Source organism: Coregonus lavaretus (genome assembly GCF_964263955.1).
Source record: "Coregonus lavaretus genome assembly, chromosome: 25".
Taxonomy (NCBI): Eukaryota; Metazoa; Chordata; class Actinopteri; order Salmoniformes; family Salmonidae; genus Coregonus; species Coregonus lavaretus.
In genome coordinates this window covers 20681391-20801031 of record NC_140012.1, presented here as the reverse complement: position 1 = coordinate 20801031, position 119641 = coordinate 20681391, and the positions used below count along the sequence as shown (strand labels likewise).

At 43.5% G+C, this 119641-nt stretch overlaps 6 protein-coding genes and 1 long non-coding RNA gene across 11 annotated transcripts; 2 read left to right on the top strand and 5 right to left on the bottom strand.

The window, feature by feature from the left end:
• Positions 1-1332: 1332 nt before the first annotated feature.
• LOC311100615 (uncharacterized protein) lies at positions 1333-4472 on the bottom strand. Its single transcript, XM_084141542.1, has 4 exons — positions 4318-4472; positions 3804-4175; positions 3147-3277; positions 1333-2504 (listed from the first exon to the last, which is right to left on the bottom strand). The coding sequence occupies exons 1-4, from the start codon at positions 4382-4384 to the stop codon at positions 2379-2381; spliced, it is 696 nt and encodes a 231-aa protein (XP_083997668.1). The 5' UTR covers positions 4385-4472; the 3' UTR covers positions 1333-2378.
• Positions 4473-4768: 296 nt separating this feature from the next.
• Positions 4769-16891, bottom strand: LOC311100594. Its single transcript, XR_014609835.1, has 4 exons — positions 16765-16891; positions 6397-6479; positions 5778-6158; positions 4769-5500 (listed from the first exon to the last, which is right to left on the bottom strand). It is a non-coding gene; the product is annotated as an uncharacterized lncRNA (long non-coding RNA).
• Positions 16892-18127: 1236 nt separating this feature from the next.
• On the bottom strand, positions 18128-33991 carry LOC311100575 (nuclear prelamin A recognition factor-like). The gene is made up of 11 exons (XM_084141482.1): positions 33668-33991; positions 31078-31164; positions 30671-30880; positions 30013-30145; positions 29625-29759; positions 28949-29067; positions 28652-28781; positions 23667-23739; positions 20321-20458; positions 19963-20120; positions 18128-19621 (listed from the first exon to the last, which is right to left on the bottom strand). Exons 2-11 carry the CDS (start codon positions 31132-31134, stop codon positions 19362-19364), a joined length of 1413 nt encoding a protein of 470 aa, XP_083997608.1. The 5' UTR covers positions 31135-31164; positions 33668-33991; the 3' UTR covers positions 18128-19361.
• Positions 33992-38925: 4934 nt separating this feature from the next.
• On the bottom strand, positions 38926-58682 carry hexd (hexosaminidase d). 4 transcript variants are annotated; one of them, XM_084142263.1, is made up of 14 exons: positions 58542-58682; positions 44003-44104; positions 43787-43902; positions 43517-43604; positions 43159-43323; positions 42791-42974; positions 42583-42654; positions 42281-42479; positions 42016-42098; positions 41838-41916; positions 41627-41737; positions 41351-41440; positions 41036-41226; positions 38926-39887 (listed from the first exon to the last, which is right to left on the bottom strand). In XM_084142263.1, exons 2-14 carry the CDS (start codon positions 44090-44092, stop codon positions 39841-39843), a joined length of 1515 nt encoding a protein of 504 aa, XP_083998389.1. In that variant the 5' UTR covers positions 44093-44104; positions 58542-58682; the 3' UTR covers positions 38926-39840. The 4 variants fall into 4 exon arrangements, with proteins under 4 accessions (XP_083998389.1, XP_083998388.1, XP_083998390.1 ...); XM_084142262.1 differs by lacking the exon at positions 58542-58682 and adding an exon at positions 44411-44593; XM_084142264.1 differs by lacking the exon at positions 58542-58682 and adding an exon at positions 44411-44567 and having other exon boundaries at positions 39571-39887; positions 41064-41226.
• LOC311101176 (cytochrome b-245 chaperone 1 homolog) lies at positions 38932-39520 on the top strand (the record flags this gene model as incomplete). Its single annotated transcript, XM_084142266.1, has 2 exons — positions 38932-39133; positions 39333-39520. 2 exons carry the CDS (start codon positions 38932-38934, stop codon positions 39518-39520), a joined length of 390 nt encoding a protein of 129 aa, XP_083998392.1.
• Positions 58683-58813: 131 nt separating the features above from the next.
• Positions 58814-105253, top strand: ogfod3 (2-oxoglutarate and iron dependent oxygenase domain containing 3). Of its 2 annotated transcripts, XR_014609845.1 has the most exons (10): positions 58814-59012; positions 59512-59738; positions 60500-60575; positions 60701-60743; positions 64872-64936; positions 66509-66565; positions 74506-74659; positions 88410-88533; positions 102812-103565; positions 103648-104093. XR_014609845.1 is itself a non-coding variant. In XM_084141625.1 (9 exons), the coding sequence occupies exons 1-9, from the start codon at positions 58945-58947 to the stop codon at positions 102958-102960; spliced, it is 963 nt and encodes a 320-aa protein (XP_083997751.1). In that variant the 5' UTR covers positions 58814-58944; the 3' UTR covers positions 102961-105253. The 2 variants fall into 2 exon arrangements, 1 of the variants encoding a protein (XP_083997751.1); XM_084141625.1 differs by having other exon boundaries at positions 102812-105253.
• A 3116-nt stretch (positions 105254-108369) lies between these two features.
• Positions 108370-109669, bottom strand: LOC311100995 (urotensin-2 receptor; the record flags this gene model as incomplete). Its single annotated transcript, XM_084142002.1, is given in 4 exon segments — positions 108370-109470; positions 109472-109537; positions 109541-109564; positions 109568-109669. Coding segments are annotated over 4 exon segments (1293 nt in total).
• Between the last annotated feature and the right edge of the window lie 9972 nt (positions 109670-119641).

Below are 119641 nucleotides of genomic sequence, written 5' to 3'. Positions count from 1 at the left end.
CTGTTCTTACAGTATTCTCCCTGTGCACCAAGTCAGAACCGTAGGATAAATAAAGGGGGCATATAAGCAGACAATGAAAGCTCTTACAATATTCGATGATGACATTTCTCTAAACAGGCTATAGGCTATATGTGCACCACCAAGTCAGAAGAATAGGCTAAGTTATGAGGGGGAAAGGGACCAAATTATTAGGGTGAGGCACATGCGCTACTAACGGCTTACTACACAACATACACTTAGTATTACTTTCTTAGCTACAGTATACATATCTCCCTGGCATATAACATTATTAATGCAGCGGCAAACAATACTTTTTTTGACTCACCTTGTTGTGCTGTGCTCACTTGAACAGGAAGGTGGCGCGGTGGTCCTTCTTGTGGGCAAATTTTGTCATCAAACGTTGTCATCAAAGTCTGGCATTCTCTGGATTTATGGTGCTTTTAAGACAACTGGGAACCCCCCCCCCCCAAAAAAAAAAAAAAAAAAAGTTGATTCATGACGTCAGTGATCTTCAGGTCGGAGCTCTAGAAAGAGGCCCGAGTTCCCGACTTGGAATTCTGAGTTGGATGACCGTTTTCCCAGTCGGAGCTCTTTTTTTTCAGAGTTCCCAGTTGTCTTGAACTCACTGAAATCTGAGATTTCCCAGTTCCGAGTTTCCAGTTGTTTTGAACAACTGATGTCATGCTGGATTGACAGCATGGCCAATGTATTAAACCTTTTCTGGCCCATGGTGTGTTGTGAGTGAATGTTTATCCTTTTAAGCTTGGAAAAGAGACCCTTAAACCCAGACTTGGGACCACACACCCTCTCCACTGAATAGCAGGCTAGTGATTGCTTTGCAAAGCTTGCAGTTAGCCATTGATTCCTTCCAAACCACTCATTGTTGAATTTGCGATTTCCAACTTGTTATGTAATGTTTATGTCCAATGGCCGATGAGCACCAATAAGTTATATCTTTAATTTATTTCTCTTCATATGACAAGGATTGAAAATGATTTGCCAGTAGATTGATGACAATCAAAGCTATAACGTGATTTGACGTCATTCTATCTGTGGCCAATGACCTTGAGCATTCTTGGATGGGCACTTCTAATGTAAATCTATGGCAGCACGCAAGGGGCTTGAATTTTCGAGCTCTCCCCATAGATTTTGCGGTGAGGTAGTGTCCCCATGAGTGACAGAACACTGAGCCAATCATGGCGCAACTAGAGAACATTACCAATCCTTACGCGCCGTATTTTCTGCTGGCTGCCTCACCACCACAGAAAGCACTGAGCTAGGCTGAAACACCTGCATTTTGGAGCTGCCTTACTCAAGAAAGCAAAAAGGAGACCCTGTTTATATGCAGCTTTATTAACTCATATATTATTTTTTTTACATTGTTTGCAAACTGATATGTGACACGTATTAATGCCAAAATAACATGCAAAACAGGCAACCAAAAAAATTATAATATACTAAACAGGTGGGGCTCAAATATACCCCGGCAATACAAAATACACATAGCTCAACCGCGCTACTCTCTCCTCACATTAAACAATCACCCACAAGGACAAGGGGGCAGAGGGAACACTTATACACGTACTAATGAGGGGATATGAACCAGGTGTGTGTAATAAACAAGACAAAACAAATGGAATGATGAGATGTGATGCGGCAGTGGCTAGAAGGCCGGTGACGACGAACGCCGAAGCCTGCCCGAACAAGGAGAGGAGGCAGCTTCGGAGGAAGTCGTGACATTGGTCACATTAGGACATGTCAGATGAAGAGTAGGATAATCAAACAGATTAGCCTACATTGTCAAAACACTTCATCTTTTAAATCTGCTGGATGTGCAAAAAATAAACAATTGACCTGTTCACACATTAGGCAGCCCACATATGATCTGAAAAGCACATCAGACATCAAACTGCAGGATGTGGTAAGGTATGTGTCACTGAGTCACATAGAATGAGTCTTTCTGCTAACATAGACAATTCCATAACAATCGGAAGTGGAGACACAAAAGAAGAGAAACACAGACATTTCGTGAGAAAGATCTGATGAGAACAGTAGCTTACAATTGGCACAGAATTGCACGCTATTAATTGCACTGACATTTCTGTAAGATGCATTGAAGAGAAATGCACAACTACCAACTTTAGAAATGGCAGAACAATGCAAATGGCAAAAAATAAAATAATTATAATAAAAAATATGGATTGCACAATTTTACAATTGCTCAGACAGACGTCTGAAAATATATCTGAAATCTAGCCGAAAATGGTATTTAAAGAACATTCCATTAGTGAGAACAGACAGTAGGCCTAACTGCATAGACACTCTAAAGGTAAATTATTACATAAATTGCAGAATTACTTCTTCCAATTCCTTCAATGTTACAGTATTCCTCTAAAGTCGACCTTGTCTGGAGAGCTGCTTGAGAAGAAGTAGGCCTGGGCTGTGGACACATGCTGGTGTTGGTTATGGTGGTGTCTTCTATTGACCCTGGCTGGTGTGTAGTGCTTTTTGGTATGTAGGAAAACATAGAGATGTTTAAATTTATATTCACACTTATCTTAGACTTCATCCAGAATGTTATGTATCTAAAGAGAGACTAAGTTATGAGGGGGGGGGACATTTTACAGTTTTAAAGCTAGTTTCCTGCAATTCTACACATTAATTTTGTCATGGGGCTGAGAGAAAATGTGCAGTTTCAAAGCTAATTTCCTGCAATTCTATACATTTTGCCATGGGACTGAGAGAATTTTCAGTTTTAAAGATAATTTCCTGCAATTATACAAATTTAGCCATGGCCTATGCCGTGTTCTTATGCTATCTGAAATGACTCAAACAAAATCAATGGGGGACCCATGCCATGACCTTTTTGGAATTTCAGATTCTCCCTGAGAATGGTGATTGTTAGTTCTCAAAGATGATCTTATTAAAAAATATATTGCTCCATTATGTTTTTTTACATAATTCATATTTCGTTTTAGTCATTTAACGTTACACTGAAAACGTTTTACCATTCCAAAAATTATTATAATTATTATTTGAATGTTTTTGCAGTGGCGGCCACAATTTATCAGTGGCAGTGCGCCATACTGCTAAACACATATAGGGGAAACACTGAGCATAATCATATTTTATTTATACTGGCTTACCCTTGTGCATCGCCACATCCAAGCTCCGATGAAGAGGATGAGGATGACGATGAAGGTCGTCCCACTCAGCACAATCAAGATGAGTTCCATGATGGTCTGACCGCCACCAAAGCACTCCTCTGGATCTCTCTCTGTATGGAGGGGAGAGGGAATTAGAAGAAGTGGTTCAGCTTCATGTCTTCCTGACAATCTCTGGGCCCCCAATATATTCCTTTGACTCTTGCCCAGAGTTTTTCCTGGCCTGGTCAACTGCTCAGGGAAAACTAATTCAAAAGAAATTCAAAGGAATATGGTGAGTCCACATTGCACATATCGGAACACAATATCTAACATCTTGTGCACTAATCATGATCATAGCTAGTACTAGCCACATTAAAACCACTTCCATCAGTTGAGGTTCAGACAATGTTTCATCAAAGGCTTAGGTTGACTCAAACCCTACAATACAAAGTTGTGGTATGTCATTGAAATCGCAGAGATTTATATTTTCACACCGCATCATAAAAAAGTGTGGAACAGACAGTTCTAGAACAATGATTGGATACCAATTCTTTGTTAATCCAGGAAGAGAAAGACAGTCTGAATGAAAAATGGAATTCACCCTAACCCTATTGAATAACATTTCTTCTTCTTTAATAAAAAAAAGTATGTTTGTACCTCTGACCATGATGATGGTGCCATTACTCTGCAGCTGTACCAGCACTTTCCTTTGGCTATCGTAGTACCTCCAGCTGCAGTAGTAACTGTCTGTGTCATCCACCCCAAGCTGGGACAGCCTCAGTGTGAACTCACAGCACCGCTTGACCTCCTGGTCCTGGTCTGACACCACTGTGACCCGACCTTTGAACCCATAGTGGGTGGTGATCCTACTGACTGCTCTGTCAGCCATCGACAAGTACAGTACATCTCTGTCACCGTGGAATCGACCCCTGAGGTAGAGGCCTGTGGGGTCGGGTAGCGATGTGGAGCAGTGGATCTCAGCTGAGAAGTTGACCTTCATCAGAGATACGGCACTGGGGCTCTGGGAAACTGGCAGGGAGAGAGATAGATAGACAGGGGCCCAGGTTTTAGACATTTTGTTATTATGAAGACAAGAATGCCACCTTGGTCCTCCTTGTTTTTAGTCTGAAGCTTTATTGTCCATTTAGGGTCAACTAAAAACTCACAATACCTGTCCAGGTGAGCACTGCAGGTGTGCAGAGGAGTCCCAGCACACATCTCCACAACAGGGCATCCATCCTGCCACCTGGGTACCAGCTGCATCGATTAGAGAGCTCCACACACTCTTCCACAAACGCAACACACTCACAACTGACTGGTGAACTGTCTTTCGGCAGGGTAAAATGAAGAAGAGCTGAATAAGAGGCTATGGGAGAGCTTCCTCTATTGTTTCGTGCACAGGAAGGGTTGTGGTTTTCATGTTTTTATTCTCTGATGACGGTTAGTGTGTGTGTGTGTGTGTGTGTGTGTGTGTGTGTGTGTGTGTGTGTGTGTGTGTGTGTGTGTGTGTGTGTGTGTGTGTGCTGTGATAACTGAAATGTACATTATTGTTGGAGATAATAATTCAGTACAAGACAACAAGCTCTATATGAGAGAAATAACATTATAAAGACTGGTTATTTCCAAAAGTTTATTTGTACACAAATCAATAACATTTTATATTCATAAAAAAATCCATGAATCCCAGAATATTACATCAGAGTTTAGGCTAAAACCAAAAACAAGCTTATCTTAGTGGTTATGAAAACAATGCTTGTGAGTTGAGCAGAATATTACAGAATATTACACACATCAATGTATAGATAGACCAAAACCAACTCCCTTTATAAACAAGCTTAGGAAGGGTTATGAAAAGGGTTCTACCTGGAACCAGAGTTATTCAAAGGGTTCTCCTATGGGGATGCCAAATAACCCTGTTAGGTTCCAGATAGCACCATTTTTTCTGTGAAAGACGATTATTAGTGATTTCACAAACTGATTCCATAAATGTTTGTGCAAAACTAATTTAGGTGCAAAAGTGAGTAGTGTTTTATTGGTATAGAATACATCTGACATACAGCAACATAGCAGGGGCAACGTTGAGTTAATTTAGAAAGAACCAACAAGCCAACTGGCTCACGCTGAATGTTATGCAGACACCAGGGTAAGGGCCTCTCTTGTACCTTCAGGGCTCTCATCAGTGTTGTTCCTGTTGCTCTGGGTCATATAACTCTTGAGTCGATCCATCAATCTTCTGCCAGAATGAGAAGTGATGAGAAACAATAGAACGGCCAGAACAGTGATGATGCTGATGATAACAACCAGGGCTAACCATACGGGAGCTTGTTGGGTGGGTTGGTTTCCCTCTTTTCTCGCTGAGAAAATAAAGAGAAGTTTGCTATGAACACACTGAATACTCACAAACGTCACAGTACAAAGCCCTATATGGAATTTAAATAGGAATATTGTACTATCACATTTAATTGTAATTATTACTAAAGCTTTTCCTGGTCATATCACATGACCGGGAAAAACTCAGGGCCCATTTAACCCTAGTCAATATAGACTGGTCACTGTCCGGTAAAGCACAGCATGTTTGAATTGGCACAGGAGTTGTTGATGAAGTGCTTTGTACTTTAGCATTGTACTCACCAGTAACTGCATCACTGAACCAGCTTGTTGTCCCTGAATTATCCCCACAGTTTGTGCCAATGGAAAAAGTGTAAATACCCTCATCAGCTTTGGTAGCACTTTTTTTCTCATAACAGTAGTGTTGGATGGTGTTGCTGTCAGTGTCTTCCCTAGTGTGTGGAGATGCTTCACATGTTTTCTTGTTACAGTTGTCTTGTTCACAACTCCGTAGTACAATATTTGAATTCTTCCATGTAAACCGTTCAGTAACACATGTTGGGTCATTTGCGGTCCCCTCCGTCCCTTGGTTGGGAGTTTGTATGGCAGTGTAATCCACTGTACATCTCAGTACCAGTTGCTGGTCCTCTGAAACCGATGGACTGTCACATGTTACTTTAACCCCTGGAAAACACAAAGGATATCAATGAATGAACGTGCAAGGATATCAATGAATAAAAGGATATCAATGGATAATATCAGTATGATAAACGTGCTCATATATATACAATTATAAAAGTGGACATTCACATGTTCATTATCATATATAACAATGCTGTATTATATCGTAATATTACAGTAATACCATTACAACAACATGATTTCACCTTATCAATTTATGAAGTTTGCAGTTTGAATTTACCTTGTCCTTGTGAATGGACACTAGGAGTTCCCAAATCCAGACACAGAAACAGCAGAAGCATGTTGCCAGTGAGTGTATCTGTCCTAAAGCACAAAGAAAAAAGACCACAAGACATGAATAGTTTAAACAGTACATGTACAGTGCCTTGTAAAAGTATTTATACCCCTTGGATTTCTTCACATGTTATTGTGTTACAAAGTGGGATTAAAATAGATTTAACTGTAAAACAAAATCCCAAAGTGGAAGAAAAATTATATATATATTTTTTAGATTAATAAAAATTAGATAACTAGAATATAGTCGTTGTACACAGTGGGGAAAAAAAGTATTTAGTCAGCCACCAATTGTGCAAGTTCTCCCACTTAAAAAGATGAGAGAGGCCTGTAATTTTCATCATAGGTACACGTCAATTATGACAGACAAAATGAGATTTTCTTTCTCCAGAAAATCACATTGTAGGATTTTTAATGAATTTATTTGCAAATTATGGTGGAAAATAAGTATTTGGTCAATAACAAAAGTTTCTCAATACTTTGTTATATACCCTTTGTTGGCAATGACACAGGTCAAACGTTTTCTGTAAGTCTTCACAAGGTTTTCACAAACTGTTGCTGGTATTTTGGCCCATTCCTCCATGCAGATCTCCTCTAGAGCAGTGATGTTTTGGGGCTGTCGCTGGGCAACACAGACTTTCAACTCCCTCCAAAGATTTTCTATGGGGTTGAGATCTGGAGACTGGCTAGGCCACTCCAGGACCTTGAAATGCTTCTTACGAAGCCACTCCTTCGTTGCCCGGGCGGTGTGTTTGGGATCATTGTCATGCTGAAAGACCCAGCCACGTTTCATCTTCAATGCCCTTACTGATGGAAGGAGGTTTTCACTCAAAATCTCACGATATATGGCCCCATTCATTCTTTCCTTTACACGGATCAGTCGTCCTGGTCCCTTTGCAGAAAAACAGCCCCAAAGCATGATGTTTCCACCCCCATGCTTCACAGTAGGTATGGTGTTCTTTGGATGCAACTCAGCATTCTTTGTCCTCCAAACACGACGAGTTGAGTTTTTACCAAAAAGTTCTATTTTGGTTTCATCTGACCATAGGATATTCTCCCAATCCTCTTCTGGATCATCCAAATGCACTCTAGCAAACTTCAGACGGGCCTGGACATGTACTGGCTTAGGCAGGGGGACATGTCTGGCACTGCAGGATTTGAGTCCCTGGCGGCGTAGTGTGTTACTGATGGTAGGCTTTGTTACTTTGGTCCCAGCTCTCTGCAGGTCATTCACTAGGTCCCCCCGTGTGGTTCTGGGATTTTTGCTCACCGTTCTTGTGATCATTTTGACCCCACGGGGTGAGATCTTGCGTGGAGCCCCAGATCGAGGGAGATTATCAGTGGTCTTGTATGTCTTCCATTTCCTAATAATTGCTCCCACAGTTGATTTCTTCAAACCAAGCTGCTTCCCTATTGCAGATTCAGTCTTCCCAGCCTGGTGCAGGTCTACAATTTTGTTTCTGGTGTCCTTTGACAGCTCTTTGGTCTTGGCCATAGTGGAGTTTGGAGTGTGACTGTTTGAGGTTGTGGACAGGTGTCTTTTATACTGATAACAAGTTCAAACAGGTGCCATTAATACAGGTAACGAGTGGAGGACAGAGGAGCCTCTTAAAGAAGAAGTTACAGGTCTGTGAGAGACAGAAATCTTGCTTGTTTGTAGGTGACCAAATACTTATTTTCCACCATAATTTGGAAATAAATTCATAAAAAATCCTACAATGTGATTTTCTGGATTTTCTTTTCTCAATTTGTCTGTCATAGTTGACGTGTACCTATGATGAAAATGACAGGCCTCTCTCATCTTTTTAAGTGGGAGAACATGCACAATTGGTGGCTGACTAAATACTTTTTTTCCCCACTGTAAGTATTCAACACCTTTTTTTAGGCAAGCCTAAATTAGTTCAGGACTACAATTTTGTTTAACAAATCAAACAATAAGTTACATGGTCTCACTCTGTGTGAAATAATAGGGGTTAACATGATTTTTTAAATGTAATGACTAACCTTTCCTCTGTCCCCCATACATACAGTACAACATCTGTAAGGTCCCTCAGTCAAGTATTGCATTTCCAGCACAGATTCAACTACAAAGACCAGGGAGCTTTTAGAAAGCCTCATAAAGAAAGGCAGTGATTGGGAGCGTAGATGGGTAACAATAACAAATCAGAAATTGAATATCTCTTTAAGCATGGTCAAGTTAATAATTATGCTGTGGAATATGTATTAAACCACCCAGACAGATCAAATATACAGTTTTCCTTCTGAACTGAGCTGCAGGACAAGAATGAAACTGCTCAGGGATGTTTCCATGAGGCCATCTGTGATATTAATACAGTTACAGAGTTCAATGGCTGTGGAATTCACTTTTTGGCCTATACGCAAAGTCTTATGTTTGGGGAAAATCTAACACAACACATCACTGAGTAACTACCTCCTTATTTTCAAGCATGGTGGTGGCTGCATCATGGAATTGGCAAATACTGGGGAGTTTTTCAGGATAAGAAAATGGGGTGGAGCTAAGCACAGGCAAAATCATAGAGGAAACCCTGCTTCAGTTTGCTTTACAGCAGACACTGGGAGAGGAATTCACCTTTCAGCAGGACATTAACCTACAACACAAGGCCAAGTCTACACTGGAGTTGCTTACCAAGAAGACAGTGAATGTTGTTGAGTTACAGTTTTGACTTAAATCTACTTGAAAATCTATGGTAGGACTTGAAAATTGCTGTTTAGTCATGATCCCCAACTAGCATGGGTACCAGTCTCTTTAGCTAATACACTCCCTGTACTCCATATCATGGGCCAAAAACACCGGCCTTTCTGCCGTCTTCAAATATGAACATTCTAGGAGAACCGAGGATTTTATCCTAATTTGATCAACCTCACAGCTATCCGGTTGCTAAACAACCGTTTTTTGTTTGTCCAGATTTTTTACAGTCTATGGTCCAGATGAACCCAGTCTGTCAAAAATTGCTATCTCACGTCTAAATTCTCAAAAGAAATACATACTGCAATTCCAACCACAAAATGTCTTAGACGATACAGGACTAAGATCGAATCCTACTACGCCTGCTCTGACGCTCGACAGATGTGGCAGGGCTTGCAAACTATCATTACAAAGGGAAACCCAGCCGCAAGCTGCCCAGCGACGCGAGCCTACCAGATTAGCTAAATGTCTTCTATGCTTGCTTCGTGGTTAGCAACACTGAACCATGCATGAGAGCACCAGTTGTTCCAGACGACTGTGTGATCTCTCTCTCTCCATAGCCAATGTGAGTAAGACCTGTAGTCCTTTCCTGCAGGCAATGACCAAAAGCACACTCTTTGGCCTCATGGGTGGAATGTTATTAACCCTTTCACATGTACCAACAAACGGGTGTGATCATTCTACTGTGGTCCCCGGTGTGATTAGAATGCTTATTTAGAACGTCCAGTTTTGATTGACGCAACAGTCAGCATTTGAACTGGCCACACTGTTTTTTCACAGAAACATTTTGCACAAACACAGTCCTTACAAAGTTATGTCCTGAATGTGAACAGTTTATTTTTGGATGCAGTGTTCAGACATTCACAGAAGTAGCGACAGCCTAACACAATCATCCAAACTGGAAAATGGAGGCTACATTAGTCCTAGCGCTTACTGAGGAAAGATTGACATAACACAAGCAGTCATACAGTGGCTTGCGATAGTATTCACCCTCCTTGGCATTTTTTCTATTTTGTTGCCTTACAACCTGGAATTAAAATGGATTTTTTGGGGGCTTGTATCATTTGATTTACACAACATGCCTACCACTTTGAAGATGCAAAATATGTTTTGCTCAAGTGTTGCTTTAGCAGTATGCTTAGGGTCATTGTCCAGCTGGAAGGTGAACCTCCGTCCCAGTCTCAAATCTCTGGAAGACTGAAACAGGTTTCCCTCAAGAATTTCCCTGTATTTAGTGCCATCCATCATTCCTTCAATTCTGACCAGTTTCCCAGTCCCTGCCGATTAAAAACATCCCCACAGCATGATGCTGCCACCACCATGCTTCACTGTGAGGATGGTGATCTCGGGGTGATGAGAGGTGTTGGGTTTGCGCCAGACATAGCGTACATTTTAGTCTCATCTGACCAGAGTACCTTCTTCCATATGTTTGGGGTGTCTCCCACATGCCTTTTGGTGATTACCAAACGTGTTTGCTTATTTTCTTCTTTCAGCAATGGCTTTTTTCTGGCTACTCTTCCGTAAAGCCCAGCTCTGTGGAGTGTACGGCTTAAAGTGATCCTATGGACAGACACTCCAATCTCCGCTGTGGAGCTTTGTAGCTCCTTCTGGGTTATCTTTGGTCTCTTTGTTGCCTCTGATTAATGCCCTCCTTGGCAGGTTTGTTGTGGTGCCATATTCTTTCAATTATTTTAATAATGGATTTAATGGTGCTCAGTGGGATTTTCAAAGTTTCTGATATTTTTTTATAACCCAACCCTGATCTGTACTTCTCCACAACTTTATCCCTGACCTGTTTGGAGAGCTCCCTGGTCTTCATGGTGCCGCTTGCTTGGTGGTGTCCCTTGCTTAGTGGTGTTGCAGACTCTGGGGCCTTTCAGAACAGGTGTATATATACTGAGATCATGTGACAGATCATGTGACACTTAGATTGCACACATGTGGACTTTATTTAACTAATTATGTGACTTCTGAGGGTAATTGGTTGCACCAGATATTATTTAGGGGCTTCATAGCAAAGGGGGTGAATACATATGCACGCACCACTTTTCCATTATTTATTTTTTAGAATTTTTTGAAACAAGTTATTTTTTTCATTTCACTTCACCAATTTGGACTATTTTGTTCATGACCATTACATGAAATCCAAATAAAAATCAATTTAAATTACAGGTTGTAATGCAACAAAATAGGAAAAACTTGAATACTTTTGCAAGGCACTGTATTTAGCTAACTCTCGGCTGACAGAAACCACAATATGAATTAGCTAATAGCAATTAGCTACTATTTACAATTCATCACATCATGGGTGAGCTCAGCATTGATATAAATAATTGAGTAAAACACTTTCTAAAAATCTAAATCTGACGATGGATAGTTTGTGCGCGCCACCATCGTCTGTAGCGTCCGGACGGTTTGGCCTACAAACTATGACCCCTCTATGGAAAGATGAGACTCTCGCGAACACGAATGTGTTCTCTTTTTTGCTCTACGACCCCCACAAGCGTCGGTACAGCCGATCTGCCAGCTTCTGTCTGTAGCGTACGAACAGTTTCGGCTACACACTAATAATGACCCCTCTGTGGACAGGTGAAACGCTCACCAACACGTATATGTCAGCTGTTTTGCTCTAGGATGCCCACAGGTCTCACAAGGCTCGTCTGAAGGTCCCCCGGTACCAGTTGAAAAAATTAATGGAAGTATATATGGAGACTGTTTAGTGCCAAAAATAAGGGGTGAAATACATGTAAAAAAAAAAAAATTATAATAATGTTTCCTGATCTTTCTTATATCTCTCAGAAAATACTGCAGGACAGACACTTCAGAACAAACTTCCTTAGATTTTTTTGGGGTGACTATCTGTTGTTCCATGTAGTGAATCTGTTAATAAATTAATCTTTATGGGCTAATAGCAAATACAATTTTCCATCAAATATTTTTTTTATACTTCAAGGGGTCTTAAAATTCAAAATAAATAGCAAAATAATCCTTAGTATGACCATCTTAAAACCATTCCACATAGCTTAGTAGCTTCAGTATAAATGGAGTGTCACGGATTTACTTACAGGATAATAGGAAATGCTCTGAGACCAGGTTGCAGCACCTACACACCTACACAGGCCTTCTGCTTCATATGGTCTATGGCTTGAATGGACTGAAATTGACCCCAGTCCTGATCTGCAGGTGTGGCAACTGTGGCGTTATTGTTAGGATTGGTCCAATTGCGTACATCAATTCAATTAAATGATTTTTATGAACAGGTCAGGACAAAGTCTGGGTTCATCTGAAAAGTCCCACTCAAGCAATTTTTTTCCTGTAAAATTCATGGAATTTGGGCTGACGGTAATTGGCCAGCCAAATGACCTTGGTCACGATAATAACCATTTGAATAGCAGAAAATAGCAAATTTTCTCCAATACTCCGCTCCTGACTGCATGTGCTGCCATAGAAATAGAATGGCATAATAGTTGGACTCGCGGCCATTGCAAGTGTACGCATAGGATACCCAATAAAGCAGGAAGTAAAATATGTGTTAAAATATGTGCTGTGATTTGTTGATTCAACTCAATAGACATTACAAAAAATACATTCCATTGCATGAGCCACATCAGTTAACATCATTTGAATGAACATTCTACATTACCATGGAAATTATTGCATCACAATACCAGGCAGCCATTGTGCGTTTACCCATAGATGTAAAGAGATCAATCAAACTCGACCAAGACAATGGAATTGCCATGGAAACGCATGGGGGAAAGGGCCATGGGGAAGATCCCGAGTCTCCTCATTGCCCCCCAGCAAAATATGGCTATATTTAGGCGTTTGTTTATATGTGTATTTTACACTACGTTGAGGTAAAAATCGGAGGATAATGCTTGGCACCAACAGATAGGGCAGCTCTGCTTCTAGCTTCTAAGCAACTTTGCAGTATTTTGTTTTTTTTGTGTGTTATTTCTTACATTATTAGTCCAGAAATTTTTTTGTGTTATTGCATACAGCCGGAAATAACTTTTGGATATCAGAGCGGTGGTAACTCACCAGCATTATGACCAGGAATACGACTTTTCTGAATTGGATCCATTGTTCGTACCCCCCAGGGCAATTTAACTGATTCCAGAAGCTGAGCCAAAACACCGCTGGTAGAGAAGAGGTATTCGGAGTGGACTTCTAGTCCAACTCAGGAGGCGCGCACACCATCCACCACTTCCGAGTATATTTCTCGCTAATGTTCAATCTCTGGATAATAAAGTAGATGAGCTCAGGGCGAGGATCTCCTTCCAGAGAGACATCAGGGATTTGTTGGGATCTATTTTCTTATAATTAGATGTGATGCCTAGTTTAAAAATAATACATTAATGATCAAACATAATAGGTTTGTGCTGTACTGATATAGATTGTTTAACATAACAAGCTGTGACTAATGTGAGGAACCGTTAGGGGGGAGGCTGAGATAGACTTGTGACACACACACACACACTGCCTCTTTGTTAAACCGCTCAAGGACATGTGAACTGCAACAATGAAGAAGAGGAAACTATGTCTGAGGGTTGCTGACTCTCGAGACAAGTTGCAAAAAACAACGAATGCCCGGCAACAGTGAAGCGCCAAGGGGCTGGGACCAGCCTGTGCGCCAACGATAGGCTGAGTAAGTTTAAACCACGCTCAGCCTCTACTCTGACAGGCCCGCTTTGAACGGGAACTATCTCTGTCTGAGTATTAAAATAATAACTTTGGGTTGGGACAGTTAGTTCTCTGTTTTGCCCTGCGAGGTGTTACAGTGAACCCGTATATAAGAAAATTGCATTTACCATTTATTCACTTTACTAATTATATTAATAAAAAAGCTGAGAATATATTCAGTGACTTAGTGTTAAATTCTGTTCTGATACCAGATTCGAATTACGCAACTTAACAGATTGTAACATATTCTGTTTCACGGAAAAGTGGCTCTGTCGGGATATACTGTCTCCGTCCATTCAGCCAGCTGGGTTCTCAGTACATCGTGCAGACAGGAATAAAGAACTCTCCGGGAAGAAGAAAGGTGGGGGTGTATGTTTCATGATTAACTACTCATGGTGTGATTAACCTCAATCAAATGCCGACCGTATTACCTCCCAAGAGAATTATCTTCGGTTATAGTCACAGCCGTGTGTATTCCTCCTCAAGCCGATACCACAACGGCCCTCAAATAACTACACTGGACTTTATGCAAACATATCCTGAGGCCGCATTTATTGTAGATGGGGATTTTAACAAAGCAAATTTGAGGAAAATGCTACCGAAATTCTACCAACACATTGACTGTAGCACTCGCTCTGAGAAAACATTGGACCACTGCTACTCAGCTTTTCGAAATGCCTACAAGGCCCTCCCCTGCCCTGCCTTTGGCAAATCTGATCATGACTCCATTTTGCTCCTCCCTTCCAATAGGCAGAAGCTCAAACAGGAAGTACCCGTGCTAAGGACTATTCAACGTTGGTCTGACCAATCGGAATCCATGCTTCAAGATTATTTTGATAACGCGGACTGGGATATGTTCCAGGTAGCCACTGAGAATAACACTGACGAATACACGGATACGGTGACTGAGTTCATCAGGAAGTGTATAGGAGATGTTGTACCCACTGTGACTATTAAAACCTACCCAAACCAGAAACCGTGGATAGATGGCAGCATTCGCGCAAAACTGAAAGCGCGAACCACCGCATTTAACCATGGCAAGGTGACTGGGAATATGGCCGAATACAAACAGTGTAGTTATTCTCTCCGTAAGGCAATCAAACAGGCAAAACGTCAGTACAGAGACAAAGTGGAGTTGCAATTCAACGGCTCAGACACGAGACGTCTGTGGCAGGGTCTACAGGCAATCATGGACTAAAAGGGAAAACCAGCCACGTCGCGGACAGCGACGTCTTGCTTCCGGACAAGCTAAACACCTTCATCGCCCGCTTTGAGGATTACACAGTGCCACCGATGCGGCACGCTACCAAGGACTGTGGGCTCTCCTTCTCCGTGGCCGACATGAGTAAGACATTTAAGGGTGTTAACCCCTCACAAGGCTGCCAGCCCAGACGGTATTCCTAGCCGCGTCCTCAGAGCATGCGCAGACCAGCTGGCTGGAGTGTTTTCAGATATATTCAATCTCTCCCTATCCCAGTCTGCTGTCCCAACTTGCTTCAAGATATCCACCATTGTTCCTGTACCCAAGAAAGCAAAGGTAACTGAACTAAATGACTATCGCCCCGTAGCACTAACTTCTGTCATCATGAAGTGCTTTGAGGGCTAGTCAAGGATCATATCACCTCAACCTTACCTGACACCCTAGACCCACTTCAATTTGCTTACCGCCCCAATAGATCCACAGACGATGCAATCGCCATCGCACTGCACACTGCCCTATCCCATCTGGACAAGAGGAATACCTATGTAAGAATGCTGTTCATTGACTATAGCTCAGCATTCAATACCATACTACCCTCCAAGCTCATCATTAAGCTCGGGCCGTGGGTCTGAACCCCGCCCTGTGCAACTGGGTCCTGGACTTCCTGACGGGCCGCCCCCAGATGGTGAAGGTAGGAAACAACACCTCAACATCCTCAACACAGGGGCCCCACAAGGGTGCGTGCTTAGCCCCCTCCTGTACTCCCTGTTCACCCATGACTGCGTGGCCACGCACGCCTCCAACTCAATCATCAAGTTTGTAGATGACACAACAGTAGTAGGCCTGATTACCAACAATGACGAGGCAGCCTACAGGGAGGATGTGAGAGCCCTGGGAGTGTGGTGCCAGGAAAATAACCTCTCACTCAATGTCAACAAAACAAAGGAGCTGATTGCGGACTTCAGGAAACAGCAGAGGGAGCACGCCCCTATCCAAATCAATGGGACAGCAGTGGAGAAGGTGGAAAGCTTCATGTTCCTTGGCGTACACATCACTCATGATCTGAAATGGTCCACCCACACAGACAGTGTGGTGAATAAGGCGCAACAGCGCCTCTTCAACCTCAGGAGGCTGAAGAAATTTGGCTTGGCACCTAAAACCCTCACAAACTTTTACAGATGCACAATTGAGAGCATCCTGTCGGGCTGTATCACCACCTGGTTCAGAAACTGCACCGCCCGCAACCGCAGGGCTCTCCAGAGGGTGGTGCGGTCTGCCCAACGCATCACCGGGGGCAAACTACCTGCCCTCCAGGACATCTATAGCACCCGATGTCACAGGAAGGCCAAAAATATCATCAAGGACAACAACCACCTGAGTCACTGCCTGTTCACCCCGCTGTCATCCAGAAGGCGAGGTCAGTACAGGTGCATCAAAGCTGGGACCGAGAGACTGAAAAACAGCTTCTATCTCAAGGCCATCAGACTGTTAAGGCAGTTATACAACACCCACAGTTCAGCTGAATTCACCATCAAACACAGACTCTAAAAGGTGATTCTGAGATAGAGACCCTGAGCGTAACCATGAGATGTCACCTCAAGGTCAGGTGACTAATATATCCTGACACACACACACACACACGTGTGTCTTAAGGAAAGGCACGCACACACACACACAATCACACAAGCTCACAATGATCTAAGTAGTAAGTATAATGCACTTACAAGCTCACAGCCTCTGGAGGTTCCGTAATCCAATAAATCCCGATTGTGAATTGTCCCTAGTTATAACTGTGGTAGAAGAGAGTGGGTGGAGAGAGTGGATATTCCCCTTTTAACTTTCCCTCTATCTGAAAGGAAAACAAGCTAAACCAGACCTTCCTGATTCCCAATATAGACTCCATACTGTATAATATCCACAGCAGCAAACTACTTAGAGGTTTACTGCCATCCTCTGGTTGAGTAGTGCATTTTTATTTCAATATTTGCACTGTCTCTATGCACACACAGACATTGTCACTCCAACACACACACACACACACACACACAAACACTTACTCCATTATTTTCTCACTCACACATAATATGCACATACAGTTTATACTGACTCTACACACCCACTCACATGCAAGCTGCTGCTACTCTGTTTATCTTATATCCTGTTGCCTTGTCCCCTTACCCCTATACATATCTACTTCCATCACCCCAGTATCCCTGCACATGTAAATATGGTAATGGATATGATTTTTAAATATTTCCTGTATATAATATGCTTACTTACTTACTTAATTGTGTATTTCATATTTCCTATTCTTATTTCTCGTGTTTATTTTCTAGTAATACATTGTTATTGATTATTGCATTTTGGGGTTTTGAGTTTGCAAGAAACTGTACTTGTGCATGTGACATTAAAACTTGAAACTATAGTTTACAGAGGTGAAAGAGCCCCAGCCTGCACTACTAAAATGCAACCTTTGCATCCCTTTATCTTTGTCAGAACAGAGGTGGATGATTTGATGTGTTTTCCACACATTTTCAAAATTCTAGGATCTAGAGTCTAAAGCATTCTAGAGAGAGTGCGCGAGAGAGAGAGAGAGAGAGAGAGAGAGAGAGAGAGAGAGAGAGAGAGAGAGAGAGAGAGAGAGAGAGAGAGAGAGAGAGAGAGAGAGAGAGAGAGAGAGAGAGAGAGAGAGAGAGAGAGAGAGAGAGAGAGAGAGAGAGAGAGAGAGAGAGAGAGAGCGAGAGCGAGAGCGAGAGCGAGAGCGAGAGCGAGAGCGAGAGCAAGAGCAAGAGCAAGAGCGAGAGGGATATATTCCCAGTCCCATTTCAGAATGAATTCAAATCAGACTGATTTCCAGGTTAGAATTGTTTTAATGCTCAACATGTGTGACACTGGTAAAATAAAACAATAACCTTAAAAGGGACAATCTGTGATTGGTACACTCATATTTGGACTTGAAAAATATACTACTTATAAATGCCTCATGAGCTTAGATCAACTGTCGTACCCCATCAGAACCCTAAATATATTAATTTGTTTCTAAAACAATGTAAATATAAACAAAACATTATTGTTATTCACTGTGTATTCATTCCTCGTGTTTTATTTTATATCTTTAACTAAGCATTGTTGGAAAAGGACACGTAAGTTAGCATTTCACTGTTAGTCTACACCTGTTGTTTACAAAGCATTTGGCAAATACAATTTGATTTGTTATGGTTAAAATTATAATTTTGAAATCATAAATGGTAAGTCTCAAAAGCTCTGTCTATGAATTTGAGAGTGGTTACATTTCTCCATCCCTATCCCTCAGCTGTTTACCAAATTATTGTTATTGTTCGAATTACAGATTGTGTGTTTGAACACGAACAAAACATTAAACTTAAAAGGTCAAGACAAATTAAAAGTTGTTTTGTACCACTTTGAAGAGCTAGCTACACTTAAGGTGCATCTAAATAGTCTGAATCAGGAGTTTTTCCTGGTCAGGTAAAACCCATGGCCCTGATTATATATCATATGGCCATAATAAGGCCAAGATGGTTGCAGTGATTATGACATGGATGAACACATGCAATGCAAATGGCAGTCACAACAGCACTATCAGCATTTTTAGTGAGAAGATCTAGCAATTGATTGATCATTTAGCATTTTGGAATCACAGGAGACAAAATAACATATACATTTCACAGTTGAAACAAGTACACCTGGTTTTATGTTGAACATTTTGGATATTTTTACCCCTCTGAAATGCATTACTACTAAGGCATCTAGACCTACTTACAGGCTTAACATTCAGTACACGTTAACTGGTTATTGCTCCTTTGGCTGGCAGATTAAATGCAAATGTGTGCCTCTGGATTAAATGTTGTGGTCCGTCACATAATTGATTCCCTCTGGAATCGAGCCCACATATTTGGCACTAGTGTCATTTTCCCATAGCTTCGTTTCCCCTCCATGGTGTGAGAGCACAGTGGACCAGCCTCCACAGCGGTCTAGAGCAGTGAAATAGATGGAACAACAGCTCCACCTTGTGGCAGATTTAAGTAAATTCAGAATCAAGTCTTTCTGGGATATATTGGTCCAGTATTTTCCATAGATTATTCTTTAGGCAGGGTGCAAAGGACCACAAAAGCAACATCCAGGTCCTCTGGCCCTCCCCGCCTATACAATGGTACATATGGGAACCATTGCAGTGGTCCTTAGAAGAGAAAGGGTCAGTGATGCCCCAAGGTCCTGATACCCCTCATATTGGGCTTTTGGATGTTGAGGTGTGTTTGAGTTTTCTGTGTGTGTGGGTGTGTACGAGAGGTGTGTGTGTGTCTCACCACTGTATGTGCGGGGGCTGTGTGTGTGTCCATGTCTGGCTGGGGCTCTGCTGTGTGTACTGTGTGTGTAGGAGTGTGTTTGTGTGCGTTGAGTCCTGTCCCTCCAGCCAGTCCTGGTAGAGTATGTGTAGGACAGGGTTGGTGTCAGGCAGCCTGACTGGTAGACTGCTGTAGGCCTCCTCCATCTGCTGAACCAAGGCCTTGTCCACCCGACCTCCTGTCTCTCCCTGCGCCTGCCCACGACCACTCATACAACCTGGGGAGAGAGAGGGGAGATGGGGGAGAGAATAGAAGAGTGGCGAGAGAGAGAAGATGGGAGAATGAAGGGTCAACATTCATTGGGACAATAAAGATCACACTACATTTCTACTGTAGTTTCTACATGAATTCAGCTTCCTCAGTTACATTTTTTAGACTCGCACCTGTGGATTTAAGTTCACTGGCAGCCTAATCTGGGGTTACTCAATTGTAAAAAAAATGGTTTGCGCAAGAATTTCTAACACAAACAGGTTTTCACAATTGCCTCGTCACATTTACCCAAAACCAAACCAGAACTAGGAAGTAGATGTGACTGAGGTGGCTGGGCCAATGGGTTACCTCCTGGGCAGGAGAGCACTTCCACCAATTGGTAGGGGACGTGTCCTTTCCTCATGCGGTGGACCAGGGTCTGGATGTTCCTGAAGCCATAGACGGATGCAAACTGCAGCAGCACCTCCCCTTCCCGCTCCAGACACACCTCCTGGAAGTCACGGTTCCTAGAGGAAGGAAGGGAGGGGGAGACAGAATGAGAGGGAGATGGGATATTTAAATTCACTCCCTCTTTTACAGCCTGCTTCCTCTACCCCCTTTTCTACCCCTCTCTGCTCTCATCCCTCCCTTGCCATCTTTCTCAGTTCAAGGTCTTCAATCTTTCTCTCTCTCCCGGTCATCCCTCTCTCCCCTCCTCCCACCTTACCTGAGAGTCTTGTATGTGATCTCCTCTACATCCAGACCAAACAGTTCAGATGCAGCGTATTTGAAGATGTGTTCCAGGAAGCCCTCCGATCCTCTGCCCTGGTGTCTCACCAAGGCTGGGTCCCCCGCCTCACCCAGGCTAACATGGAGATGGAGGAGAACGTTACACACTCTGAGTCACTGAACCTAACACACAGAAATACACTCACAGACACACGTACACACGCATAATAATAATAATAATAATAATAATAATAACTATTTGTATAGCACTTTTCAATACAAGTAAAAAAGTACTTCACATCATAAAATAATAAAATAGAAGTACTAACAAAGAAACAAAATCTACACTGCTCAAAAAAATAAAGGGAACACTAAAATAACACATCCTAGATCTGAATGAATGAAATAATCTTATTAAATACTTTTTTCTTTACATAGTTGAATGTGCTGACAACAAAATCACACAAAAATTATCAATGGAAATCAAATTTATCAACCCATGGAGGTCTGGATTTGGAGTCACCCTCAAAATTAAAGTGGAAAACCACACTACAGGCTGATCCAACTTTGATGTAATGTCCTTAAAACAAGTCAAAATGAGGCACAGTAGTGTGTGTGGCCTCCACGTGCCTGTATGACCTCCCTACAACGCCTGGGCATGCTCCTGATGAGGTGGCGGATGGTCTCCTGAGGGATCTCCTCCCAGACCTGGACTAAAGCATCCGCCAACTCCTGGACAGTCTGTGGTGCAACGTGGCATTGGTGGATGGAGCGAGACATGATGTCCCAGATGTGCTCAAATGGATTCAGGTCTGGGGAACGGGCGGGCCAGTCCATAGCATCAATGCCTTCCTCTTGCAGGAACTGCTGACACAATCCAGCCACATGAGGTCTAGCATTGTCTTGCATTAGGAGGAACCCAGGGCCAACCGCACCAGCATATGGTCTCACAAGGGGTCTGAGGATCTCATCTCGGTACCTAATGGCAGTCAGGCTACCTCTGGCGAGCACATGGAGGGATGTGCGGCCCCCCAAAGAAATGCCACCCCACACCATGACTGACCCACCGCCAAACCGGTCATGCTGGAGGATGTTGCAGGCAGCAGAACGTTCTCCACGGCGTCTCTAGACTCTGTCACGTCTGTCACATGTGCTCAGTGTGAACCTGCTTTCATCTGTGAAGAGCACAGGGCGCCAGTGGCGAATTTGCCAATCTTGGTGTTCTCTGGCAAATGCCAAACGTCCTGCACGGTGTTGGGCTGTAAGCACAACCCCCACCTGTGGACGTCGGGCCCTCATACCACCCTCATGGAGTCTGTTTCTGACCGTTTGAGCAGACACGTGCACATTTGTGGCCTGCTGGAGGTCATTTTGCAGGGCTCTGGCAGTGTTCCTCCTGCTCCTCCTTGCACAAAGGCGGAGGTAGCAGTCCTGCTGCTGGGTTTTTGCCCTCCTCCACGTCTCCTGATGTACTGGCCTGTCTCCTGGTAGTGCCTCCATGCTCTGGACACTACGCTGACAGACACAGCAAACCTTCTTGCCACAGCTCGCATTGATGTGCCATCCTGGATGAGCTGCACTACCTGAGCCACTTGTGTGGGTTGTAGACTCCGTCTCATGCTACCACTAGAGTGAAAGCACCGCCAGCATTCAAAAGTGACCAAAACATCAGCCAGGAAGCATAGGAACTGAGAAGTGGTCTGTGGTCACCACCTGCAAAACCAGTCCTTTATTGGGGGTGTCTTGCTAATTGCCTATAATTTCCACCTGTTGTCTATTCCATTTGCACAACAGCATGTGACATTTATTGTCAATCAGTGTTGCTTCCTAAGTGGACAGTTTGATTTCACAGAAGTGTGATTGACTTGGAGTTACATTGTGTTGTTTAAGTGATCCCTTTATTTTTTTGTGCAGTGTAGATTATTCAGTTCTTAGCAATTTTCGGCCAATCTCCAACCTTTCATTCTTAAGCAAAATTCTGGAGAAACTGGGTGTCCAGACAGATTTTTTAAGTACCAACTGTATTTTTCAAATTTCTCTTAGATTTAAGTGCTGCATTCGACACTGTTAACCATTATGTCCTTCTGGACAGACTGGAGAGGTGGGTTGGCCTCTCTGGTCCAGTTCTAAATTGGTTTAGGACCTATTTAACCGGTCAAGAGTTTTTTGTCACCCAACATAACTCAGAGAAAATACTTATCACGTGGCGTTCCACAAGGTTAGATTTTGGTTCCGGTACTGTTCAGTTTATATATGTTATTCATGGGCAATAAAGATAAAACACCAGGTAAAAAACCTAGGTGTTATTTTAGATTCTGAACTACATTTTGAATCAAACATTAGGAATGTGACCAAAATAGCTTTTTACCACCTGAGGAACATTGCCATGGTGCGGCCGTTTCTCTCTCAGGCTGATACAGAGAGACTCATCCATGCTTTTATTACAAGCAGGCTTGACTACTGCAATGCTCTCCTGTCTGGTCTACCCAAGAAAGCCATTGGTCAACTGCAAAACACACAGAATGCTGCAGCATGGGTACTGACCAAGACCAGACGGTGAGCACACATTACACCGGTTTTAAGGTCTCTGCACTGGCTGCCTGTGAGTTTTAGAATTCATTTTAAGATTATTCTATTGTTTTTTAAATCAATCCACGATTGTGCACCCCAATACATGTCAGACATTTATGTTATGTACCCAGTAGGTCCCTCAGGTCCTCTGGCACTGGCCTTTTAATTATCCCCAAAGCCTAGGACCAAGAGGCATGGAGAGTCAGCCTCTGGAATACCATGCCAGAGAACCTGAGGGGGGCTGAAACTGTGGACATTTTTAAAAGAGATCTTAAAACACATCTTTTTAGCTTTGCTTTTCCTCAGGGTGCTTTTTAGTTGTTCAGTTTGTCATTATTTTGTTTTTTATCTTATGTTTGTTGTGTAGTAAATATTTCAGCTTTTCTTTTCAGTGTTTTTATTTGTTGATTCCTGTAAACCACATTGTGTTGCATTTCATGTCTGAAATGTGCTGTATAAATAAAGCTTCATTTGATTTGATTAGGAGGAAGGATAATGAAAAAAGATAACTAATTAAAATCCTACATTGAAATCCTACATTAAAAGCATCTTTATAAAAGTGTGTCTTCAGCAGGGATTTGAACAGAGGCACTGAATCTGCAAGCCTGATCTCCTCTGGCAGACCATTCCAAAGCCTAGGGGCGTACACACATGTACACACACCTACACATACACACGCACACACAGATCACCGCTTCACTGAGCAATGAGCCCCACATTGAGCACTGACACAAACTTCCTGATGAGAGGCCAGTGAAAAGTGAAACACTCACACGTGGTCTAGAGGGACGGGGTCCAGATCTGCTAATGACACCTTCATCTGCTCCATCATGTGGAACACCTCCCCTGGAACACACACAGATTCACAGTCTTACATTAAACAACGGACAACTTATAAAGCCTAAACCTACAGGTTTACAGTATAAACATGAATGATATGCCTCACTGTCTGATGTTCCTCCATTTCTGGGTTTAGAGAGGGGGGAAATGAAGTGGGTCTAGGTCTTGGAGACAGGGAACTGAAAGTATAGCTGGCATGATGCATCGAGTTACATCCTGTGAGAGGTAGAGGCTGTAAATGATGACAGGAAGAAAGTGGTTGATGAAAAGAGAGAGAGAGAGAAAGAAAGAGGTAGAGAGGATAGATATACAGTGACTTCAGAAAGTATTCACAACCCTTGACTTTTTCCACATTCTGTTGTGTTACAGCCTGAATTTAAAATTGATGAAATTTAGATTTTGTGTCACTGGCCTACACACAATACCCCATAATGTCAAATTGGAATTACGTTTTTGAATTCTTTGGAAATTAATTACACATGAAAAGCTGAAATGTCTTGAGTCAATAACTATTCAAGCCCTTGTCACGATCGTCATTTGAAGAAACGGGCCAAGGCGCAGCGTGGAATGCGTACATCTTTTATTAGAGTACTTACACAACGAACAAAAACGACAAAACGAAACGTGAAGTCCTCGGTTTAACAAACAAACCAACACGGAACAAGATACCACACCACACAAATGCCAAACGACTACCTAAGTATGGTTCCCAATCAGAGACAACAAGCAACAGCTGATTCACGTTGCCTCTGATTGAGAACCACCCCGGCCAACATAGAAACACAAAACATAGAAACGAACACCCTGGCTCAACATTAAAGAGTCCCCAGAGCCAGGGCGTGACAGTACCCCCCCCCCAAAGGCGCGGACTGCGACCGCGCCAACCAAACACCACAGGGGAGGGACCGGGTGGGCATTCCACCTCAGCGGCGGATCCGGCTCCGGGCGTGACCCCCACCCTCTAACAACCCCCCCGTAGTGCCCCTGGTCTGGTCCCGCTGGCTGGAGCTGGACTGGACATCGGTGGAACGGATTGCTTAGGCTCCGGTGTGGAGCAGCTGACCGGTACCTGACCAGGCACCTGTGAAACGGGCACGGGCTGTGCCGGACTGACGACGCGCACCACAGGCTTGGTGCGGGAAGCAGGGACGGGCCGGACCGGGCTGACGACGCGCACCATTGGCTTGGTGCGGGGAGCAGGGACGGGCCGAACCGGGCTGACGAAGCGAACAGGCCGGACCGGGCTGACGACGCGCACCACAGGCTTGGTGCGGGGAGCAGGAACAGGCCGGGCCGGGCTTGCGACGCGCACCATTGACTTGGTGCGGGGAGCAGGAACAGGCCGGACCGGACTGGCGACGCGCACCATTGGCTTGGTGCGAGGGGCAGGAACAGGCCGGGCCGGGCTGGCGACGCGCACCATAGGCTTGGTGCGAGGGGCAGGAACAGGCCGGGCCGGGCCGGGCCGGGCTGGCGACGCGCACCATTGGCTTGGTGCGAGGGGCAGGAACAGGCCGGGCCGAGCTGGCGACGCGCACCATAGGCTTGGTGCGAGGGGCAGGAACAGGCCGGGCCGGCGACGCGCACCATTGGCTTGGTGCGAGGGGCAGGAACAGGCCGGGCCGGGCTGGCGACGTGCATCACAGGCTTGGTGCGAGGGACAGGAACAGGCCGGACCGCACTGGGAACACACACCACTGGCCTTATACGGGGATCAGGAACGGGCCGGACCGGACTGGCAACACACTTCAGTACCTCTCGCCGTGCCTCTACACTTTCCTTCCCTCTAATCACCAATGGCTCCCGTAACCCGGTGGCCTTCTCTCCTTGTCCACAAACTCGCCCCTTATCTGCCTCCAGCAGCCCCGTCGTCCACGGTGTGAGCCCCCCCCTAAAAATGTATTGGGCTTGTCTCTCCCCCGTGGATATGGCCTCCATGGCTCTCGCCAGACTCTCCCTCCTCTGCTCCCAAGTCCAACCTCTCTCCTCTTCACGCTGCTTGACCCAGTCGAGGTGGTATCTTCTGTCACGCTCATCATTTGAAGAAACGGGCCAAGGCGCAGCGTGGAATGCGTACATCTTTTATTAGAGTACTTACACAACGAACAAAAACGACAAAACGAAACGTGAAGTCCTCGGTTTAACAAACAAACCAACACGGAACAAGATACCACACCACACAAATGCCAAACGACTACCTAAGTATGGTTCCCAATCAGAGACAACAAGCAACAGCTGATTCACGTTGCCTCTGATTGAGAAGCACCCCGGCCAACATAGAAACACAAAACATAGAAACTAACACCCTGGCTCAACATTAAAGAGTCCCCAGAGCCAGGGCGTGACAGCCCTTTGTTATGGTAAGCCTAAATAAGTGCAGGGGTAAAAATGTGCTTAACAAGTCACATAATAAGTTGCATGGACTGTGTGCAATAATAGTGTTGAACATAATTTTTGAATGACTACCTCACTCAGTCGAGAATTGAATTTCAAACATATTCAACCACAAAGAACAGGGATGTTTTCCAATGCCTCACAAAGAAGGGCACCTATTGGTAGATGGGTAAAAAAAGCAGACATTGAATATTCCTTTGAGCATGTTGAAGTTATTAATTACACTTTGGATGGTGTATTAATACACACAGTCACTACAAAGATACAGGCGTCCTTCCTAACTCGGTTGCCGGAGAGCAAGGAAACTGCTCAGGGACAGTCATAGAGTTTAATGGCCGTGATGGGAGAAAACTGAGGATGAAAAGAAGAAAGCCTGTACAGAATAAAAATATTCCAAAACATGCATCCTGTTTGCAATAAGGGACTGAAGTAAAACTGCAAAGAATGTGGCAAAGAAATTAAACTTTATGTCCAGAATACAAAGCGTCATGTTTGCGGCAAATCCAACACAACACATCACCAAGTAGCACTCTTCATATTTTCCAGCATGGTGGTGGCTGCTTGTCATCGGCAAGGACTAGGGAGTTTTTTAGGATAAAATAAACGGAATGGAGCTAAGCACAGGCAAAAACCTGGTTCAGTCTGCTTTCCAACAGACACTGGGAGACAAATTTACCTTCACAATAACCTAAAACACAAGGCCAAAATATTCATTTACATTTTAGTCATTTAGCAGACGCTCTTATCCAGAGCGACTTACAGTTAGTGAGTGCATACATTATTTTTTTAATACACTGGAGTTGCTTACAGTTTTGACGTAAATTAGCCTACAAATCTATGGCAAGACTTGAAAATGGCTGTCTAGCAATGATCAACAACCAACTTGACAGATCTTGAAGAATTTTTTTAAGAATAATGTGCCAATATTGTACAATCCAGGTGTGCAAAACTCTTAAGAGACTTACCCAGAAAGACTCACAGCTGTAATCGCTGCCAAAGGTGACTAACATGTATTGAATACTTATGTAATCAAGGTAGTGTGCATTCAGAAAGTATTCAGACCCCTTGACTTTTTCCACATTTTGTTACGTTACAGTCTTATTCTAAAATTGATTAAATAAACACACAATACACCATAATGACAAAGCAAAAACAGGTTTTTAGATTGTTTTGCTAAAAATACCAAAGAAACAACTGAAATATCACATTTACATAGGTTTTCAGACCCTTTACTCAGTACTTTGTTGAAGCACCTTTGGCAGCGATTACAGCCTTGAGTCTTCTTGGGTATGACGCTACAAGCTTGGCACACCTGTATTTGGGGAGTTTCTCCCATTCTTCTCTGCCGATCCTCTCAAGCTCTGTCAGGTTGGATGGGGAGCGTCGCTGCACAGCTATTTTCAGGTATCTCCAGAGATGTTCGATCGGGTTAAAGTCCGGGCTCTGGCTGGGCCACTCAAGGACATTCAGAGACTTGTCCGGAAGCCACTCCTGGGTTGTCTTGGCTGTGTGCTTAGGGTTGTTGTCCTGTTGGAAGATGAATGTTCGCCCCAGTCTGAGGTCCGCTCTGGAGCAGGTTTTCATCAAGGATCTCTCTGTACTTTGCTTTGTTCATCTTTCCTTCGATCCGGACTAGTCTCCCAGTCCCTGCCGCTGAACAACATCCCCACAGCATGATGCTGCCACCACCATGCTTCACTGTAGGGATGGTGCCAGGTTTCCTCCAGACGTGACGCTTGGTATTCAGGCCAAAGAGTTCAATCTTGGTTCTCATGGTCTGCGAGTCCTTTAGGTGCCTTTTGGCAAACTCTAAGCGGGCTATCGTGCCTTTTACTGAGGAGTGGCTTCCGAACTGGCCACTCTACCATAAAGGCCTGATTGGTGGAGTGCTGCAGAGATGGTTGTCCTTCTGGAAGGTTCTCCCAACTCCACAGAGGAACTCTGGAGCTCTGTCAGAGTGACCATTGGGTTTTTGGTCACCTCCCTGACCAAGGCCCTTCTCCCCCGATTGCTCAGTTTGGCTGGGCGTGCCAGTTCTAGGTAGAGTCTTGGTGGTTCCAAACTTCTTCCATTTAAGAATGATGGAGGCCACTGTGTTCTTGGGGTCCTCTTAGGACAATTCCTTCGACGTCATGGCTTGGTTTTTGCTCTGACATGCACTGTCAACTGTGGGACCTTATATCGACAGGTGTGTGCCTTTCCAAATCATGTCAATCAATTGAATTTACCACAGGTGGACTCCAATCAAGTTGTAGGAACATCTCAAGGATGATCAATGGAAAGAGGATGTACCTCAGCTCAATTTCAAGTCTCATAGCAAAGGGTCTGAATACTTACGTAAATATATATATTTTTAATACATTTGCAAACATTTTAAAAAACCTGTTTTTGCTTTGTCATTATGGGGCATTGTGTGTTTATTTATTCAGTTTTAGAATAAGTCTGTAACGTAACAAAATGTGGAAAAAGTCAAGGGGTGTGAATACTTTCCGAATGCACTGTAGAGGTAATGAGAGCATAGTACCTGATGTGAGGACACAGTCCACGTCTCTGCTCTCCAGGAGACTGTTGTAGAACTCCCCTCGCACCGCCTCCAGTTTCTTATCGAAGCATGGAGCCACCACGATATGGTAAAGCTTGTCTGGGCTCAGCTTCTACAAACACAAAGCAGACACATATAAAACACTATTCACCTGTTGTGTGAGATGAGTAACACGGTTATAACACATGAATAGTGTGGCATCAATCACTATTCACATGTTCTCATGAGTTTCATTTAATTGTATGGGATAGGTTGTTATAACACACGAATAGTGCTGACCTGTTGTTTGGTGAAATAGTCTTTGACCAGACAGCCCATGATCTGTTGAGGAGACCTGGCCGTACAGATGTGAGGAGTGACCAGACTGCCCAGAACACGCTCAGCGTACCGGATCCACCCTGAACAGAAATAGAATAATGAAATTCACTTGAGTCCTAAGCTTATGGTTTTATTATCTAAAGGGTTGGGGTCAGAGAAAGATGTAGAGCGAGCAAGACTGAAACAGAAAAAAAAGAGAACATAAGGAGAACGAGTGCAAGAGAGAGCGAATGAGAGAGCAAGAGAGGGAGAGCGACTCCTCTCCTGAAGGGCCTATCTCCAGGGAAGGGAGTGGTGTGAGGCTGTGTCTGTATCTCTCCCTCCCAGCCCGGCTCTGCTATCTCTACTTTCAACTGGGAGCTAGGTCCAACCCTTAATAACCTTAGCTTAATACCACTACACTTCCCTCAAACAGCACACACAAATGTTAAACTGAAACACAACAAAGCTGCTTAACATTTTATACTCAGGTGTGTGTGTGTGTGTGTGTGTGTGTGTGTGTGTGTGTGTGTGTGTGTGTGTGTGTGTGTGTGTGTGTGTGTGTGTGTGCGTGTGTGTAGAGGGTCGGGGGGGGGGGGGGGGGGGAGGCGGAGGAGGAGGAACAAGAGGAGGAAGGAGGAGAGTGAGTAAATATTACCTGGACAGGAGGAGGTGAACATGGGTAGGGCGTGGCTATCATGGTGCCTCCTGCTGTACCTCTGGACAAAGTCTCTCTGGCTCTCCAGAATACTGAACCCTGCAGCTAGAGTAGTATCAAACACATACTGCACTCCTACAGACAGAAAGGGATGGTGCGGTAGGGGGGTGAGAGCGAAAGGAAGAGAATGATTATTTTGGTATGGTAGATGCCAATGAATGTACCGCACTTATATTTCACATACACACGCTGTGTTCTACTAATCACTCATACATCACACTCTCTCTCTCACCACACACACAAAGACATTTGAAGAAACTACAGGGCTTGTCTGGAATTCCCAGTTCAAATCAACACAGAGACATAGGTACTGTACACGCTCACTTACCCAGGCTCTTGAGGAAGCCACAAAGTTTGCGTGTGGCCTCAGGAATGTCCAGACCAAACTTGACAGCGAAGAAAGGCAGAGACTGGGGACACACCGACACCACCAGGACCTTGTGTTTGGACACATCACACTTCTGCAATTATAAAAAGAGGGAGAGAGGGACATGTCAAACTTTGGCCGAGAAGAAAGAGACCATTTACCTGGCGTCAACACTGAATGCCCCACACATTTCAGTGAAGAGAAACAAACTGAAACCAAACAATCAGTCTGCATGCCAGGAAAAGAGAAAAGAGCAATAACAACACACATTAAAACAAATCTGACATGAGGTGATCTGGAAACTAAGTACAGCAAAGATAACCCAATTGTTCCTCTTTCCTCTCAGACAATATACAACCTTGTCTCTTTAGCTATTATTGAAGCATTGACATCACAAAGCCTCGCAGATGTCCACAAGTGCTTAGGGAGGATAATCATGTGAGGTGTCCAGGTTTGCATTCATTAGGGACCACCTCAGCAAAACCCTTTGCAACGAAAAAGGAAAAAAAGCGGTTCTTATTGGGTAAATTCAGGTAGTCCCTCCCTGTTTCAGTTGTTTTCTTCCATTTGGTGCCTATTGAATACGACCCAGGTAGCCTGGTCAGTGGTCCAGTAGTACCTTGTTGAGGCCCAGGACGCGGGCCATCTCCTCCAGGTTCTGTTGGGAGATCTTTAGGCTCTCCTCCTCGGACACACAGCCCTCACAGGACAGACAGGCACTCAGCAACACCTGCTGCTTGAGTAGATGGGAGGAGGCAGGGACTTCTCTGTTGGCTACATCTTTCTCTGGAAGGGAGCTAATGCCTTCATCACTCTGCTTCTTGTTGCACTGGAAATGACCAATCAACCAACAAATCAATAAATTATTCAAGGTTAGAATTGGACACAATATATTTTTTTTTACTATAATATGCTAAAAGTAATGCACTCAAACAACTGGGACAAATTCAACTGGATAGACAATTTCAGTTGCAGAAAGACACTTCCACACTGCACAGTGAAACCACAAACATTCCATGGGCTTACCTGTTTAGTGCAGTTCTCACACTTCTCCTTGCGTCTTCCGATGTTCACTTCTGACATTTTTCTGTGAAATGGCTGTGGGTTGGATTTCTTACAAACACAGGAGCAGGATCAGTAAGCCATCCAACTCAACAGTAGACCTAACTCTGCAGTAGCCATCCAACTCTGGAGTAGACCTGGAATCTTCACAACACTTCTACACATTCTCCTTGGACAACTGTCATGCCAACTACTGTACGATCCAAACTAAAATGCTAGTATTTGGGTGTATGTGTGACTCAACTCCACCCAACTTCTACATCATTAACCCTGTCCTAACCAATCAGGATCATTATTCTTATCTCAAAAGCAGCCTATTACAGCAGCATATAATAAAGATGGTAAACTGCCGACAAAACAGCTTCCATATCACAACAAAGCACACATAATTGCACCAAGTGTGTCAATAGGCAGGCAATAAAGCTTTATTTGTATAGGCTATTACATAGGTACACTATGATAACTATTATGTTGATGAAGATCCAAAGAATGGACCCAAACCCCAAGTCATCTGTGTGTGTGTCCTCTGAGTAGGCTACTGTATTCAAAATTGGCGTACATAGTATACAGTAAATAAAGACAAAAATAACAATAGATCATTATTATACATCATTCATCATCATAATTTATATAATAACTGCTAAATAAAGGCTGAAGCCTCTGTGAGAACATATAGGCCTATTACCAGGACCCAATATAAACAGCAATTTATTTAGCTGTTTATATCCTGGTAAGGGTTAATTATCTATGATTATGCTTTCTGGTAGTTTTAAATCTCTAACTAAACAGTAATTGGAGGCGGGAGAAAAACATTCCTTGCTTGGCAACAAATGTGCAATGTCTGGCATGGCTCAGATAACCTATGACGTCCATACCAGGGTCCATCATCAGCCATTAAATGTTTTAGTTAGGAAGGGTTCTTTTAACAAAGGCTGAGGGTGTATCTCAGTTTGTTTATCCAGCTCTCTCTCTTTTTGTACATGAATCCACATGTAAGAAGATTAACAATTAATTTACCAACTGTGTGGAAAAACATATATCATCACCTTAAAAAAAGTAAGTTCTCTCTGCAACCAAGGCAGGAGGAGGTTTTGAGTTATTGGATTTTGTGGATATGAATAATACCTTTAAGATTAAGTGGTTGAAAGACTGCATAGAATCTCCTGAATCTTTAATAACAACATTAAATTATCAAAATGTTATCAGCAAGCACTATGGCATGGAAATTATGTTTTGAGCATGACTTTTCGCCTCAAAGCTATTCTGTGGAATAATGGTAATATCACTATTTAAAAACAAAAGTATTTTTATGCAACATTGGATAGAGAAAATATCATATTTTTTGGTGACATGTTTGATAGTGGTGGCCAAACGTTAAGTTATGAGGTCTTTTTAAGAGTCAAAGCCTTTTCTGTCACATACAAAGAATATCGCTCTGTGGTTAATGCTATTCCCTCAGGTATTTCCCATCTAATGAAAAGTAATATGCGTTTTCAAGATACACTTAGAATATAACCTAGTCTATTTATTAATGGTATTTATATCAAAAGTCCCAAGTGTACACATAAACACATAAAGAGAATAGTTTTATAGCAAAAGAAAGATCACACAGAGGGAAATCCTTTTTTAATTCACAACTATCAGACATTCAGGGGTGAAAGTCTTGGCTTTGTCCCTTAAAATTTTGTATTTCTAATAAGATAAGAGAGGTGCACCTAAATATTTTTGCACAATATGTACCCCTCCAACACAATGGTGTAAAGGTTTACAGACATTGATGACAACGATGAACCTGCAACGCTGACACATTTGTTTTACAGTTGTTCTAACACTATTAGATTTTGGAGAGATATGGAGGAGTACATACTGAGTAAAATGTAAAAAAAAAAAAAAAAAAATGTACCTTTATTTAACTAGGCAAGTCAGTTAAGAACAAATTCATATTTACAATGACGGCCTACACCGGCCAAACCCGGACGACACTGGGCCAATTGTGCGCCGCCCTATGGGACTCCCAATCATCGCCGGCTATGATACAGCCTGGAATCGAACCAGGGGGTCTGTAATGACGCCTCAAGCACTGAGATGCAGTGCCTTAGACCGCTGCGCCACTCGGGATATATGCAAAAATATTTTTACCTTTTTTGACAGTACTCTGAACTCTTTGAAATGTAGAACTAATGTCATGATTTTGGTTGATAAATGTTATATCCACAAAACCATTTTTTATTTTTTTTAATCAACCCCCTGCTTTAAAGTGTTTTTGAGAGAATTTGTTTCAATTGAGTCTCTGAAACTACTAAATAATAAGAAAAGCTTGCCTAAAGTCCAATATTATAACGAATTATCTTATAAGTCATTTTTTGTGTGTATCTTTTATGTTCTTGGCAATTATTGGACTCAATGACGTCGATTGTCTGTAATATTTGATTCAAACTAAAACAAAAAAAGGATACAGTAAAAAAAAAAAAGAGTTAATGTATTAGTAAAATATAATATATCAATAAATACATGTATTTATTACATCACTGCACTCACTCACTCACTCACTCACCGGGTGGACGTTTTCTACTATTCTGCCTTTATACAAATGACTTTAGACACCTTTCAAGCTGTTGCGTAAAGGAGAGAGGGGGAGTTTGAGCCAGGGTAATATGTAGCAATGTTTACTCAACAATATCTGGAGCAATTACGATACCACTGAAAGGCTACAATGGACAATATGCGACTCCGCGACGGTTTCTGTCACAAGACCCGCTGATGTAGAAATTAGTCGGGGGTTCGAGACCGGTTTTCCAGACCGCTTCACTTCAGAATTCGTGACCATTGTGCTATAAGAAAACATGAGTGACTCCATTGAGCCCCGGTCAATCAAGGGCGCATGCGTAAAACTCTTTGCGTGCATCACGCGCCATGTGAAAACGTTTTTTTTCCTCCCACTTTCGGTATAAATCAATGACTATATTCTAGTACTGTAACACACTCTTAAAATCACAAATGATTGAGATGCGTTTTTTTTCTTCTTCTATGAGTTTGTGTTATTAAAATATCCGAGACAAGTTGTTATAAATATTGCTACATTGTTGCCTCTACATTTTTATCATGAGGGGGTGGATAAACTGTAGCTCATGTTATCATCCAATCAGCATAGACGTAACCCGGAAGAAAGACCTGCTGCTGAGGCAGGCTATTACTGTGAGTGAGTGGTGGGGAGGGCCGGAGGGGTATGTATGTATGTGTGTGTGAGAGAGTTGAGAGAGCACAACAGCTATTGGCTGAGTCACGTGAGCGAGGGAGCAGCAGGCGCGAACGACGTGACATAAATTGCAGAATAACTTATTCCATTCCCTTCAATGTTACAGTGTTCCTCTAATGTAGACGTTGTCTTGAGAGCTGGTTGAGTAGATGAACTGTGGGTCAGCAGTAGGCCTGTGCTTTAGACACGTGCTGGTGAAGGTGGTTTCTTCTATTGACCCTGGCTGGTGTGTAGTGCAAAGGCCCGGTATTAGAGGCCCTCCGCTTGGCCACAGAAACAAACACATTTTGTTTTAAAGCACATTTCCTGCATTTCTACACATTTTGCCTTGGGGCAGAGAGAACATTTTACAGTTTTAAAGCTAGTTTCCTGCAATTCTACAAATTCATTTTGTCATGGGGCTGAGAGAAAAATTGCAGTTTCAAAGCTAATTTCCTGCAATTCTACACATTTTGCCATGGGACAGAGAATTGTCAGTTTTTTCAGAAAATATAATTTCCTGCAATTATACAAATTTTGCCATAGCCTATGCCTTGTTCTTTTGCTATCTGTGTGACTCAAACATTATAACAAAATCAATGGGGTCCCATGCCATGCCATTTTTGGAATTTCAGATTCTCCCTGACTGTCTAGTTTTTATTTAGGTGATTGTTAGTTTTCAAAGATTATCTTAAAAATACACTGCTCAAAAAAATAAAGGGAACACTTAAACAACACAATGTAACTCCAAGTCAATCACACTTCTGTGAAATCAAACTGTCCACTTAGGAAGCAACACTGATTGACAATAAATGTCACATGCTGTTGTGCAAATGGAATAGACAACAGGTGGAAATTATAGGCAATTAGCAAGACACCCCCAATAAAGGACTGGTTTTGCATGTGGTGACCACAGACCACTTCTCAGTTCCTATGCTTCCTGGCTGATGTTTTGGTCACTTTTGAATGATGGCGGTGCTTTCACTCTAGTGGTAGCATGAGACGGAGTCTACAACCCACACAAGTGGCTCAGGTAGTGCAGCTCATCTAGGATGGCACATCAATGCGAGCCGTGGCAAGAAGGTTTGCTGTGTCTGTCAGCGTAGTGTCCAGAGCACGGAGGCGCTACCAGGAGACAGGCCAGTACATCAGGAGACGTGGAGGAGGCCGTAGGAGGTTAACAACCCAGCAGCAGGACTGCTACCTCCGCCTTTGTGCAAGGAGGAGCAGGAGGAGCACTGCCAGAGCCCTGCAAAATGACCTCCAGCAGGCCACAAATGTGCATGTGTCTGCTCAAACGGTCAGAAACAGACTCCATAAGGGTGGTATGAGGACCCGACGTCCACAGGTGGGGGTTGTGCTTACAGCCCAACACCGTGCAGGACGTTTGGCATTTGCCAGAGAACACCAAGATTGGCAAATTCGCCACTGGCGCCCTGTGCTCTTCACAGATGAAAGCAGGTGCACACTGAGCATGTGACAGACATGACAGAGTCTGGAGACGCCTTGGAGAACGTTCTGCTGCCTGCAACATCCTCCAGCATGACCGGTTTGGCGGTGGGTCAGTCATGGTGTGGGGTGGCATTTCTTTGGGGGGCCGCACAGCCCTCCATGTGCTCGCCAGAGGTAGCCTGACTGCCATTAGGTACCGAGATGAGATCCTCAGACCCCTTGTGAGACCATATGCTGGTGCGGTTGGCCCTGGGTTCCTCCTAATGCAAGACAATGCTAGACCTCATGTGGCTGGAGTGTGTCAGCAGTTCCTGCAAGAGGAAGGCATTGATGCTATGGACTGGCCCGCCCGTTCCCCAGACCTGAATCCAATTGAGCACATCTGGGACATCATGTCTCGCTCCATCCACCAATGCCACGTTGCACCACAGACTGTCCAGGAGTAGGCGGATGCTTTAGTCCAGGTCTGGGAGGAGATCCCTCAGGAGACCATCCGCCACCTCATCAGGAGCATGCCCAGGCGTTGTAGGCAGGTCATACAGGCACGTGGAGGCCACACACACTACTGAGCCTCATTTTGACTTGTTTTAAGGACATTACATCAAAGTTGGATCAGCCTGTAGTGTGGTTTTCCACTTTAATTTTGAGGGTGACTCCAAATCCAGACCTCCATGGGTTGATAAATTTGATTTCCATTGATCATTTTTATGTGATTTTGTTGTCAGCACATTCAACTATGTAAAGAAAAAAGTATTTAATAAGATTATTTCATTCATTCAGATCTAGGGTGTGTTATTTTAGTGTTCCCTTTATTTTTTGGAGCAGTGTATATTGAAATGACGATATCACTGGAGTCATTGCAAATCAATGTACCACTTGTGTAGCCTACCTGGAGCTGGCAAACCAATTTAATAAATAGCCTATAACTTCAGTTTATTGTTGTTGTAGCCTTGTGTTATTATGTAATTACTAATGGACATGTTTATTTAATTAAATTGGAAGTTATCAAAGCTCTATCGCAATTGCCGATCAGTTGTTAGAAAGCATTAGATTGACGGTAACAGCGGTCAGATTAGGCTACTGGTAAAAAAACAAAAAAACACTTGCTGTTTATTTATGCGAAGAGTGTGCAAAGCTGTCAAGGCAAAGGGTGGCTACTTTGAAGAATCTCAAATATAAAATATCTTTGTTTGATTTGTTTAACACTTTATTGGGTTACTCCATGATTCCATATGTGTTATTTCATAGTTTTGATGTCTTCACTATTATTCTACAATGTAGAAAATAGTACAAATAAAGAAAACCCCTGGAATGAGTAGGTGTGTCCAAACGTTTGACTGGTACTGTACATATGATTAATATTTAATTCAGTGATTGAAATTATGACCCCATCCTCAGTAGCCTATTGGGAAACAAGCAGTTCTCACCTCGAAATCGCCTCGCTATTCATGTTGAATAAATTAGTCTGTTAATTTGAACTAAGCAAACTGCTAAATCGTTCAGTTTACATCTTGCCTAAATCTTGTCTAGGCTGAAATGAAATGAGATGTAGACCTATCAGGGGCTATAAGCTACCTGCCTTTATCCAAGCAAACCATAGCAAAATGTAATTTCAATCAGAATCCCAGATTTTAGTCTGTAACCTATGCCTATTGAAATGACAAGTCCATTTCGCAAATGGGCCATTCATAATGGTTTGTAGTCTTAACATCTGGCACAATTTCCAGAAAATACCCCAACATTCGTTTTTTAAAGTTCGTCCAAGTGTTTCTTGCTCAGAGATTTCGAGATCCTCTGTCCAACTTTCATCACTCAAACTCTCCTGTCGGATTTATCTATAGTTATGCACATGTGCAAAAGGGATTTATCTACAATTATAAACCTGGTTCGAGCCCTGAATGCTGATTGGCTGAATGCCGTGGTACGTCAGACCATCTATGATTTTAATTTTAATTTTTTTACTGTTCTAATTACGTTGGTAACCAGTTTATAATAGCAATAAGGCACCCCGGGGATTTGTGGTATATGGCCAATATACCATGGCTAACGGCTGTATCCAGGCACTCCGCGTTGCAGCAAGCTTAAGAACAGCCATATACCATAACCCCTTGTGCCTTATTGCTTAATCATAGCAGTCAAACAAGTTAAATCGACATCCATTGATGGAAAATGATCTGGCGAGTTTAATAAGGGCAAATTATATTTTCTCTTGCGACAAATTCAAATTCTTTATTTGATCATGTCACAGCTTGCAATAATTATTATTTTGAGGATAACTGAATTTAGCTTCTAACGTCGTTACAAGTTACTACGATATTCCTTCTTAATTGGCTCGATAACATTATGGGAAAAGGGTTTATTGTATAAATATGGCAACTCCTCTTGCTGTGAATTTTTTTTCGCCTCGTTTTCATGCCTTTTGGCCACGTTTTGAGTGGTCATTGGTCTGGACATTTTAGCTTGACCTGGCAACCCTGCTCTTTGGGACTTTTGTTCTAAGAGTTTACTTCAAGGAAAGAGGGAGAAGGGGGGATATGTCAGAAGTAAAACATGGCCTTTTGTATTTCAGATCTGCTTCCCCATTCCCTCAGCTCCAACAATTTCCCTGTTTAAACATCCGGGTTTCCATTAATCTGTGATCATTATTCATAACTTCAATATCGAACCCACATGGCCATGTTCTACTTCCCTCTTTCCTTGAAGTAACCACAGAATTAGAAGAGTAGGCAATGGTTCTTCTATATTATATAGCGTTTACCTATCCATATTGTATTAAAAAATGTAATGTCTGCCTGTCGGTCTATAAGATGGGGTATATGCAGGTAGAGGACTACACCACCAACATGTTACACCTGAAGAGATCGCCTGGCATCCGCTCCTGGTCGCTGCTCGTAGGTAGGATCATGATGTGTGTGTATTTTCTGAGTTTATTTCTTTGGACGCAATGTCATAAAAACAAATTGACCCAGCATTTGGTCCTTTTTCTGATTTCAGGTATTGCATCCATTGGCCTGGCAGGTGCAAACTACAGCTCAGGTACAACCTGATTTACAGGCATCACCAGTGCCAGCCTGTCCCCTGTCTTGAATCCCAGTCATCATTGACATAATTAAGACAGAATGAAAAAATAAATGTCTGCCTGTCTCTCATCCCTCTGTTTTCTTGTCTTTACAGACAGTCTCCTGTGGAAGCTTTTCTACGTGACAGGCTGTCTGTTCGTGGCCATGCAGAACATGGAGGCAGTGTTTGATAAAACCAAGAATGTGATAGAGCTGAAGACCTTCAGTATGTATGCCCTGATTCTCACCATGTGTAGGAGAGGCCAGGAGAAAGGTGAGGAACATGATCACCTAATGTGTCCTGTACTTTCACATTGAAAGTTAGCGCAGGGGTCTTCAACCGTGGTCTTGGAGAGCTACAGGAATTTTCCTCCGCAAACTCACCCTCTCCCTGTCTCTGTCCTTCTTCTACTGCTCCTCCTATCTCCCTTACACACCCTTCCTCTCCTCCTGTCTCTGTCTCTGTCTCTCAGTGGTGATGGACATGAGGCACCTGCGTGACGTGTGTGTTCAGGAGAAGGTGCGCTACCTGGGGAAGGGCTACCTGCTGGTGCTGCGACTGGTCACAGGTTTCTCCTACCCCCTACACAGAGCGCCACCATGGGGGGAGTGGGACGCAGGTGCGACTGGGGGTCTGGAGGGGGAAGAGATAGTCTTATAATAGATCTAACATGGAAGATGTTGTGTTTTAAAGGATCAGAACACAGGTTTCCCAGGAACTTAAAATATTGTAGAATGGTATGGAACAGAAGTAAAATCAGACAAATGTATTGAGTGTTTTGATTGTCAAAATATTAATGCTGTCTATGCTTGATCACTACTAGTTGTTTGATCCTGTTCTTTCCCCCTCTCCGTCAGTGATGTGGAGGCAGTGGCTTCATTGCTCAAGCGTTTCCTGGGTCTGGAGGAGCTCCAGTATCGCTGGGAGCAGGAGGAAGAGGAGGCGGTAGTCATGGAGGAAGAGGCAGTCAGGGAGGAAGATTAACTGGACCCCAGCACTGACTCAGAAGAAGAGGGGGACTTTGAACCTTCAGTGCAATAGAAGGAGAAGAGATGAGAGGAAGCCACAGCAGCCTTGAAATGCACCCAAATATATTTTACAGCATTTCGTAGTATTATCCCAGATACTGTAAATTGCCTTAAATACTCTCTAGAATGGTAGTTTTCCACAGAAGATTTAAACAAAATCATAGTTTGGTGTGTTGCCTGTTCTTAAAACAATCATCATTACTGTATAATAACTGTATTAGACTCAACCACATAATTACAGTGCCTTTCTATTTAAACGTAATCAGTATTTATGTGAAATACTCATTCAAACATTCCCACAGTTTAGGGAACACAATGTGTTTGAGACCTCCCAAGTGAAAATCTTGGTCTAGTAGGAGTGTCTCTATTCACTGCAACCATCCATCCATCTGAATGCATGTGACTGTAAACTATAATCAAGCATTCCAGGGATCAGTTAAGAATGTTTGCCTGTTTTTATGTTAAAGTAAATACTTGCATGTCTTTCAGCATTGATGGGTCCTATTACTAGGGTCAGACAGAATCTGGGGAGGCAAAACCTCTAGAATGGACTTAATCTAACAGCTGCTACATCTGAATTGCTTGCTGTTTGGGGTTTTAGGCTGGGTTTCTGTATAGCACTTTGTGACATCTGCTGATGTAAAAAGGGCTTTATAAATCAATTTGATTTATTATTCATAGGGAAACCTACAGATTCTGTCTGGCCCTATATACAAAATGAAAGACCAGTCTTAGGTAACATTCCTGTCCATAGACCAATGTGTTAATAACAATATGTATGTTTGACAGGTAAACTGTAATGCATTGTATCTGGACTGTATTAACTACTGCATCTGTTGGCAAGAGGAAGGTGAGTGCAGATGCCTTCTGTTGCTTGAAATAAATAATGCATGAGATATTTTGTGTCCGGTTAGTGTGTGCTGCTAGATGACTGCAGGTACTGGTTTGCCTTGTCTTTTTTTTTACTTTTATACATTTTTCTTTGCTTTTTTTTGTTAAAAAGGGAATTAAATAAAAGTTGCTTTTTGATAATCTTGGAACCATTTTCTCACAACCTCTTGGACCTCACTGTATGAAGTCTGCACGGATAGATCTCTTTCTCTGTCAAACACACACAACGGGACCCAGGCAAAGCCCTACTGCCCACCCATAGAAGCTGAGACGTTTTGGGGTACCATCTCCAGTAGGCTGGCTCTGGTGTCCACCAGGACCCTCTGGAGGGGAGCCACCACGGGGCTGACATGCTGCTCTACCCACTCCTGGGCTGTGGAGGCTGGGTACAGACGCACCATCTCCTTCCTCACCATCGCCACTCTCTGCTCCACAAGAGCCAACAATCTGAAGGTGGTTGAAAGAAACAAGGGTAAGGGTTGTTAGGGTTCATTTTTTTAACTATATGAGGGAGCGAAAAACCTTTGTTAGCATATAAATTGTGGTGGAATATAAACATTCAGATGCTTACGTCATGGCTTGACTCTGTAACTGTTGAGCAATAAGAGGGCTGACTGTCTTTCTCTGTCTGTGGTAAGGAGTGAACCAGCCTCTCACAAACCTGAGAACCACAGAGCGATATGTATCAAGGTCAGAGAGCTTTTTAATTCAACGATTTAATAGTAAAAATCAAGAAATCATTATGTGTGCCTTTGGTGGCCTTACAGTGGTCAACAACCCTCTTCCTAGAGTGCTACATGGTGTGTAGGCTTTAGTTCCAGCCCATGTGGCTACTGGCTTCACTCACATGTTGTCTTCAAAATGGCGGAGTTCTTCTGACTGCAGTATTGCTGTTAGTTCCACGACCAGCTCTGCCAACCTCCTCCCTGGAAACAGCTCAGAGTCACCTGTAGAGGAGCTGGGGCAGGGCACATAGAGAGACAGAGACACTTTTAGGATTAAAAACAATCCAATTATAACAGAGGAGCATATTCTGTTATGAAGGGTCTCTCTCTCACCTTTCCATGGTTTCCACCTCTACAGAAGAGATACCCAAACTCTCTGTCACCCTGCTCTGAGCCTCCGGGCTGAACTGGCCTGTAGCACACACAGAACAACCATCAACATGGGTCAGGTACCATTACAATACCTCAAGGATCACATCAAATCAAAGTGTATTTGGAGGAAAGTACTGACCATGTGTGAGTATTTGTAGACAGGAGGCCAGGGAGGGCAGAGCTAAGGGCAGCAACTCACATAGCACAGACAGGTGGTCATACCTATTGTTGAAACAAGATTATTAAATAGACTATGGCTAAATCATAACGTCATACATTTCGGCACAAATGTCCCATGATTTATGCAAAAGTCTGACTATGGATCTCAAATTAGGATTAGGCCCTATGACAATATAATCTAGATGAAAATAAGTTTATAATCCAGTGAATTCTCTCCATCTCACCTCTGCCAGCCAGTGAGGGCAATGCCCAGCATGTGTATGCCTTCAGGCTGGGCTGCTGCCACCTGTAGCCACTGTAGATGGTTGTCCACATGTCTCTGTGTGCTGGTCACACAGGTGTGGACGGTAGTAGAGCCTTTGAAGGCACTGGCTGCCCATAGCTCTGACAGCCCTGCACCACTGTACCTCTCCAATAGATTTACTGGAGAGGGGAAAGGGGGAGATGGGAAACATTGACATTAAGCACAAATAGTGTTTGTCTATGTGCATAGCGAAACTGTTCTAGTAAAACCACTAGTTCTTACCAGTGTTTTCCACATCTAGGGTGGGGTTGTAGTCCCACAGCATCAGCTGGACCAATCCTACTAGACCACTGCCTGGCAAACAGGTCAAAAAAGCAAATGTTAGGGGTGGATTACAGACTTTTCTGGCCCATAGACTACTTTCAGGCTAAAACATTGAAATGATTGTGTAACTTTGCAGAACTATCACTTTAAGAGCCTGTACCCTGACCTTTCAGTGTGTTGTGGTCCATCCCTCTCAGCATGTCGTCCCACATGATCATGTTGAGGTTAGGCCACGCCTCCCTGACACCCTTTGCTACCCTAGTCACGTGACTGAGGAACAGCTGCTGTACCGTACGGCCAGGTGTGCTCAGCCAGCGTCTAGACTCCTCCCCCTCACCTAGCAGGTAGACCTGAGGACGCATGACAGGTATGGTGGAGGGAAAAGGCATTCAATTAAAGGGGTGTCATGCATTGTCCATCATTAGAAAGCTATTTAAATCTGGTATGCATCTCAATATGGCTTCCTTTCCTCATCTCCTCTCCTTCGTCTGCACTTTTTTTGAATTCCAAAAGGATCAAAATACCATGCCTCACCTCATCAGCTCCAATGTGCAGGCTGGTGCTGCTTGGGTGGAGCTCCACCACCTGGCGAAGCATCTCCTCTACCAGCCTCACACCCTCCTCTCTGTGGGGGTTCAGAGTGCCCAGGCAGTGGCCCACCTCCCTCAGCCCCCACAACGACTTGTGCTTCAACACAAACTGACAGAGAGGGGGGAAAGAGGGAGTGAGAAGTTCAGTGAGAGAGTGGGTGAGAAAGGAGGCAAAGAAAGAAAATAATATCAAAGATACCAAGACAATACAACCACATAAATTGGCCTCAATCTCTCCCATTATTAATTGGGGTATGATATGAACAGGTGGGAGGCAGATATGTGTTCCCTCTCTCTCTCACCTCCATGTGTCCAAACGTCTGCACCAGAGGAATGACCTCTAACCCTTGGGACTTGGCCACTTCCTGAATAGACAGGACCTCCTCACGACTGCAGCAGAGAAGAGAATCATTACCTGCCAGTAAGAACCATTTTTTCTTTTTTTCCACTTTCTAGAAAGGCCAAGATAGTGATGTTCGAGGATAAGAGTTGTTATCAGTGATTGGCTCTAGGCCAACCTGTATGGTGGATGTGTATAGGCCAACCTGTATGGTGGATGTGTATAGCCCAACCTGTATGGTGAATGCTGAGTGGATTGCAGCACCTTCAGCTCTCCTTCATAGGGGAACATGTCTTCATACTCCACCAATAGACCGTCAGCACCCAGACCAGCAAAAATACCAATCAGCTGGAGAGAGAGGAAAGAGAAAAAGGACAGGTCAGACAGACCTCTTGCATTCAACAATCAACACACAAATAAGGCAGAGATAGGAGAGCGGTGCCATTACCTTGTGCAGGTAATCAATTCTAGGAGGGGCTCCTTTCAGATCCAGGTGAACCAGCTTCTTCCCCTTGGGCCATGGTGGTAAAGCCTCCATTGTAGCTGAAATCTGGAGAGCAGCAAGTAAGCTACTGTGTGTAATTCCTCAATCGTCTCACTTATGCAGTACAACAAAGATCACGCATAAATGACCATTACAATACAATGCTCGACTTTTGATAATGAAATGAGTAGCCTACTATACAAACTTTGCCTTTACATTCATAGAATTTGCATTTAGACTGAACCAGTATCTATCTGGGCAGAGGAGAAGATGAATATGACGAGTCCCCTTTCTAGCCCAGAAAGCTACCATACATGTTTCCATTAGACAGCTCGGCAAACGTTAGAATGTAAAAATACGTTCGTTACTCACCAAATATGGCGTTTCGCTGAGCAACTATCTTAATTTACTGTAGTCCCGCCCTGTATGTAAACACACATTTACACGCAACCGAAAGAATGCCTTGTATGAAAAGACTAGGTATTGTTTTTGACCAAGTACGCATACGCCAAATCCACAGGCTGTGCGTCTTCTTCTTTGGTGAAGTTTAACGGCGGTTAGCATCCAATATTTATTATGCATTACCGCCACCAACTGTACGGGGTAAAAAGGAAATTCCTTAAGGTGATTCTTCTGTGAGTGGCAGTAATGAGTGATTTTATTGATGGAGGTGCCGAAGAGGTGGACATGGTCAAAAACGATATATATATTTTTTATTTTTTTTCGGTTGCTTGTAAAGTTGTATTTACCAGTATAGCTTTTTTGCAAGTACAAACCAGGCACCTGTTGTTCACAACGTATCTGCCATAGACTGTAAAAAATATGGACGAAGCCATGAATGGCGTCACCCCATGAGATGGCGTTTCCTATGAGAACACTCAGTGGCGCACTTGAAGATCAGGAAGTGTCATTTCAGCATGTTACCATCTTCCAAGTATGGGTAGCTGCAGCCCAATATCACAGACAGAAGGGGAAACCCAGACAGGGTCTATAAAGCTGAAGCATCTGTTTAGAACATTTTCTCAGCACCAAATATGGTAGTGAGGGGAAATCCAGTAGCGGGTAGTGGGAAAGGATGGAACTAGGTGAAACTTGCCCTACGTGCTAATTTTCTCATCGATGAAACATCTGATCTCAATACATTTCTGTTCCCAAAACGAAAATCTCTTACGAACACAGTGCACTAAGTTTTATAGACTTGCCAAAGTTTTAAAAATAGCCTTATTTGAAGGAGTGTAAGATCGAATTGAGTTGTGCACACTCGCACTTCACAGAGGAGACGTTCCCTAACGGAAATATGCAAATAATGCTACAACGCGCCAATAGGATCTCGCTAGCTCTTGCTTGGCTTTGCCCACCTCCTTGCTTGTTCTGCCCACTATGCTTCATTTGCTCACACTGTAAACGACACAGATTAACTATCTTGGGTTAGTTATTAATATATATGTTTAAATTGTGCTGTGATGTTTTACATAAATCTTGAACCTTTCTAATCGTATAGTATCCACAGATTGTGAGCTAAAGATGAAAACTTTTCCTACGAGTATTATTATATTATTTATTGACTGACTATGGCTTTCCAAATCGCCCAACACTGCTATTTGTAAGTTTAATTTTAAGTGAATGTTGTGATTTTTTAACCAATCCTGAACCTGTGACCAGAAACAAGCTACATAGGGGCAATACCAGAATAAATGATTCGCAGCAAAATCTACAGAGCTGAGATTGTTGTATGCCCCATATATATACAGTATATAGCATTCTGTTGGTGGCAAGAATTTTGTATAATAATTTAAATTGAAAAACTCGAAGTGTTGAATCAAGTGTTGTACTTTGTACCAGTTCATAAACCATGTGCCATAGAATCGGTACATCGAAAATCTCTTCCCATTTACATTGCAACACAGCGGTCAACATTTTTGTCGTCAAATCAAACTGGTATATTTCTCTATTTATGCCAATTCCTTTAAGTCAATTTGTATCTTTAATATATGGCAGGCAAACAAGTTCCCTAACTTCTCCCTTTTCCACTTGCCTCCTCCATTTTTGTGGTAATGCTCCAATCAGTTGGTTGTAAGTTTGGATTGAGCAGATCCCAATATTTGTTCTATCTTTTCTGGAGGATAAAACTGAAATTGTAACCAGCTTTGTATGGTTTGTTTAAGAAAGGGCGATACTTTAAACAAAATTTCATTTTCAATTAGTCGGAAATGAGAAGTTGTAATCTGTATAAAGGCAAAAAGGCCATTTTTGAACAACGGATGAGCCTTTCTTAATAATCTACTGGAGAACCATTTTGAGTTTAAGTATAACCTATGAGTGAAGCTTTTAGTGAGAGGTTTAAAGCTTTAATATTTAATCATTTTAGCCCCCCAAACTCATATTCATTATATAAATAGGCACATTTAATTTTGTCTGGCTTAGCATTCCAAATAAAATGAAATATTTTTTGCTCATATGATTTCAAAAACGAGTCGTCTTGCGTAGGCAGTGCCATTAGTAAGTAAGTAAACTGTGATAGGACCAAAGAGTTAATCAATGTAATTTTTCAATAAATAGACAAATATTCCCCTCTCTATGGTTGCAGAATCTTATCTATATTTGCAAACTTTCTATTGAAATTGATTGTGGTAAATTCATTTATATTTGTTGAGATGTGAATACCAAGTATGTCTACTTCACCATCCACCCATTTTATTGGTAAACTACAAGGTAGTGTAAACACTGTGTCTTTTAACGATCCAATACATAATATGGTACACTTGTCATAATTAGGTTTTAGTCCAGAGAGGCTAGAAAAGTGATCAAGATCTTCAATGAGACTGTGCAGGGATCCAGATTGCGGACTTAAGAAAAAACTTGAGTCATCGGCATACATTGACACTTTTGTTTTATCCCCTGGAATTCTAACCCCTTGGTGTTCTTGTTGGATCTAATTTTAATAGCTAGCATTTCAATGGCCATAATAAATAGATATGGAGATAATGGACAGCCTTGTTTTACTCCTCTTAAAAGCTCAATACTTTCTGAGAAGTAACCATTATTAACTATTTTCATCTGTGGTTGCTGTACATAACTTTAACCCATTGTATAAGAGACTCACCAAAATTAAAGTAATCTAGGCATTTATATATAAATCCTAGTCGTACTTTATCAAATGCCTTTTCAAAATCTGCTATAAAGACCAGGCCTGGTATCTTTGATGTTTCATAATGTTCAATTGTATATTATCTCCAATATATTGTCCATGTTAAAAATCTGTCTGATCAGGATGAACAATATCTGGTAAAACCTTTTTCATTTTATGTGCTATGCATTTCGCCAGGATTTTCGCATCACAACATTGAAGTGTAAGAGGCCTCCAGTTTTTTTTAATGGACTGGATCTTTATACTTACCACCTGGGTCTTGTTTTAGTAGTAATGAAATCAGACCTTCTTGTTGAGTACCTGAAAGTCTACTATTTTTATAGGAGTAGTTAAAACATGCTAATAATGGATCTTTGAGTACATAAAAATAGGTCTGATATACCTCTACTGTTATACCATCAAGCTCTGGTGTTTTTCCAGACTGAAAAGATTGAATTGCCTCAAAAAGTTCCTCTTCTGTAAGTTGGCCTTCACACAGGTCTTTCTGTAAATTTGGTAATTTTACATTATTATTAGGAAATAAATCCTTACAGTTAACATCATTCAGTGGAAATGGAGGAGACTGAAAAGAAAACATATGCAAAAAATATTTAGCTTCCTCTTTCAAAATATAATTTGGTGAATCATGGATGTATCATTTGTAACGAGTTTCTGGTAAAACATTTTTTGTAGCATTTCTATGTTGAAGATTGAATAATTATTTTGCATTTTTCACAATTTTCCATCCAATTCGCTTTCTTTTGTACTACATTACGCTTGATCGTTCTTGAATAAGTACCTCCAATTCTAACCTATTTTGTGCCTCTATAGTACAGTTTCCATTACCATCTACCTGCACAGTTATTTCCTCTATTTCCTTTATTAGTCTAATCTCTTTTGACCTAAGCTGCTTTTGTTTTAATGATGAGTATTGTATTGAATGGCCTCTAAAAGTACATTTAAAAGTGTCACATACAATAAGGGGATCTGTTGTACCTATGTTGTGCAGAAAAAAGTCAATTATGAATTATTTTGTCTTAGTTAAGAACAAATTGTCATCCAATAGACTTTCATTACATTTTCAATATCCCCGTCCACATGGAAATTCTATAACAGTTATATGGAGGCCAATTAGATGGTGGTCCGATCGCATTCGGTCTCCTATTAATACTTTTAAAACTTTTGATGCCAGCAAGAATGAGACCAGAAAGTAATCAAGACGGCTAGCTTGATTAAGCCTCCTACATGTATACCTCACTAGGTCAGGGGTTTTCAGCCTTCATATATCCACTAGTTCTAATGTATCCATGATATTTGTGATCTCCTTAAGTGTGCTTGAGGGTGATAGTTTGTAGTGTGATTTCCTATACGATCCATTGAGGTACTTAAAACCGTATTATAATCTCCCACCTTAATAATAGATTCATTCGTTGCTTGTGAGCTCAATAGATTATTATATATATTTTTGTAGAAGTGTGGATCATCATTATTTGGCCCATATAGATTAATTAGCCAGATCTGTTTTTGGTCCAATAGCATATTTAAAAGAATCCATCTTCCTTGAGGATCTGTTTGCACAATCGGATCAAAATGTGTATTAATTAGTATAATCACCCCTTTTGAGTTTCTTTGCCCATGACAAACATATATTTCTCCCTCCCAGTCCTTTTCCCACCCAACCTCATCTATATTTGTAGTGAGTTTCCTGTAAACAATAGATATTATATTATTTATCTTTTAGCCAGGTAGAAATGTATCTTTTTTTATGATCTGCTAAGCCATTACAATTGTAACTGGCTATACTTATTTTCCCACTTACCATAATGATACCCAAGTTTCAATTATACTTAACACAACCAATGTTTGTAAACTTACCATTAAAAAGCACCATGATGATAAGTGTCCATATAGCTGTACCATAATATTTGCACTGTAAAGCATACTGTAGCTGCAACTTTGTAAACCTCCAATTGTCCTAATATTCCACCCACTAAAGCCTCCCCCATATCTAGGTCTATTGTCACTAAGACCATCAGACCATCTCCCTGACTCATGACGCACCTTTGCGTCCTAAGGCAAACCCTTGGCGTAGGCCAGAGGGAAATATGGGCAGTCCCATGATAACACAATTCAATACTGCCACCCTTCACTAACACATTCAAAGCCCCGTAGGTCTATTGAATATCTATGAGGGTACTTTTTAAGAGAACTAACCAAATAACATGGAAAACAGTCAGAAAATAATAATAATAACAAGAATAGATCATATTAATAGAAATAATAACAGCACAATGTTATACATGCGTGCTCATATTTAGAAAGTCCTAGCAAGGCTATAAGCATGTCAGCCCAGCATAGATCCAATTGTTCGAACATTTTTGAAAAAATTAAGTGAAAACAACCTATATATATCGCAAGACCAGTTCTTTATGTCCATTACATGGAAGACATATTTCATGTAATCCTCATTATGTCCTGTTTTATTCCGACAGAAAAGGAAGAAGGAAAAAGGAACATAGATTCTAACGGCCACAGTAAAAATGAGTCTTAGGTATTCCTTTATGGGTAGTGTGATGCCTAAGTTTAACTTACAATCGACTTTGACACAGCCATGGCACGATAGCCAAGAATACATGCAGTATTGACAATCCAGAGCGAGTAAACTTGTAAAACCAACCCTCTCTCCACCCACACACATTTTATTTTTATTCCAGGGTCGTTACTCTATCACCTCGGCTGTCTTTGTCTATATGGTGACCAGAGTATGAGCAAGTGGTTGTGTCGAAAGTAGTGGCTGTATGGAAAGCAAATCAGCTAATTGGGCAGATTTGTTGCCACTCAAGACCATTTTGTGTGGCTGATTGGGCTGCATGACGAGTTGAGAAGCCGGTGACCATTGCACCGGTGTTGTATGGACATGCATGCCGACCTGAGACCTGACATCACGATCGTGTCAAAATGGCAATTTTATTTCAAGTAGGATAGCAGCCTACACAATAAATAACTAATATTGATAACCATCTAGATGTCACCTTGATACATGCACATACAGTCTACTCAATGGGGAGGGCATGAATGGCAACAACACCATAACACAATGCCATTCGCTCCTGCTTGACAAGCACTACTGTCCGGCAACGGAGTGGGAAGTAGCTACCTAGTATCAGGGTGACAGTCACAGTAAGCACACGCATACAACGCTTGAAGCAACAGTACAGCCATCAACAGTACTTTTTATAAAAACATTAACAAATCGGCCGTTTTATAACTGAAGATTATTTGTGTAAAACTAACAGTCAAATACGACTCAGACTCATCCTCTGGCTTCAGAACAGAAGTCCAAACTCTGTTATGGTAGCTCAATGTATGGTAGTTGCGTGGTAAGAAACGGAAGAAAACAAATATTCTAACCTATAGAGTATCACAGTATGAGTCATAATACCCATAAAACCTAGCAGTCAAACTGGGAAATGGTTCCAATAATTTTTCCACCATTCATTTTCCCCATATGATAAAAGTCACCTTGTCCGAGAGAGATTGACATGGTTATCAAAACTTCACGCCAGGGTAAGCCTACACGAAACACAGTCCTTCCTTTAAGTGTTTCGAAAATCCCCTATGGGAAAAATAAATGGGGGAAAAATGATTGGAACCATTTCCCTGTTTGACTGCTAGGTTTTATGGGTATTATGACACCTCCACTGTGGTGCTCTATTGCAGAGCGCTTTCGACACACCCACTCCTTTACCACAGCCAAAGTCAAAATTGCCTATATCCTGACTATATATGGCACATTTCTCAGTAACTGCCCCCATTAAAGCTATTCTCACCCAGTTATTCATACTATCCACATCCCCTCTCATATCCACCTGAGCCATCACCTGCTCACTCAGCTCCTGAAACTGATCCCACTTTGCCCTTCCAAACACCCACTTGCCTACTCCATCCACTGACACCACCTCCTCCCTACTGTGCATACTATGCGGTAATGATCACTCCCTACTGTTGACTCCTCCCATATATCCCACTCACAGATTCCTGCCATCGCACTAGATACCAGAGGGAGGTCCAAGGTAGACTCTGTCCCTGTGGCTACATCAATCCTGGCCCCTCAGCCATCATTCAGGCACACCAGATCTTTCATTTCTATCATATTTTCCATCACTTGGCGATTTCCATCCATCCGTTTCCCCCCCATAGCGTGTTGTGGGCATTAAAATCCCGACACCATATTACCCTACTTCTATCCTGGCCCTCCACCTTCTCCAGCACTTCCAGGTCCAATATCTGACACTGATTATAGTAGTTCACTACCACCCCTCCTCTCAACCACACCTCCACCACCACATATTCCTGTTCAATACCTTTGCTTAGCATCCTGTAAGGAAGTCCTTGCTTTATGAAGGTGGCACATCCCCCCCCCCCCCCCCCGCTAACCATTACATATTCCTGTATGATAAACTCCAAAGTCGGTTTGAGCCATGTTTGCTGCACACAAATCACATCAGGCTTAGCTGGAATATCCATAATGAACTGCTTGAACTCCTGGCCATTAGCCAACAGGCTTCGAGCATTCCATTGTAGTACTACCATCATAACTAAGATCCAGTAATACATGACTCCACCATCGGCTGATTGAGTTAATCTCAAACCTCTTCCCATGTCAACCCTGTCACAATCAGATGTCTCCCAGCCTCTTTTACTATTAGCTGAATCCTCTCTGTTTTAGACTCTACTTTAGCAGTGGTATTGATAGCTCCTGCTATGAACCTCACCAGCTTTCTCTTATCTATATATACACACCATATCACCGCCCACCTGCCCCGTAATCGCCGGTCTATACGCTCCTACCCATCTCTCCCTTGAACCTGTACCTCCCTGGACCACCCTCACTGCCTCAGCATGACACCCTTCTCTCCACTCTCACTTGTTGCACCTCCACTGTCTGCTTAATTTCCTCACACCCACCACATGCCACACTATGAGCACCCCCACAGCTGCAGCACTTGGGTTGTACACCATCCCCACACTTCCTATCCTCATGCTCCCCTCCACACCTTTTTCTCTTTACAGGCTGTTGCCACATGCCCAAACCTCTGGCAGTTATAACATCTTAAAGGCTTTGGTACGTAAACCCTCACATAATAACTCATATATCCTATGGTTACTTTATTTGGCAGTACCCTGTCCTTGAAGTGTAACAGTATAGACGGGCTATCTACCCTAACTCCACCCCTTGTTGCTTGCAACCTTTGGACATTCAATAGAGTGCCTCCTCTCAAGATGTCGCGTACCTCTTTAGTGCCAACACTCACAGGCACTCCTGTTAATCACCCCTTTAATCCACCGCTTCCCTGCTTGATCAGTCCAGCTGCTCGACACCACTTAGCATACCCTATTTGCTTCACCCCATGGCTTTTTCCTTCTGGAGAGCTTTTTCCTTCTGTGCCATGTCCTTACAGAACACCAACAGGCTCCCATATCTTAACACTTTAGCATTGACAACTTCCCCAATCAACTATTTTATCACAGCCATCAACCTTATCGGCCCAACTCCCCCTTCCTCCCTAAACTTCAGAATAACTTTATGATCTTCCTCACCTCCATGCTCCCCTCGCAACTTATCTTGCCCTTCCTCGGTACTCTCTACCTCCGAACTGCCGCTAGTGTTGGAAACTATTGCTCTCCTCAAACTTCCTCCGCCTCAATAGACCTCTCACTCCCCTTCAAACCCCTACTCCTTTCTCTCCTGCTTTCTTTTTCTCTTTCCTACTCCCCCCTTTATTTGTACCGCTATGCTCAATACTTGCTTAACTTTCTTCTCCATCACTATCTCCTACCATCTCTGACCCAGTCACAGCACAGCCGTGCCAAACCGCCGCCTTCGTAATGCCCCTTCTCATTGAGTATCTCAAATTGAAGGCAGAACGAGGTATTGCAGGCTGCCATTAGCAACTAAATTATGCTTTTATCTTCGTCTGTGTGTGATTTTAAAGTAATCAGTTCAAGGACATACAGTTGAAGTCGGAAATTTACATACACTTTAGCCAAATACATTTAAACTCAGTTTTTCACAATTCCTGACATTTAATCCTAGTAAAAATTCCCTGTCTTAGGTCAGTTAGGATCACCACCTTATTTTAAGAATGTGAAATGTCAGAATAATAGTAGAGAGAATGATTTATTTTACATTTTAGTCATTTAGCAGACGCTCTTATCCAGAGCGACTTACAGTTAGTGAATGCATACATGTTTTTGTTTTTTTCTCATACTGGCCCCCCGTGGGAAACAAACCCACATCGCTGCCGGCCAAACCCTCCCACCTTGGACGAAGTTGGACCAATTGTGCGCCGCCCATGGGTCTCCCGGTCGCGGGAGTGGGTGAGAAGCTTACATACACTCCATTAGTATTTGGTAGCATTGCCTTTAAATTGTTTAACTTGGGTCAAACGTGTCGGGTAACCTTCCACAAGCTTCCCACAATAAGTTGGGTGAATTTTGGCCCATTCCTCCTGACAGAGCTGGTGTAACTGAGTCAGGTTTGTATGCCTCCTTGCTCGCACACGCTTTTTCAGTTCCCCCCACACATTTTCTATAGGATTGAGGTCAGGGCTTTGTGATGGCCTCTCCAATACCTTGACTTTGTTGACCTTAAGCCATTTTGCCACAACTTTGGAAGTATGCTTGAGGTCATTGTCCATTTGGAAGACCCATTTGCGACCAAGCTTTAACTTCCTGACTGATGTCTTGAGAAGTTGCTTCAATATATCCACATAATTTTCCTTCCTCATGATGCCATCTATTTTGTGAAGTGCACCAGTCCCTCCTGCAGCAAAGCACCCCCACAGTATGATGCTGCCACCCCGGTGCTTCACGGTTGGGATGTTTTTCTTCGGCTTGCAAGCTACCCCCTTTTTCCTCCAAACATAACAATGGTTATTATGGCCAAACAGTTCTATTTTTGTTTCATCAGACCAGAGGACAATTCTCCAAAAAGTATGATCTTTGTCCCCATGTGCAGTTGCAAACTGTAGACTGGCTTTTTTATGGTGGTTTTGGAGCAGTGGCTTCTTCCTTGCTGAGCGGCCTTTCAGGTTATGTCGATATAGGACTCGTTTTACTGTGGATATAGATATGTTTGTGATGTTTGTGAAACGCACACCTATTTAGGCGAGGTGCTGGCTGATGGCGTAAAACACTTGAAAAAGAAAAGGAAAGCCGCACACTCTCGGAGCTCAGATGCAATAATTTAATATCCTAATAACCAACGTTTCGACAGACAAGCTGTCTTCATCAGGGTATGATAGATATGTTTGTACCTGTTTCCTCCAGCATATTCACAAGGTCCTTTGCTGTTGTTCTGGGATTGATTTGCACTTTTCGCACCAAAGTACGTTCATCTCTATTAGACAGAACACGTCTCCTTCCTGAGCGGTATGACGGCTGCGTGGTCCCATGGTGTTTATACTTGCCTACTATTGTTTGTACAGATGAACGTGGTACCTTCAGATGTTTGGAAATTGCTCCCAAGGATGAACCAGACTTGTGGAGGTCTACACATTCTTGTTCTGAGGTCTTGGCTGATTTCTTTTGATTTTCCCATGATGTCAAGCAAAGAGGCACTGAGTTTGAAGGTAGGCCTTGAAATACATCCACAGGTACACCTCCAATTGACACAAATGATGTCAATTAGCCTATCAGAAGCTTCTAAAGCCATGACATAATTTTCTGGAATTTTCCAAGCTGTTTAAAGGCACAGTAAACTTAGTGTATGTCAACTTCTGACCCACTGGAATTGTGATACAGTGAGTTATAAGTGAAATAATCTGTCTGTAAACAATTGTTGGGAAAATTACTTGTGTCATGAACAAAGTAGATGTCCTAACCGACTTGCCAAAACTACAGTGGGGAAAAAAAGTATTTAGTCAGCCACCAAATGTGCATGTTCTCCCACTTAAAAAGATGAGAGAGGCCTGTAATTTTCATCATAGGTACACGTCAACTATGACAGACAAATTGAGAAAAACAAATCCAGAAAATCACATTGTAGGATTTTTAATGAATTTATTTGCAAATTATGGTGGAAAATAAGTATTTGGTCACCTACAAACAAGCAAGATTTCTGGCTCTCACAGACCTGTAACTTCTTCTTTAAGAGGCTCCTCTGTCCTCCACTCGTTACCTGTATTAATGGCACCTGTTTGAACTTGTTATCAGTATAAAAGACACCTGTCCACAACCTCAAACAGTCACACTCCAAACTCCACTATGGCCAAGACCAAAGAGCTGTCAAAGGACACCAGAAACAAAATTGTAGACCTGCACCAGGCTGGGAAGACTGAATCTGCAATAGGTAAGCAGCTTGGTTTGAAGAAATCAACGGTGGGAGCAATTATTAGGAAATGGAAGACATACAATACCACTGATAATCTCCCTCGATCTGGGGCTCCACGCAAGATCTCACCCCGTGGGGTCAAAATGATCACAAGAACGGTGAGCAAAAATCCCAGAACCACACGGGGGGACCTAGTGAATGACCTGCAGAGAGCTGGGACCAAAGTAACAAAGCCTACCATCAGTAACACACTACGCCGCCAGGGACTCAAATCCTGCAGTGCCAGACATGTCCCCCTGCTTAAGCCAGTACATGTCCAGGCCCATCTGAAGTTTGCTAGAGTGCATTTGGATGATCCAGAAGAGGACTGGGAGAATGTCATATGGTCAGATGAAACCAAAATAGAACTTTTTGGTAAAAACTCAACTCGTCGTGTTTGGAGGACAAAGAATGCTGAGTTGCATCCTAAGAACACCATACCTCCTGTGAAGCATGGGGGTGGAAACATCATGCTTTGGGGCTGTTTTTCTGCAAAGGGACCAGGACGACTGATCCGTGTAAAGGAAAGAATGAATGGGCCCATGTATCGTGAGATTTTGAGTGAAAACCTCCTTCCATCAGCAAGGGCATTGAAGATGAAACGTGGCTGGGTCTTTCAGCATGACAATGATCCCAAACACACCGCCCGGGCAACGAAGGAGTGGCTTCGTAAGAAGCATTTCAAGGTCCTGGAGTGGCCTAGCCAGTCTCCAGATCTCAACCCCATAGAAAATCTTTGGAGGGAGTTGAAAGTCCGTGTTGCCCAGCGACAGCCCCAAAACATCACTGCTCTAGAGGAGCTCTGCATGGAGGAATGGGCCAAAATACCAGCAACAGTGTGTGAAAACCTTGTGAAGACTTACAGAAAACGTTTGACCTGTGTCATTGCCAACAAAGGGTATATAACAAAGTATTGAGAAACTTTTGTTATTGACCAAATACTTATTTTCCACCATAATTTGCAAATAAATTCATTAAAAATCCTACAATGTGATTTCTGGATTTTTTTTCTCATTTTGTCTGTCATAGTTGACGTGTACTTATGATGAAAATTACAGGCCTCTCTCATCTTTTTAAGTGGGAGAACTTGCACAATTGGTGGCTGACTAAATACTTTTTTTCCCCACTGTATAGTTTGTTAACAAGAAATGTGTGGAGTGGTTGAAAAACAAGTTTTAATGACTCCAACCTAAGTGTATGTAAACTTCCGACTTCAACTGTACATCTGTAGTAAAGTACCGTGGTTGGCCTTCAAATTATAATCCTCAATGCGAGAGGGCAGTCGTGCTTCCCTGGTATCTACCCTCTCATGGTCTAGAATGGTCCCACTTGAGCTGTCTCCTCTTCTTCTTCTTCTTCTTCAGTGGGGTTTATCGGCGGTTGGCATCCAACGTTATGGTGCATTACCGCCACCTACTGTACTGGAGTGTGGGCCAGAGACTGCACCTGGCAGCCCCCGTTGCTCTTAAAAAATACATAAAAATATTTGAGATTATATCTAATGACGTTCTACTCAATATACTCTTTAAACTAATTTCCTGTATCCCCTTCTCCCTCATACTAGATCTCATCCTCTCTCTTTCCCTCTGATACTGCCCACAATGTAGCAATACATGCTCCACGGTCTGTTTTTCCTGACAATAATCACATTTTCCTGTTGGATGCTTTCCTGTCACATTTAATGTCTTATTCAACTGGATGTGTCCCACCCTTAATCTTGTAAAAATAGCCTCCTCTCTTCTGTCCCCTCCTGCCGTCCTTCCCTCCCCGACTTTCCTCTGTACTTGAAATAAATGCCTTCCCTTATTATCTCTATTCCACTGCTCCTGCCATCTCTGCACCATCACTGAATATATCAGTCTTTTTGCCTCTGCCTTGCTCATTGAAACTTCAACATCAACATCCCCACTACTAAGTGCTTGTTTAGCCTGTTCATCTACTGCCTCGTTCCCCTCCACCCCCACATTGGCTGGGACACAAGTACATCTTATCTGAATACCCATCTTTTTATTCCTGCCATGGGTTTCTAGCACCTCATAAAGCAGGTCTTGTATGCTACGTGAGCTAAAGGACTGGAGACTCATTAACACTGCACATGAATCAGAGCAAATAACTACTCTGTCTTTATTGATTTCCTCCACCCACTGCAAGGCCAATAGTATGGCCATAAGCTCCGCTGTATATACAGCCAGATGATCTGTTATACGTTTCCTGACTTCCACCCGACATTCCGGCCCTACAAATTCTGACCCAGTACGTCCTGTCCTTGGATCTTTTGAACCATCTGTGTAAATGGCCACAAAATCCTGATACACAGTTTCCAGACGTCTCTTAAAGAAATCAGGTGGATCAACACCCTCCCTATCTTTCTGTAGTCTCTCCAACACTTCTAGATCAACTACTGGTGGCGGGAGTAACCATGGTGGATTTACAGGAATAACTACTGTTGGACTAAACTCCCTTCCATACAGTCCCATCTCCTTCGCCTGGGTATTACCCACCCACCCAAAGCTTGTGTTCTGTCTTCGCTCATGTTCCCAGCATGCCTGTAAAATCCCTTTCGCAGGATGAGACACTCCATGTCCGTGTATGTTGACCCAATAATTCATTGCCAGCTGCTGTCTCCTACTCTGCAATGGCATATCTCCTATCTCCACCTGTAATGCAGCCACTGGGGACGTCCGAAACGCCCCACTACATATTCTGTGTCCTTGCCCCTATATGACATCTAGCCTTTCCAGTGAGGCCGGGCTGCCGAACCTTATGCTATACTACCATAGTCTATTACAGATCGGATCAATGCAACATACATGGTCTTCAATGAGGAACGCCCAGCCCCCCACTCCTTCCCCGTCAGACAGCGCATCACAGTTATCTCGTCTCCTCCCGCCTGCCTTCCATCTTTGAGGACATGTATTTGCATTGTTAGAGCGGTCACTCGACTATCTTGTCAATATAATAGATAATAGTTGGCCACACCCACGAAACGGGAGCAAACGTACCTCAAAAGTTGTTGAAGAACGGTGGGCAGTGTGCACCGTTTTGGGGAAACGTGTTGTTCAGTACAAACCGTCACTCAACATAGCAAACGATTAACGGAATTGAACGCACTCCAGGCCACAACGCAAGAGTACACGCCCATCAATGTAAACAGATTGAGGTGCAGATAGTCAGTTGATTGACTTTGACTTGGCTTGCAGAGCAATCGATTTGCGTGATGTGGTCCAATTAAAACGCAGGTTTCATTCTTCAGGAGCCAACCAGAGGGACTGTTACGCATTGACCAGGAAGCAATGTCGAGTAGTGGTAAAGGTAATCTGAAATCCTCTACTATTTCTGCATGAAAAGAAGTAGCTAGCTATAAATCTTTATGAATGTCCACTGAAAAAGGCTTTGCATTATACAATGACGATACAACGGCGAGGAAATTCGAAAATCCCAGACGCCAACGGGATTGAGAAAAAGATCAAAAGGTAACGTTAACGACATGCATGGCCAGGGTAGTCTGATTAAACCGGCTGTAGTAATACACAATTAATTGGTATATATACATCCTGAAACATTGGAGTGCAAAATCGTGTAAATGTTCCTTACAAGCCAGAATATTGAATAAAATTACATTTGAACTTACTCTACCGGTTGTCTGTGCGGTTTGTTCTTTAGCTGTTCAAAATTTGAGACAAAATATCCCCAGGAAAGTATTGTTTACTCAACTTTCTAGAGAGCAAGTAGGTTTATGGTTCGGTTCGGCACCGAGGTAAAGTTAATTTTATTGGCTATTCGGTCGGCAGAATTGTGTGTGTATATATATATATATATATATATATATATATATATATATATATATATATATATATATTGTGTGTGTGAATAAGAAAGGGTGGGAGAGGGAAAGAGGGGAGTCTTTTTTTTCTCTTCTCGTTTCACTCCAGGATAATCAAACCAAACTTCCTCTCTCCTGTCCTCTCCCAGGGGTAATGCTCTGAGGCAGGCGTCAGCATGGCGGGGGTCCCGTGGCTCTCTGCTAGTAGTGGTGGTGGCGGCCCTTGCTGTGGTGGGAACCCTCACCTGGCTCTACCTGGCCTCAGGGGACCCTTACACCACAGAGACCCTGGTCAGACAGGCCGAGGTGATTGCTCAGCCAAGGGTCTACACTGTGGATTGTTCTGAGGACTATGAGAACTACAAACGCTACCCAGGTGGGTTTAAAACAACACAGATTTGTCTTAAAGCAACAATCTGTGAGTTATGCATGCCATATAAAGAGTTTACTTGAATTAGATGCATTAGTGCACGGTTAGAATAAAAGCCTGCACACTTCCTTGCCCTAGTTGGGGAATACGCTATGAAAGTCCCGCCTACTTCCGGGATCATGTCTCATACTGTTTTTGAATGAGTTTTAAGATTATATGATCAAATTCATGAAAACGTGGTCATTTAAGATATATGTCAAATTATATTTGTATTCGTGGATTAATTTACTTTTACCTGATGCCTTTCATGAACGTTTTACATTGCTTTTTCATAATCGAAAACCTTTATAAAAGGCATTGGATAGAAGTCAATTATAATCTTGAATCCCATTCAAAACAGTATAGGACATGATCCAGGAAGTAGGTGGGTCTTTCATAGTGTATAGGGCTGGGCTGCATTCAATACGTTTTTACGTTCTGGAGCATTCAATTGAACGGAAACTATGCTGTACTGAACGAATGTGTCATTCAGTACAAACCGCTCTGCAACATAGCAAATGTTCAAGCGAACTGAATTCACCGCTGGTGTCCACTGTCCTATATTATTATTATTATTATTATTATTATTATTATTATTATTATTACCTAACTGCTCTGCCATTCCTGTGCATTGGCTGCCCTCTAGTGGTGATTTGGACAAAGGTGAGCAGGCAGGCTGAAGTTTCTACTGTCATGTTGCAGCTGATCTGAGATACTGTTTTTCCCAGGATGCACTCCCCAAACATGTGGCCGAGCCATCACAGACAACTCGGTGACCAGGGAGGAGGCCATGGCCCTCAGGAGGTGAGGGATTCTATACTATCTCTCTTTCTTCTCTGTCTCTAGCTCCAACCCCCTGCCCCCCCCCCCCCCCCACACACACATCTCTTTCCTTTTCCCTAACTTAACTTATTTCTCTACTCCTGCAGGTTGGCAGAGAGGGGTCTGGCTCTAGCTGGTTCAGATGGAGGGGTGAGTATCTACTTTTAGTAACAAATATTTGAACTTAAACAGGACCAAAAGCTAGGATGAAGACTGTTGCTCAGACTTCAGCTGTATCTTCCCTCTGTCTCCAGTAGAGGTCAGGGTGGTACTACCATAGAGATCCTATTAAATTCTAATTCCTATGGGTACAACATCCAAAGTTCAGTTCAGATGGGCTGATACAGTTAGTGTGTAATGCTATTGTACATGGCTGCTTGGTTGACCCCTCTCCGTCCTTTCTTCCCTCCATCTCCTGTAGGCCTTGTCCACAGCCATAATAAGTGATTGTTTATGTAGCTCAGTTGGTAGAGCATGGCGCTTGCAACGCCAGGGTTGTGGGTTCGTTTCCCACGGGGGGCCAGTATGAAAATGTATGCACTCACTAACTGTAAGTCGCTCTGGATAAGAGCGTCTGCAAAATGTATATATATGTAATGTAAGAGACTGTAGTGAGGGGAGTGGAAGCAACGGGGGACATCTGAAAAAAGAAACATGATTTATTTACAGGCTAAGAGAGAGCATAGTATCCCTGGGTAGCAGACAGCTGTTTAATTTGTATCCCGCGACGTGGTTAGCCTCAGTTGATGGAACCGCTACTATCTGTCCCGGGATACTGCCATACCCTAAAAGTGTAGCCTAAAAACCCTTTCGATATTGGCTATCATTTCAATTACTATTTCACTAGTAAAATGGAAAAACTCAGAAGTGAAATGACAGCAGTGAAACATTGTATTTTTGTGTGTAAGATCTAATATGAAAGAGAAGGATTGCTGTTTTGAATTTGGTAAAGTTCGTGTGGGAGAGGTGGAAAAACTATTATTATCCATCAATAATGATAGGCCACCAGGATAGACAACTTTGATGGGAAAGTATTGAGAATGGTAGCAGACTATTGCCACCCCTATTTGCTATATCTTTAACCAAATCCTAAAGGAGTGTGTGTGTCCACAGGCGTGGAAGGAAGCTAAGGTAATTCCACTGCCTAAAAAGAGTAAAGCACCCTTTGCTGGCTCTAACAGCCACCCAATCAGTTTGCTGGGGGTAGAGAATTGTGTTTGACCAAATACAATGCTATTTTAAACATTGAAACTACTGACTTTCAGCATGCATATAGAGAAGGGCACTCAACTTGTACTGCACTGACTCCGATGACAGACAATTTGTTAAAATAAATGGATAATAAGACGATAGTTGGCGCTTTATTGTTAGATTTCAGTGCATCCTTTGATGTTATTGATAATAAATTGTTATTGAAGAAACTCACTTGCTATGGCTTTACATCATCTGCCATCACATGGTTGGAGAGTTCTTTATCCAATAGAACCCAGAGTGTTCTTCAATGGAAGCTACTCTAACATCAGATATGTACAGTGCGGTGTCCCTCAGGGCAATTGCCTTGGGCCCTTACTCTTCTCTATTTTTACAAATTATTTGCCACTGGTCTTACACAGAATTAGAATGTCAGCACCCAAAGCCAGTGAGCTCACTGAAATTCTAAATACAGTCAGGATCAGAATGGGTGATTAATAATGAAGTGGTCTTAAATACATCTAAAACTAAAAGCATTGTATTTGGTTCAAAACATTCTCTAAGACCTAAACAGTTGGAGTTGTGTATAAAGGGTGTGACCATTGACCAAGTTGAGGAAGCTAAACTCCTAGGTATAACATTGGATGGTCAATTATCATGGTCAAGTCTTATTGACAAAGTTGTTGTGAAGATGGGATGGGGTATGTCTGTTATAAAAATATGTTCTGCGTTTTTGACACATCTACTGTACTAGTTGTTCAGGCTCTGGTCTTGTCCCATCTTGATTACTGTCTGGTAATATGGTCAAGTGCAGCAAAGAAATACCTAGCAAAGCTGCAGCTGGCTCAAAACTGCATATACAGAACTAACATCAACAACATGCATGCCAGTCTTTCCTGGTTGAGGGTTGACGAGAGATTAACTGCTTCTCTTCTAGTTTTACTGTAAAGAAAATTCCAGATTGTCTGCCTATTTTAAATGATATTTAGCTCAGACACCCATACATACCCCACAAGACATGCCACCAGGGGTCTCTTCACACTCCCCAAGTCCAAAACGAATTTACGGCAACGCACAGTATTATACAGAGCCATGATCGCATGGAAGCAAACAGCAAAATTACCTTTAAAAAAAAGATCAAACAACAACATTTCATGGACTGGCGGGACTGTGAGGGGACAAACATGCACACACACTCCAACACACTATCTTTTGTTGTTGTATTGTTTGTACTATTATTATTATTAATTTTTTTGTACAGTGGGGAAAAAAGTATTTAGTCAGCCACCAATTGTGCAAGTTCTCCCACTTAAAAAGATGAGATGCCTGTAATCATCATAGGTACACGTCAACTATGACAGACAAATTGAGATTTTTTTTTCCTGAAAATCACATTGTAGGATTTTTAATGAGTTTATTTGCAAATTATGGTGGAAAATAAGTATTTGGTCACCTACAAACAAGCAAGATTTCTGGCTCTCACAGACCTGTAACTTCTTCTTTAAGAGGCTCCTCTGTCCTCCACTCGTTACCTGTATTAATGGCACCTGTTTGAACATGTTATCAGTATAAAAGACACCTGTCCACAACCTCAAAAAGTCACACTCCAAACTCCACTATGGCCAAGACCAAAGAGCTGTCAAAGGACACCAGAAACAAAATTGTAGACCTGCACCAGGCTGGGAAGACTGAATCTGCAATAGGTAAGCAGCTTGGTTTGAAGAAATCAACTGTGGGAGCAATTATTAGGAAATGGAAGACATACAATACCACTGATAATCTCCCTCGATCTGGGGCTCCACGCAAGATCTCACCCCGTGGGGTCAAAATGATCACAAGAACGGTGAGCAAAAATCCCAGAACCACACGGGGGGACCTAGTGAATGACCTGCAGAGAGCTGGGACCAAAGTAACAAAGCCTACCATCAGTAACACACTACGCCGCCAGGGACTCAAATCCTGCAGTGCCAGACGTGTCCCCCTGCTTAAGCCAGTACATGTCCAGGCCCGTCTGAAGTTTGCTAGAGTGCATTTGGATGATCCAGAAGAGGATTGGGAGAATGTCATATGGTCAGATGAAACCAAAAATAGAACTTTTTGGTAAAAACTAAACTCGTCGTGTTTGGAGGACAAAGAATGCTGAGTTGCATCCGAAGAACACCATACCTACTGTGAAGCATGGGGGTGGAAACATCATGCTTTGGAGCTGTTTTTCTGCAAAGGGACCAGGACGACTGATCCGTGTAAAGGAAAGAATAAATGGGGCCATGTATCGTGAGATTTTGAGTGAAAACCTCCTTCCATCAGCAAGGGCATTGAAGATGAAACGTGGCTGGGTCTTTCAGCATGACAATGATCCCAAACACACCGCCCGGGCAACGAAGGAGTGGCTTCGTAAGAAGCATTTCAAGGTCCTGGAGTGGCCTAGCCAGTCTCCAGATCTCAACCCCATAGAACATCTTTGGAGGGAGTTCAAAGTCTGTGTTGCCCAGCGACAGCCCCAAAACATCACTCTCTAGAGGAGATCTGCATGGAGGAATGGGCCAAAATACCAGCAACAGTGTGTGAAAACCTTGTGAAGACTTACAGAAAACGTTTGACCTGTGTCATTGCCAACAAAGGGTATATAACAAAGTATTGAGAAACTTTTGTTATTGACCAAATACTTATTTTCCACCATAATTTGCAAATAAATTCATAAAAAATCCTACAATGTGATTTTCAGGATTTTTTTTCTCATTTTGTCTGTCATAGTTGACGTGTACCTATGATGACAATTACAGGCCTCTCTCATCTTTTTAAGTGGGAGAACTTGCACAATTGGTGGCTGACTAAATACTTTTTTCCCCCACTGTATATCATTGTATTTTCATTTTGTGTGACTGTCCTTGTCTATCAGTGTATCAGTGTTTTGTTACTTGTCATGTTTTTTGTGGACCCCAGGAAGAATAGCTGCTGCTTCGGCAAAAGCTAATTGGGATCAGAATAAACCAATAAACAACAATAACAAGTAAAGGGCAGAGAAGTAGACTGAAATTAGTTCTAATAATTTGCGTGTTTTCTTATTCTAATTTTTCTGGCCTCCAGGCTTCCATCCTCGACCTGCACTCTGGGGCTCTGTCGATGGGGAAGCAGTTTGTCAACATCTACAGGTGAGGAGGAGTGAACAGTTCTCTCTCTCTCCTCTCTCTCTCTATCTCGCTCGCTCTCTGATCCAGTGTCTTTTCCCTTTTAAACTCATAATAGTAATAATCATAATTTATATAGCACTTTTTTCATTACAAACAAGAATTTCAAAGTCACTTTGAAAACAAAAACAAATGTATAGATCTGGCAGTTCATGGTTGATCATCTTCCACAACTTCAGATGTCTTGAAGCAGTTCGGAAAGGCAGTCAGTAGCTTGAGCAGAGGGAGCATCGACGATACAGACAGGCAGGGAGAAACGTCAGTCAGATAGTAGAAAGGCCCAGAGCTCTTCATTAGGCATGCCGTCTCCTCCACAGAACTCCCGGGTATACCGGTATGGATCCACATACCGGTATAGATGCGGTAAAGAGGTCAATGGAACGCAGACATTGGGGAATAGAAGAAGGACGCCGGATTGGCGTACATTAAATACATCTGCTCTAACAAAGTGTATATTTGTAAAATCCGTAACGATTGATGTATTCTAACAGGCCCACAATGTGGTCACTAAAGTCCGATTTGGATATACAGTATTTGGCTCTTTTCGCTCCATAACATTTAGAAGTTGTTACTTTTCAGGTTTAGAAGACGTGACTGATAAATGCTAACTCCCGTTCGTATAAGCTGGTAGCATAGCTAGCGTACAGAAATCGGTGGTGGTAGACAAAGTCGTTTTTTAACTGCAATGGAGTTAATTGGTGACGATGACATGAACATGTATTGGGGTTGACACCCATACAAGCATTATACTCCGTTTTTTTACCTCAACATAGTGTAAAATACACACAAACAGTAGCCTAATTGTATAGGCACATTTCTGCTGGGGGGCAATGAGGAGATTCGGCATCTTTCCCCCACGGCATCTTTCTCCCATGTGTTTCCATGGCTCTTTACCGGATCTATGGATTTTTACAATACCGTTTATAAAGGTATTTTGATACAATGCTAAATAAACGCAAAGTTCTACAAATTTGACTACTTCACTGTCAGTTTTGTCCTAGTTTGGTTGAGTGTAAAACCATTAGAACAGAGAAGCCCATTCATTTGTTGCCATTCTAGGGTCATTCACTACTCATAAAACATATTAAGAACTTTGAATTTTCTGAAACTTAAAATACCATCAAATACCACCATACCATCAAAAATTTGAAAAATATTGTGAAATGATATTTTGGCCATATTGCCTAGCCCTACTCTGACTGTAAATCTCTGTCTCATTTGCCCTCCCCCAGCTATACAATCCTGGTGCAGCTGGCTGCTACACTCATAGAAATATAATCTAGATTATATTTCTATGGCTACACTACTAACTAACTGAACCATTAATATAACCCTCACTCACTCGCTCTATCAGGCTTCCATAACAGTGGCATCTCCTGCAATCCACCTGCTTCTTTATCTTGCCCTGTTTGGAAAGCTGCCGTGTCGTGGCCTCTTGGGTAATTGTGCAGTGCACTGTGCTGTCTGTGGGTTGCTGGATGGTAATGTATGCTAATAGCCTGGTTCTGTTCTCTCTGCCTGCGTGGCTGATGACAGGTACTTTGGGGAGCAGATAACAGATGTATTCTCTGAAGAGGACTTCCGCCTCTACAGGTAGGTGTGTGCTTGTGTGTGTGTTTTTAGGGCTGCATGATTAATCAAATTCAGATCGAAATTGCGATATTGACATGTGCAATATCCATATTCTCCTTTCTTTAACACTCCATTAATACAACAAAAACTAAACTACGGTACCTCTTCGAATGAGATGCGCTAGACTCCGTTCAGTCTTTCTCTACATGCACAGAGGATGCTGACCAATCACAAGCGGGCTCTCTCGCATGGCATACATATACTGGCCAATCACAACCGTCCCCGCTTAGAGCGCAGAGTTATATATCGTAGAGCTCCGCCCCTATTGGTTTACTCAGCTGCAGAGGCAGCATCGCCTGAGAAAATTAATTATGCACGCATCTTCAGACTATGAGAGTACAGGTGCCCCTATACACTGAGTATAGCAAACATTAGGAACACCTTCCTTTGGATTCCGTTTCATTCCTAATGGATTCTGCAAGGTGTCGAAAGCGTTCCACAGGGATGCTGGCCCATGTTGACTCCAATGCTTCCCACAGTTGTGTCAAGTTGGCTGGATGTCCTTTGGGTGGCGAACCATTCTTGATACACACGGGAAATTGTTGAGCGTGAACAACCCAGCAGCGTTGCAGTTCTTGATACAAACCAGTGCGCCTGGCACCTACAACCATACCCCGTTCAAAGGCACTTAAATCTTTTGTCTTGCCCATTCACCCTCTGAATGGCACACATACACAATCCATGTCTCAATTGTCTCAAGGCTTAAAATCCTTCTTTAACCTGTCTCCTCCCATTCATCTACACTGATTGAAGTGGATTTAACAATTGACATCAATAAGGGATCATAGCTTTCACCTCGATTCACCTGGTCAGTCTATGTCATGGAAAGAGTATACTCAGTGTATGTTGAGGCTACTTCCCTCAATCAGCCTCCCAGTTATTTTCAGCACGACTTGAAGAAGCTAAAGAACCTACGAAGAAAATAAGTTGACGAAACCGTCGTACAGTGAGGGAAAAAAGTATTTCATCCCCTGCTGATTTTGTATGTTTGCCCACTGACAAAGAAATGAACAGTCTATAATTTTAATGGTAGGTTTATTTGAACAGTGAGAGACAGAATAACAACAACAAAAAATCCAGAAATCCAATGAGGGAAATAAGTATTTGACCCCCTCTCAATCAGAAAGATTTCTGGCTCCCAGGTGTCTTTTATACAGGTAACGAGCTGAGATTAGGAGCACACTCTTAAAAGGGAGTGCTCCTAATCTCAGTTTGTTACCTGTATAAAAGACACCTGTCCACAGAAGCAATCAATCAATCAGATTCCAAACTCTCCACAATGGCCAAGACCAAAGAGCTCTCCAAGGATGTCAGGGACAAGATTGTAGACCTACACAAGGCTGGAATGGGCTACAAGACTATCGCCTAGCAGCTTGGTGAGAAGGTGACAACAGTTGGTGCGATTATTCGCAAATGGAAGAAACACAAAATAACTATCAATCTCCCTCGGCCTGGGGCTCCATACAAGATCTCACCTCGTGGAGTTGCAATGATCATGAGAACGGTGAGGAATCAGCCCAGAACTACACGGGAGGATCTTGTCAATGATCTCAAGGCAGCTGGGACCATAGTCACCAAGAAAACAATTGGTAACACACTACGCCGTGAAGGACTGAAATCCTGCAGCGCCCGCAAGGTCCCCCTGAGGGGACAGGACAACTTCACCGCATCAAGGGGACGATGGACGGGGCCATGTACCGTCAAATCTTGGGTGAGAACCTCCTTCCCTCAGCCAGGGCATTGAAAATGGGTCGTGGATGGGTATTCCAGCATGACAATGACCCAAAACACACGGCCAAGGCGACAAAGGAGTGGCTCAGGAAGAAGCACATTAAGGTCCTGGAGTGGCCTAGCCAGTCTCCAGACCTTAATCCCATAGAAAATCTGTGGAGGGAGCTGAAGGTTCGAGTTGCCAAACGTCAGTCTCGAAACCTTAATGACTTGGAGAAGATCTACAAAGAGGAGTGGAACAAAATCCCTCCTGAGATGTGTGCAAACCTGGTGGCCAACTACAAGAAACGTCTGACCTCTGTGATTGCCAACAAGGGTTTTGCCACCAAGTACTAAGTCATGTTTTGCAGAGGAGTCAAATACTTATTTCCCTCATTAAAATGCAAATCTATTTATAACATTTTTGACATGCGTTTACCTGGATTTTTTTTGTGTTAATCTGTCTCACTGTTCAAATAAACCTACCATTAAAATTATAGACTGATCTTGTCTTTGTCAGTGGGCAAACTTACAAAATCAGCAGGGGATCAAATACTTTTTTCCCCTCACTGTAGGATATCAAGTCATCCTACGTCGTCATGAGTACGCTGGGGGTTCGGGCCCTCAGTGTCCAAGCTGGTGAACTCGGGAGAGACAGCTGTTTTTTTATGACCTTTCTACAGGATATATGGGATCATGATATTTTGTTGTTTCACACAGAGGCTTGGTGATTATCGAGGCCGGGAGTGTTGGAAAGATTTTTCAAATACTGAGGAACTATCATTTTCAATGTATGTTAAAAAAACAGGCTTTGTTTACAATGTGTGAGGTGAAGAAATAATGACTGAGAATCTCAGCTTATTAGTTGTGGACTTGTTGAGTTAAGACAATCAGACATTGCCAAATGGGCCCTTTCCTACATTTACATGCAGCAGGCCAGGTAAGCCTACTTCTATGCATGCTCAGGCACGCGTGCTCCCTCAACGTTTTCAGGACAGAGAAACCAGACACATGCTCATTGCTCACGGAGCACTCCAAACAAAAGACAATGAAAAGATTGACAAAACTCGTAATGGTTATGAAATAAACTAAAACTTGTTTCTCACAATTGTAGCAGGTTGTGAACTCTGCAAACAACGTTTCCACTCCGAGAATGGTAAATGACTTTAAATAATAAATGCATTAATAGAAAGTTATGTATACAAATGATGAGGGATTAACAGTACATTTACGAGGCCTACTGGTGATATATGTAATGTGGAATTGATAAAAATATAAACCATCAAAGGGAAAACAATTCACACAATGAAACAATGAATGGGCAAGAATTGGCGGGAGACAGCTGAGCGCATTCTGAAGAGCTGTGTATACGCATTCTGGAGAGAGACACGCCATATCTTTGCCACACACCCTTTGTCTTGTTGCAACAGTTTAATTTAAACTCAAGACACATTATCTTCACACATATCTTAGATGCTTTTCACTGATAGCCGCAACTCAATCAGCTAGACATATTGCCACGCAGGCTGCCCAAATTGCTGGATTCCCAAATAGGCCTACACACTTGTGATTTGTTTTTTTAAATTCGCAAGAGGCTGAAACCAGAGATCTGTATATAATGACGAGATGCTAATGTCTCCACCCTAACAATTGGAGTCGTTGTCCCAAAGGCGGGAAGGCAGGCGACAAGCTTATGTCTGCATATTATGCCCATACATACGCATTGGGCTTATTCTGGACCGATTTAGGCGAGAGTGAGCCCACTCGCTTCGGAGAAACTCTGTCACCGGAGAAAGAATCCAAGTGAGCGAAACAGCGCCCCTCTGTCTTACTATATATAGCCCATGTATCTGATGCAGTCTGGCCAAAAATAGTTTGACATGTCATACCCTTTTGGTCCAGACAGCATCCGATACATTGTCTACACATACTGAGACACATGGTCGCTGTTTTGCTTGCTCGGATGCTTTATCTGAGATTGATTCGTCTTTCTGTCGGTGTGCGTCTCGGTCAAATAAATGATAAATATTTCAATATTTTATTTGGACAGGCAAGGAGGTACGGTAGGGCGTGCCGGACCCCGTAAGACCCGCCCATAACGCTGGCCCTGCTCCTTGCGATTACGACGACTACTTGGAGGAGTCGCCTGGCTCTCCCTCTCTAACATGCTGACCAAACCGGCTCCGTGCGTCTGCGTGCACCATCGTGCGCATGAAGTGGCTTGGATTTCCTGAGCACCTGTGGCTCACCAGCACCTGTGGCTCTCTCTCACTGCCATGAAGGAGCCAGAGAGGTTGCTCAACACACCTATCTCCAAGAAGGCTCTTCGGAGCTGCTGTGGTGGAGGCGATGGAGCACTTTGGGAAATCGGAGGAGTGGAGGAAGCAGCTGACCAAACATCTGCTCTTGGCGACGTCAGCCTTACAGCATCGACGGCCATCTTGTCATCCTCCTCATCTCAGAGACCGGGGTCTACAGCCCGGTACCGAGCCAGGCGGCAGCTCCAACCAACACTCCTGCTGTCCCAGATACCGCTGCGCCGCCAGTTGACCCAGACGCGACGCCGCGTTTGACACAAAGCGGGGGAGCAGATGGGGGAACAGACTCTGACCAGTTTTACCTCCATCATCCCCCACGCTCCTGTTGGAGGAGCCCCTTTTCCACAAAGGATCACCTTTTCCATGACAAACATATGATCTCTCAGGTTGCTCCTCTCTCTCACTCTCTGTCCAGAGGTGTATTGGCCCTTTTCAGGCGTGTAATGTCAGACATTCATATCTCTGGCTCACGTGTCCAGTGCTCATCAGAGAAGACGGCGCATGTGACAATGAGGGCTCCGACCCACTACCAGCCCCCTTTGGAGCAGGCAGCAGGGATTAGCTTTGGCCCACGTACAGGGCCACAGCCTGAGCCTGCCTCTGCTATCAGTTGAAGCCCTTACTGCCATTACGCACGTAACCATCGTAACGGCGCCACCAGATTCCACAGAGCCTGACTGTGTTTCCTCTCCCTTTCACAAAGGGCCCGCCTTGGGCTGTGCCACCGTGTTACAACCGGTGGCCAGTGGCGGACAGGGCCATAGAGGAATTCAGACAATTTTCTAATAAACGCTCCCCAGCTGCGTGCAATTACTGGCAAAGGAGGCGGTCACAGGGGTTCGCCCAGAATAGAGAAACAGGGTTTTAATCGCCCAATTTCCTGGTTTCAAAAAAAGACAGGAGGGGTGAGGCCCATCTTGGACCTGCGCACCCTGAACAAGAGTGTGGCCAAACAGCCCTTTCGCAAGCTCACGACAAAACATCTGATGGAATGTATCCACCCAAACGACTTTTGCACGAGTATAGACCTGAAGGATGCATACTTTCATGTGCCGGTGACACCGCGTCACAGGAAGTTTCTCAGTTTCGCCTTCCAGGCGATACACGAGAGTGCCATTCGGTTACTCTCTGGCCCCTCTGACCTTTTCCAAATGTGTGGAAGCAGCTATAGAGCCATTGCGTCATCAAGGAGTCAGGGTCCTGGCTTATTTAGATGACCTGTTGGTTCTTCCCAGTCAGTAAACCTGGCAATCACACACACGATGAGACTGGTGATGCATCTCACGCGTCTAGGTTTTGCAGTGAATTGTGAAAAGAGCCCGCCATGGCCAGCTCAGCAGATTGTCTACTTGGGGCTCCAGCTAGGGAAAGGGGATACCTAGTCAGTTGCACAACTGAATGCATTCAACCGAAATGTGTCTTCCGCATTTAACCCAACCCCTCTGAATAAGAGTAAACGTCAACATCACAGTAATGTTGGCACGAATCTCAGGCCCTCCTCTCAGCTCTCATACCGGTTCCATCCAAGGCGCACGGTAACGACACTTTCAGTGTCATACTGTTGGGAATCATGTCGTCAGCCCACACTAGTCCCGTTGGGGTTGCTACACATACACACGCTACAACGATGGTTTGCCCGGCTGCGCTTAGACCCTGCGCGTCACCTCACTGGCTGTTAGTCATTCCCAACAGCCTCAGAGCGGACCTGAACCATTGGAGAGACCTGTGTATACTCACACACAGAGTCCTGATGGGGAGAGTCTCCTCTCACTTTCCAGTCTATACAGACTGGATGGGGGGGATGTGCCAGACTCGAGCAGTGGAGACCACCACATCAATCTCCTAGAGCTAAAGACGGTGCTGTTAGTTCTACAACATTTCGCTCATATGCTTCAGGGCCGCGATGTGTTGGTCTGGTCAGACAACCGAACAACAGTGTCATACATCAATCGCCAAGGAGGGGTCAGGTCTCTTACGCTCCACCAGCTGGCAGAGAGACTATGGTTGTGGGCGCATGGGTGCCTTCTCATTGACAGCCCGTCATATCCCGGGGGGTCTCAACATTTTACATTTTAGTCATTTAGCAGACGCTCTTATCCAGAGCGACTTACAGTTAGTGAGTGCATACATTTTTCATACTGGCCCCCCGTGGGAATCGAACCCACAACCCTGCCGTTGCAAGCGCCATGCTCTACCAACTGAGCTACAGGAGGCCTCAACGAAGGAGGAGACCTCATGTCTCGAGGGAGACAATGAGTGGCATTTACACCCCGACATCATTCTGCTTATATGGGAATGATTCGGGAGAGCCGACGTAAACCTGTTCGAGTCGCAAGCCAATGCGCAATTGCCAATGCGTTTTAAAGTGTAACACCCTACGAATCACTGAGGCTATCACCTATCTATCACATAGCCAAAGACATAATTCCTATTTACACTGTCAGCAAAAATGGCTTCAAGAAGATGATAAACAAACTGAAGATGATTAACAAGCTGGACCCTCCCAAAACTGTATAACAAAATTAAGGGAGAAGTTGAAACAGAGCTCACACGTGTTGATTATTACGCAACTACAACAGACCTTTGGTCTAGTAGAACAACCAAGCCCTACATTTGATGAGTAGTTTCAACTGAAAGGTCAGCGCTTGCAAACATCATAGGCTATTTCCTCGGAGATCAGACGGGAGAAAAAATCACTCTGGGGTTGAGAGAAGCTTTAGCCTGGGGGCCTGAATGAGGGGTTGTCACTAGTTACCACAGCCACAAAGTCATAAACCCCACCTATTTCTTAAATGTATCTTTTTAAAATGTGATTTTAAACCTAATCCTAAGCTTAACTCCTAACTTTATGCCTAACCCTGACTTTAAATTAAGACCAAAAAGCAAATGTTTGTTTTCATGAATTTCTACGATAAGGCAATTTTGACTTTGTGACTGTGGTAACTAGTGCAAACCCTGAATGAGGAGCAGCAAGTGTGCATAACGATAACGGCACAAATGTGGTAAAGGCCATCGCATTGAATGACTGGACCAAATGTGGTAAAGGCCATCGCATTGAATGACTGGACCAAATGTTGTAAAGGCCATCGCATTGAATGACTTGACCAAACGTGGTAAACGCCATCGCATTGAATGACTTGACCAAATGTGGTAAAGGCCATCGCATTGAATGACTGGACCAAACGTGGTAAAGGCCATCGCATTGAATGACTGGACCAAACTCCAATGTTTTGGAAACGGTAGGCTACATGTCATGTTTTTAAGGCACTTTCACTGCAGCCCATGGCTGCCTGAATACATAATTAACTTAGGTTATTTAACAACTCATACTGGTAAAATAGGAAATGGGATCTCAAAATATTATTAATGAATTAGTGTTGCGCTTATAGTGCGCTATATTTTGATGATCATGTTAAAAATGAATGTTTGTTAATATGTAGGTGTAATAATCCTATCAATTATCATATGTATAACAATGTTGAAAAATATTTGTTTCATTTGGTTTTGTATCCAGTTAGCACATGTATTAATTCATACGATCTCATTTTAGAAGTGATGTTCTCTACCCTGACAGTTGGTTTAACCATGTCTGATGGAATTACCAAGTTTTACCCGAAGTGTTTGAAAATCGCAATTCATAATCGCAATTGCAATATCTGGCGCAAAAAATTGCAATGACATATTTTGTACCAATCGTGCACCCCTAGTGTGTGTGTGTGTGTCTGTCTGTCTGTCTGTCTGTGTGAATTATGTTTACAGGCCCAAGTTACTGTTAAGCACAATTGTAAGAAGCTCTGTATGAATAATGTTCATTAATTGATAGATGGACTGATTGATTGTTTTATTGGTTGATTGATTACTTCCACCCTACAGGGAGGTGCGTGGTCGTATTCAGGCAGTGATAGCGGAGACATTTGACCTGGACCCGTCTCTTCTATACCTCACCAAGCCCACCTTCTTCTCACGCATCAACAGCACACTGGCCAAGACACAGCACGACGAGTACTGGCACCCTCACATAGATAAGGTAAGATTATATTATATAAGATAAGGTGCCGTTATATAATTAAGCAATAATGGCCGAGGGGGTGTGGTAGGTGGCCAATATACCACGGCGAAGGGCTGTTTTTACGCACGACGCAACGTGGAGTGCCTGGATACAAAGCTTAGATGTGGTATGTTGGCAATATACCACAAACCCCCAAGGTGCCTTATTGCTATTATAAACTGGTTACCAACGTAATTAGATAAAGGTGTCATATGTTTTATACCATGGCATTGTTGAATACTCCTTTCTGATTGACTTGAAGGGCATTCTAGAGTGTGCATTATTTCCCTATAACGCACGGTATGTTTGCACATTAGAATTCAATGGCTATAGTTCATTTTTACATGTGTTTGAGCTGCTTTTGAAAGCAAAAGTCGAATTGAAAACATTACTGGTATTGTTGAAATCGATTTTCATAATAGCAAGCTAGGACTGATGGTTTGGTTAGCTAAACTAGCAAGTCTGTTTGTTTGGTTACCACTGCAACTACTGTACTGCCCTACCAATCAAAAAGGCAATAACTGCTAATTTGGTCAAATTAGTTAGTCATTTTTGCTACATTAAATACATGCTTAATCATGTGGACAGGTATCCTGCCTCTATTGCATTGTGTTTTGGAGGAAATGGGGGTCAAATCAAATCAAATTTTATTGGCCACATGCGCCGAATACAACAGGTGCAGACATTACAGTGAAATGCTTACTTACAGCCTGTCAATGGTACTGATGTCGATGTGGTGGTGGAGTCAGGCGCAGGACACAGAAGCTTAATCCAAACAGACTTTACTAGTCATGAAAAAGGACAAATACAAAATAAAGAGCCTCAGACGACGGAGGCGAGTGATACGCAGACCGTGCGTAAAACACTATATACAAGAGATGCGCAAACAGTGCGTAACTACTCTTAATACGAGAATGCAAAAATACAACAAACCCCAACAGACAGGCGAACAATTACACACAACTAACTACAAACAAAACGAGAAACTTAAAGGGGACATAATGAACACTAAATGGAAACAGGTGTACAAGGAAGACAAAACCAAACAAACATCGATAATATTCAACGGTGGCAGCTAGTACTCCGGGGACGACGAACGCCGAAGCCTGCCCGAGCAAGGAGGAGGAGCAGCCTCGGCCGAATCCGTGACAGTACCCCCCCCTTGACGCGCGGCTCCAGCCGTGCGCCGACCCCGGCCTCGGGGACGACCAGGAGGACGCGGAGCAGGGCGCGTGGGATGACCACGGTGGAACTCAGTCAGGAGAGATGGATCTAAGATGTCCCTCCTCGGCACCCAGCACCGTTCCTCCGGGCCGTACCCCTCCCACTCCACGAGATATTGGAGACCCCCCCATCCGACGTCTCGAATCCAAGATGGACCGAACTGTGTACGCCGGAGCCCCCTCGATGTCCAGTGGGGGCGGAGGAGTCCCTCTTATCTCACAGTCCTGGAGTGGACCAGCTACCACCGGCCTGAGAAGAGACACATGGAACGAGGGGTTAATGTGATAATCAATAGGCAGTTGTAACCTGTAACACACCTCGTTCAATCTCCTCAGGACTTTAAATGGCCCCACAAACCGCCGACCCAGCTTCCGGCAGGGCAGGCGGAGGGGCAGGTTTCGAGTCGAGAGCCAGACTCGATCTCCAGGTGCGTACACCGGACCCTCACTGCGGTGGAGATCGGCGCTCGCCTTTTGTCGACGGATGGCCCGCTGCAGATGGACGTGTGCAGCGTTCCACGTCTCCTTCGAGCACTGCACCCACTCATCCACCGCAGGAGCCTCGATCTGGCTCTGATGCCATGGTGCCAGAACCGGCTGATACCCCAACACACACTGGAAAGGGGTTAGGTTGGTGGAGGAGTGGCGGAGAGAGTTCTGTGCCATCTCTGCCCAGGGGATATACCTCGCCCACTCCTCCGGCCGGCCCTGGCAATAAGATCTCAGAAACCTACCCACATTCTGGTTCACTCTTTCTACCTGCCCATTGCTCTCTGGGTGGTACCCCGAGGTAAGGCTCACCGAGACCCCCAAGCGCTCCATGAACGCCCTCCAGACTCTGGAGGTGAACTGGGGACCTCGATCAGACACTATATCCTCGGGCACCCCGTAGTGCCGAAAGACGTGGGTGAACAGTGCCTCAGCGGTCTGTAGGGCAGTAGGGAGACCCGGCATTGGGAGGAGACGACAGGCCTTAGAGAACCGATCCACAACGACCAGTATAGTGGTATTCCCCTGAGAGGGGGGAAGGTCTGTAACGAAATCCACCGAGAGGTGAGACCATGGCCGTTGTGGAACGGGCATGGGTTGTAACTTCCCCCTGGGCAGGTGTCTAGGCGCCTTACACTTGGCGCACACCGAGCAGGAGGAGACATAAACCCTCACATCCCTAGCTAACGTTGGCCACCAGTACTTAGCGCTAAGGTAGTGCACTGTCCGGCCAATACCTGGATGTCCAGAGGAGGGGGACGTATGAGCCCAATAAATCAGACGATCCCGAACCTCGAGCGGAACGTACGTCCGACCCACAGGACACTCTGGGGACTAGGGTCGGTACGCAACGCCCGCTCGATTTCCGCATCGACCTCCCACACCACCGGTGCCACCAGACAAGACTCCGGCAGTATGGGAGTGGGCCCAATGGACCTCTCCTCTGTGTCATACCGCCGGGACAGGGCGTCTGCCTTACCGTTCTGGGACCCAGGGATGTAAGTTATTTTAAATACGAACCGGGTTAGAAACATGTTCCACCGAGCCTGACGAGGGTTCAATCTCCTAGCTGCCCGGATGTACTCCAGGTTACGGTGGTCAGTCAAAATGAGAAAAGGGTGTTGAGCCCCCTCAAGCCAATGCCTCCACACCTTTAGGGCCTGTACCACGGCTAACAGCTCCCTGTCCCCTACGTCATAATTTCGCTCCGCTGGGCTGAGCTTCTTGGAATAAAAAGCACAGGGGCGGAGTTTAGGTGGCGTGCCGGACCGTTGCGACAGTACGGCCCCAATACCGGCCTCTGACGCGTCCACCTCTACCTGGAATGGTAAAGTGGGGTCCGGATGCGCCAGCACCGGAGCCGAAGTGAACAGGTCCTTCAGTCTCCCAAATGCCCTGTCCGCCTCAGCTGACCACTGCAAACGCTCCGGGCCCCCCTTCAGCAGGGAAGTTATGGGAGCTACCACCTGTCCAAAACCCCGGATAAACCTCCGGTAGTAATTGTCAAAACCCCAAAACTGCTTCACCTCTTTAACCGTGGTTGGGGTTTGCCAATTACGCACGGCTGACACACGGTCAACCTCCATCTTCACCCCTGACGCGGACAACCGATAACCCAAAAAGGAGACAGACTCCTGGAAAAACAGAAATTTCTCTGCCTTGTCATACAAGTCGTGCTCCAACAGCCTCCCCAACACTCGGCGCACCAGGGCTACATGCTCGGCTTGGGTAGAAGAGTACACTAGAATGTCGTCAATGTACACTACCACACCTTGCCCATGCATGTCCCGGAAGATCTCGTCCACAAAGGATTGGAAGACTGAAGGAGCATTCATTAAACCGTATGGCATGACGAGATACTCATAATGACCCGAGGTGGTACTAAATGCTGTCTTCCATTCATCTCCCTCCCTAATGCGCACCAAGTTGTAGGCGCTCCTGAGATCCAGTTTTGTGAAGAAACGCGCTCCGTGTAATGATTCTGTCATACTCGCAATCAGAGGGAGTGGATAACTGTATTTCACAGTGATCTGATTGAGACTACGGTAATCAATACACGGGCGCAACCCTCCATCCTTCTTCTTCACAAAAAAGAAACTCGAGGACGCAGGGGAAGTGGAGGGCCGTATGTATCCCTGTCTCAGAGACTCGGCTATGTATGTCTCCATAGCCACCTTCTCCTCTTGAGACAGAGGATACACATGGCTCCGCGGAAGCGCTGCTCCTGTCTGGAGGTCTATCGCACAATCCCCCTGTCTATGAGGAGGCAACCGCGTCGCCCTCGTTTTGCTAAACACGAGTGCTAAATCCTCATACTCAGGGGGAATGTGCATTGCGGGCACTTGGTTCGGACTCTCCACCGAGGTCGCCCCCACGGAAACACCTAGACATCGCCCTACACACTGGGCAGACCACTCCGTGACAGCCCTCTGTTGCCACGAAATGGAGGGATTATGGGTAATTAACCAGGGAAGCCCCAGCACCACAGGATACGCAGGAGAGTCGATCAGATATAACTGAATAGTTTCCTCATGACCCCCCTGCGTACTCATCTTAAGTGGTGCTGTGACCTCTCTAATCAACCCCGATCCCAACGGGCGGTTATCTAGTGCATGGACAGGGAAGGGCGCATCAACAGGAAGGAGGGGAATCCCTTACACACAAATTCCGATCAACAAAATTCCCAGCTGCGCCTGAATCGACTAGCGCCTTATGCTGGGAATGAGGTGCAACCTGAGGAAATCTTACAGGTATACATAAGTGAACAACAGAGAGCTCTGGGTAAGTGGGGCGCCTACTCACCTGAAATGCCTCCCCAGTGCGTGGCCTGTTGTCCCGTTCCCCTGGAGACCCTCCCCAGCACCTAGCCGCAGTGTGCCCTCCACGGCCACAGTTGGTGCAGGGGACGGCCCCCCTCGGGCTCCCTCTCCTCCTCTCTCTAGCGCCAGCACCCCCGAGCTCCATAGGGCTCGGCTCGGAGGTGCTGGAGGGTGGAATGGACGGCCCCCACTCGGGACGTCCGCGGGTGGCCAGCAGGGTGTCGAGACGGATGGACATGTCCACCAACTGGTCGAACGATAGGTTGGTGTCCCTGCAGGCCAGCTCTCGACGAACGTCCTCCAGTAGACTGCATCGATAGTGGTCGATGAGGGCCCGCTCATTCCACCCCGCATCCGCCGCTAGAGTCCAGAATTCCAGGGCGAACTCCTGTGCGCTCCTCTTCCCCTGTCGGAGGTGGAATAGACGCTCCCCCGCCGCTTTCCCCTCAGGTGGATGGTCGAACACTGCCCTGAAGCGGCGGGAGAACTCCGCGTAGGTGATGGTGGCGGCGTCTATTCCCCTCCATTCGGCATTGGACCACTCCAACGCCTTGCCGGAGAGACAGGAGATGAGGGCGGAAACGCTCTCGTATCCCGAGGGCGCCGGGTGTATGGTGGCCAGGTAGAGTTCCACCTGCAGGAGGAACCCCTGACACCCGGCTGTGGTGCCATCATACGCCCTCGGGAGGGAGAGCCGAATCCCACTGGATTCCGGAGCTGGGATGGGACGACTGACCGATGGTGGTGGTAAGGTTGGAGGAGGTGTGGGCACTCCTCCGTTCTCCCATCGGCGCAGAGTGTTGATCACCTCATGCAGGGCGGATCCGAGTTGCTGGATCCTGGCGTCTTGACCGCTGACTCGATCCTCCAGCGACTCGGGTGCTGCTGCTGCTCCTGCTGACTCCATAGTGGTGTGTAATTCTGTCAATGGTACTGATGTCGATGTGGTGGTGGAGTCAGGCGCAGGACACAGAAGCTTAATCCAAACGGACTTTACTAGTCATGAAAAAGGACAAATACAAAATAAAGGGCCTCAGACGACGGAGGCGAGTGATATGCAGACCGTGCGTAAAACACTATATACAAGAGATGTGCAAACAGTGCGTAACTACTCTTAATACGAGAATGCAAAAATACAACAAACCCCAACAGACAGGCAAACAATTACACACAACTAACTACAAACAAAACGAGAAACTTAAAGGGGACATAATGAACACTAAATGGAAACAGGTGTACAAGGAAGACAAAACCAAACAAACATCGATAACATTCAACGGTGGCAGCTAGTACTCCGGGGACGACGAACGCCGAAGCCTGCCCAAGCAAGGAGGAGGAGCAGCCTCGGGCCGAATCCGTGACACAGCCCTTAACCAACAGTGCATTTATTTTAAATAAAAAAGTAAAATAAAACAACAACAAAAAAGTGATGAGAAAAAAAGAGCAGAAGTAAAATAAAATAACAGTAGGGAGGCTATATATACAGTGGGGTACCGGTGCAGAGTCAATGTGCAGGGGCACCGGCTAGTTGAGGTAGTTGAAGTAATATGTACATTAAAGTGACTATGCATAAATAATTAACAGAGTAGCAGCAGCGTAAAAAGATGGGGTGGGGGGGTGGGGGGGCAGTGCAAATAGTCCGGGTAGCCATGATTAGCTGTTCAGGAGTCTTATGGCTTGGGGGTAGAAGCTGTTGAAGTCTTTTGGACCTAGACTTGGCACTCCGGTACCGCTTGCCGTGCGGTAGCAGAGAGAACAGTCTATGACTAGGGTGGCTGGAGTCTTTGACAATTTTGAGGGCCTTCCTCTGACACCGCCTGGTATAGAGGTCCTGGATGGCAGGAAGCTTGGCCCCAGTGATGTACTGGGCCGTACGCACTACCCTCTGTAGTGCCTTGCGGTCGGAGGCCAAGCAGTTGCCATACCAGGCGGTGATGCAACCAGTCAGGATGCTCTCGATGGTGCAGCTGTAGAATTTTTTGAGGATCTGAGGACCCATGCCAAATCTTTTCAGTCTCCTGAGGGGGAATAGGCTTTGTCGTGCCCTCTTCACGACTGTCTTGGTGTGTTTGGACCATGATAGTTCGTTGGTGATGTGGACACCAAGGAACTTGAAGCTCTCAACCTGTTCCACTACAGCCCCGTCGATGAGAATGGGGGCGTGCTCAGTCCTCTTTTTTTTCCTGTAGTCCACAATCATCTCCTTTGTCTTGGTCACGTTGAGGGAGAGGTTGTTTTCCTGGCACCACACGGCCAGGTCTCTGACCTCCTCCCTATAGGCTGTCTCATCGTTGTCGGTGATCAGGCCTACCACTGTTGTGTCATCGGCAAACTTAATGATGGTGTTGGAGTCGTGCCTGGCCATGCAGTCATGGGTGAACAGGGAGTACAGGAGGGGACTGAGGACGCACCCCTGAGGGGCCCCCGTGTTGAGGATCAGTGTGGCAGATGTGTTGTTACCTACCCTTACCACCTGGGGGCGGCCTGTCAGGAAGTCCAGGATCCAGTTGCAGAGGGAGGTGTTTAGTCCCAGGATCCTTAGCTTAGTGATGAGCTTTGAGGGCACTATGGTGTTGAATGCTGAGCTGTAGTCAATGAATAGCATTCTCACGTAGGTGTTCCTCTTTTCCAGGTGGGAAAGGGCAGTGTGGAGTGCAATAGAGATTGCATCATCTGTGGATCTGTTGGGGCGGTATGCAAATTGGAGTGGGTCTAGGGTTTCTGGGATAATGGTGTTGATGTGAGCCATGACCAGCCTTTCAAAGCACTTCATGGCTACAGACGTCAGTGCTACGGGTCGGTAGTCATTTAGGCAGGTTATCTTAGTGTCCTTGGGCACGGGGACTATGGTGGTCTGCAAAAAGGTACTGTGAAACCAAGGTAAATGGCAGTAACAGAACTTACTGCCTTTTAGCTTGGTTTCAACCTGCCCTTGGCTGCAGTTAATGCCTTTTACCTTGGTATCATTTTATTTTGATAGTGATACAATCGAACCTGTATGACACTGACACACACATACATTGCTAATCTAGGGACACAACATCATGGCACAGCATTCCCTGGGGAAAATGATGGTTGAACTTGCTCTGAAACGCCGAAACTCAGACACTGTTAAGAACTAGCTAGCTAAGTAGATCTGAGAACATAATTAATTAGCTAGCTAGCTAGCAAGCATAGACTAACAATGCTACCTGCTCCGATAAGAGGAGATCAGCAATTGATACTAATTTCAATCTATTAGCCCTATAATGTTTTATATTCTGAAATTTCATCTGATGGTTTCTTTGAATCGGTACACCACACAAACGATTTCTAGCCAGTGACAGCCACCTAAACTAGAACTGACGCGCCCCTACCACAATGTCAAACCCTACTTAACTAGCATTAGCATGAAGCAATAGATTTGTGCTACCTGCTCCCATAAGAGGCGATTAGCAATTTATACTAGCTTCAATCTATTATCCCTATAATGAATAGAATCCCTATAATTGTATTCTGACATTCCATGGGTTATTTGAATCAGTAACGTTACACCACACACACAATCTCTAGCCAGCTGACAGTCTATTGGACGTGCACCCCATATTGAATTGTCAAAAGCCACGCACCCTCATTTTCCGGTTAAGCACACACAGCATTGCTACCTCATTAAAAATATATCTACTCACATGTCCATGGTTTCTGGTTTTCTTTTATATTCCAGTATTGAGTGACTGTCCCGGTCAGGAAAGTTAAAATCCAACATTTTATCCGAGGCATAAGTAATTAGTACAACAAGCTTTGGCATGCCAAAAGTGTGCTCAACGTGTCTGCTTTAGTGTCATCATTACATGAATGCGGGAAAAAAACAGTTTTGCCAAAATTACTTCCACCAAGTAGATGATTATAGTATCTGTGCGGATCAAAGTTGCCATGTGAGGGTGCATTAGGACTGTACAACCACGTCAAGACTAGGATTTATTCCTGTCAATGTCCATCCATGCAATCTAAATAAGCATTAGGGCTATTGAGACTGCTATTATTATTATTTATTATTTATTTAACCTTTTATTTAACTTGGCAAGTCATCTTAATGATCTTAATATTAGATTTGTAAATAAAGATGCACATTTTAGACTTTTTTGGAGCAGGTATGAAATGAATAGATGAACTGACTTATGACAGTGAAAATTATCATAAATGTTTGCACAAGATAAAATCAACATTGATTATATCCTATTTTATAAAATAGAAGAACTGAAAAGGATTATGATCATATGTTTGCACACCAAAAAATGTCAGTATTAATTATCATCCATGACAGAATAGAATCATTTAGGATAAATATCCCTGATTATTTGCACTATTTATTTCAGTTGAGTGTTACTGTGAGGAGTGATATGGAAGAGCACTGAAGAAGTTTTACTTAAAAATGAAATAAGAAATGTTACTTAAAAATGAAATATAACTATTCAGCATTTTATCAATTGTAGCTAAAAGTCATTTCTGTCCTCTTATGACTATGAAAATGCAAATATGTTTAAAATTCATTCTTAAAGCTGTTATTTATTCAAAATTGTCTATGTAAGTGTCATTGAAAAAATATATACAGTACCAGTAAAAAGTTTGGACACCTACTCATCATCCAGGGTTTTTCTTAACTTTTTACTATTTTCTACATTGTAGAATAATAGTGAAGACATCAAAACTATGAAATAACACAAATGGAATCATGTAGTAACCAAAAAAGTGTTATACAAATCAAAATATATTTTATATTTGAGAATCTTCAAAGTAGCCACCCTTTGCCTTGATGACAGCATTGCAAAAACAGGTTTTTAGACATTTCTGTCAGGTTGGATAGGGAGCGTTGCTGCACAGCTATTTTCAGGTCTCTCCAGAGATGTTCGATCATGTTCAAGTCCGGGCTCTGGCTGGGCCACTCAAGGACATTCAGAGACTTGTCCCGAAGCCACTCCTGCGTTGTCTTGGCTGTGTGCTTAGGGTCGTTGTCCTGTTGGAAGGTGAACCTTCACCCCAGTCTGAGGTCCTGCACGCTCTGGAGCAGGTTTTCATCAAGGATCTCTCTGTACTTTGCTCCGTTCATCTTTGCCTTGATCCCGACTCATCTCCCAGTCCCTGCCGTGAAAAACATCCCCACAGCATGATGCTGCCACCACCATGCTTCACTGTAGGGATGCTGCCAGGTTTCCTCCAGACGTGACGCTTGGCATTCAGGCCAAGGAGTTCAATATTGGTTTCATCAAACCAGAGAATCTTGTTTCTCATGGTCTGAGAGTCTTTAGGTGCCTTTTGGCAAACTCCAAGCGGGCTGTCCCTCTGGCCACTCTACTTCCGTCTGGCCACTCTACTATAAAGGCCTGATTGGTGGAGTGCTGCAGAGATGGTTGTCCTTCTGGAAAGTTCACCCATCTCCACAGAGGAACTCTAGAGCTCTGTCAGAGTGACCATCGTGTTCTTGGTCACCTCCCTGACCAAGGCCCTTCTCCCCCAACTGCTCAGTTTGGCCGGGCGGCCAGCTCTAGGAAGAGTATTGGTGGTTCTAAACTTCTTCCACTTAAAAATGATGGAGGCCACTGTGTTTTGGGGGACCTTCAATGCTGCAGACATTTTTTGGTACCCTTCCCCAGATCTGTGCCCCAGATCTGTGCTCTATGGACAATTCCTTCAACCTCATGGCTTGGTTTTTGCTCTGACATGCACTGTCAACTGTGGGACCTTATATAGACAGGTGTGTGCCTTTCCAAATCATATCCAATCAATTGAATTTACCACAGGTGGACTCCAATCAAGTTGTAGAAACACCTCAAGGATGATCAATGGAAACAGGATGCACCTGAGCTCAATTTCAAGTCTCATAGCAAAGGGTCTGAATACTTATGTAAATAAGGTATTTATGTTTTTATGTTTAATATATTTGCAAAAATTTATAAAAACTTGTTTTTGCTTTATCATTATGGGGTATTGTGTGTAGATTGCTGAGGATATTTTATTTATTTAATCAATTTTAGAATAAGGCTGTAACGTAACAAAATGTGGAAAAGGTCAAGAGGTCTGAATACTTTCCGAAGGCACTGTATAAAAATAATTGAATTTGCAATCTCATGTTAACTTTTTTATAATTAGTATTACCCTACGTCATACTTCTATCATGTTCCAATACATCATTATATATTACAAGATGGGTAATCATTTAATGTAATTCAAACATTAAATGTGGTCCTCTGTAGCTCAGCTGGTAGAGCACGGCGCTTGTAATGCCAAGGTAGTGGGTTTGATCCCCGGGACCACCCATACACAAAAATGTATGCACGCATGACTGTAAGTCACTTTGGATAAAGGCGTCTGCTAAATGGCATATTATTATTATTATTATTATTATTATTATTATTAAACAATTGCAGTGCTGCTTTTCACATTTATTCTTATAACAAGACATTGGCTTCTTGTAAAACACAGTATGAAATGTGACTGATGCAGAACCTACATCTCCATGTAAATGCAACTGGTATCTTGGTGGAAGACACAAAGGTTGCAGTTTCAACTCTGTGACACTGCCAGTAATTAAACGGTTATTATATTAATAGCTTAAATGAGAAGTATAGTAAACTAACAAATGAAAATGGCAGATACTGCTCTTTGCTTTGGTATTACCCTGCAATTTGTAACATATCATGCCAAGGAAGAAGGCTGTAACAGCTATTTATGGGTGTAAGGTCATGTCAGAAGTCAGGGTCAACATTAATAAAAAATTAGCTCATAGCAAGACAACAGATCACTACATCTCCAATGATCTCCCTAGAATTCATTTGGCTGGACAATAAAAAAAAAAACGTTGAAGCCATTTTTCTCAGTTCCACGCTATGAGCAGTTACTGCCTTTTTGCTTGGTAGGGCAGTGTAGCTATCTAGTAAACTTGCTAGCTACTTCAGTGGATGTTGAACACATTTCTACCAGCAAATGAACACATTCCTAGTGGCAAATGTGTTAAATTATACACACACACACACAAACGTTTAAACTTTGCCTCTTTCTGCAACATTTTTACAGGGGCACCTAGATTACCTTTAGTTTTTGAAGTCAAGAAGTGTTGAAGCCTCATAGCTTACCAAAATGCAATGAATATCCCCTTCTCCTATTTCACACACTAGCAGACCCGCTGACTATAGTCAGACTCGTGTAAAGCATACACTTCCTCCCATCTGTGTTTTAAATATCCTCTTTAACATTTATGAAACTGATTTCATATTCAAGTAAGAAAGCTGAAACTGTTTTGTACAGTAGTTCTATATCAATTATATCATAAAACGTACAGTATGGAACAGGAAAACGTATTGAATGTGTTTTGGGGTGAAGAGTACAACTTTTTCCTTGTTATTTTGTCTCTCCAAAAAGTGATTGAAATATAGTCTTGAGGGTAAGTTCATGGTTCATTGAAAGTTGCGTATTTTCTGTGAGATTGAATGCAGCTTTGATCGCACGTGAATGTACCTCATTATTGTTTAGCCAGCAGGGCAATAGAATGAAGTGATAATTTCATACCAGACTTTGATTCCTCCCATTTGATCTTCCTGTAATGTCTCGACTGTGGACCTCGGCAAAGCAAACTTTTTGAAATTCATTGGGTTATTCAATTAATAGGACTGTTAGCGCTGTTTGTACACGTTGAACACTACAGATAAAGGTCCTAAAGGATATGTCGGAATGTTTATCTTATCTGTTCGCTAAGGTGTGTGTGTTCTCGTATCTTTGAGCATTGTTCATTTGCTGGTGCTCTATCGTCTGGCTGTCCGTCCGTCTGTCCATCCCTCCCTCCCTCCCTCCCTCTGCGTGTGTACGTGCGCGTATTACATATTCTGGGTATCTCTGATCATTATTCATTTTCCGGTGCCCCAATAATTTCTTGGCTTATCTCCTCTGAGTCTTCCGCAATATTAATTAATGTCACCTTATCCTCTCTCTCGGCTCCTCGACAGCTGGGAAACTGCAATCCAAAAACGTGTGCGTGTATTAGATATTCTGGGTATCTCTGATCATTATAATTAATGTCACCTTATCCTCTCTCTCTCGGCTCCTCGACAGCTGGAAAAATTTAATCCAAAAACACCAGCCCTCTCCCCCATCTGTCTCATCCACCCTGCCCCTTCCCCCGCCACCAGGCTTAATTGGCCCAACCAGACCCTCATTTAAATGTAAATGGTTTAAGTGTCTTTAGGGCTGGTTTCACTCTTGGCCTCTCTGCTGCAATGTGTCTGTTCTCTGTACAGCCCAGGACAAATCTACATAATGTCTGGCATGAAGACGTGGGAAACTAATGCAGTATTTTTGGTAACTTTATTTGGGTAGTCCATCTGTAGATGCTCTACAGACTATCAGTAACATTTCAACTAACTATCTGCTAGCCCTAGCCCTATCCCTTATCCTAACCCTAAACTTAACCCTTACCCTAACACATATTCTAAACCTAACCGTAACCTTATCAAGCAGTTGCTTACCAACAGATAGTTTGTTGATAGTCCATCTGTAGATTCTCTACAGATGGTCACGCTATCTGGACTATCCAAATAAAGTTATATTTTTGTATTACTTTTGTTACTTTTCTTTTGCCAGTGCGCCACTGTTAAATGCATATAGGAGAAACACTGCTTATGTAAAACTGTGTGATTTTATTCATAACCTTGCCATGCCCATGCTCATCCAGTGAAGACTGAAACACTATTTTGGGAGTATGTTCCCAAATTGAAGAAGAACATTTTAATTATGTTAATTTGACTTCAAATAATGTTATGTCCCAGATGTAATTGGGTTTGATTCGATGGTTTTTAGATGTTTTATTTATTATTATTTGTATTAATCAAAACCCCTGTCTAAACAAGCACTATTGTGACTTGACATGACAACAGTTGTTCACAAAAGTTAATCTCTTATTTAGTCTAATCAAACATCTGCCCAATAAGATGTTCAGATTTTTAGAAGCTCCTGAAATCTCTCTTGCTGGCATTATTACTTTTCGGGACATGTTGTTTGATGAAAATACTTTAATAAGGCAAAACATCTGAAATTGCCTGCTGGTGCTAGGAAAATGAATCAAGGCATAAAGGTATGAACAAAAAAAGAATCTGACTCGGTATTACTGCCAAGTGAGTGTATTGTTTGTGTGCAGAGATTTAAAAACCTGTTGTGTTACTTGCATAACAGGTAACCTACGGATCCTTTGACTACACCTCTCTGCTCTACCTGTCTGACTACGGAACCGACTTCACCGGAGGGAGGTTCATCTTCATGGACTCCAATGGCAACCGCACTGTGGAACCGCGAGCAGGTAAATCTCCATACAATGTAAAACAGCTCAAAATCTAGTGAAAAACTATTTGTAAATGCTATTAATTTTTACTATCCCTATTATTATTATAACATTATTACTAGGGGCTTTTGGCTGTACATTGTAATCAGCGTTTAACAGTGTTACCAGTGCTTCGTAAGTGTCCACTCTGTTTATGGTTAAAGTAGTGTTTATGTGTAGCCTAAATGAGCCCTAATCCCCTGTAAGTGGGTCACTGTGTGGAAGTAAGGCCGTAAATGCTGCAGGATTAGCCGTGATTGTCCTTGGGGGGCCTCGGGCTAATGCTGTTGTCAGTCACTGTATTAGCTAACACTGTTGATCATGTTAACTCTCGCTCTTATCCTCTCTGTAATTAATAGTCTGCATTTATTTATAGATGATTGTAAAGCATGGTGATTCTGTGTAAACTGTTTAGTTTCAAGAGAAACTGATGTGATTAGATATTGCTAATTTCATACATTTATCTGCAGTATTATTTCAAAACATATCTCTCTGTGCCTTGTGTATGACACAACTGGTTGAGTGGAAGTATATGATGTCCATATTCAGTCCTCTCCACATGAGACTGTTAGCTTGCTTTCTCTCGCCCTTTATCACTTATTCTCTTGCTCTCTCCCTTTAATCTCTCTCTGGCTCTGGATTTATCCGCCTCTCGTAGTTTCTGAAACTATCTATTTCTTTCTCTTTCCTCTACTATGCATCTTTCTTTTCTTTCTCGTCTCATGACATTGAGTTCTGTGTTTTATCTAACATACCTTCAAAATACACATAACCTAAGTCCTTTATTATTAAAGAGAGAACATGCATATTACATGTATGACTGTATATGACTGCTGAGAGAAAGAATGGGGAAGAAAAAAAGCAGGAAAGAGAGGGTGACCGTGAACGGTTTTGAAGAGGGACTGCTGTGTGTCTTCTCGGCACACGACCTAAGTCCTTTATTATTAAAAGAGAGAATCTCCATATGACAGGGAGGCAGAGGATGAAGAAAGAAAGGAGAGGGTGAGTCTGAATGGTTTAAAACAGGGACTACCATGTGTCCTCTGACATTTTCAGAGCCCTCGGAGTCCTCCGCTGAGCCACATTATTAAAGAGAGAATCTCCATATGACAGATAAGACTGAGCAGAGCGTAAAACTGAACCGCTGGGGATTGGAGTGTCAGTTTGCCACTGCTTATGAAGAGAGAGCAAAATAAACTTGTGCAGAATTCATAATGTTATTCAGGAGCAGTTATTTCCAGGTTGGAGCCAAGTGGGAGACGTGGGAGAAGTGAACCCCACACTGAAATAATTAGGGCTGTTTGAGATAGCAGTGGGAGAGGGAGGGAGAGAGAGAAATATTTTGAAGGGCAAGGAAGAAGGAGAAAGAAGGAAGGGAGAGAGAGAGCAAGTGATGGGAGAGAAAGAGATTTGAGAGAGAGATTGAAAGGGGAGAAACCGATCAGGAAGGAAAGTAGAGATTAAGCTGTGAGATGGAGAGATTGAGGCAGAGGCTGAGGAGGAGAGATGCAGGGATGGGATGAGGTGGCGAAAAGGGCATGTCTGTCAAGTCACAGGAGTTAATGGGTGTTAGCCTATAGGACCAGAGGCATTCTATACAGGTGGCTCGTCTGATTGGTGCTTTAAGACCACAAATTCCAGTCGTCCCTCTGTGGCTGCCTGTCTGGGGGTCTTCAACCATCTCTTGCCCAGGGACCCCTTCCCAGGCAAACCGGCGACCCAGGGACCCCCATCATACATTAGCCAACATCGGGTGAATGATGATGGCAAGGAGAAGTAATCATTTATTTTTATTTGTTATTGATTTAGTAGATCGTTTTCATTATTTTGACCATCCTACATTATAATTTGAAGAGGAAGTGTAATTTTTAACATAGCCTATTAGCTAGAAAGGTAACTCCAAACACATTTTCGCTAAGAGCAGCTGTTTAGCTAGTTAAACAAAGGTTAGCCATGTGTTGGCAAAAATTAATGTCCAAGTCAAGAAAGCTTACCAGCAGCACTTGCCACACTGCTTTTACAACGCCTATGTCAGATACTCCAGTGAGTGTAATTGGCTCCAATTAGTGTAATTTGCTCAGTATTAGGAGCTGAGAAATAAAGTTGACATCATTAGACAGATATTCTCATATTTTCTACAGTAGGTAGTTCATGTAATAAAAAAAATATTTTATTATGTTGTTGCTAGCGATATTCCTAAAAACATAAAACTATTTATTTTGTAAATCGTTTTTTGTTAAATATTTTTGCGGACCCCCTGCAGGACCCCTAGCGGGTTGCGGACCCCCGGGTGAATACCCTTGCTGTAGACGATCCCCCTAGTACTCCTATTAGCAGATCATACAAGGATATATCAATATGTACAAACAGGGAATATTTACAGACACAAAGGTTTCTTTACATCCACATAGCAGGAGTTTGTTACTTTAACACTAGGGGTTTGCACAGAAGTCAACCCAAGCGCTTAAATATATTTATGAGACTCTGAGATATACAGTTTAAAATCAGACTACTAACTCATGCATAACACACCCGGCAGTTTGGGGAGAAAGAAAGCAAAAAGGTGGATCATTAATTATGGTGATGTGGGAGGAATAGATTAATTGTCTGGAGGATATGGATGCTTTTCTGCTGATGAGAGCGTGGGTGGTGTAAGGTTTATAGGCTAAGCAGCTTCTACAGGGTTGGATGAGTCATACACCTGCATCTATTAATAGTCTAAAGTAGCCTCCTTTCCTCCTTCCCTTCTTGCCTTGTCTCTTTCTACATCAATGGTCTCCAACTCACATCCTGGAGAGCTACTGTGTGTGCAGGCCTTTGCTCTAGCCCTGCACACCTGTTTCAAAGAATTGATTAAGCTTCGTCCATTACGTTTCTGCCACACTGCTTCCTCCTATCCTGTTTTTTCATATGAGTGTAGATAAAGGAGAGGAAACTAAGGAGTGGAAGCCACTACAGACACTATTGAGCTGCAACCATGTACTTTTACTTGGAGACAGAAAACACTTATCTCCTTCATATTCAATAGCTGCATTTTCACAGGCAGCCCAATTCTGATATTTTGCCCAGTTATTGGTCTTTTGACAAATCAGGTCAGATCTTTGCCAATAATTTGGCAAAAGATCACAATTGACCTGCCTGTGTAGCCAGGGCAGACTAGAAAAAGCTATCCCTATCTCTCTCCCTCCCTTACCCTCTACTAACTGAAACTCAGCCAAGGTTTAAATAGCCTCATAAAATACAATAGCCTGTGGGGCCGTGGGCACAGCAATATCAGTGGGTTGGTTTGGAGTCTGGCTGATAGGAGTGTGATTTGATTTGCTCACTAGCAGCCTCTTAGCTTTGTATCTGGTCTCATGGAGAAACGTGCATGGCCACGCTTGCACTTCACTAACGTGATTATGCATGCAAAGATAAGCTACTGTATATCCTCCTGAATATTGGCACTGCTCCATAAGTCCGTAAGCCACAAAGCTAAGCTAGAGGAGGAGCAGAGGCATGTGAATTCCATTCATTCAACTGTGGCAATAATACAAATGCTGAGCTATATTGTATGCTAATATATTTTTGCAAAGTATATTATTTTATACTAATACAATTGCTCAGAGAAATATTTTAATAAAAATGTGTACTTATAAAATTATTAATTTATCTCAAAAGATAGGGGACAAAATTATTGGCACCCCTGTTTTCAATACCTTTCAATACTTCACCTTGTGAGGAAAACGGCACTGAGCCTTTTTCTAAAATGTTTTATGAGATTGGAGAACACATTGGGAGGGATCTTAGACCATTCCTTCAAACAGAATATTTTCAGATCCTTGATATCCTTGATATCTAAGCCAAACCCACCACTGGTTTGTGTGGCCAAATAACTATTTTCATGTCAACCAACAAATGTAAATGCCTGAGTTCAGTTATCAATTATTCAATATCTATAATCTCAATCAGTTTGATCTCAGGATGATCAATTTAGCAAATAACAATTACATTTCATACTTCCAGATTTGTCTTAATGTACATATCATTTCGTTAAATGTAACCATATCAATGGCATAATTGTCCCGTGATGATCTGTAGGGCCGTGATCATTGTCCATTGATATAACACAATAGGTTTGAAGTGTGCTCTCCCAAGCAGCGCTCCGTGGTAATAACTAGAAACAATAACTGATGGCCCGATCTCCCAAGCGCAACAGATAGTTCAGATGAAAGATAACAGATTCGGTGGATTTACATTGATTTGTGGACGCACACAATGTCTGGATTAGAAGGAGTTGGGGGAGAGAAAGCAGCGTGGTTGGGCGGTGGCGATTTCCTCCTTTTAATGAGTTGAGATCTGTCTGACATTTCTACCCTACCTAATTAAAGCGCTCTGGCCCAGCTGCGCAAGCGGCCATGATTTAAAGGGCAATTCCACCAACTCCATGGGCCTGTTCCACAGCCACCCTGGGATTTTGATAAATTCCACATTCCTCAAAAGGCTCATCCCTCCACGTCCTCTGTCATCTCAGGGAGAGGAATTATTCGGGCAACTGGATGGATATATGTCCGGTTCTTTACCTGGATCTTCCCTGATCTAACACGATCGTCGGTCCCAGGCATGGTCTTGGTGATATGGCCCACCGGCCAGGAGGCTCAAGGCAGTTGAGGGTCCACTATCATAACTACTTGGCCAGTGTCCAGGCTGACCGTTTCTCTCTGCCATTTCCCTCTGTGCTGTAGGCTTGGTAAGTAATCCCGATTGAATTGGGCCCAGAAATGGTCAGCCAAGACACCGGTGTCTGCCAGTGAGGTTGGTATCAGCATACATGATTTGAGGAAGTGGGGCGTCTCGGCACCCCATCGAGCAGATTCGGTGTAACCGGATCTGGGTCAGCGATGTCTGCAGAGAGATATCCCAAGGGTTTGGAGTTCAGTATCCCTTCCACCTCTATCAGGACAGTCTGCAAGACGGTTTCAGTGACAGTTTGGTGACCCAGGATGACTCGTAAGGCCGTCTTCACCAATTTGATCTCTCACTCCCATGTTCCTCCAAAATAAGGAGCACCTGGAGGGTTGAAAAACACCCCCAAAGCATAATGTTTCCACCTCCATGTTTGACGGTGGGGATGGTGTTCTTGGGGTCATATGCAGCATTCATCCTACTCCAAACACGGCGAGTTGAGTTGATGCCAAAGAGCTCGATTTTCTCATCTGACCACAACACTTTCACCCAGTTCTTCTCTGAATCATTCAGATGTTCATTGGCAAACTTCAGACGGGCCTGTATATGTGCTTTCTTGAGCAGAGGGACCTTGCGGTCACTGCAGGATTTCAGTCCTTCACGGCGTAGTGTGTTACCAATTGTTTTCTTGGTGACTATGGTCCCAGCTGCCTTGAGATCATTGACAAGATCCTCCCGTGTAGTTCTTGGCTGATTCCTCACCGTTCTCATGATCATTGCAACTCCACGAGGTGAGATCTTGCATGGAGCCCCAGGCAGAGGGAGATTGACAGTTATTTTGTGTTTCTTCCATTTGCGAATAATCGCACCAACTGTTGTCACCTTCTCACCAAGCTGCTTGGCTATGGTCTTGTAGCCCATTCCAGCCTTGTATCGGTCTACAATCTTGTCCCTGACATCCTTGGAGAGCTCTTTGGCCTTGGCCATGGTGGAGAGTTTGGAATCTGATTGATTGATTGCTTCTGTGGACAGGTGTCTTTTATACAGGTAACAAGCTGAGATTAGGAGCACTCCCTTTTAAGAGTGTGCTCCTAATCTCAGCTCGTTACCTGTATAAAAGACACCTGGGAGCCAGAAATCTTTCTGATTGAGAGGGGGTCAAATACTTATTTCCCTCATTAAAATGTAAATCAATTTATAACATTTTTGACATGCGTTTTTCTGGATTTTTTTGTTGTTATTCTGTCTCTCACTGTTCAAATAAACCTACCATTAAAATGATAGACTGATCATTTCTTTGTCAGTTGGCAAACATACAAAATCAGCAGGGGATCAAATACTTTTTTCCCTCACTGTATCATCCCCAAAGCCAATACCTCCTTTGGTCGCCATTCCTTCCAGTTCTCTGCTGCAAATGACTGGAACGAACTGCAAACATCTCTGAAGCTGGAGACACTTATCTCCCTCACTATCTTTAAGCATCAGTTGTCAGAGCAGCTTACCGATCACTGCACCTGTACACAGCCCATCTGTAATTAGCCCAACCAACTACCTCATCCCCATATTGTTATTTACATTGTTATTTATTTTGCTCATTTGCACCCAAGTATCTCTATTTGCACATCATCTTCTGCACATCTATCACTCCAGTGTTAATACGTGGTCCTCTGTAGCTCAATTGGTAGAGCATGGCGCTTGTAACGCCAGGGTAGTGGGTTCGATCCCCGGCACCACCCATACGTAAAAATGTATGCACGCATGACTGTAAGTCGCTTTGGATAAAAGCGTCTGCTAAATGGCATATTATTATATTACTAAATTATAATTGTAATTATTTTGCACTATGGCCTATTTATTGCCTTACCTCCATAACTTACTACATTTGCACACACTGTATATAGATTTTCTATTGTGTTATTGACTGTACGTTTTGTTTATTCCATATGTAATTCTGTGTTGTTGTTGTTTTTTCCGCACTGCTTTGCTTTATCTTGGCCAGGTCGCAGTTGTAAATGAGAACTTGTTCTCAACTGGCTTACCTGGTTAAATAAAGGTGAAAAAAATAAAAGAAATGTCAGATGGCGGGCCGGAGCAACTGTGCCCAAAATGGCGGATTTGCCCCCTGCTCGCTTGCACCTCCTCAAACCCCCCTTCTGGTCAACAGGAGTAGATTTGGCCAGTTTAGTTGTGATACAGTGGCTTGCGAAAGTATTCACCCCCCTTGGCATTTTTCCTATTTTGTTGCCTTACAACCTGGAATTAAAGTGGATTTTTGTGGGGTCTGTATCATTTGATTTACACAACATGCCTACCACTTTGAAGATGCAGAATATTTTTTCTTGTGAAACAAACAAGAAATAAGACAAAAAAACAGAAACCTTGAGCGTGCATAACTATTCACCCCCCCAAGTCAATACTTTGTAGAGCCACCTTTTGTAGCAATTACAGCTGCAAGTATCTTTGGGTATGTCTCTAAAAGCTTGGCACACTGGGTCATTTGGGTCATTGTCCTGTTGAAAAACAAATGATAGTCCCACTAAGCCCAAACCAGATGGGATGGCGTATCGCTGCAGAATGCTGTGGTAGCCATGCTGGTTAAGTGTGCCTTGAATTCTAAATAAATCACAGACAGTGTCACCAGCACACCATAACACCACCACCTCCTCCTCCATGCTTTACGGTGGGAGCTACACATGCAGAGATGATTCGTTCACCCACACCACGTCTCACAAAGACACGGCGGTTGGAACCAAAAATCTCAAATTTGGACTACAGACCAAAGGACACATTTCCACCGGTCTAATGTCCATTGCTCGTGTTTCATGGCCCAAGCAGGTCTCTTCTCATTATTGGTGTCATTGAGTAGTGGTTTCTTTGCAGCAGTTCGACCATGAAGGCCTGATTCACACAGTCCCCTCTGAACAATTGATGTTGAGATATGTCTGTGGCTTGAACTCTGTGAAGCATTTATTTGGGCTGCAATTTCTGAGGCTGGTAACTCTAATGAACTTGTCCTCTGCAGCAGAGGTAACTGGGTCTTCCATTCCTGTGGCGGCAAATCATAGCGCTTGATGGTTTTTGCGACTGCACTTGAAGAAACTTTAAAAGTTCTTGAAATGTTCCGTATTGACCTTCATGTCTTAAAGTAACGATGGACTGTCGTTTCTGTTTTCTTATTTGAGCTGTTCTTGCCGTAATATGGACTTGGTCTTTTACCAAATAGGGCTATCTTCTGTATACCCCCCATACCTTGTCAAAACACTCATTGGCTCAAACACATTAAGAAGGAAAGAAATTCCACAAATTAGCTTTTAAGAAGGCACATCTGTTAATCGAAATGCATTCCAGGTGACTACCTCATGAAGCTGGTAGAGAGAATGCCAAGAGTGTGCAAAGCTGTCATCAAGGCAAAGGGTGGCTATTTGAAGAATCTCAAATATAAAATATATTTAGATTTGTTTAAGACTTTTTTGGTTACTACATGATTCCATATGTGTTATTTCATAGTTTTGATGTCTTCATTATTATTCTACAATGTAGAAAATAGTAAAAATAAAGAAAAACCCTTGAATGAGTAGGTAGCTGATGGGATCCTCCTCTTTTTAATAGAGGCCATCAAAACTTTGTTTTCTCACGCAATTGCATAGCGTATAGAAATGTTGCGCAACACAAGCTCATGGGCTCTCATTAAGTGTTTGATTTGATTTTCGATTACATTTGCATTAATGTCAGAGTGATTAGAGTGGTCCTCTGTAGCTCAATTGGTAGAGCATGGCGCATGTAACGCCAGGGTAGTGGGTTCGATCCCCGGGACCACCCATACGTAAAAATGTATGCACGCATGACTGTAAGTCGCTTTGGATAAAAGCGTCTGCTAAATGGCATATTATATTATTATTATAGAGGGACAATAGAGTGCTGAGTACCAGGCAGTTAGCAAGTTTGGCAGGCTACTAATGACCATCAGCAGCATCAGAGCTTAGAGAAGCCTAGTTTCCGTGACTAAACGGCAGTGGTGGAAAAGGTACCCAATTTTCATACTTGAGTAAAAGTAAAGAGTCCTTAATAGAAAATGACTCAAGTAAACGTGAAAGTATTTGGTTTTAAATATACTTAAATATCAAAAGTAAAAGTATAAATAATTTCTAATTGCTTATATTAAGCAAACCAAACTGAATAATTTTCTTGTTTGTTTTTTATTTACGGATAGCCAGGAGCACACTCCAACATTCAGACATCGTTGTACATTTTACAAATGAAGCATTTGTGTTTAGTGAGTCCGCCAGATCAGAGGCAGTAGGGATGTAGTAGTTCTCTTGATAAGTGCGTGAATTTGACTATTTTCCGGTCCTGCTAAGCATTCAAAATGTAACGAGTACTTTTGTGTGTCAGGATAAATGTATGGAGTAAAAATAACATTATTTTCTTTAGGAATGTAGTGAAGTAAAAGTAGTCAAGAATATAAATAGTAAAGTATAGTACAGATACCCCCCAAAAAATACTTAAGTAGTACTTTAAAGTATTTATACTTAAGTACTTTACACCACTGCTAAACGGTCACGTGGAATTTGACTGCGGTCATGACTCGTGACCGCCGGTGTGGCGGTAATATGGTCACCGTAACGGCCCTAATTGGCACTTGGATTCAAACCGATGGTCAGATGACATTAAAATAAAGCTCTTTGGCCATGCACACCAGTGGTGGGTTTGGCATCAAAAGAAAGATGCATATGAAGAAAAGAACCCGATATCTACTGTAAAATATGGTGGTGGATCTTTGATGTTATGTGGCTATTTTGCTTCCACTGGTCCTGGGGCCCTTATTAAAGTCAACGGCATCATGTTCTTTACCCAGTACCAGGACAATTTAGCCAAAAACCTTGTTGCCTCTGCCAGGAGGCTGAAACGTGGCCGCAAGTCCATCTTCCAGGAAGGTAATAACCCAGAGCACACATCAAAATCCACAAAGAAATGGTTAATTGAACACAAAATCAACATTTTGCAATGGCCATCTCAGTCTCTGTATTTGAACCCCATTGAAAACATGTAGTTTGAATTGAAGAGGGAAGTCCATAAACTTAGACAAAGGATATCAAGGATCTGGAAAGATTCTGTTTAGAGGAATGGTCTAAGATCCCCTCCCAAAGTGTTCTTCAATCTCACAAAACATTTTAGAAAAAGGCTCAGTGTCGTTATCCTTGCAAGGTGAGGTATTGAGCAAATGTATTAGTATAAAATAATATAATTTCATTTTTTTGTTGTTGCATACAATATAGTCAATTTATCAATAATTTTGGACCTGACTGTAGTACCTGACATTCACATTATCAACAGCAGTGCCTTTCATAATTTATGTTTCAAATATTTTACATTTCCCAGGCTCGAGGGATTATTCTCCAATTAAGTGTTCTTTACCATTATCTATGACTAATACCATTCAGACTAATACCATTCAGTACAGAGTGGTCCTCTGTAGCTCAGCTGGTAGAGCACGGCGCTTGTAACGCCAAGGTAGTGGGTTCGATCCCCGGGACCACCCATACATAAAAATGTATGCACGCATGACTGTAAGTCGCTTTGGATAAAAGCGTCTGCTAAATGGCATATTATTATATTATTCATTCATTAATACTGCTGCACTGAAATACCGTCCTTTTCAGCGAATTGAAAAGCAAAAGTTTGTCTATTATAGCTCTTGTCATTGTCTTTCCGCTAGTGCTCTCTCTGTCTTTTGTTTAGCTGTCACCTTTCTGTTTCTCTCCTTTTTCCCATTGTCTAGTGTAAATTCTATTAATGTCTCGCGCTGATTTCCCCTGCCATCCTCCGCTAGTAGACAGCTAGGGGGACCTATATAGAACACACACAACTTTCCTCCCAGATAATGCTCTATAAAAAAAAGGACAACAATTCCAGATGTATATTTAAATGGTAATGACATAAACAAACACTCACAAAAAAAAAATACTATAAAAAGATCTGCCCTTGAAAGATCCTTTTTTGGTTACTACATGATTCCATATGTGTTATTTCATAGTGTTGATGTCTTCACTATTATTCTACAATGTAGAAAATAGTAAAAATAAAGAAGCCTTGAATGAGTAGGTGTCCAAACTTTTCACTGGTAGTGTGTATGTGTATATATAAATATATATACAGTGGGGAGAACAAGTATTTGATACACTGCCGATTTTGTAGGTTTTCCTACTTACAAAGCATGTAGAGGTCTGTCATTTTTTATCATAGGTACACTTCAACTGTGAGAGACGGAATCTAAAAAAAAAATCCAGTAAATCACATTGTATGATTTTTAAGTAATTAATTTGCATTTTATTGCATGACATAAGTATTTGATACATCAGAAAAGCAGAACTTAATATTTGGTACAGAAACCTTTGTTTGCAATTACAGAGATCATACGTTTCCTGTAGGTCTTGACCAGGTTTGCACACACTGCAGCAGGGATTTTGGCCCACTCCTCCATACAGACCTTCTCCAGATCCTTCAGGTTTCGGGGCTGTCGCTGGGCAATAAGGACTTTCAGCTCCCTCCAAAGATGTTCTATTGGGTTCAGGTCTGGAGACCTGAAGATGCTCTTACTGAGGTAAGGAGGTTGTTGGCCAAGATCTCGCGATACATGGCCCCATCCATCCTCCCCTCAATACGGTGCAGTCGTTCTGTCCCCTTTGCAGAAAAGCATCCCCAAAGAATGATGTTTCCACCTCCATGCTTCACGGTTGGGATGGTGTTCTTGGGGTTGTACTCATCCTTCTTCTTCCTCCAAACACGGCGAGTGGAGTTTAGACCAAAAAGCTCTATTTTTGTCTCATCAGACCACATGACCTTCTCCCATTCCTCCACTGGATCATCCAGATGGTCATTGGCTAACTTCAGACGGGCCTGGACATGCGCTGGCTTGAGCAGGGGGACCTTGCGTGCGCTGCAGGATTTTTTATCCATGATGGCGTAGTGTGTTACTAATGGTTTTCTTTGAGACTGTGGTCCCAGCTCTCTTCAGGTCATTGACCAGGTCCTGCCGTGTAGTTCTGGGCTGATCCCTCACCTTCCTCATGATCATTGATGCCCCACGAGGTGAGATCTTGCATGGAGCCCCAGACCGAGGGTGATTGACTGTCATCTTGAACTTCTTCCATTTTCTAATAATTGCGCCAACAGTTGTTGCCTTCTCACCAAGCTGCTTGCCTATTGTCCTGTAGCCCATCCCAGCCTTGTGCAGGTCTACAATTTTTATCCCTGATGTCCTTACACAGCTCTCTGGTCTTGGCCATTGTGGAGAGGTTGGAGTCTGTTTGATTGAGTGTGTGGACAGGTGTCTTTATACAGGTAATGAGTTCAAACAGGTGCAGTTAATACTGATAATGAGTGGAGAACAGGAGGGCTTCTTAAAGAAAAACTAACAGGTCTGTGAGAGACGGAATTCCTACTGATTGGTAGGTGATCAAATACTTATGTCATGCAATAAAATGCAAATTAATTACTTAAAAATCATACAATGTGATTTTCTGGATTTTTGTTTTAGATTCCGTCTTTCACAGTTGAAGTGTACCTATGATAAAAATACAGACCTCTACATGCTTTGTAAGTAGGAATACCTGCAAAATCGGCAGTGTATCAAATACTTGTTCTCCCCACTGTATACACAAAGATTCTTTAAAGTATACTTTTTTGAAAGTTCTATTGTTACTGTCCCCACTGCAACAAAAAAATACTTAAATACATGTAATTCTGTTCTTGAAACATTAATTGAAATACTGTAGAATTCCATTCATTCCTATGGAGGACTGCTCCTGCTGGGTAGTGCCAATATGGCCGACCGGTGGCTTCAAAGCCTCTTATTGGCCAATACATAGCATCAGCAATCAAGGGTTTGTATACTTCATTGGTTTAAACTAGTTTGTGTGACGGTCTATTAATATTTGTTTTGTTCAGATATCTCAATAACATCTCTGTGTTTTCTGAAGGGTTTTCAGTCTTAAGTGCTGGCTTTGGAGCTCAATTCTGCACCAGCTCTTCTGTCTCCATACTACGTGTCTTACCGTCTCTTGATTGTTTTCTTTCCTCTCTGTCACTCCTTGTCACCTCTTCTCGTCCCCTCTCTTCTCTATCTCTAATTCTCTCTCTTGCTCTCACCTTGTCGGTTATTTTGTACACTACCGTTTAAAAGTTTGGGGTCACTTAGAAATGTCCTTGTTTTCGAAAAAAAAAATGTGTCCATTAAAATAACATCAAATTGATCAGAAATACATTGTAGACTTTGTTAATGTTGTAAATGGCTATTGTAGCTGGAATATCTACATAGGCGTACAGAGGCCCATTATCAGCAACCATCAGTCCTGTGTTCCAATGGCACGTTGTGTTTGCTAATCCAAGTTTATCATTTTAAAAGGCTAATTGATCATTAGAAAACCCTTTTGCAATTATGTTAGCACAGCTGAAAACTGTTGTGCTGATTAAAGAAGCAATATACTGGCCTTCTTGAGATTAGTTGAGTATCTGGCGCATCAGCAATTGTGGGTTCGATTACAGGCTCAAAATGGCCAGAAACAAAGAACTCTTCTGAAACTCGTCAGTCTATTCTTATTCTGAGAAATGAAGGCTATTCCATGCGAGAAATTGCCAAGAAACTGAAGATCTCGTATAACGCTGTGTACTACTCCCTTCACAGGACAGCGCAAACTGTCTCTAATCAGAATAGAAAGAGGAGTGGGAGGCCCCGGTGCACAACTGAGCAAGAGGACAAATACATTAGAGTGTCTAGTTTGAGAAACAGGCGCCTCACAGGTCCTCCAACTGGCAGCTTCATTAAATAGTACCCGCAAAACACCAGTCTCAACGTCAACAGTGAAGAGGCGACTCCGGGATGCTGACCTTCTATGCAGAGTTGCAAAGAAAAAGCCATATCTCAGACTTAATCTTTTATTTTTATTGGCCAGTCTGAGATATGGATTTTTATCACCTACAACCTGCATTCAAAATGACTGCTATGGTGAGGAACTTGATAAATAAGACTACCTAAACCATGTAAACTGGAACAACCATCTCAGTAATCGGTGCAATAAGTCCAACCACTTATAGATTGGATTAGTTTACAACAATTTAAGTTATTTATCTTTGTATAGTATAAGATCAATTAATCAATCCATGGTCATGCATAAACATAGATGGTAAAACAATCTATTCTAAAAAATCAACCAGCAACAAACAAAGCATGCTGGTCTTTTTTAATCTGAGAGTTAACGGAAACACTACGCTGTGTTGATTCCACTGTGATTCAAATAACACCGCAGATGGCTTCAATTTCAATCCCACTGGTGTTGGCCCCACTAGAATCAACACTCAGATATAACACTCAACATTTTTTACCTCAACACCGAGATTTTAACACTTGTACATTCTCTGTGCTCTCCCTCTTTTCTAACCACCATCTTCTCTCCTCTCCCTCCAAGGTCCGATGATCACCACCCCATATCTAGCCCCTTTATCCCTCATTCCTAACCTCCCTTCCTCTTTTCCTCTCCAGGGTCAGAGACATCAACCCATCTCTCCTCTGATCCCTCTTTCTCTTCTCTTCCAGGGCGGGTATCGTTCTTTTCCTCAGGGTCGGAAAACCTTCATCGCGTAGAGCAGGTTTCGTGGGGAACGCGCTACGCCATCACAGTCTCCTTCACCTGTGACCCCGCCCACGCCATTGCAGACCCCGCCATGCCCATAACCTCTGTGTGACAGTGTCGCCTGGAGGACTCCTGCAACACAGAGAAAGGAAAGGAAAGGAAAGGAAAGGAAAGGAAAGGAAAGGAGAGGAGGAGAGAAAAGGGTGGTGAGGAGAGAAAAGAGGGGGCAGATATGTGATTTTCCCTGATAATTCAGCAACACCTGATTTCCTTCAGAAAATCAGAAATACTATTTTCTATATCAGCATCTTATAATTAAACTGAACAGAAATTAATGCTTTTTACTTTTCTATGTGGTGTTGATCACATCACTGATGGTAGAGGCAAGGAGAAGGACAAATGATAATACACACTGGTCTAAGATCAGTTTTCCATACAGTTCCACCGGCCTCCATCAGGGGCTACAAAACAAAAACTGTCTGGATCATATTATGTGCCACTTTTATCTGTGCCAAAGTAAACAGGGTGTACTTTTTTCTGACAATAAGATTCCATCACATTCCACTTACTACACAGTATGTTCTTCACAATCTAAATTAAGTGATTTAAAAGTAAATTGTTTTGATACAATGTTTTGTCATTTTTCTTTTCTGTGTCACATTTCCATTCCATGGTTATCTCTATATTGATTGTGTTGCAGAATTGGTCATAGTCCCGGTACAAGTCTCTTCAGCTAACATTCCACTCCTTGCCACTCCTCCTTGGCAATGAGAAAGAGTGTCAAGGTGTGGAATGTTAGCTAAAGAGACTGGTACTTAGGCTAGGTCAAATGCATTGTCTAATTTCAACTTTGCCTTGTTTATTCCTCTGTTTGTTTCTCTTTCAATGTTTGTGCACCAATGGTTTTTGCTCCACTAGAAACTGAATGGCTCAAAGCACAAACAGGCCTCAGAGAAATGGGTTTTGGAGAGGTGGAGTAGTGGTATTTGTACACCTCTTGACAACTTTCCAATTCCTCTTGTGAAAGTATCAACCTGTTGAAGCACCAAAGTGCACTTCCATGCCATTCACTCTCATTTACATAGGGAATGGGACCAGTGACAATGTGTTTTCTTCTGAGAAGAAACCCCACAGTTGAAAAGTAATTTGTCTTTTTTATGTGTCAAGCTTATCATTTGATCAAATGGGATATTATTTGAAGATTGTCAGTGGGATTTGGAAGAAATAAAAGAACCCGAAGTAACCTAGTTTTGGACAACAAAATCATTGAAGGGGAGTGAATGAGTGCAGAATTGGGCTTATGACTTAGAAAGTTGTGGCATCACCTCACCACCCTTGACTATCTGAAGCACACTAAGCTCTTTAGGAAGTCATTGAAGGATCCTTTTCCCATTTTACGCCCTGATGCTCAGGACAAGGCACAGTGTTTCCAATTTCTAGCTGGTCCATGCATCTGCTTATGAAGCTTGCTTCCCTAAATGAATCAGGAGGATGCTCGTGGAATCCATACCGTGACAAAATGCATTTTTATTCTTAACCCCTCTATCCACTTACTCCCAAACAATTTGAAATAAAATATTATTGGGAAAAAATGAATGAGCGTGTTCCCCCATGCAGCATGTATAGTGTTTATTTTGTAATCCGGGTGCAATGTGTATCATGCTCCATGTGCCACAGATATTGACATGGAGGAGTCTTTTGTCTTGCCCATTCACCCTCTGAATGGCACACTGTCTCAAGGCTTAAGAATCCTTATTTAACCTGTCTCCTCCCCTTCATCTACACTGATTTGAAGTGGATTTAACAGGTGAAATCAGTAAGGGATCATAGCTTTCACCTGGTCAGTCTGTCATGGAAAGAGCAGGTGTTCATAATTTTTTCAAATGCCAATGCATTGATTATCAACTGACTTTTGTCACAGAATGACAACTGAGTTGGTTAGATTCCGTGGTTGTGGTTGTGGGAGGGAAACACACAACATATTGGAGCAGGGGTTGCATCCCAATAGTCAAAAGCGGCTTCTTCTCCTTGTCTCTTTTCCTTTGTACACACTAATTCCACCTGTGCTGTTTTTTCAGTGCTGGTGAAGGAAAGGACAAAAGGAAGGGCAGCCCCTTGAAACTTGAGATGTAGCCCTAGGGACTGTTATCTGTTGGGTTGGGTATCAGAAGGCTGGCACACAGGACCAGTATGCCTTGTAATCCATGCCAGTGCTTTGGCAGAGTTTAAATCCCATTATGTCTTTACCTGATGGTTAAAGCCTCAGTCAGCTCCACATCTGTCAGTTTATTTAATCCTCAATCAGATCAGTCTGTCTTTTTGGACATCAGATGCATATTAATAATCCAGTCTGATGTCAGGAAGCCATGTTGAAAACATCAATAAAGTGATGATTGAAAAGAACAGCATGCCTTGCACTATTGTAATGAATGACAAGTCTTATTAGGGTCTGTGTATGTTCCGTTAATTTGTTTTAGCTGCAGTGTCTGTTACACACAGAACTAAATCCCTCCCTTCAGTTCTCTCTATAGGGGGAATATTAGTTGTGAGTGAGCCCAATAGCTTATCTTTAGTGAGTGAGGATAGAAATTAACTTTTCAGTAGTGCATGTGAATACAAGTGTATTACCTATATCTCCTCCTCAGGCACTTCAAATGGGGCCTGCTAGAGCCAGCTTTCCTCTTTTAGGAGAGGAGGAGGAGGAGGAGAAGAAGAAGAAGAAGAAGAAAGGGATGAGATGAGGACTGGGAGGGAGGATGGAAGAGTGAAATTAGGAGACGGGAGGTAGAAACAACAGAATGGAACACATGTAAAATAAACTGAAAGAAACGGTGGAAAGTGTGGAGTTACATGTGTTGGTGAGCTGCTGTGCATAAGATTATGGTTCACACTAGGGGATGTGTTTAATTCAAAGCTGTTGGACCAATCTTTTGGGTAACAAAAGCAGTTTTAAGAGAACATGGAGAGAAAAACGACTACCACGTTGTAACACAGGAAACCTGTGGGATTCAAGGCACTCTTGTTTGTGTGTATTGAAAATAATTTGGGATATCTTCAAAAATAGATCAATGCGTCACCACACAGGGACTTCGATCAATACCAAGAAAATACAGGCTTTATAAACTCAAACTTTATTTCACCTCCTTTAGATAAGAGTGCTTTGAACAAGTTCTGACTATTCAAAGAGGACCTTGTAGGACCTAATCTCAACTCCAAAGCCACACAGCCTACACACACGATCACCCTTCTATATTTACATTTTACATATGCTCTTATCCAGAGCAATTATGGTTAAGTGCCTTGCTTAAGGGCACATCGACAGATTTTTCACCTAGTCGGCTCGGGGATTGGAACCAGCGACCTTTCGGTTACTGGCACAACGCTCTTACCCACTAAGCTACCTGCCGCCCCATATCAGTTGTCCATATTGCTGATCTCTTCTGATCATATAATTTTGACATTATAAAATATCAAATTAATTGGTAGATTTAGCTGAACACTGTCTTCTCCTTCCTCACTATTAAAGAAGTTCCGTAGTTAAAAACGGCCCATGAAGGATTTCTTGCGGTTACTTGACGCAAATGGAAAGTGAAGGTCCAGTGCCATTTAACTAATTTTCCTAACATGTCCTCCCTCGTTAAAACAAACCTCAAACAGTAAAACCTCCAACTGTCTCTCATTCCTGCTCCATGTACGTAACGGGCATAGCCCAGCGCCTGTGGGAGCGCTCTGAGTAACACAAGCCTTCATTGGCTGATAAAATGCAGCCCCAGTGTTTACACTTGAAGTGGCTGCGTTGCGTTATAATTTCCTTAAACTGCCTATTTACCCTCCGCCGCCATAACAAAACAGATGAGGATAGGGAACCGCTCGGCTCTGCTCCGCTCCACTCATACTGTGCATTCCAAATGGCATCCTATAGGGCCTGGTCAAAAGTAGTACACTATATAGGGAAAGGGTGCCATTTTAGACCCAGAATGCAATCTGGGAGTATGATGAACATCAGAGAGAATGTGAAACATTCAAGAAGGCTCCGGTGTTATCTGCTGGAGTAATATATTATTCTCTGTGACTAATTAGGAGAGCGAGAAAGAGCGAGAGAGAGAGAGAGAGGTACACCATCTAAGCTTTTTCACTGGCAAATGTTACTGTTACGGATATGTGCAGGCCACCTGGGACTTGGTGTGTGCGTGGGTGCGTGCGTGTGAAAGGAAGTGTATAAAACCGATTCCTGCCATTTGGTTGTTTTATCTGCGTGGGTGAGTTTGAGGAGGTGGAGATGTGAAGGCAGATGGTGGTCTGACGTGACACTGATACGGTTCCCGATGGAGCAGATTAGACTAAACAAGCTTCTGCCCAGCACAGGAGGCCATCTTAATCACCGTGTTATAGACTCTACATAAAACATGAGGGCTGATTTAGCAATCGTTCATTAGCCGCCACAAGGACAGCACAACCGGAACAGACGTTCCTGTCCAAAATAAATAATAATTTAATCTGGATCAAACAATGATATTGATCCAGTCTAATCAATTCTGGATCACACACTGATAGGTTTCCATTGATTATCAATGAAACACTGATATATGATCAGTATTAAGGAGAATTGTGGTGACTTTGTCACGTGTAGAAGGCCCGATGTAAACAAATCAAGCTAATAGCAGAGATTTCAGAACCATGGCCAGCGGTCATACTGGTGTTCCAAAGTTCCGACATACAACACCACATGACAGTAGACAGCGACCGTTGCTCAAGTAATACTGAAGCAACTCCGCACTCGGAGGATAAAGACAGGAAGGCCTACACAGTTTCCTCACCTCAGTGCAAATGAAGGAGATGAGACGAGGGGAGGAAAGAGAGGAAAGTATATTTTCGACTATTGAGATAACCCATTATTCTCAGCCAGACGGTGACAAACCAGGGCAGAGGGAAGAGGTGCTTTTACTGTGTAACTTTCACACCTATCTGCTATATTTTCCACCTCCATGGTGTATCTTCCTCCCTCCTGCTGTGGTATTCAGTGAAAGTATGTATTAGAGTCTACCTGCCATTCACTGTAGCCACGGATACTACACTCTGAAAGACAGCAGGTGGGAGTCAGGTAGATTATACAAGTGTAGTATAAAAAACAAAACAAAAAAACATGTATGCACTCACCAACTGTAAGTCGCTCTGGATAAGAACGTCTGCTAAATGACTAAAATGTAAATGTAAATGTAGTAGAATATAGCAAAGGACACTCGGAGTCAAACATAAGTAAAACCCGTTTCTCCTCCACACACTTAATCTCTCTGCCATGAGTTGAAACTAGCCCTGATTGACCTGTCCACTGTCAAGTCATATCTAATTTGAGGGATAGGAGAAAGGAAGGAAGGAAGGATGGAAGGAAGGAAGGAAAGAAGGAAAGAAAGATAATACAACAATAATATACCCAGCATTATGACAATGTATATCTTAGCGTTTGACAGATGATTACCTGTTACCTGTTGCAGTTCCAAAATCACTCTCTCTTTGCACAGGCTCACTGTCCCTGCAGAGTCCCCATCACCAGCGTCTCCGAGTTGAACTCAAACTGATTCGAGGAGGATGCCGACTTCCCACAGGAATACAAGCTGGGAGTGCGCTGCTTAAAAGATGAGGTGTAGCGGTAGAAACTCTTGTGTCTGTTCTTCAGGTATTCCCTGTAGTTCTTGGTGAGGAGGGTGTATAGGAAGGGGTTAATGCAGCTGTTGCTGTAGGTGAGACAGGCCACCAGGTAATTAATACAGGTGTGTGTGTGAGAGGCCAGGCCTAAAGGTTTCTGCTGGTACAAAGGAAACAGTTGCCATATCCAGAACGGCAGGAAACACGCCCAGAACACCAGAACTATAGTGAAAATCATTACCAAGACTTTCTGCTTCGGGGAGCGCTTGTTCCTTTTGTTGATGACCGAGTTCCTCTGGGACTCTAAGTAAGTGCGGGCTAACTTTGTATACAAATAGCCGATAATCAACCCAGGCGCCATGATGCTCGTGCCAAACAAAACGGTCAGGTAGATCTTATATGCCCGGGGTGCCCAGGTGGGCGCGCACATCCTCTTCACCGCCCCGTTGGGCGCGCTCTTGGTGGTCTCTGTGACCATGACCATCATGGGTAAGGTGAGGACCAGGGAGAGCAGCCAGACCCCCCAGGCCAGGGCTTTGCGATAGCTCTTGGAGCGCCGTACCGTGTCAAGTGGCTTGGTGACAGCCAGGTAGCGCTCCGTGCACATCACAGTGAGGGTAAAGATGCTGGCGTGCATGGTGAGCAGGTCAAGGCTGAGGAGGATGCGGCAGCCCACATCTCCGAAGTACCAGTCCTTGAGGAAGTAGGTGCACACCACGAACGGGATTGTGGAGAGGTACAAGAGGTCCGCTAGCGCTAGATTAATGATGGAGATGTACATGGAGGTGGCGAAGCGGATAGAATGACACATCACTACCAGAGTGTACACATTCCCCGACACGCCGACTATGTAGACGACAGACAACAAGGTCCCGAAAGTGGAGGTGATAACCAGCTCCTCTACGCTGCTCCCCGAGCCGCTGTTTGGAGCTGGCGGACTGACATTCTGGTTAATAGTCTTGTTGGGGTTCATCGCACTGTCTGTGTAGCGCCTCTCTGATGTCGTTCAGTTGTTGTTCCGATGTAGTGTTTAAGGTGGAGAAGTTCTAAAAGATTAAGCTTAGTTTAGTTGGTCACTGGTCAGTGAAGAGCATCCGTGCGGGATGTGTTTTGATGTTAGCGATATCTGTCTGCGCGCGCTGCCGCTGCTCCTCTCGGCTTCTCCTGACGTCAGTCATTGAATTCTACCCCAGCCACACTCTCATGGATCTTGCATAACATATAAAAACATAACACTATATATAGTACACTATATTTAATTAATTCATGAACTCATTCATTTTGAGCTGTGACAAAATAAGTCACATGCCAAACAAGAGGGACTGAGAGAAATAAGAAGGTGCGTTTCATACATTATTTTTTTAGCAGGCAAATAAATTACTTAACGAAGATTGAGTATGGACTTCCTACAGATTTATACGTTAATTTGAAAATGGTAGAAATCCCATTATTTCAAGGAAAGAGAGTGGGACACTTTTGCGCACATACATTTGGGGTAATTAGCACAACAGTGACTTGTCTCTATCGCTAATTTGATCTCCAGGGTGTTCCTTTACTGAAAATCAGGCTGGCAAACTTAGTAAAATCATCTCATTAAAAGGATTTTGTGATATGAATCTTTCTCACCGGGACCTACATACGCGTGTATATTAGGCTAAATCAAACGTCCCTGCTTCTGGCACAAACAATGTTCGATTTAATGCCCTTGTATAATCCAAGACGTGAAAATATATTTTCCGTTTCCTCAAAAACGTTTTGAGTAATAACGCTACACAGGCCATATAATAAAATACCATTCACTTGATTTTGTGCATAAAGAAGTTGTTGAGGTTGAGGAAATAGTTTAAGTGAGCAGTAACCTATCAATTTACGGAGAAAGTGTGTGCAGATACAGCCCCATTGGAGAAGCACAGATGTAACTTCTTTATTCCAGTCACAAAGTATGGATTTTGATAAATGGTTATTATTACATTTCCAATTAGTGCCCTCTTTTAAAAGCTCCTTCGGGAAATGACAGACAGGCCAGGTGTCTGTATGGGTAAATCTTCTGATGAGAGGGGGCCATGCTGTTTCCGGATGGAGAATGCAATAACAGGTGCACAAGTGGTGTGTGTGTGTGTGTGTGTGTGTGTGTACACTAACGGTAAAAAGTTTTAGAACACCTACCCATTCAAGGGTTTTTCTTTCTTCTACATTGTAGAATAATAGTGAAGACATCAAAACTATGAAATAACACATGGAACGGAATCATGTAGTAAACAAAAAGTGTTAAACAAATCAAAATATATTTTATATTTGAGATTTTTCAAATAGCCACCCTTTGCCTTGATGACAGCTTTGCACAATCTTAGCATTCTCTCAACCAGCTTCACCTGGAATGCTTTTCCAACATTCTTGAAGGAGTTCCCACATATGCTGAGCACTTGTTGGCTGCTTTTCCTTCACTCTGTGGTCTTCAATCTGATGCAGCACTCCATCACTCTCCTTCTTCATAAAATAGCCCTTACACAGCCTGGAGGTGTGTTGGTTCATTGTCCTGTTGAAAAACAAATGATAGTCCATAAAAGCCCAAACCAGATGGGATGGTGTATCGCTGCAGAATGCTGTGGTAGCCATGCTGGTTAAGTGTGCCTTGAATTCTAAATAAATCAAGAGACAGTGTCACCAGCAAAGCACCACCACACCATAACACCACCTCCTCCATGCTTTACGGTGGGAAATACACATGCGGAGAACATCCGTTCACCCACACCGCGTCTCACAAAGACATGGCGGTTGGAACCAAAAATCTCAGATTTGGACTCCAGACCAAAGGACACATTTCCACCATTCTATGTCCATTGCTCGTGTTTCTTGGCGCAAGCATGTCTATTCTTCTTATGGTGTCCTTTAGTAGTGGTTTCTTTGCAGCAATTCGACCATGAAGGCCTGAGTCTCCTCTGAACAGTTGATGTTGAGATGTGTCTGTTACTTGAACTCTATGAAGCATTTATTTGGGCAGCAATTTCTGAGGCTGGTAACTCTAATGAACTTATCCTCTGCAGCAGAGGTTACTCTGGGTCTTCCATTCCTGTGGCGGTCCTCATGAGAGCCAGTTTCATCATAGCGCTTGATGGTTTTTGAAACTGCACTTAAAGAAACTTTAAAAGTTCTTGAAATGTTCCGTATTGACTGACCTTCATGTCGTTTCTCTTTGCTTATTTGAGCTGTTCTTGCCATAATATGGACTTGGTCTTTTACAAAATAGGGCTATCTTCTGTATACCCCCCTACCTTGTCACAACACAACTGATTGGCTCAAACGCATTAAGAAGGAAAGAAATTCCACAAATTAACTTTTAAGATGGCACACCTGTTCATTGAAATCAATTCCAGGAGCTGGTTGAGAGAATGCCAAGAGTGTGCAAAGCTGTCATCAAAGCAAAGGGTTGCTATTTGAAGAATCTCAAATATAAAATATATTTTGATTTCATTAACACTTTTTGGGTTAGTACATGATTCCATATGTGTTATTTCATAGTTTTGATGTCTTCACTATTATTATACAATGTAGAAAATAGTAAAAATAAAGAAAGACCCTTGAATGAGTAGGTGTTCTAAAACTTTTGACTGGTAGTGTATGTGTGTGTGCGTGTGTATGTGTGTGTGTGTGTGTGTGTGTGTGTGTGTGTGTGTGTGTGTGTGTGTGCGTTAAGAGAGAGCATGCAAGAGAGACTGTGTTATGTGAGGTGAAAGGTGTCTGCAGAAGGGAGGGGAACAGAATAGAGGAAGCATATCATTTAACACAGAAATTACTGTATCACTGTTAATGTGTCATGAGGTCTGTCCCAGTCACACAGAGTAGAGACTGGGAGGAGGGCATCACCCTGTGAGAGGAACTTACTTCAAGGCAGGGGCTGGAGAGCTTGCAGCACACACTCACTCACTTACTCTCTCTCTCTCACTCTCACTCTTATACTCTCAGTAATCATAATAATTTACATTTATTTATAAATGATTGTAAAGCATCGTAATTCTGTTAAAACTTTTTAGTTTCAAGAGCAACTGACGTGATCAATTAGGCTAATTTGACACAATTATCTACAGTTTTATTTGGAAGTATGATGTCCATATTCAGTCAGTCCTCTCCACATGAGACTGCTAGCTTGCTTTTTCTCTCCCATTATCACTTTTTTCCCACTCTCTCTCTCTCTCTCTCTCTTTTTTCTTCTTCTATATGCTTATACTCTTATAAGTATTTTATCAGCCTTAGCTACGTTTGTGATGCTCCTGATAGGTCAATATTTTCATTGGGGAAGGGAGTATTGAACCTAGACGCAGCTGTCTGATAACATAATCACTTGACATGGTAACAGCAAGGGATCAACAGATCTGCTATTTTATTTTTGTGGGTTTGTGGTTGCAAGCAAGTTTGCTTTGCAGGTCAAATCAAATCAAGTTTATTGGTAGCATACACAGATTTTCATGTTATCGCAGGTGCAGCGAAATGTTTGCGTTTCTAGCACCAACAGTGCAGTAATACCTAGCAATACAAAACAATAAATACACACATAATCCCAAAAGTAAAAAAGTAAAAAAGAAATTAAGAAATATCAGAACTAGCAATGTCAGAGTCCGGAATATATATATATATATATATATATATATTTCACTCCTTGACAAGAGTCACTAGAGGGTAGAACACACTTCAAACTTTGTTTGGACACTGAGTGTACAACACATTAAGAACAGCTGCTCTTTCCATGACATAGATTTAAATCCACTTCAAATCAGTGTAGATGAAGGGGAGGAGACAGGTTAAATAAGGATTTTTAAGACTTGAGACAATTGAGACATGGATTATGTGTGCCATTCAGAGGGTGAATGGGCAAAACAAAATATTTAAGTGCCTTTGAACAGGGTATGGTAGTAGTTGCCAGGCGCACCGGTTTGAGTGTGTCAAGAACTGCAATGCTGCTGGGTTTTTCACGCTCAACAGTTTCCTGTGTGTATCAAGAATGGTCCACCACCCAAAGAACATCCAGCCAACTTGACACAACTGTGGGAAGCATTGGAGTCCACATAGGCCAGCATCCCTGTGGAACGCTTTCGACACATTGTAGAGTCTGTTCTGTATGTTCTGATGAATTGAGGTTGTTCTGAGGGCAAAAGGGGGAGGTGCAACTCAATATTAGGAAGGTGTTCTTAATGTTTTGTACACTCCGTGTATACAGTGCCTTCGGAAAGTATTCAGACCCCTTGACTTTTTCCACATTTTGTTACGTTACAGCTTTATTCTAAAATGTATTAAATAATTTCCCCCCCTCATCAATCTACAAACAATACCCCATAATGACAAAGCAAAAATAGGTTTTTAGAAATTGTTGCTAATTTATTCAAAATAAAAAATGTAATCAAATCACATTTTATTTGCCACATGCGCCAATACCTTACAGTGAAATACTTACTTACCTTAACCAACAATGTAGTTTACAAAAAACAAGTGTTAAGTAAAAAACCTGTGCGGGGGCACAGTCGAGGTAATTGAGGTAATATGTACATGTGGGTAGAGTTAGTGACTATGCATACAGTGGCTTGCGAAAGTATTTACCCCCCATTTCTCCTATTTTGTTGCCTTACAACCTGGAATTAAAATTGATTTTTTGGGGGTTTGTATCATTTGATTTACACAACATGCCTACCACTTTGAAGATGCAAAATATTTTTTGTTGTGAAACAAACAAGAAATAAGACAAAAAAACAGAAAACTAGAGCGTGCATAACTATTCACCCCCCCCAAAGTCAATACTTTGTAGAGACACCTTTTGCGGCAATTACAGCTGCAAGTGTCTTGGGGTATGTCTCTTGGCACATCTAGGCTTGGCACATCTAGCCACTGGGATTTTTGCCCATTCTTCAAGGCAAAACTGCTCCAGCTCCTTCAAGTTGGATAGGTTCCGCTGGTGTACAGCAATCTTTAAGTCATACCACAGATTCTCAATTTGATTGAGGTCTGGGCTTTGACTAGGCCATTCCAAGACATTTAAATGTTTCCCCTTAAACCACTCGAGTGTTGCTTTAGCAGTATGCTTAGGGTCATTGTCCAGCTGGAAGGTGAACCTCCGTCCCAGTCTCAAATCTCTGGAAGGCTGAAACAGGTTTCCTGCAAGAATTACCCTTTATTTAGCGCCATCCATCATTCCTTCAATTCTGATCAGTTTCCCTGTCCCTGCCGATGAAAAACATCCCCACAGCATGATGCTGCCACCACCATGCTTCACTGTGGGGATGGTGTTCTCGGGGTGATGAGGTGTTGGGTTTGTGCCAGACATAGCGTTTTCCTTGATGGCCAAAAAGCTCAATTTTAGTCTCATCTGACCAGAGTACCTTCTTCCATATGTTTGGGGTGTCTCCCACATGCCTTTTGGCAAACACCAAACGTGTTTGCTTATTTTTTTCTCTAAGCAATAGCTTTTTTCTGGCCACTCTTCCGTAAAGCCCAGCTCTGTGAAGTGTACGGCTTAAAGTGGTCCTATGGACAGATACTCCAATCTCCGCTGTGGAGCTTTGCAGCTCCTTCAGGGTTATCTTTGGTCTCTTTGTTGACTCTCTGATTAATGCCCTCCTTGCCTGGTCCGTGAGTTTTGGTGGGCGGCCCTCTCTTGGCAGGTTTGTTGAGGTGCCATATTCTTTCCATTTTTTAATAATGGATTTAAATGGTGCTCCATGGAATGTTCAAAGTTTTGGATATTTTTTTATAACCCAACCCTGATCTGTACTTCTCCACAACTTTGTCCCTGACCTGTTTGGAGAGCTCCTTGGTCTTCATGGTGCCGCTTGCTTGGTGGTGCCCCTTGCTTGGTGGTGTTGCAAACTCTGGGGCCTTTCAGAACAGGTATATATATATACTGCGATCATGTGACAGATCATGTGACACTTAGATTGCACACAGTCAGACTTTATTTAACTAATTATGTGACTTCTGAAGGTAATTGGTTGTACCAGATCTTATTTAGGGGCTTCATAGCAAAGGTGGTGAATACATACGCACGCACCAATTTTCCGTTATTTATTTTTTAGAATTATTTGAAACATGTTAATTATTTAATTTCACTTCACCAATTTTGACTATTTTGTGTATGTCCATTACATGAAATCCAAATAAAAATCCATTTAAATTACAGGTTGTAATGCAATAAAATAGGAAAAAAGCCAAGGGGGATGAATACTTTTGCAAGGCACTGTATATAATAAACAGATAGTGTTACGGTCCGGCACTGTTGGTCCTGTTCCTGCTTGTTTTCCTTTTCCTTTTTTCCCTGTGTGTGTCTGTCTCCCCCTGCTGTGCAGCCCAGTCAGAGGATCTAGGTCAGGGGGCGTGGCCATTCTCTCTCATGCTCAGTTACATCCAGCTGCAGCTCATTGTCACCAATCAACCAGCAGTTATCTACCCGGGCTGGACACCTCTCCAGCGCCAGTTCGTTCCTACACCACCTGTGGTAACTTGGCTCCGTACAGCAATCTCAGTTTAGTTGTTACTCTCTCAGCATTATAGTTGTTTCTGCCACGTTTGTAACCTGTCTCTCCTTCGACCAGATCCCGTCTGTTCCTGCTGCCTGCCTGCCTGCCATTCCCACGCCGCAACCTGCTCATCTGTTGTCTGATATCCTCGTCATCCAGCTCTCAGTACTACTGGCTCTCCACCCCACTCAGCTCCTACCCCGGTCTGAAGCTACTCCACCCTGAACTGTTTCTCTCTGCCAAAACACGCTGAATAAACAACATCCTAATTCACCCTCTTTTGTCCGTGTGTCCGTCTCTGCACCTGAGTCCCCCACCCAGCCTAACAGAACGAACTGGCCAAACATGGACACAGCAGAGATGCCACATGAAACAACGGGTGATGGCGTACAACGCGCCCTCCATTCACAGGGAATGTTATTGGGACAACACGACCAACTCATCCGGTCTCTATTGGATAACAACCAGCGGTTGTTGGATCAAGTATCTCATCTCACCTCTCAGGTAGCTAACCTGCTAACACTCACTACTCTTCCTCCCTCTGCTTCTCCTCCGCCTGTTCCTCCTACAGTGGCTCCAGGCTCGGCTTCCGCTCCTGCCCTTCGGGAACCACCTACAACCTCACCCGAACCTTTCACCGGGGACCTGAACAAATGCCGTGGTTTCCTGCTTCAGTGCCGCTTGGTGTTCCAACAGAAGCCCCTGTCTTTCTCCACGGAATCCTCAAAGGTACATTACGCTCTGGGGTTACTGAGGGGCAAAGCTTTGATTTGGGCAGAAGCGGCTTGTTCTACTCAGCAGATTGCCAGCCTGTCGTTTGACGATTTTTCCTCTCAATTGAAAGTTGTGTTTGATCACCCGGACCATGCCGGGACCGCCACAAAGAGACTGTTGAAGCTACGACAGGGCACGGGTAGCGTGGCTGAATACGCCATTGATTTTTGGACCTTGGCAGCCGATTCCAAGTGGAATGACGAAGCTCTTCAGGGAGCGTTTGTTAACGGGTTAAGTGACACGATTAAGAATGAACCAGCTGTTCGTGATGAGCCTGCTAACCTTCATGTTCTCGTTTCCCTTGCTACACGAATAGACAACAGGCTACGGGAGAGGAGACAGGAGAGGGGCGGTCGGGTCCACACCGCAGGCGGGGCCCCCTCGCTTTCTGCAACCCGAGCAACACCACCACTCGGACACCGCCCACACACCTCAGCGGATCCCTCCACGGAACTAGACGAGCCCATGCAGCTGGGCCGTGCTCGTCTGTCCCCTGCCGAAAAGGAACGGCGCATGCGGGCTGGTGAGTGCATGTACTGTGGGGACCGCACTCATTTCCTGGTTAACTGTCCGGTTCGCCCAAAAGACAAAGCTCGCAGGTAAAAGTGGGCGTACTTGCGAGTGCTACACCTGACTCAATGCCCACAGCACCCCGTCTAGTTATCCCAGCTACAGTCCAGTTCAGGAATCTGTCTCTCCCATTAGCTGCTCTCATTGACTCTGGTGCTGAGGATAGTTTCCTTGACGTTAACCTGGTCACTCAGGCTGAGATCCCTGTTAAGCCCCTGCCTAAGCCTATAACAGTAACCGCTATAGACGGCCATCAGTTTGCCAACATCACCCACCAAACTGTCCCCGTTTCTCTCATGCTGTCCGGCAATCACAAAGAAACCATCCAGTTTAAAGTAGTCTCCTCCTCGGCCTCCCCTCTTATCCTCGGTTTCCCTTGGCTTAGCCTTCACAACCCCCATATTGACTGGCAAAACCACAAGATACACAGTTGGAGCACTCACTGCCATTCTGCTTGCCTTGGGTCGGCTATTCCGCCCTCGGTAGGTTCCCCTGCTTCCCCTGTCAAACCCCCAGACCTCTCTTCAGTCCCTGAAGAGTACCTGGACCTGGCCGAGGTATTCAGTAAGTCCAAGGCACTTTCACTACCACCTCATAGGCCATACGATTGCGCTATTGAGTTACACACCCACGTCTCGGAAGCAGCTACAACGCTTCCTGGGCTTCGCCAACTTCTACCGCCGCTTCATCAGGGGTTTCAGCCGAGTGGTTGCCCCCCTGACCAAGCTCACCTCCCCAAAGGTGCCATTCCTGTGGACGCCTGAGGCCGAGTCAGCCGTGAGTACATTGAAGGAACTGTTCTCCACCTCACCTGTTCTTATTCATCCAGACACTAGTTTGCAGTTTATTGTGGAAGTGGACGCCTCTGATTCGGGGGTGGGGGCTGTCCTGTCACAACGTTCCCCCACGGACCAGAAGCTCCATCCTGTGGCCTTTTTCTCCAGGAGATTGACCCCTGCTGAGAAGAACTACGACGTGGGTAACCGGGAGTTGCTTGCTGTCAAGTTGGCGTTGGAGGAGTGGAGGCACTGGCTAGACGGAGCAGAGCAACCCTTCATAGTCTGGACAGACCACAAGAACCTGGCTTACATCCAGTCATCCAAGAGGCTAAACTCCCGTCAGGCCAGATGGGCTCTGTTCTTCAGCAGGTTCAAGTTTATTTTAACATATCGTCCTGGCACACGTAATGTCAAGCCTGATGCTCTCTCTCGCCAGGTTTACAGACAATGAAGACTCCAGCAATCCTGAACCTGTTCTGCCCGCTTCCTGTTTGGTGGCGGCTGTTCACTGGGAAATCGAGTCCCTCGTCCGATCGGCACAAGAGTCGGAACCTGGACCGGCCGATGGCCCCCCCGACCTTCTCTATGTTCCCGCAGCCGTGCGGCCGCAAGTGCTCAACTGGATCCACACCTCGCGCTTCTCCTGCCCCCCTGGTATGAACCGTACACTGTCGCTACTGAAGAGGCACTTTTGGTGGCCATCCGTCGAGACTGACGTCCGGGAGTACGTGGCGGCCTGTTCCATCTGTGCCCAAAATAAGGCTTCCCACCGGGCTCCTTCGGGCCTGCTGCGGCCTCTCCCAGTCCCGAGTCGTCCTTGGTCTCACGTGGCCTTGGACTTCGTCACTGGACTTCCTATGTCTGAGGGTAATGACACCATACTCACCATCGTGGACAGATTCTCTAAATCTGCCCATTTTGTTGCATTACCCAAATTACCGTCTGCCAGTGAGACAGCCGACCTCTTTGTCCTACATGTATTCCGTCCCCATGGAATACCTGTGGACATAGTGTCCGATAGAGGCCCACAGTTCATTTCTCGGGTATGGAAGGAGTTTTGTTCTGCTCTGGGTGCCTCTGTCAGTCTCTCATCAGGTTTCCATCCCCAGTCCAATGGCCAGACTGAGAGGACCAATCAGGACCTGGAGGCTGCTCTACGCTGTGTGACATCCCAGAACCCGTCCACCTGGGCAAAACACCTCCCGTGGGTCGAATATGCCCACAATTCCCTCACCTCATCTGCCACCGGCCTTTCACCATTTGAGGCGGCTTTGGGGTACCAACCACCATTGTTCCCGTCTCAGGAAAAGGAGTTAGCCGTCCCGTCAGTTCAGGATAACCTTCGTCGCTGCCGCAAGGTGTGGGTGGACACCCGTGAGGCCCTTCTACGGACAGCAGAGCGTAACAAGAGAGTGGCGGACAGGCACAGGGTAGTCGCTCCCCAGTTCCAGCCTGGTCAGCGAGTCTGGCTCTCCTCCAGCAACATCCCCCTGCGCACTGACTCCCGTAAGCTGTCGCCCCGGTATTT

Excerpts from the sequence above, each read along its gene's own strand:
- LOC311100615 (XM_084141542.1), bottom strand. The coding sequence starts at position 4,384 with ATGGATGCCCTGTTGTGGAGATGTGTGCTGGGACTCCTCTGCACACCT. Across the intron at positions 4,176-4,317 it reads TGCAGTGCTCACCTGGACAG|TTTCCCAGAGCCCCAGTGCC; the intron begins GTATTGTGAGTT and ends TCTCCCTGCCAG. Across the intron at positions 2,505-3,146 it reads GGATGTGGCGATGCACAAGG|CACTACACACCAGCCAGGGT; the intron begins GTAAGCCAGTAT and ends CATACCAAAAAG.
- LOC311100575 (XM_084141482.1), bottom strand. The coding sequence starts at position 31,134 with ATGTCAGAAGTGAACATCGGAAGACGCAAGGAGAAGTGTGAGAACTGC. Across the intron at positions 29,068-29,624 it reads GTTCACCTCCTCCTGTCCAG|GGTGGATCCGGTACGCTGAG; the intron begins GTAATATTTACT and ends ATTTCTGTTCAG. Across the intron at positions 20,121-20,320 it reads ATCACATACAAGACTCTCAG|GAACCGTGACTTCCAGGAGG; the intron begins GTAAGGTGGGAG and ends TCCTTCCTCTAG.
- hexd (XM_084142263.1), bottom strand. The coding sequence starts at position 44,092 with ATGGAGGCTTTACCACCATGGCCCAAGGGGAAGAAGCTGGTTCACCTG. Across the intron at positions 43,605-43,786 it reads ACTCAGCATTCACCATACAG|TCGTGAGGAGGTCCTGTCTA; the intron begins GTTGGGCTATAC and ends TCTCTGCTGCAG. Across the intron at positions 39,888-41,035 it reads AAACGTCTCAGCTTCTATGG|GTTCAAAGTCCCCCTCTTCT; the intron begins GTGGGCAGTAGG and ends ATTGCACTGAAG.
- ogfod3 (XM_084141625.1), top strand. The coding sequence starts at position 58,945 with ATGACGATACAACGGCGAGGAAATTCGAAAATCCCAGACGCCAACGGG. Across the intron at positions 59,013-59,511 it reads ATTGAGAAAAAGATCAAAAG|GGGTAATGCTCTGAGGCAGG; the intron begins GTAACGTTAACG and ends GTCCTCTCCCAG. Across the intron at positions 74,660-88,409 it reads GGCACCCTCACATAGATAAG|GTAACCTACGGATCCTTTGA; the intron begins GTAAGATTATAT and ends CTTGCATAACAG.